This window comes from Gossypium hirsutum, chromosome D06 (assembly GCF_007990345.1).
Source record: "Gossypium hirsutum isolate 1008001.06 chromosome D06, Gossypium_hirsutum_v2.1, whole genome shotgun sequence".
Taxonomy (NCBI): domain Eukaryota; kingdom Viridiplantae; phylum Streptophyta; class Magnoliopsida; order Malvales; family Malvaceae; genus Gossypium; species Gossypium hirsutum.
In genome coordinates this window covers 62,867,138-63,010,814 of record NC_053442.1, presented here as the reverse complement: position 1 = coordinate 63,010,814, position 143,677 = coordinate 62,867,138, and the positions used below count along the sequence as shown (strand labels likewise).

General features: G+C 32.4%; 11 protein-coding genes and 3 long non-coding RNA genes across 52 annotated transcripts; 8 read left to right on the top strand and 6 right to left on the bottom strand.

The window, feature by feature from the left end:
• Positions 1-4,977: 4,977 nt before the first annotated feature.
• On the bottom strand, positions 4,978-6,480 carry LOC107963209 (uncharacterized). Its single transcript, XM_016899779.1, has 2 exons — positions 5,962-6,480; positions 4,978-5,811 (listed from the first exon to the last, which is right to left on the bottom strand). The coding sequence occupies exons 1-2, from the start codon at positions 6,478-6,480 to the stop codon at positions 4,978-4,980; spliced, it is 1,353 nt and encodes a 450-aa protein (XP_016755268.1).
• A 2,938-nt stretch (positions 6,481-9,418) lies between these two features.
• LOC107963208 (uncharacterized) lies at positions 9,419-10,239 on the top strand. Its single transcript, XR_005915146.1, has 2 exons — positions 9,419-9,617; positions 9,895-10,239. It is a non-coding gene; the product is annotated as an uncharacterized lncRNA (long non-coding RNA).
• Positions 10,240-10,607: 368 nt separating this feature from the next.
• LOC107962360 (uncharacterized) lies at positions 10,608-15,469 on the bottom strand. Of its 7 annotated transcripts, none has more exons than XR_005915141.1 (9): positions 14,214-15,469; positions 14,055-14,133; positions 13,871-13,975; positions 13,662-13,771; positions 12,808-13,563; positions 12,540-12,708; positions 12,347-12,451; positions 12,117-12,248; positions 10,608-10,772 (listed from the first exon to the last, which is right to left on the bottom strand). It is a non-coding gene; the product is annotated as an uncharacterized lncRNA (long non-coding RNA). The 7 variants fall into 7 exon arrangements; XR_005915144.1 differs by having other exon boundaries at positions 12,798-12,877; positions 13,382-13,771; positions 14,214-15,467; XR_005915143.1 differs by having other exon boundaries at positions 12,808-12,877; positions 13,382-13,771; positions 14,214-15,467.
• Positions 15,470-17,732: 2,263 nt separating this feature from the next.
• Positions 17,733-18,940, top strand: LOC121218627 (metal transporter Nramp5-like). The gene is made up of 6 exons (XM_041096135.1): positions 17,733-17,823; positions 17,902-17,942; positions 18,032-18,101; positions 18,196-18,285; positions 18,385-18,494; positions 18,593-18,940. The coding sequence occupies exons 4-6, from the start codon at positions 18,222-18,224 to the stop codon at positions 18,776-18,778; spliced, it is 360 nt and encodes a 119-aa protein (XP_040952069.1). The 5' UTR covers positions 17,733-17,823; positions 17,902-17,942; positions 18,032-18,101; positions 18,196-18,221; the 3' UTR covers positions 18,779-18,940.
• A 395-nt stretch (positions 18,941-19,335) lies between these two features.
• LOC121218441 (RING-H2 finger protein ATL51-like) lies at positions 19,336-19,761 on the bottom strand. Its single transcript, XM_041095630.1, has one exon. The coding sequence runs from the start codon at positions 19,759-19,761 to the stop codon at positions 19,336-19,338; it is 426 nt and encodes a 141-aa protein (XP_040951564.1).
• A 5,180-nt stretch (positions 19,762-24,941) lies between these two features.
• On the top strand, positions 24,942-35,126 carry LOC107962361 (metal transporter Nramp1-like). Of its 20 annotated transcripts, XR_005915125.1 has the most exons (12): positions 24,956-25,179; positions 25,749-26,680; positions 26,779-27,867; positions 28,865-28,935; positions 29,034-29,077; positions 29,839-30,709; positions 32,321-32,453; positions 32,695-32,764; positions 32,864-33,037; positions 33,867-33,934; positions 34,011-34,054; positions 34,980-35,126. XR_005915125.1 is itself a non-coding variant. In XM_041096134.1 (4 exons), exons 2-4 carry the CDS (start codon positions 26,386-26,388, stop codon positions 26,893-26,895), a joined length of 231 nt encoding a protein of 76 aa, XP_040952068.1. In that variant the 5' UTR covers positions 24,944-25,179; positions 25,749-26,385; the 3' UTR covers positions 26,896-27,023. The 20 variants fall into 20 exon arrangements, 1 of the variants encoding a protein (XP_040952068.1); XR_005915123.1 differs by having other exon boundaries at positions 24,951-25,179; positions 32,864-33,934; positions 34,011-34,409; XR_005915124.1 differs by having other exon boundaries at positions 24,952-25,179; positions 32,864-33,934.
• A 2,453-nt stretch (positions 35,127-37,579) lies between these two features.
• LOC121218626 (uncharacterized) lies at positions 37,580-39,120 on the top strand. Its single transcript, XR_005915114.1, has 3 exons — positions 37,580-37,664; positions 38,138-38,222; positions 38,894-39,120. It is a non-coding gene; the product is annotated as an uncharacterized lncRNA (long non-coding RNA).
• Positions 39,121-53,682: 14,562 nt separating this feature from the next.
• On the top strand, positions 53,683-62,858 carry LOC107962358 (uncharacterized). Of its 11 annotated transcripts, none has more exons than XR_005915113.1 (8): positions 53,684-53,891; positions 54,453-56,674; positions 57,330-57,390; positions 57,494-57,609; positions 58,289-58,379; positions 59,073-59,120; positions 60,988-61,194; positions 61,964-62,858. XR_005915113.1 is itself a non-coding variant. In XM_016898707.2 (8 exons), the coding sequence occupies exons 3-8, from the start codon at positions 54,480-54,482 to the stop codon at positions 61,084-61,086; spliced, it is 2,610 nt and encodes an 869-aa protein (XP_016754196.1). In that variant the 5' UTR covers positions 53,684-53,838; positions 54,328-54,383; positions 54,453-54,479; the 3' UTR covers positions 61,087-61,271. The 11 variants fall into 11 exon arrangements, 9 of the variants coding, with proteins under 9 accessions (XP_016754199.1, XP_040952063.1, XP_016754196.1 ...); XM_016898707.2 differs by lacking the exon at positions 61,964-62,858 and adding an exon at positions 54,328-54,383 and having other exon boundaries at positions 53,684-53,838; positions 60,988-61,271; XM_016898704.2 differs by lacking the exon at positions 61,964-62,858 and adding an exon at positions 54,328-54,383 and having other exon boundaries at positions 60,988-61,271.
• On the bottom strand, positions 61,802-65,787 carry LOC107962359 (protein NRT1/ PTR FAMILY 5.1). Its single transcript, XM_016898711.1, has 4 exons — positions 65,570-65,787; positions 65,095-65,312; positions 63,532-64,088; positions 61,802-62,819 (listed from the first exon to the last, which is right to left on the bottom strand). The coding sequence occupies exons 1-4, from the start codon at positions 65,670-65,672 to the stop codon at positions 61,946-61,948; spliced, it is 1,752 nt and encodes a 583-aa protein (XP_016754200.1). The 5' UTR covers positions 65,673-65,787; the 3' UTR covers positions 61,802-61,945.
• Positions 65,788-89,657: 23,870 nt separating this feature from the next.
• LOC107962357 (integrator complex subunit 9 homolog) lies at positions 89,658-96,319 on the top strand. 3 transcript variants are annotated; one of them, XM_016898702.2, is made up of 11 exons: positions 89,658-90,335; positions 90,755-91,111; positions 91,214-91,428; positions 91,761-92,084; positions 92,205-92,415; positions 93,399-93,491; positions 93,565-93,656; positions 94,689-94,806; positions 94,932-95,017; positions 95,531-95,582; positions 95,683-96,319. In XM_016898702.2, exons 1-11 carry the CDS (start codon positions 90,327-90,329, stop codon positions 96,190-96,192), a joined length of 2,067 nt encoding a protein of 688 aa, XP_016754191.2. In that variant the 5' UTR covers positions 89,658-90,326; the 3' UTR covers positions 96,193-96,319. The 3 variants fall into 3 exon arrangements, with proteins under 3 accessions (XP_016754191.2, XP_040952059.1, XP_040952058.1); XM_041096125.1 differs by having other exon boundaries at positions 89,659-90,335; positions 90,871-91,111; positions 91,233-91,428; XM_041096124.1 differs by having other exon boundaries at positions 89,665-90,335; positions 90,871-91,111.
• A 1,404-nt stretch (positions 96,320-97,723) lies between these two features.
• Positions 97,724-104,390, top strand: LOC107963207 (xylose isomerase). Of its 2 annotated transcripts, XR_005915111.1 has the most exons (19): positions 97,724-97,830; positions 97,922-98,026; positions 98,189-98,263; positions 98,334-98,463; positions 98,563-98,654; positions 98,759-98,809; positions 99,605-99,681; positions 99,829-99,883; positions 100,114-100,215; positions 100,607-100,658; positions 100,943-100,988; positions 101,079-101,134; positions 101,714-101,765; positions 102,035-102,114; positions 102,431-102,501; positions 102,694-102,797; positions 103,193-103,688; positions 103,773-103,850; positions 104,182-104,390. XR_005915111.1 is itself a non-coding variant. In XM_041096123.1 (16 exons), exons 1-16 carry the CDS (start codon positions 97,774-97,776, stop codon positions 102,700-102,702), a joined length of 1,110 nt encoding a protein of 369 aa, XP_040952057.1. In that variant the 5' UTR covers positions 97,724-97,773; the 3' UTR covers positions 102,703-103,056. The 2 variants fall into 2 exon arrangements, 1 of the variants encoding a protein (XP_040952057.1); XM_041096123.1 differs by lacking the exons at positions 103,193-103,688; positions 103,773-103,850; positions 104,182-104,390 and having other exon boundaries at positions 102,694-103,056.
• Positions 104,391-106,827: 2,437 nt separating this feature from the next.
• On the bottom strand, positions 106,828-109,285 carry LOC107962355 (probable mediator of RNA polymerase II transcription subunit 26c). Its single transcript, XM_016898701.2, has 9 exons — positions 108,638-109,285; positions 108,484-108,552; positions 108,311-108,393; positions 108,141-108,214; positions 108,004-108,050; positions 107,882-107,915; positions 107,668-107,786; positions 107,274-107,367; positions 106,828-107,170 (listed from the first exon to the last, which is right to left on the bottom strand). Exons 1-9 carry the CDS (start codon positions 109,013-109,015, stop codon positions 107,061-107,063), a joined length of 1,008 nt encoding a protein of 335 aa, XP_016754190.1. The 5' UTR covers positions 109,016-109,285; the 3' UTR covers positions 106,828-107,060.
• Positions 109,286-114,212: 4,927 nt separating this feature from the next.
• LOC107963507 (putative pectinesterase/pectinesterase inhibitor 24) lies at positions 114,213-116,276 on the bottom strand. The gene is made up of 2 exons (XM_016899995.2): positions 115,224-116,276; positions 114,213-114,965 (listed from the first exon to the last, which is right to left on the bottom strand). Exons 1-2 carry the CDS (start codon positions 116,257-116,259, stop codon positions 114,286-114,288), a joined length of 1,716 nt encoding a protein of 571 aa, XP_016755484.2. The 5' UTR covers positions 116,260-116,276; the 3' UTR covers positions 114,213-114,285.
• A 10,977-nt stretch (positions 116,277-127,253) lies between these two features.
• Positions 127,254-142,613, top strand: LOC107962354 (DNA-directed RNA polymerase V subunit 1). The gene is given in 20 exon segments (XM_016898700.2): positions 127,254-127,667; positions 127,983-128,024; positions 129,526-129,634; positions 130,045-130,171; positions 130,265-130,377; positions 131,296-131,349; positions 131,818-131,979; positions 132,575-132,733; positions 132,832-133,054; positions 133,057-134,717; positions 134,823-134,998; positions 135,149-135,215; positions 135,330-135,454; positions 136,450-136,607; positions 137,108-137,382; positions 137,625-137,798; positions 137,902-138,039; positions 138,705-140,482; positions 140,963-141,077; positions 142,138-142,613. Coding segments are annotated over 18 exon segments (5,889 nt in total). The 5' UTR covers positions 127,254-127,667; positions 127,983-128,024; positions 129,526-129,553; the 3' UTR covers positions 142,441-142,613.
• The last annotated feature ends 1,064 nt before the right edge of the window (positions 142,614-143,677 follow it).

Genomic DNA, 143,677 nt, shown 5'->3' with positions numbered 1-143,677 from the left:
ACCGTTTTTCTTTTTATTATTTTCTAAAGAAAATCCTCTTTTACAGATCTAAAGATCGGTCCCTTAAATCGATCTCCCCCCCTTTTTACAATGGTTTTAGATGGCTCTTATAGCCATTTACAACTCTATTTTTATTTATTTATTATGCTATCATTTCTTCTGCAGGTGCAAGTGAACGGGGGTGGTTGGTGTCAGAGAGCAGGTGGCGTCGGTGAAGGAGCGGCGGCGGCAGAATAGTTGGTGGCTAGGGTAGGTTAGGGTTTCTGTCACTAGTTTAGGTTATGGGCTAGGTTTATTTTGGGCTGAATTGGGTTTGAGTAGTTGGGTATGGGTAGATTTAATTGGTTTGGGTTTGGGCTTGTATTTGACTTTTTGGGTCGTTTGGGCCTGGGCAAAATATTGGTCTGTACAGCTGCCCCTCTTTGCTCGTTGTCGTGTAACGAGAACAGAGCAAAGACCTAGAAAGACCAATTTTGCCCAGCCTCATCGGGTCTCGACTTCTTGGTGCCCTTCTTCAGGTAGCTTCATTTCAGTCCACTTTGTCTTGTTGCGTCGATCCACTCTACTGCAACTTCAAGAAGAAATATGACTTGTGGCTTCAATCCACTCTGCTGCAACTTCAGGGGGATGAGATTCGTGGCAAGATTCGTTATTGTTGATCTGCTCCACTACTGCTTAGGGGGACAGAATCTGCAATCTTCAACCTACTCCACTACTATTTAGGGTGATAGGACTAATGGCTTAAATCTGCTTCTCCACTGTATTGGGAAGATATGATTCACCATCTTCGATCTGCTCCACTACTACTTAGGGTGACAGAATCTGCAATCTTCATCCTACTCCACTACTGCATAGGGTGATAGGACTAATGACTTAAATATGCTTCTCCACTGTATTGGGAAGATAAGATTCACCATCTTCGATCTGCTCCACTACTACTTAGGGTGACAGAATCTGCAATCTTCATCCTACTCCACTACTGCATAGGGTGATAGGACTAATGGCTTAAATCTGCTTCTCCACTGTATTGGGAGGATAAGATTCACCATCTTCGATCTGCTCCACTACTACTTAGGGTGACAGAATCTGCAATCTCCGACCTACTCCACTACTGCTTAGGGTGATAGGACTAATGGCTTAAATCTGCTTCTCCACTGTATTGGGAAGATAAGATTCACCATCTTCGATCTGCTCCACTACTACTTAGGGTGACAGAATCTGCAATCTTCGACCTACTCCACTACTGCTTAGGGTGATAGGACTAATGGCTTAAATCTGCTTCTCCACTATATTGGGAAGATAAGATTCACCATCTTCGATCTGCTCCACTATTACTTAGGGTGACAGAATCTGCAATCTTCAACCTACCCTACTACTGCTTAGGGTGATGGACTAATGGCTTAAATCTGCTTCTCCACTGTATTGGGAAGATAAGATTCACCATCTTCGATCTGCTCCACTACTACTTAGGGTGACAGAATCTGCAATCTTTGACCTCTTCTACTGCCAAATACAGAAAAACAAGATCTGCTATCTTCGATCTCCTCCGCTACCAAATACAGGAAGAAAAGATCTGTTATCTTTGATCTCCTCCACTGCCAAATACAAGAAGACAAGATCTGCTATCTTCGATCTCCTCCGCTGCCAAATACAGTAAGATAAGATCCGCTATCTTCAATCTCCTCCGCTGCCAAATACAGGAAGATAAGATCTGCTATCTTCAATCTCCTCCGCTGCCAAATACAGGAAGACAAATCTGCTATCTTCAATCTCCTCCGCTGCCAAATACAGGAAGACAAATCTGCTATCTTCATTGATCTGTTCTCTGGGGAACATGGCCTGTATGTTCTATTTTATGAACCTAATTGTGCCTAGTGATTAGGATGACATGATCAGAACGAATCAATTGCTCCTAACTAGATGTGTATGAATGACATTTAAATGAATGCAAAATGTTATGAAAATGATTCCTTAATGCTTAGGTTATCATTACGCAAAAGCTTATTAAGGCTTTATCACTGACGTGCTACACCGCCTTCTTGCTCGGCTAGCATATCCAAAGAAACACTTAATCTGATTGCCCCCCACTGTGAACGTCAAAGTTCAATCCACTGGGTCATAAAATTTGTACCATCAATCTCCCACTGTAACCCAAGGGTAGAAAGATATGGCTTTTTTCAATCTTCTCCTATCGCAATTCAAGGATACAGAATGTGAAGCTCTTTGGTCCTTTACCCCATTCCCCATGTGTCATACCAAATGCTCATGCAAAATTTTATTCTCCGAGAAAACCTTTTCTTATCACTCGGTGATCATTGTTTGTTTGTTCATTGAAGCTTTGTCACCAACACGGCATCTTGTCATTTTGTTCAATCAATGTTTGGACAACAAAATCTGAAAGGATAGTCTTTAACTTAGACTCTTCCTTCTTAGATATTTCACCTTTTAAACTTGGTGTTTTCTAAACAATAGTCCTGTTTCAGGTTCCTATATTATTTAGAAACTTCTAGAGTAATATGAAAAACTTTCATTGTGAAAGTATCATCATTCCAATGCAACATACTTGCAAAAAAGAATATAACGATGGATGAAATAGAATTGATTTGAGAGCAAGCTCGAAATGAATTATCAAGGATAGCAAGAATAAAAGAGGAATCGATTGGAACACGTATCTTGAAAAAGAATGAAGTATTCCAAGAATAACAACAAATTCAATATATAAATAGTATGAAGGTTAGGTGCCCCAGATATCGCAGCTTGAACTTCTCTGTATAAACTTTCTGAAGACTTTCCTGAGTTTGACATGTGTTTAAGAGATCTACAGGACTCTGTCGATGCCTCAAGATGTCGCCTTACCCTTTATAGTAAGATCACCACATGCCTCAATCTGATCACTTCATGCCCCATTCTGATCAATATTTGAGCCGCCCTTCGGGTTTTCAACTCAAATTCCCTTTGGCCTAAGGTGCCCTTTGCGAGTTTTCCCCTTAGCCTCTCCATTTTTTATTTTTCATTTTCCATTTTCATTTTTTCTTTTTTTCATCTTTTTTTTTGACTCAAAGTGCCCTTTGCAGGTTTTCACCTTGGTCCTTCCTTCTCCTTTAAACGAAGTGTTTCTTAACTGGATCCAAGTTTATAGGATTGGCAATCTCTCTCAGGATTAGTGCTCCTCTGAAAATGGTCTTCTTTACAACATAGAGACATTCCTGGTTTGGCATTCATTTCCCTTTAGAATCATTTCGGTAAGGGAGAATCTTTTTCAACATCCAGCCCTCTCGTGGAATTCTCTGAGATGAGCCTGTTTATTATGGGCTCGTATTATTTATTTATGGTACATCTGACCCTGATGAATAACTTTTAACCCTTTTCCTAGGGCCAACTGATCATATCGCAATTGGATTCCTTCAACAAGAAATGAGGGGATTTTAATAGGTAGAACTATCTCAATCCTGTAAACCAAAAAGAGAAGCGTTGCCCCAGTACCGATGTTCGACAAACAATGAGGGCAAATGGTAATTTCTCATGCCAGTCCCTGTCCACCTCTAAGTAATTCGGTGACAAAATGTGGTGTTTGTTTCTGAATTGATTTCAGACCTCAGTTATCATGCTATCATTTAAGTTCAATGCATTTTCCAATACCATCCTCTCTGAAATTCTGTATCAGTATAGGATGACCTTGATCTATGAAGTAGCATCTATCCATTTGATGAAGTAATTAATGATCTCAATAGCGAAGCAATGCCCATTAGAAGTCTTCGATAATGGTGATGTCTATGCCCCATTTTGCTCAAAATTTGAGTCGCCCTTTTTTGGGTTTTCAACTCAGATCCACCTTTGGTCAAAGCGCCATTTGCGGGTTTTCACCTTGACCTCTCATTTTTCTTTTTTTTCCTTTTTCTCCTATTTTTGACTTTGATTTTTTTTATTTTTTTGATTTTTTTTGATTTTTTTCTTTTTTTGGAGTCTGAACTCATGAGATCAGGCAAGTCCTGGTCATGTTTTTTACCAGAATCAATGTTATTCTGAAGTCTTCGACTTTCATCTTGTATGTGAGAAACCTTCTTTGGTAACAGATTTCTTTCATAGAGCCCTTTTGGAACGCAACTACGACAGAAAAATTTGGATCTTCCTCTTTAATCAAGATAAAATCCAACAACATCTTGAAGGGATGGAAACTCACTTTAAATGGGCAAAGCTATGATGACTCAACTAGAGAGGCATTGCCCCAACAAAGAATTGCATCGTTCGCACTGTAAATTTCTGATACTGTGCTGTTGTGCAGGTTTTATTATAATAATCGGGGTATACCCTGGTATGATCATACAAAGACATCTTTGAGCTCTAGAGGTAACTCAACAAGGTCTTGCTTCATTTCTGTGGTCAAGTAAATTCTAGTCTTCACCAAGCTCACAATTTCTAATGATTCATTGAGAGGTAGGATCTGTTTATCCTCTTGTTCTACCATCCTCAACAAGTTTGGAGATAAGCTACGATCTATGTCATCTTCAAAGTCGTGAGATCTTTCTAAACACATGTCTCACTCAAAAGGAGATTATAAGTTTGTAGCAGTATCATTCATGTCGTTGATATCTGGGGACCTATTGTAGGTACAATAGAGTATACAAAGAATGTATGAATTTAAGAATAATTAACTGCACAGTATGATTATGAATGAAAGAATGATCTGGATGAAAGAATAAAAGAATAATCATTCAAGAAATGAAAGAATATTGGTTCAAAAGATCGCAAAGATGCATTCCATTAAAATAATGAGCCTATTTCACAAAAGACTTCTTGTTGCCTCTAGGCCGAAAGCAACAAGTGTGTTTTGAATATTACTCTAAGTAGGCTCTAAATACTACAGGGATTTCCTCCACAGTCCTATTGCTTAGAAAACTCCCAGCAAATATCTATCAAGGTCCCTTCTTCAGATGTGAACATTCCCCAACTTCTTCATGCATTGTAGTCACCCCATTATCAATCATGATTAGGTAGCGGATCCCCTACTACGTTTGTTCCTAACGGGTCATCAAATTTTACGATCCCCATCTTAATAAATCTCTCAACTAACTTCTTGAACATAGTACACTTTTCAATCGAGTGCCCCGTAATTCCCGCATGATACTCGCATTGGGCATTCGTATCGTACCATTTAGGATAAGGAGGTTGCATGGGTTTTAGATAAGAGGGAGATACCATATGTGCATCATATAAGTTCTGGTACAGCTCTTTATATGTCATTGGGATTGGTGTAAATTGGGGTCTTTCTTCATTTGACCTTGGATTGGATTCCTGCCTTGAAGAACCTTGATGGTTAGTGGTTACTGCTCTTGCTTGTCCCACCGTGATTGGTTTAGAATAGCTCTTGTTAAACACGCTTGCATTGTTTATCTCATGCTCTTTCTTCATTGGGGCTGACCTCTTGGTGCTTTCTCCCGCTTCTATCTTGCCGCATCTTATGGCGTTCTCTATCATTTCTCCAGACATCACTATGTCTGAAAAGCTTTTAGTGGCACTGCCCAACATGTGATTGAGAGATGGAGCTTTCAAAGTATTGATAAAAAGCATAGTTATCTCTTTCACTAAAAGTGGTGGTTGAACTTGCGCAGCCACTTCCCTCCATCTCTGAGCATATTGTCGGAAGCTCTCATTAGGCTTTTTTTCCATGCTTTGCAATACAATTCGATCGGGTGCTATATCCATCACATGTCTATACTGCTTCATAAAGGCCTGCGCCAAATCTTTCCATGAATGAATGTTGGCCCGACTTAATTGGTTGTACCATCTAGCCACTGACCCGATCAAACTGTCCTAGAAGCAATGAATCAGCAATGGGTCATTGTTGATGTATCCCGCCATCCTCCTACAAAACATAGTAATATGGGCTTCGGGGCAACTGGTCCTATTGTACTTCTCAAAATCTGGCATTTTAAATTTGGGAGGGAGCACCAGATCAGGTACCAGACTCAAATATTTGGCGTCTATTCCTCGATGGTAATCGGTATTTTCCATGGCTTGAAACTTCTCCTCTAACCATTTGCATCGGTCTTCTAATTGTTTTGGCAGGTCTACTCTTGTCTTCTCTATTTCTGCTGCGTCATCGAGGTCCGGAACCACGGGATTAATAGGAGTATCCCCGGGATTAGAACCTGAACCTGTTGGGAAGTTCATCGATGCTGGGGTACCAACTTGGTATTGGGATCTAATGGTGACAGGTACCCTCTGTGGGTACACCCCTGGTTGCGTTTGGACATTAGTTGGGGCGAAACCTGGAGGGTAGACAGGGTCTTCGTGATTATCCCCAGAATTTACCGCGGGGCTCTTCCCCTTATCGTGCCCTCCAGCCGTTAACTGTTTTAATTGATTCAATAATTCTCTTTGGGATGCTTCCATATCTTGCTGCAGTTTGGCTAGTTTTTCTTGCATCTGAGCTTGCATCTGTTCTTGCAATTGCTCTAATTTCTCTAGTCTTTGATCCATTTCTTTGGTTCTCCGGCGAGTACCGTAATGATGTCTAATTGGCAGATTTTTGTTAATTTCCAAGGTAACTGAAATAATTTTACCTAATTAGGGTCACTTTGTGAAAATTTAATGCATATGATGCAATGCAATGAAAATGCATGAAATGAATGCAAAAACAGAAACGTTGATTCTTGGTTCAATTCTTATTAGAAAAACTTTACTAGAAAACAAATCTCTTTACATAAAGTGGATATATATACGGTTTTGCCTTTATATTCCAAGACAACGATCCTTTTCTTCATTCACGCGTTAAGATGAATCTCACGACCTCTTCAAAAGGACATCCCTTCTATCTCCCTTTTGGTTGATCCGGGTCGCGACTCGTTAATCACTCATCCTCGTGACGCTCATTGACTTCTCTATAAGAAATTTCAGCAGCTCTCAAATAATCTTTGTCACCTTGAATCCTCGTGCAACGGAGCAATAGTTGTGTTGTCCTCTATTAAGTTATCATCTTCCTCTTCTTGTGTTTTCTCAGAACATATTCGGGCAACCGTATTATTTTCCACTTCATCAAAAAACTCATTTCCTTATCACAAGCTCTCTATTTAACAACCGAACCTGAATCAACACCTCTTTTTATAATGAAAATGCAATGCAATCATAAAAAAGAAGAAAAAGAAAACAGGTTAGTACGAAGCAAAAGCAGGCAAAAACAAATAGAACACCTATTCGGGTGAATACTAGGGGTTCGAAGTGGTTCTACCTAGGGTGGGCTCCTAAGGTTCACTACATGAGGTTTGGCTCTAAAGTAAGGGTACCCGAACCAGCAGATTCCTCGATCCTCACCCATTATAGGCTCATACGGACCGAGTTCGGTTCAGGGGAATACATTTCTCTATGGCTGCACGGAGATGAAAATCTCACGAAGACATAGGTACGGATGTATCCCGAAAGCGATCCACTATCTTGCACGGAGGTGAAAACCTCACGAAGGAGTAGCTTCTCACTCTCACTTAAAAGGTGTGACCAGCGGTCAAGCAATGCAATGCAGAAATATATAAAAATTTAAAATACAAAATATGATGAAAACTATAACTCAAAACAAATGAAATGCAATGAGAGGATCGTATATTTAAATCAAATTTTCAACTTTCGACAAAAAGACAAGAAATAATCAACTCATGGCTTGACTCTCTTATTTAAATTCCCCAGTGGAGTCGCCAAGCTGTTGACACCATTTTTTTGATGATGAAAAACGGGGTCGACTTGGGTTTTGAAAAAAAGAAACGGGAGTCGCCACCAATCCTTTTTTTATGAGGTGTGATTGGATCACCTTGAAAAGTTGTTGTTTTTAATAAACGATTTGATTTTATTAAAACAACGGTTTTGGTCCACGAAATTCAGAAAAATGGGTTCGGGAGTCGGTTACGCACGAGGAAGGATTAGCACCCTCGATACGCCCAAAATTGGTACCTAGTTGATTATTTAATGTCTTAGTGTCGAAAAACTAAAAACTTTAAAGAAATTTAAAATACGATCCTTAAAAAAAACTCAAATAGCATAGATTAAAATTCAAGAGGATATTTGGAAATTTGGTTAAACGAGAAATCGAAACCCAGCACCTTAGGGCACGTTCCTCGAATTTTCAAACGCAAAACATTGCCTTATTTTGAAATTTTTGAAAGGATATTTAGCTATTTGGTTGAACGAGAAAAATCGACACCCAGCACCTTAGGGTATGTTTTCTCGAATTTCCAAACGCAAAATATTGCCTTATTTTAAAATATCTGAAAAGGATATAAAGCCATTTGGTTGAACGAGAAAAATCGACACCCAGCACCTTAGGGCATGTTTTCTCGAATGTCCAAACGCTAAACATTGCCTCATTTAAAAAAATTTCTTTTGAAGTATGGTGTTAATATGCATAATGGAATAACAAATATGATAATGTGCACAAAATAATATGAGTAAAAAACGAATAATAAATAAAAAAAGAACAAATCCATCATGTATATACAATAACAAATAAATAAATAAATAAATAAATAAAAATGGACATATAAATAAATAAATAAAAATAAAAATAACAATAAAGGAAAATAGATAAAAAATCATAAAATATGAAAATATGTATGTATATATAAGGAAAATATATATGTATGTATATACATAAAATTATAGAAGTATGAAAAATATATATATGATTTAAAGTTATTAAATATAAAAGTTTATGTAAGCATATATATATATATATATATACACGAATATGTATATAAAATTTATATAAAACATATAAGTATGTATGTATATTCGTGAAAATGTAATTAGATATATATATATATATAGATATAGATATATAAATTATAAAAAACAAAATATAAGTATGTAAGTATATATTAAATAAGTTATAAAAAAAATATATACGTGTACATATATGAATATTATGAAAATGTATGTATATATATAGATATAAATATAAAAAGAATTAATAATAAATGAAAAATGTATTAAAATGAAATCAAATTAAAAATAAAACGCGAAAGGGACTAAGTTGAAATAAAAAAAATTAAAGATCCAAATTTAAAAAGAAAAAATGAATCGGAGCCCAAATGTGACACGCGTAAAAATGGAGGGACCAAAATGGGAAATATTCCCGCCATCAAAAACACTACGTTTCAAAGTGGACTAGATTGTAAATAAAAATAAATTATAGGGCGAAATTAAAAAATGAAAAGAACTTGATCGCAAAATTATTTAAAAGCGGAAGGGCTGAAAGCACAATTAGCCCTTCCGCTAAAAAACACGCGGATCTTGGCCTGGAGCGGGTCGGGCGGATCGGGTCAGAGCCAAAACGACGTCGTTTTGGTGCCTGAGCTTGGGGCTCAAAACGGCGTCGTTTTGAACACCTATAAAAGCTAAAAATTTCTCAAAAAAATCACTCTTCCCCTTTCCTTAAAAAAAAATTTGAAAATGCTCTCAACCCCCCCTCTCCTTCTTCGGGCACCGGCCCAAAATTCGGCAATCGGCCATCGCGCCAGCCGCCGGTCACCGGCGACGTCTCCGCCGTCCGCGGTTGCCGGAAAATAAAAAAATTTCCTTTTTTTTCGACGCACTCCCTTGGCTTCCCGAACACTCCGGCACCACCGATGAAGGTAAAAAAAAATCTTTCCCTTTTTATATTTTATTTAGTATTTCGAAATAAAAATAAATAAACAAAGCAAAACAAAAATAAGAAAGCAACCTTTGAATCTTTCTCTTTTTTGAACCGTTTTTCTTTTTTTTCTTTTCTAAAGAAAATCCTCTTTTACAGATCTAAAGATCGGTCCCTTAAATCGATCTCCCCCCCTTTTTACAATGGTTTTAGATGGCTCTTATAGCCATTTACAACTCTATTTTTATTTATTTATTATGCTATCATTTCTTCTGCAGGTGCAAGTGGACGGGGGTGGTTGGTGTCAGAGAGCAGGTGGCGTCGGTGAAGGAGCGGCGGCGGCAGAATAGTTGGTGGCTAGGGTAGGTTAGGGTTTCTGTCACTAGTTTAGGTTATGGGCTAGGTTTATTTTGGGCTGAATTGGGTTTGGGTAGTTGGGTATGGGTAGATTTAATTGGTTTGGGTTTGGGCTTGTATTTGACTTTTTGGGTCATTTGGGCCTGGGCAAAATATTGGTCTGTACAAACCCAATTTGGTTTTATGCTCGTGTATATTGTGTGGCCTGAAAATGCTCTATTTTGTCCATTTGCTTGTCCATGAACAATTAAATCTTAGTTATTACAGATGGCGAGTTCAATGTGATTCAAACTAATTTCACCCATAAGTAGCTAACAACTTATTCAGGGGAAACGTTAATTTAGTTTGTCATATCCTTTGTTTGGCTTGTTTAGGTGTACAATTAATAAACGATCTCAACGTTTTGTACATCTTTCTTACTCTCTATTTCTTTATATGTCTTTGTAACATCAGGTAGACTATGCATGTACACCTGAGGAAGTTCACCAGCAATTCCAATCTTGTGATCAGAGTAACACTTTTGACAGACAAGTTTGGTCATCCTAAAGGATTTGCCTAGGTATCTGCTGCTTCGAATCTGTTTGGGCTCCACAAATGTAACAACGATGTCTCATCTGCATGTTAGATAGATGACTGCAATAATGTAAATCGCCGTTAAAGGAAGCACAACGATTCCAATCAATACATTCCCTAATTTTGGTACATCATTGTGAACCAACCAGTCTACAAACGATGTTATTAAATAATACACGTTGATGCCAATGATTCCAATGCCTAAAATCCATGAAATCGCAATTACCTGCAATGCGATAAAGATATAATTATCAACTAAGAACATAAATAGGCAAAAAATAAAAGAAAGTAATTGAGAGAAATAACCATAAGGTACCATAAAGACTTCTATATTATGAGTCAGATTGTATTTTGCCTCATCAAAAAGCTAGTCCCTTTTTGTTAAAAATTTAATCCATTTTTACTATTAAAAATTGGCATGGTTAACGAAATAACCTGACAATGACACATGGCTGGGTATGTGTAACTCATACTGACGTATAGGAACCAGTTTTTAACAGTAGAAATTGATGGAAATTTTTAAAAAAAAATGAAATTTTGCTCTATGATCTAATATATAGAGACTAATTCACTGATTTTTTAGTAGATAAGGAAAAATACAATCTGGCTCTTAATATAGAGACCTCTATTGTACTTTTATCGAAAAATAACTCATAATCTTGGTTGAGCTGCTACTAAATTTAAGGAGTGAGATTAGAGCAAATGGTAGCTCAAATGAAAGAATCATCTACAAAATCCATTATTAAATTTACAAGTAGTTTTAGCTTAATATATATATATTGATAAAATAATTCGTTGATGAACTCAAAAATTAAAAGTGCTCATGCGTTGGGCCTATGCAAGGCATTTGGACTATTTTTTTGAGTTCGGTCCGAAAAATGGATTTTTTTTGCCTAATTCCAACCTGATTTAAGAAAAGTAAACTCAGGCTCGATCAGCCAGTCCATATTTGATTTTTTAGATTAATTTTTATTTAAAATTAAAATATTTAAAAAAATATAATACACCAAATGCGCTAAAAAATGCTATAATAAAAATTTTCTAACACATTAAAAAGTATTTAAATTTAAAAATATTATCATAAATATAATGAATGTTTTATTATATTAAAAAACACAAATAAATATAATAAATTTTATATTTTGGGTTGAATTATTTAGTTGAGTAAGTTTCTTTTAGGTCATGGGTAATAGGTTTAATTGTTATCGGATTAATTATTTAATATAAATATATATAATTATTATTTATCATATATAATTAATATAATATTATTTTATAACATAATATTCGGATTGGGCCAAGCTCGGGCCAAAAAATCTTCTCCAAGGCCCTACCTATATAGAAAATGGGCCTTAAATTTTAACCAAGTCCATTTTTCAGGCCTCATATTTTGTCCAAACCCTCCTATTTTTCAGGCAGGCCTTCGGACCTAAGCAGGTAACGCAGCCCATGAGCAGGTTTACCATGAATTTAACAAGTTTGGATTCGAATCTGTTATTTATAATCCCTTTGTTATTCTGGGGTTAGCGATATGCTTTGTAAAAAAAATCAATCTTAGATATATTCTAACCGATGCAATGATGATTAGTTGATCGGCCCCTTAAGATCCACCAATGATGGACACAATGAGACTAGGTGTAATGGCAATGCACCTAGTCATTATATTCCTCACCCATTTCTTCATATGAAGATTCAAGAAACCCTGAAAAGAAACAAACATCATATGATAAAGTAAATTATTTATCATTAGATTAATGATTAATTAACACAACATTTAAAAAAGGGTTTAATTTGCAAAACCTGCATGATAAATTGTCCTGTATAAGTCCCTGTAATGGAAGAGCTTTGCCCTGATGCTAAAAGAGCAACGGCATAAAGGGCTTTGCTAGATTTCTCCAACACATTCTGCAATATTGGCCAAAACACAGTTTCTTACCTTCAATTTTGGTTTGCTAATGAAAAGTTTTAGTATGTTTAATTAGTAATTTCGGACCTGGAGAAGGAAAGAAGCTGAGTTGAGATTAAGATCAACGTTTCTGGTTAGCACTAGAAATATTATCAGTTGTGCAGACTGTGGCGAACACCGAGACAATCGCCACGTTGATTAACAACGCCACAAACAAGGCGATGCCACTCTCTATTAGAAAATATCTACAGGCATCCTGAACAAATCAATGAAAGCAACTATAACTTAGCATGCATTAACAAACTAGAACTATAGCATTACAGTTTTAATGATGATATTGTTTACTTTGGCTTACATTAACACCTCGAACAGAGTTTGGTAATTTTATACTCAGCACTAGAGCTGAGTGAAGGAAGATATTGTGCCTGTAATTCACACCATGTTTTTGTAGTTAGAATTAATTAAGAACTTTATTGAAATGTGATTCGATGAGATTTGATCCTGCTCTTATAAAGTCAGGTTTCAAAGATTTTATGAGAGTTTATTAGTGGCTCATGTGAAGTGCACATGAAAATCTTCTAAGGAACCTTTCTATGGACAAGATTTTCAAAAGAAATTATATAACAATATATGTAGGGGTGAACAAAACTCGATTCAATTTGGAAACAAAATTGAATTTCAAATTAATCGAATAGAGTTATTCGAGTCAACTCAAATAACTAATTCGAGTTTCAAGTTCAAGTTGGGTTGAATTTTACAATTCGAATAATTCGAATAACAAATTGGTATAAATACTCTTTTGGTCCCTATCAATTTTAAAAATGAACAAATTGATATCTCTCTCAACAAAAATTATAAAAAATTCAAAATATTTATAAAAATTTTAAAAGTAAGGTCGAGAGTGATTGATGTTATAATGTTCATCTTACGACATAACAAGGGCACCCAAGAGGGCAATGGCGTCGTCGGTGGCTTGTTGGCCATTAAGTTTAGGAACAAACATGCCATTAACCACACCTGATGCTGGTGGCTTTATGTAACTCATTTCCCTAAAGAAACATCCCACCATTACAAACACCAACACCACTATCAGCATTTCCAGCTTCCTCACCTTTTCATTATATACGTCATATTCAACAAAACAAGACCATTAGCAAATATTAACCTTCTCTAATTTAACATTTACATATACAGACACAAATTAATTACCCCATATCTCTGCAGGCCAAGGAGGAGAAGAGTACTTCAACCCGTCAATAAAACTCCAACCCATACTGGGATGTTAAACAGTATATTCAATCCAAAGGCTGTACCAATCACTGCCACATATATATAAATGCATCATATATCTTGTTTTCAGTACTTGGTTTTTGAACTATTTACTCATGATGCAAATGAAGACTTAAATAACAAGAAACCTTCAGGTATATCAGCAGCTATGACAGAAATCTCTGCTAGTATCCATAAGCAATATTTCACCATTCTTGGGTACTCAGCCTTACAGAATTTTGATAAGTGTTTGCCTGAAAAGTTAAATAAAGCTAAATTATAACTTCAGAAATGGAGATTTTGTTAATTATTAATATGTATATAATCAATTACCAGTGCTGACTCCAAGATTTGTAGCAAGAGATTGGATTATGAGAGCAGAGACTAATCCGATCAAAACCACCTACAGCAGCTAAAGATTGCAAAGGTTTCATGTTGTTGCATTTAAGAATATTATAAATATAAAGGCTTTATCTTGAACTTAAGTATTACCTTATATCCATGACTGGCTCCTGCTTGTAAATCAATTTTCACTGTGACATGACGTCAATCAGATTACGATCAAATAAGAAAGCATTAAAATCAAAGGAGAAAGAGTGGCAATGGCTTATAGTTTCGAGGATCAAGATAAGTGTTGGTGTTTTGAACAATATGCTAGCTAGTTTTGCTGTGAGTTGAGCAACAAGGCTTGAGACTTATAGAAGAAACAAACAAAATTCAAGAACAAAATTAAAAGCAAAAGTAAAGAAAAGATAGAGAGTATGTGATGAATAATTCTTTAAGGAATTTTCATTGAAATGAGCAATGGCATAAAGCCAATACAAATACCAAACATGAGCTGGTCACCACAAACAAATGAATACCTAAAACACTACCTAACTCCACTAATTACATTGTAACTTACAAAACCTTACTTGCACTCATGAACAAGCTGATTTTTCACCTAATCAGCACCTAAAACATCAAGTACAACTTGTTTTGTTTTCAACTAAGCTACAAAACATTAATTCAAAATCAACAAAATGAAACAGTAGCTTGATCTGCTGGAACTTCACTTACTCGGGCTGTTCCTAGTGCAATAGGGGCAGCGTGCTGGCCAACTTCAACAATAAGCTAATGAAACAAGGAAACCAGGGCCTATAAATGACAAAATTTCTCCATCTAGGTTTCTAAAAAAAATCCCATAGAAACATCAATCACAAACCAAATAAACAGCCTCTTTCTCTCTCTCTCTCTCTCTCTCTCTATATATATATATAAAGAAATGGAACCTGATCATGATTGGGGTCCCTGAGGAGGATTCTGGGGGGGCGGTGCCGTGCTCCACATTGAGAGCAGCTATGGGGTTGCTTCCTCCACCAATTGATCGAGGAATTACAACAACATCGCCTCCTTGCAGTTCCTGCAAACTTTCCATATCTCTCTTTTCTTTTTAAGTTCACTGATTACTGTATAGTTGCAGTGAGACACATGCTGAAGAAACTGAAACACTGCATTCACAATATGTACCAACCTATCCAATATTATAAGAGAATTTCGAAGGGATTTAAGGGCACGCAAGTATGCATGCATGTATGCAAAACAGCCAAAGCTTTTTCCCTGCACTGTTTGGCTACAAAAATTTTGCTTGATTTGCTCTTGTTCATCTATTTGTTGTGAAATCGAAATATCATAGAATATAAAAAATATAATGTGATAAATGATAAATTTAGCTTTTAAAGTTTACGACGTTTGCTAATTTGGTTCTTATTTTGTTTTTTAATTAAATTTGACCAAGAACATTTTAAAAAGAGCTTAATTACTTTTTTTAACGAAAATATTGACTAAGATGTTAAATTTTTAAACCTGGCAGCCCACATGTACTTCATGTAATTTTTTATATTTGTTTTTAAATTTTAAGTATTTTTTAATATTTTATAAATTTTAAAGTATTTGACAAATAGTTCCATGTCTGAATAAAATATATGTGGACAATCACGAAGACAGAGATGATTTTAGGGGGGATGGCATGGGCCTCGGCCCCCTAAAATAAAAAAAATACCATTTAGACCCTCTAAATTTTTTCAAAATTTTAAATTAGTAAAGGTAAAATTACACTTTGCCCCCCAAAATTATAATAATTCGATTTAATCCTAAAATAAATAATTACCATTTAGGCCCTCTAAATTACACTTTACACTTTGCCCCCTAAGATTAAAATTTCATTCGGGCCCTTCTAAAATATTGTTCTGGCTTCGCCCCTACATGCAGATTGCCACACCATATCATTAAAAAATTAATATTTTAGTCAATATTTTAGTAAAAGAATAATTTAACTACTTTTTAAATATTAATAACCAAATTTAACTCAAAGAATAAGGACTAAATTAATAAAAACATAAACAATATACCTAAAATAAAATCCAAAATGAAATTTCAAAATGTATGTGGAGCTAAGCTCAACTGTACTGGTGTCCCCCAAAAAAAAAGAAACATTTTTTTTCAAAATCTTAATTAGATAAATATTCAAATACAATTAAAAATGTAAATACATAATCTTAATTTGATGATACTAATTCTAGAAAAATTCAAAGAAATATATAAAAATGCATAAATATTTTTCAAAAAATATATTAATAAATTTAAAATATATAAGAATAAAAATAATATTGTTGACAAGAAATATTAATATATAAATTTTAAAAATATATAAAAATAAATGAATATTTTCAAATTTTTATATTAATATTAATATTAAATAAAATAAAAATCCCCGCCTCATTCCTCTCCCTCTCCCCCTTAGTTTTCTCAACAAATTAAGATTTCTACCCAGTTTCAACTGTGATAGTATCATCATCTAACAGGAAAGACAGCAAGCAGATTTTTAAATTCACATAAAAGACTTGATCATCTTAACAACAATAAAAAATTTTGGGCACATTCAACAAATACTTACCTATAATTTTTTTTCTTAATTCATAGTACTTTACATATAATTTTGATTTCTATGAAGTTGTCCTAAAATGATCTTCCAAACAACTTGCTCCGAGGTTGTAGTCTTTTAGGTATAAGATTTTGTTTTTCAGAGGTCAATCTGTTACAGGGGATAACAATGGTTTATTGAATAGGTCTACCACACATGAGTCGCAGATTTATTGAAACAATTAGCAACCAACTTTTACTCTTTGGTAGTCAAATATTGGATAAGTTGGTACATTGCACTATAAATGCAGTGTTTTAGTTTCTTCAACATGTGTCTCATTGCAACTATACAGTAATCAGTGAACTTAAAAAGAACAGAGAGATATGTAAAGTTTTCAGGAACAGCAAGGAAGAGATGTTGCAGTAATTCATCGATCAATTGGGGGAGGAAGCAACCCCATAGCTGCGCTCAATGTGGAGCCCGGAACCCCCCCAGAATCCTCCTTTAATAACAACAGTGACCCTAATTATGATCAAGTTCCATTTCTTTATATATATATAAAGAGAGAGAGAGAAGGAGAGAAAGAAAGAGGCTATTTATTTTGTTTGTGATTGATGTTTCTGTGGGATTTTTTTTTCAGAAACCTAGATGAAGAAATTTTTTGTCATTTATAGGCCCTGGTTTCCTTGTTTCATTAGATTATTGTTGAAGTTAGCCAGTATGCTGCCCCTGTTGCACCAGGAACAACCCGAGCAAGTGAAGTTCCAGCAGATCGAGCTACTGTTTCATTTTGTTCATTTTGAATTAATGTTTTGTAGCTTAGTTGAAAACAAAACGAGTTGTACTTGATGTTTTAGGTGCTGATTAGATGAAAAATCATCTTGCTCATGAGTGAAAGTAAGGTTTTGTAAGTTACAATGTAGTTAGCGGAGTTAGGTAGTGTTTTAGGTATTCATTTGTTTGTGGTGACTAGCTCATCTCTAGTATTTATATTGGTTTTATGCCATTGCTCATTTCAATAAAAATTCCTTGAAGAATTATTCATCTCATACTCTCCATCTTTTCTTTACTTTTGCTTTTAATTTTGTTCTTGTATTCTGTTTGTTTCTTCTGCAAGTCTCGAGCCTTGTTGCTCAACTGACAGCAAAACTTGCTTGCATATTGTTCAAAACACCAACACTTATCTTGATCCTGGAAACTGTAAGCCATTGCCACTCTTTCTCCTTTGATTTTAATGCTTTCTTATTTGATCATAATCTGATTGACGTCATGTCACAGTGGAAATTGATTTACAAGCAGGAGCTAACCATGGATATGAGGTAATACTTAAGTTCAAGATAAAGCCTTTATATTTATAATATTCTTAAATGCAAGAGCATGAAACCTTTGCAATCTTTAGCTGCTGTAGGTGGTTTTGATCGGATTAGTCTTTGCTCTCATAATCCAATCTCTTGCTACAAATCTTGGAGTCAGCACTGGTAATTGATTACATACATATTAATAATTAATAAAATCTCCATTTCTGATGTTATAATTTAGCTTTATTTAACTTTTCAAGCAAACACTTATCAGAGTTGTGTAGGGCTGAGTACCCAAGAATGGTGAAATATTGCTTATGGATACTAGCAGAGATTGCTATCATAGCTGTTGATATACCTAAAGGTTTCTTGTTATTTAAGTCTTCATTTACATCATGAGTAAATAGTTCAAAAACCAAGTACTGAAAACAAGATATGTGATGCATTTATATATATGTGGCAGTGATTGGTATAGCCTTTGGATTGAAGATACTATTTAACATCCCAGTATGGGTTGGAGTTTTATTGACGGATTTAAGCACTCTTCTCCTCCTTGGCCTGCAGAGATATGGAGTAATTAATTTGTGTCTATATATGTAAATGTTAAATTAGAGAAGGTTAATATTTGCTAATGGTCTTGTTTTGTTGAATATGACGTATATAATAAAAAGGTGAGGAAGCTAGAAATGCTGATAGCGGTGCTGGTGTTTATAATGGCGGGATGTTTCTTTAGAGAAATGAGTTACGTAAAGCCACCAGCATCAGGTGTGGTTAAAGGCATGTTTGTTCCTAAACTTAATGGCCAAGGAGCCACCGGCGATGCCATTGCCCTCTTGGGTGCCATTTTTATGCCGTAAGATGAACATTACAACATCAATCACTTTCTACTTTACTTTTAAAATTTTTATAGATATTTTAAATTTTTTTTTATAATTTTTGTTGAGAGATATATCAATTTGTTCGTTTTCAAAATTGATAGGGACCAAAAGAGTATTTATACCAATTTACTATTCGAATTATTCGAATTGTAAAATTCATCCCGACTTGAACGTGAAACTCGAATTAGTTATTTGAGTTGACTCGAATAACTTGATTCGATTAATTTAAAAGTCAATTTTGTTTCCAAATTAAATCAAGTTTTGCCCACCCCTACATATATTGTTATATAATTTCTTTTGAAAATATTGCCCATAGAAAGGTTCCTTAGAAGATTTTCATGTGCATTTCACATGAGCCACTAATTTTCATGTGCACTTCACGTGAGCCACTAATAAACTCTCATAAAATCTTCAAAACCTAACTTTATAAGGGCAGGATCAAATCTCATCGAATCACATTTTAGTAAAGCTCTTAATTAATTCTAAGTACAAAAAATAGTGTGAATTGCAGGCATAATATCTTCCTTCACCCAGCTCTAAACTGGAGCTCTACACAGTGGACAGTTAGAGTGAGTATAAAACCATATGTCAATGCAGTCAACGTGGAAGGCATGGTTGCAATTGGGCAAAACGCGGGCTTTCTCGTCGTTTTTTTTGAACTCGGACAAGCAAACGACGCAAGTAAGTGGAGTGAAATTGCTGGCCCTGGCTATGTCAGAGTAAATAAGGGTGGGGATTGTTTTAATGATAGAAAGATCCAAAATTTCAAGCAATATTTTTACCCGAACCCTCCCATTTTTCAGGCAAGCCGTCGGGCCAGGCCAAGTAGCCCAACCCATGATCACCTCTAATAGCAAGGAATCTTCCTTTTCCCCTTTTCCTTCTCTTCTCTCTATAAAAACCCTCTCCCACAATTCCATCCTTTCGTCTCCACCTCTCATACCTTCATTTTTTTCTTCCATGGATAACTACACTAGTTTTCAAACCAAACACATTAATTATGCTCTCAATGGCAAAGTAATGCTCTGCACTGGTGTCCTTCTCTTAGCCTTGTTCATCTTCTTTTGCTTCCATAACGACGCTCATTTCTTCTTCGAGAACTGCCATCACCGCTACCTCCACTAATGTTGTGCTCAGTACTTGCTCTCCATTTTCACCGCCATTACCTCTTCACCCTCTGCTACTGCTTCCGAAGGTTTAGACCTTTCTGTCATTAAAATAATCCTTCGAAAATAGCAGCAGCGGAGGGTGGAGGGGTAATGGCGGTAGAAATGGAGAGCAAGTGCTGAGCACGATGCCGGCGGAGGTAGTGGCGATGGCGGTTCCCGAAGAAAAAATGAGCGTTGTTATGGAAGCAGAGGAGGATGAACAAGACTAAGAAAATGACACCAGTGCAGAGTATTACTTTGCCATTGAGAGCACAATTAATATGTTTGGTTTGAAAATCAGTGTAGTTATCCATGGAAGAAAAGAAAATAAAGGTATGAGAGGTGGAGACGAAAGGATAGAATGGTGGGGGAGGGTTTTTATGGAGACAAGAGAAGAGAAATGGAAAAATGAAGGTTCCTTACTATTAGAGGTGATCATGGTTTAGGCTACCTGGCCCGGCCCGATGGCCCGCCCAAAAAATGAGAGGGTTCGGGTAAAAATATAGACCCGAAATATTGGACCTTTCTGTCATTAAAACAATCCCTACCCTTATTTACTCTGACATAGCCAAGGCCAGCGATTTCACTCCACTTACTTGTGCCGTTTACTTGTCCGAGTTCGAAAACGATGAGATAGCCCGCGTTTTGCCTAATTGTAACCAAGCCTTCCACGTTGACTGCATCAACATGTGGTTTTATACTCACTCTAACTGTCCACTGTGTAGAGCTCCACTCCAGAGCTGAGTGAAGGAAGATATTATACCTGTAATTCACACCATTTTTTTGTCGTTAGAATTAATTAAGAGCTTTACTGAAATGTGATTCGATGAGATTTGATCTTGCCCTTATAAAGTCAGGTTTTGAAGATTTTATGAGAGTTTATTAGTGGCTCATGTGAAGTGCACATGAAAATCATCTAAGGAACCTTTCTATAGGCAATATTTTCAAAAGAAATTATATAACAATATATGTTGGGGTACGCAAAACTCGATTTAATTTGGAAACAAAATTGAATTTTGAATTAATCGATTCAAGTTATTCGAGTCAACTCAAATAACTAATTCGAGTTTCAAGTTCAAGTCGAGTTAAATTTTACAATTCGAATAATTCGAATAACAAATTGGTATAAATACTCTTGTGGTCCCTATCAATTTTGAAAACGAACAAATTGATATTTCTCTCAACAAAAATTATAAAAAAATTTAAAATATCTATAAAAATTTTAAAAGTAAAGTAGAAAGTGATTGAAGTTGTAATGTTCATCTTACGGCATAAAAATGGCACCCAAGAGGGCAATGGCATCGCCGGTGGCTCCTTGGCCATTAAGTTTAGGAACAAACATGCCTTTAACCACACCTGATGCTGGTGGCTTTACGTAACTCATTTCCCTAAAGAAACATCCCGCCATTACAAACACCAGCACCGCTATCAGCATTTCCAATTTCCTCACCTTTTCATTATATACATCATATTAAACAAAACAAGACCATTAGAAAATAGTAACCTTCTCTAATTTAACATTTACATATACAAACACAAATTAATTACCCCATATCTTTGCAGGCCAAGGAGGAGAAGAGTGCTTAAACCCGTCAATAAAAATCCAACCCATACTGAGATGTTAAACAGTATATTCAATCCAAAGGCTGTCCCAATCACTGCCACATATATATAAATGCATCATATATCTTGTTTTCAGTACTTGGTTTTTGAACTATTTACCCATGATGTAAATGATGACTTAAATAGCAAGAAACCTTCAGGTATATCAGCAGCTATGACAGCAATCTCTGCTAGTATCCATAAGTAATTTTTCACCATTCTTGGGTACTCAGCCTTATAGAATTCTGATAAGTGTTTGCCTGAAAAGTTAAATAAAGCTAAATTATAACATCAAAAATGGAGATTTTGTTAATTATTAGTATAAAATATGTATATAATCAATTACCAGTGCTGACTCCAAGATTTGCAGCAAGAGATTGGATTATGATAGCAAAGAAAAATCCGATCAAAACCACCCACAGCAGCTGAAGATTGCAAAGGTTTCATGGTGTTGCATTTAAGAATATTATAAATATAAAGGCTTTATCTTGAACTTAAGTATTACCTCATATCCATGGCTGGCTCCTGCTTGTAAATTAGTTTCCACTGTGACATGACGTTAATCAGATTATGATCAAAGAAGAAAACATTAAAATCAAATGAGAAAGAGTGGCAATGGCTTACAGTTTCCAGGATCAAGATAAGTGTTGGTGTTTTGAACAATATGGTAGCAAGTTTTGCTGTGACTAGAGCAACAAGGCTCGAGACTTGCAGAAGAAACAAACAGAAGTCAAGAACAAAATTAAAAGCAAAAGTAAATAAAAGATGGAGAGTATGTGATGAATAATTCTTCAAAGAATTTTCATTGAAATGAGTAATGGCATAAAGCCAATACAAATACCAGACATGAGCTGGTCACAACAAACAAATGAATACCTAAAATACTACTTAACTCCACTAATTACATTGTAACTATCAAAACCTTACTTGCACTCATGAACAAGCTGATTTTTCAACTAATCAGCACTTAAAACATCAAGTACAACTTGTTCTATTTTCAACTAAGCTATAAAACATTAATTCAAAATCAACAAAATGAAACAGTAGCTCGATCTGTTGGAACTTCACTTGTTCAGGTTGTTCCTGGAGAAACAAGGGCAGCATGCTGGCCAACTTCAACAATAAGCTAATGAAACAAGGAAACCAAGGCCTATAAATGACAAAATTTCTCCATCCAGGTTTTTGAAAAAAAATCCCATAGAAACATCAATCACAAACCAAATAGACAACCTCTTTCTCTCTCTCTCTCTCTCTATAAATATATATACATATAAATAAATAGAACCTGATCATGATTGGGGTCATTGTTGTTATTAAAAGAGGATTCTGGGGGGTGTCGGGCTCCACATTGAGCGTAGCTATGGGGTTGCTTCCTCCACCAATTGATCGAGGAATTACTGCAATATCTCCTCCTTACTGTTCTTGCAAACTTTACATATCTCTATTTTCTTTTTAAGTTCACTGATTACTGTATAGTTTTAGTGAGACACATGTTGAAGAAATTGAAACACTGCATTTATAGTGCAATATGTACCAACTTATCCATTTGACTACCAAAGAGTAAAAGTTGGTTGCTAATTGTTTCAATAAATCTGCGACTCATGTGTGGTAGACCTATTCAATAAACCATTGTTATCCCCTGTAACAGATTGACCTCTAAAAAACAAAATCTTATACCTAAAAGACTACAACCTCGGAGCAAGTTGTTTGGAAGATCATTTTAGGACAATTTCATAGAAATCAAAATTTTATGTAAAGTGCTATGAATTAGGAAAAAAAATTATAGGTAAGTATTTGTTGAATGTGACCAAAATTTTTTATTGTTGTTAAGATGAATCAAGTCTTTTATGGGAATTTAAAAATTTGCTTGCTGTCTTTCCTGTTAGATGATGATACTATCACAGTTGAAACTGGGTAGAAATCTTAATTTGTTGAGAAAACTGAGGGGGAGAGGGAGAGGAATGAGGCGGGGATTTTTATTTTATTTAATGTTAATATTAATATAAAAATTTGAAAATATTCATTTATTTTTATATATTTTTAAAATTTATATATTAATATTTCTCGTCAACAATATTATTTTTATTCATATATATTTTAAATTTATTAATATATTTTTTGAAAAATATTTATGTATTTTTATGTGTTTCTTTGAATTTTTCTAGAATTAGTATCATCAAATTAAGATTATGTATAAAATATTGAGGGTTAGTTTTTTTTAAAATTATGATTAAATTGATATAATATGGAAAAGTTGAGGGTCAAACTTGTTATTATACCAATTTTTTTAACTGTCACATCAACTTGCTATTTGTGATTTTAACAAGAGTGATCAAAATAATCAAATTATATAACGTGAGTGTTTAAATTATATAAATTAATCAAAGTAAAAGTTTTGATGCATTGCACAGGTCAATTAGTTGTTTAACAAAGTTGTATAGTTTTTAATTTTATTTTATTTTGGACCTCTTGCAAAGAAAGATACTATTGGATAACACCGTGAATATTTATTCATATTGGATAAGGTTATGTATTTACTTTTTTAATTTTATTTGAATATTTATCTAATTAAGATTTTGAAAATAATGTGTTTTTTTTGGGACACCAGTACAGTTGAGCTTAGCTCCACATACATTTTGAAATTTCATTTTGGATTTTATTTTAGGTATATTGTTTATGTTTTTATTAATTTGGTCCGTATCCTTTGAGTTAAATTTGGTTATTAATATTTAAAAAAGTAGTTAAACTATTCTTTTGCTAAAATATTGACTAAAATATTAATTTTATAATGATATGGTGTGGCAATCTGCGTGTGGGGGCGAAGCCAGAACAATATTTTAGGGGGGCCCGAATGAAATTTTAATTTTTATAATTTTTAAAAGATTAAATCAAATTTTTATAATTTTAGGGGGGACAAAGTGTAATTTTACCTTTACTTAATTAAAATTTTGAAAAAAATTAGAGGGCCTAAATGGTAATTTTTCATTTTAGGGGGCCGAGGCCCATGCCAGCCCCCCTAAAATCGCCTCTGTCTGCATGATTGTCCACGTATATTTTATTTAGACATGGAACTATTTGTCAAAAAATTTAAAATTTATGAAAATATTAAAAAAAGACTCAAATTTTAAAAACAAATATAAAAAATTACATGAAGTACATGTGGGCTGTCATGTATAAAAATTTAACATCTTAGTCAACATTTTCGTTAAAAAAAGCAATTAAGCTCTTTTTAAAAGGTTGTTGGTCAAGTTTAATTAAAAAACAAAATAAGGACCAAATTAGCAAATGATGTAAACTTTAAAAGCTAAATTTATCATTTATCACATTATATTTTTATTATATTCTATGATATTTCGGTTTCACAACAAATAGATGAACAAGAGCAAATCAAGGAAAATTTTTGTAGCCAAACCGTGCAGGGAAAAAGCTTTGAGTGTTTTGCATGGATGCATGCATGCGTGCGTAACCCTTAAATCCCTCCAAAATTGTCTTATAATTTCAAGGAAATGCCCAATGCAAGAATTCAATGTAAGCTATTTAAGCTCAACTCAGCAAATTACCTATTTAAGCTCCCCTCTTTTTTTTTAACTTCAATTTAGTCCAAAAATATCGAGACAACCGAATTTCAATGTAAGCTATTTCTTGCCTTACACAAATTCTCAACATAATTTTTACATTCGAAAAAAATTTCTTTCATATACTTTTGAAATTTTGTGTTTCTTGTACATTTGCGCAAGTGGTAAAAAATAAAAGAAGTCAAAAGAAGTCCTAGCTTAATGGTAAATTTGAAATCTAGGGAATTTCGAGTTCTACCTAGTCTAAATCACACTTCGTGTGGGCTTTTGTCCAGATTTATTTTGATATAGCTAGTGGCGGATCTTAGCATTAAGTTTTGAGGTGTCTAACTAAAATTTTTAAAAATTTTGATAGGTCTAATTATGGGTTTAAGTAATTTTAAAGGCTCAACGAAAATCTACAAAAAAAATTCGAGGTGTTTAACTGAAATTTTTAAAAATTTTGAAAGGTTTAATGAGAAATTTTAAAAAATTTGAAATTAATTAAAATTTTCAAAAACTTTAAAGCGAGGAAGACTCCCTAGGCTTTAATGATTGTCCGTCTTTAGATATAACTTTGTAATAATTAATTCAGGTTATAGTTATTGGAGTCAATTTTGAAGCAAAATCTTTGTTTATGTTTAGCATGGAAAGGGGACAAGAATTAGAATGGGAAGAGGCACAAAAGCTTGCCATTAGCGTTGATCTCGTCGCTTCAGCCAAACAACACCTACGATTTCTTGCTGAAGTTGATAGGAATCAGACCCTCTTTGATGGCCCTGCCTTAGACCGGGCCATTTATAGGTCAATCAAGTAGTGAAAAGAAAGTAAATGCAGGTCAGATATTATGATAGTGTCTGCCCGAAACAAAAATTTATATCTCATGCTATTTTTGTAAAAAAAAATTTATTGTTTTTGAGTTATTTATATTAAAAAAAAGTCGGATTTGAAAACACCCATAAATAAATTGAAGTTTGACTATAAATTTGGATATTGGACCAATGATTGACAGAAATATGTGAGGGAACAGGATGCATTTTCATCTTTTCACCATTGATATATGTTATGAGAAAGGGAGACTAAGATAAGGAAAACTATATGTTATGGGGCTTAATATATATACTTTGAAATTTTTGGTTGCATTGGACCAGCCAAACCCATCACATGTTTGGTTTGTGATTGATGTTTCAATGAGATTTTTTTTTTTACAGAAAACCTGGATGGAGAAAATTTTTGTCATTTATAGGCCCTGGTTTCTTTGTTTCATTAGCTTATCTTGATCATGGAAACTGTAAGCCATTGCCACTCTTTCTCCTCTGATTTTATAGGCCGTGGTTTCCTAGTTTCATTAGGTTATCTCAACTCATCCTCTTTCCTTCTCCAAGTCCAAAAGTACTAATTAAAAATGCTAAAACTTTTTATTAGCAAACCAAAATTGAGGGTAAGAACCTGTGTTTTGGCCAATATAGCAGAATGTGTTGGGGAAATCTAGCAAAGCCCTTTATGCTGTTGCACTTTTAGCAACAGGGCAAAGCTTTGCCATTACAGGGACTTATGCAGGACAATCTATTATGCAGGTTTTGCAAATTAAACTCTTTTTGAAATGTTGTGTTAATTAATCATTAATCTAATGACAATTAATTAGCTTTATCATATGATGTTTGTTTCTTTCCAGGGTTTCTTGAATCTTAAAATGAAGAAATGGGTGAGGAATATAATGACTAGGTGTATTGCCATTACGCATAGTCTCATTGTGTCTGTCATTGGTGGATCTCAAGGGCCGGTCTACTAATCTTTATTGCATCGATAGAATATATCCAAGATCAATTTTTTTTACAAAGCATATCGCAACCCCAGAATAACAAAAGGAATATAAATTATTCTTTTATGAAAATATTGACTAAAATATTAATTTTTTAATGATATGGTGTGGCAATTTGCGTGCAGGGGCGAAGCCAAAACAATTTTTTAAGGGGACCCGAATGAAATTTTATAGTCCATATCTTTAAAATTTTTAAATAATTAAATCAACTTTTTATAATTTTAGGGGGGCAAAGTGTAATTTTACATTTACTAATTTAAAATTTTGAAAAAATTTAGAGGGCCTAAATGATAATTTTTTATTTTAGGGGGCTGGGGCCCATTCCAGCCCCCTAGAATCACCTCTGTCTGCATGATTGTCCACGTATATTTTATTCAGACATGGAACTATTTGTCACATAATTTAAAATTTATGAAAATATTTAAAAAAAAACTCAAAATTTAAAAACAAATATAAAAAATTAAATGAAGTACATGTGGGCTGCCATGTTTAAAAATTTAACATCTTTGTCAATATTTTCATTAAAAAAAGCAATTAAGATCTTTTTAAAAGGTTGTTGGTTAAATTTAATTAAAAAACAAAATAAGGGCCAAATTAGCAAACGATGTAAACTTTAAAAGCTAAATTTATCATTTATCACATTATATTTTTATTATATTCTATGATATTTCGGTTTTACAACAAATAGATGAACAAGAGCAAAACAAGGAAAATTTTTGTAACCAAACCGTGCAGGGAAAAAGCTTTGGTTGTTTTGCATAGATGCATGCATACGTGCGTGCCCTTAAATCCCTCCAAAATTGTCTTATAATTTCAAGGAAATGCCCAATGCATGAATTTAATGTAAGCTATTTAAGCTCAACTCAACAAATTACCTATTTAAGCTCCCTTTTTTTTTAACTTCAATTTAGTCCAAAAGTATCGAGACAACCGAATTTCAATGTAAGCTATTTCTTTCTTCACACAATTTCTTAACATAATTTTTAAATTCGAAAAAGATTTCTTTCGTATACTTTTGAAATTTTGTGTTTCTTGTACATTTACGTATGTGATAAAAAAAATAGAAGTCAAAAGAAGTCCTAGCTTAATGGTAAAATTGAAATCTAGGGAATTTCGAGTTCTACCTAGTTTAAATCACATTACGTGTAGGCTTTTGTCCAGATTTATTTAAGTCATCATTTACATCATGAGCAAATAGTTCAAAAAACCAAGTACTAAAAACAAGATATACGATGCATTTATATATGTGGCAGTGATTGGGATAGGCTTTGGATTAAATATACAGTTTAACATCCCAGTATAGGTTGGAGTTTTATTGATTGGTTTAAGCGCTCTGTAGTGGTTATGTATTCTGGGAATGTTTGAGAGGTCCCAAGTTCAAGACATGAATTGGACAAATTTTGGTACTTTTTTGAATAAGCACATCTTTGTTCAGTAGGCTTTTAAGTAAAAGTTGGTAAATAATTAACAGAATGAGCTTGCTGGTTTAAGTGGCAAGGGAGTTGTTTTAAAGAAGGTTTTATGTTCAAATCTTAGCGTGGGCATTATTTTTGCTTGTGCGTCTAGGAGAGTTTGAGATGGACTAAAAATCTGAGTAGTGGATTTAGTGGGGAGTTTGATGGAGAGAATTAAGGGATTTTGGAGGTTATTAGAAAATCTGATAGAGTTGTATTTTTTCTTTCTTCCCAAAATTGTTTATCTTTCTGACGTTTTTCTTTTCTTTTCCCCTCTTACCGAATTTTTCCTTTGGTTTCTCCCCCTATTTTCCTTTGCTAAAATCTGCCTCTCTTCTACCCTACCCCATTTCCTTTGTTTCCCTTGTTTATTCCTTCTCCGTTGTGCCTCGGTTGTTTTTCCTATGATCGGTAAGATTGTGTATTAATGGAATTCTATCGTTGTTTATGGCTAAGTGGGTAATAAGGGGTTTGTTTGGTGTCAGGGAGTATACAAGGGGCTGAAGGTTCGCCATCAAGGCGGTAAGTGTATGATATTCTCATCTCTCCATTGAAGGTAAGGGGTTTTAATGGTTAAAAGTTGGGAAATCTCATTAAGTTTTTGATTGAATGACGATTAAGTGACTAAGTTGAGTTAATATTGGTAAATTTTAGGTGCTGGAAATCTCGAGAGTGCTTTTACATCGGAAACATACCAGGTGTGTACCCAAAACATAGAAAACGAGATTTGGTGAAAAGCTAAAATCCCTTACTGTCGAGAAATAAGAGAAATAAGAGAAAATGTTGGGAAATATTGTAGAGAAAGGAAATAAGGGTGTTATAAAGTTGGAAATCAACATTTCGAGCTAAAATAGTTTTGGACAGCAGTAGTAGTCTAACTTCAAAAAATCATCAAAAATAGTGGAAATTGAGTTAGAGGTTGAATAAAATATGAAATTAAATTTCATTGAGTCTAGTTTTTCAGGAAGAAACAGTGTAAGAAATAGAATCGTAAATTATGAGATATAATAAATTCTGTGAGACAAGGTCAAAATGATTTCGGGTTTCCCTGTTCTGAATTTGGAAAATCATCAAAAATTGTAAAACAATAATTAGGGGATTAAATTTATATTTTTAAATCCTTAATGAGTCTATTTTCAAGAGAAATGAATGGAAACAGCATCCAAATTCGGTACTACGAGATAAATAATTTTTAGTAAGGAAAGGTCGAAGCTATCAAACAGTAGAATAGGGATAAATTTGAAGATTTTACTGTACTTATTGGATAAATTTTAAATTTTGAAAATTTTATGGTAGAAAGATATTTGAGTCTAGTTTCAAAAACATCAAGCGGATCTTAATTTGGAATTCTGTAGCTTAAGCTATAAATAATTTAGTGACAATGACTCAAGTAGACAGCTTTGAATGAACATATAGGTAAATAGTGAAAATATATAATGATTAAGAATGTGGAATGTAGAGGAGGAGAAGGAAAAACATATATGAATATTTAGCTGGCATGGGCTACATTAAAAATGGATCACACGGACAAGGCCAATTTGAGTCATGTGGGCTGCACGGGCAGGCCACTTGGGCTATGTGGGCCACACGGGCAGGCCACTTTGGCGTGTGAGCTCATTTTCACTGAATTGATTGCTAAGGTTGCATGGGTTGCCCAAGTCGACTGTGAACCTACTGTAGGGTCGGTAAGCATTACTTAGACCCCTAATTCTGTGAACTGACTGATTGATTGATATATATTGAGCACATTGATAGTATGCATATATATTGAACTAATTATATGTACTGATATCATGAGATAGCATGTCATGTATTATATGTTGCATTGCATGGGTTAGGTTCATTATATTTGGAGTAAGTGTACTGAAAGGATCTTAAGTCTAATATACTGGCAGCTCAGCTGCAAATTACTATTTTTGTGCCGCATACGGTACTACCTGGAGTTTAGGGATGGGTGGGTTGATTTAATCCCCACATGGAGTGTAGGGTTGGACGGAGGTGGTGTGTAGAGGCTGGATGGGTAGGACTTTTTTACTGAATACTACATATCTATTACTGGTACTGTGATGGGCTAAGACCCTTGTACATTACTGATACTGATATTGAATTGGGCTAAGGCCAAACTGCTACTGATAATGAAAAAGGCTTAGGCCCAGGCTGTGCATAATTGTATTCTAATTGTTGTTTTTTGTGGGGTTACACACGGAGTTTACGTAAACTCACCTCTCTCTGTTTAATGTGCACAGGTAATCCCAAAACCTAAATGGATTGGTGCAGCGGAGGACTCGGCGGTGACCACAGTTTTGGACTTTCATGGTTTTAATCTATAAGTATTGGTTTTATTTTATTTTTTCTGGTTAAGTTTTTTGTTGTAATTTGAACTTACAAACTTTTGAATTTGTTTTGGTTTTTATTTTCCTTACTTTATGGATTAGTAACTGCTAATTGTATGAAATCTTGATTTTTAAAAGAACAAATGGTTTCTCTAAAACGCACGATTACTTAAACTATTTTTTAAAAGCTTCCTCCACGAGTTACATTTTGAATCAAATGATTAAATAAGTAAAAGGTTTTTGGAACCAATAAGAGGTAAAGAATAGTAAACAAACGGAAACGATTTTATCGCGACAACACGATTTTTCAAACACCCTATCATATGACATCGTCAGATTTAGCCATAACGTCTAGGCTGAGTTTGGGGTGTTACATCACTTGTTCCAAGTGTGTTTAGCAATAGAAACTATAAATTAATATCCACAATTGGTAGAAACCATAACGATTTTTTAATAAAATTAGACAATAAAAAGTTTGGTTTAACCCAAAATTAGGGTAATAGAGTGGGGTTGGAGTGAATATGGTCAAATCCATCATCATTCTACTGTTGGTTGCTTTATTTTAAATTTTGTCTTCTTCTATTATGGATGTTGAATCTTGAATACCGCTACTGTCTTCATGAATGTTGGATACATTCACAATCGTCCCATTTCATTTTGTCCTATCACTTCACCTCATTTAGAGATGACAAATTTCAAAAAGCTTAATGAATTTCGAGTTGATTTACTTTGAATGGAGATTTTATCTTTTTTTAAAGTAGAGAAGAGACATGACAATACAATTTTTTAAAACACAGGTATGAAACATTTTTTATATTTGATTCCCCTACCTTACCTTGATAGCTAAAAAAACATGTAATAATACATTATACAACAAACTCTAAAATATTTAGATGAGATATTCATATATTTTTCTTACATTATACACTAAACCCTAATACAATGAACATTCCAAGCTAACACTCAGTCGAATCTTAAAAGGAATAACTAGAATGAGCAATATAAGGCAATTTTGTTGAGAAGTGATAGGGAGATACCTAATTATGTTTCGGTTAGTGTGATCAGAATCGGCCGGAATAAGTCGGTGTAACCAATATAGATAAAAATTTTCACCGATACAAAAAGAGTATTATTTATTCCGCTTTTAGCACTAAAATGATGCGTACCAATCGATACAACTGAAACTAGTGGGAACCAACCACCCTGGGTTAGACAATCATTTGAAAAGGAAAAAGTTATTTATAAACTGAAGGTTTCTTGTTATTTTAAGTCATCATTTACATCATGAGTAAAATAGTTCAAAAATACAAGTACTGAAAACAAGATATATGATGCATTTATATATGTGGTAGTGATTGGGATAGTCTTTGGATTGAGTATATTGTTTAACATCTCAGTATGGGTTGGAATTTTATTGACGAGTTTAAGCGCTCTTCTCCTCCTTGGCATACAGAGTATGGGGTAACTAATTTGTGTTTGTATATGTAAATGTTAAATTATAGAAGGTTAATATTTGCTAATGATTTTTTTTTGTTGAATATGATGTATATAATGAAAAGGTGAGAAAGCTGGAAATGCTGATAGCAGTGCTGGTGTTTGTAATGGCAGGATGTTTCTTTGGGGAAATGAGTTACATAAAGCCACCAGCATCAGGTGTGGTTAAAGGCATTTTTGTTCCTAAGCTTAATGCCCAAGGAGCCACCAGCGACGCCATTGCCCTCTTGGGTGCCCTTGTTATGACGTAAGATGAACTATAATATCAATCACTTTCTACTTTTTAATGCCCTATATTTTTTTTTGAAAATCTTGCCCATAGAAAGGTTCTTTAGAAGATTTTCATGTGCACTTCACATGAACCACCAATAAACTCTCATAAAATCTTCGAAAGTTGACTTTATAAGAGCAGGACCAAATCTCATCGAATCATATTTCAATAAAACTCTTAATTAATTCTAACTACAAAAAAATGGTGTGAATTACAGGCATAATATCTTCCTTCACTCAGCTCTGGTGCTCAGTAGAAAAGTAACAAACTCTGTTTGAGGTGTTAATGTAAGCCAAAGTAAACAATATCATCATTGAAAGTGTAATGCTATAGTTCTAGTTTGTTAATGCATGCTAAGTTATGATTGCTTTCATTGATTTGGTCAGAATGCCTGTAGATATTTTCTAATAGAAAGTGGCATTGCCTTGTTTGTGGCATTTTTAATCAACGTGGTGGTTGTCGCGGTGTCTGCTTCGGTCTACACAGCTGATAATGTTTCCAATGCTAACCAGCAACATTGCAACGATCTTAATCTCAACTCAGCTTCTTTCCTTCTCTAGGTTCGAAATTACTAATTAAATATACTAAAACTGTAACGCCCTAAAAATCTCTTATGTATTTATTTTCTTATGTTTGTGACATAAATGTGTATTTGCTTCAATGGTTAAGTGTTTTGGTGTGTGTGAGAGGTCCCAAGTTCAACCCAGGACTTGGGCAATTTTTTGTATTTTTCTGAATAAGGCCCTATCACTAGTCAATAGGCTTTTAATTAAATTTTGGTAAAATATGTTAGAATGGGCTTATTGGTCTGGTGGTCAAGTGGAGAGTAAATGAGTAGAAGGTTTGAAGTTCGAACCCTTGTTTGTGCAAATGGGATTTATTTTGCTGCTTGTGTCGTATGGGTGTTAAGGCATTTTGAGTTTATTGGGATCCTTAGCAAATTATTCTATTCATTTTTTCCTTATTTCTTTTATCCAAAAATAGAATTTTCGATTTTCTCTTCTTCCTTTTTGCTGTCGTTTTCTTTTTACATTATTTTTCTTACTGCCGAAATTCTTCTCTTACCCATTCTATTTTTTCTTCTCAACTTCTTTCCATTCGGTCTCGTCTCGTCCCTCGATTAACTGCGATCGTTCAGTAAGTACTCATCTTTTTTATGTTGTTTCTCTCCAAAAACTCTGTCAATTCTCCTTTGGGATTTCTTCTCTCTTTTGCCAAAACCTACCATTCTCTTCCTATTTTTCTTTTAATTCTGCTTTCATTTCGACTGCAATCGCACTTTTGTTCCTTATTTTGGCGTTTCATGGACAACTTCGGTAAGTGATTTTATGTGGTTAGTAGTTGAGAATGTTAAGTTTCTGACTAGGGGTTATTATGTTGTTTGGGCAGCATCTTTTTGCTTGGATAGAGACTCTTCTGGTACTACCTTGTAAGCAAACCGATTTGAAGCGTTGGGGGTAAGTTTCAATCGCTCAATAGTTGAGTAACCCGTTCAGGTTGGTTTTGATTCATCGTTCAATCGCTCAATTATAGGTTCGGGATTGCTTGGGGTTGCTTTTGCACCAGAAATGTTACAGGTTTGTAACTGTAACACTGTACACAGAAATCGATGAAATGTCAAAAAGCGAGGCTGTCGACGCCACACGGGCGTGTGATCGATGAGGCTGGCCATGTGTGATACACGAGCCAGACCGAATTGGGCCGTGTGGGCTACATGGACGTGTGGGCCCATACGGGTAAACCACATGGGCGTGTGGGATTTTGGGCCAAGCTATGTGAGCTACACGGCCAAGGCCAATTTGGGCCATGTGGGCCACACGGGCGTGTGGGTCCACACGAGCGAACATCATGGCCTTGTAAGCCCATTTTCACTGTTTTATTACTAAGATTGCACAGGTCGCCTGAGACGACTGTGGACCTACTGTAGGGTCGGTAAGCTTACCTAGACCCCTAATTGATTGAAATGAATGTATAACTGATATGATTAAGCATGATGATGTCCCAATGATTTGATATTGTATGCCCAGTTTACATGTATGATATTATGTATATCATGTCAAATTTGTATATTGCATTGCATTGGATTGGGGATTATAATTTTTGGAGGAACTGTACTGAAAGGCCTCGAGCCTAAATTACTGGCAGTTTAGCTGCAAACTATTGTCTAGTGCTGCATTCGGTACTTTTTAGAGTGTAGGGATGGGTAGGTTGATTATATCCCCACATGGAGTGTAAGGTTGGACGGAGTTGGTGTGTAGAAGCTGGTTGGGTAGGATTTTGTGACTGTATGTTTGTTATGGTATTGATTACTGATACTGTAAGGGGCCAAGCCCCTAATGCATGACTGCTTATGTACTGAAATGGGCTAAAGCCCAAACTAAAACTGAATCCGGTACTGAAAGGGCTTAAGCCCAGACCATGACTTCATTTTGTCTGCTTGTTCTATATGGGGAATTACACACTGAGTTTTCGTAAACACACCATTTTGATTTATTTATACAGGTAATCCATAGGCTTGGGCGGATCGGTGCGGCGGAAGACTGAGCGGTGGCCACACAACCTTATTTGACTATGTTTCCTACTTAGTTATGATTTTAAATTTTATTTGGGAATTTTATTGTAAATATGTCCTCTATGAATTTTTCTTAATTTTGGGATTTTCAATTTATAACTACTAGTTTTAGGAAAACTCAAGTTTTCAAAAGAACCAAACGTTTTAACAAAATACTCATGATTACGCAATCTGTTTTAAAAAGCTTCTGCATAGATTAAACATTTGAAAGCTTTCAAATGATTAATTAACATGATATTAGAATTAATAAATAATAATGAAAAAACTCTAAACAGAAAATGTATTTAGCAAAGTTACGGTTTCCCAACACAAGCTACAGTTTTCAAACACACTACCATGTGACATCGCCAGATTCGGCCATAATGTTCAGGCCAGGTTTAGGGTGTTACAAAAACTTTTCATTAGCAAACCAAAATTGGAGGTAAGAAACTGTGTTCTGGCCAATATTGCAGAATGTGTTGGGGAAATCTAGCAAAGCCCTTTATGCCGTTGCCCTTTTAGCATTATGACATGTTTTTGGACAAGTCTAAAATCTTAGCTCATAAAGGTTACAAATGAAGGTAATTTCAAAACCGGAAAAAAAAAGAAAAGAAAAAGAAGGGAATCCAACCCAAGATTCATATTTTAACTTCAAAGAACATAATAGTATTTTTTTAAAAGCTTGAATTGAGAGATCGAAACTACCTAATATGACAATATCATTGCATTCAAAACAAACAACTTGGGTATCTACTGCTTCATCTGTTTGGGGCTCTACATATGTAACAACAATGTTTTTTCTGCATGTTAGATAGATGACTGCAATAATGTAAATCGCCATTAAAGGAAGCACAATGATTCCAATGAATACATTCCCTAATTTTGGTACATCATTGTGAACCAACCAGTCTACAAACGATGTTATTAAATATTACACGTTGATGCCAATGATTCCAATGCCTAAAATCCATGAAATCACAATTACCTGCGATGCGATAAAGATATAATTATCAGCTAAGAACATAAATAAGCAAAAAATAAAAAATAAAAGAAAGTAATTGAGAGAAATAACATGGTAATCGAGCATCTATACTAAGAATCGTGTGTACAAATGTTCTTTTTGCCTTTTTTTTAAATAATTTATAAATTAATTGAAAATTAGTAAATTTATTAAATTATACTAATAATTAAGTTTTAAACAAACAATTGGGTTTGTGAATCATATCATTATCCAAAAGTGTAAATGTTTACACCATGATAATAGCCTGCATGGTTGACCATTGCTTTGTTTGTTGATAGAGAACAATCAGACAGGCTTCTACTCTCTTGGTTTTTTTCTACAACCATCAATTTTATCACCAGGGAAGCACAGCATGCGATTACATCAATTAAAATAATAATAATAAGTATAAACATTTATTCTATAAATTATAATAATAAAATTAATTATTCAAATTAGTTTAAACAGTTTTTTTTTTCAGTTTGACCAATTTTTTTTATCGATCCAATCCTTCTCCAATTTTAACTTTTATGATATCAGCTAAATTGATCATACCACCGATTCTTAATTCAATCGGATAATCGAATCTAATTATAACAACTACAAGGAAAGTATTTGAAAATAATACGTAAATATGTAAACAAATAAAATCACTATATTTATCAATAACCTGTTAACCCGATAATAAAAAATATTATGTCGTAAGTATGAGAACATGAGTTTGATCTCGTTATCCCCTCGCACTCATCAAAAATAAAACCACTATATTTTAACGCTTTCTGCTATGCTATTAATTTCAGTTGTTTTATGTATTGTTTTTAATTTAACCACTATCTTCATGAGAACTAAAAGCTAGCAAGACAAATAGTGAAATAAATGTAAGATAGGCTACATAATTTAACCCATATTAATCCACAACCAAACCAGAATATGAGGCCCCAATTTCTCTGTCCTTCGGATTACGTATTGTTTTTACATTTCACTTTTCTATTTATTGTTTCACGCGCTTTTCTTTTTTTTTTCTTTCAAATATACTAACTTCATGGATTAAACGATAAAATATATGAAGTTGGCACCTAAAGGGTTCCACTTCACTGTTTCCTTTAATTTTTTCCACCTAGCACCAGCAACAAGCCCGTGAGTAGGCTAAATTAACAGTATATGGTTTAGACCCTAGTTGGACAGTGATTTCGGAACCATAAATTTGAGTCAAAAAAATATTTTAATATTATTTTTCGTGCTTAAAGTATGTGAATTAGTATGTGTAAAATTTTCGTGATTTAATTTATCCGTTTGTGTGTTTAATTTGATAAGAAGGATTTAATCGTGTAAAGTGAAAAATTTGAGGTCTATTTGTTAAAGGCATTAAATTGATATAAAATGGAAATATGGAGCACTTGCAGATCAATTATACCATTAATAATAGTGGTGGACAATATTGGACAAGGTTAGGTGAATAAAAGGTGAATTTTTATGTTAAGTTATTAATGATAAAATAGTAAATAATGTTTTAATGTTTATTAAATTAAAATAAGCATGCATTAGTGGCCATTTTGGTGTTCATCTTGCCGAATGTTAAAGAAAGAAAAAACCATGGAAGCATTTTAGGTTTCGGCACATTCATAGCTCAATTAAGGTATGTTTTGAGCTCGGTTTTTGATGATTTTTACGTTTTTGAGATCGTTGCTTCGTATTCTAGCTAGCTCGTGTCCTAATTTTTGAATTTGTTGATGTATTCATGATTTTCCATTGATGATACCTTGTGGTTTTTGTTGTTTGGTGATGAAAAATAAATATATGTTGTTAGATTGTCAAGTTAAATTAAGTGATTTTTAGTAAAAATGCATAATTAGGATTAAATTGTGAATTTCAAAAATTTAAGGGTCAAAATGTGAAATAAATGAAAGAAATGGGCTGCTATGAACCTTAGTAAAATTCGGCTATACTAGAGTTTAGTGAAATTATGTGTATTTTGTGTTTTGAGAAATAATGACTAAATTGTGAAAAATGTGAAATATTAGGGGTAAAAGTGTAAATTACCCATTTATGTGTTTATGGATGAAATTGAATGACTAAATTAATAAACAAGTCAAATTTGTATTAATTTAGATCAAGAAAAGAGGAAATCGGAATTGGATAGGGAGAAATCTAAAGTTGTCGAATAGTTGTCCCGGTTCGTTCGTCTTCGTCCGAGGTAAGTTCATAAGTAAATAAATGTTGTTAAATTGAATGTATATATATTATAAATGCTGAATTGAATTTTAATGAATATATGTGTAAATGCCGAATTATTTTATGCATGGGAGAATTCTTTACGAGCTTGATACGATTGAATTATGACATCTGAAAGCCCCGTACGAACCATAAGTTTCTGATATGTGATTTTGTGTAAGACCACGTCTGGGATGTTGGCATCGATTTGAGATTTATGTGTAAGACCATGTCTGGGACATTGGCATCGTATATGATTACGTGTAAGACCCTGTCTAGGACAGTGGCATCGTTATTTGATTACATGTAAGACTACGTCTGGGACGTTGGCATTGTACGAGCTTTTTAAGCTATCCACATATCTTTTTTATTTCGAATGGTTCTACGGGCAAAGACATGGCAAGACCGAATATGAGTTCATTTTTAAACGATTAAGGTAAGTATTAAGTTTATACGAATTTTGATAGAAAAGGTAAGTGTTGATGATTATAGTGATCATGTGAAATTTATGAGAAATAGGATTATAATTATGTACGGAGTTAGTTAGGTTTGGTTGTTTTGAAATGATTTATGAATGTTCTTGTGTTAATTTATTTGCTTATGGCTTACTAAGCTTTCTAAGCTTACCTTGTATGTTTATTCGTTGTTTTATAGATTTTGAAAACTAGCTCGAGCTCAGGATCGTTGAGGAACATCATCGCACTATCGATATCTACTTCGGTACCTTGAAAGAAAACTTGTATTTATATCATATGGCATGTATAGTCTAGCTTGATATGCTTGGTTTTGAAATTTGTATATATATATAAAGTCATGCGAAAATGGCTTGACATAATGCTTATGTTTGAGCATTTTCAGTCATGATATAAGTTTGTTTTGGTAATTATGATCACGAATTCATGAATGGTATTTTGATTATATGGTTTGATTTAGTATGTCACGAATGACTTATATATTAACTAATGTTGGTATATGCTTGTGATGGATGGTCTTATAATTCGGTTTAGTAATGAGATAAGGAATGAATATATGTTCGGTTAATGATTTGTGTTATTTTGGTTAAGTAAAGATTATGTCATTGTTGGTAATTGTCTATTAGGCACGATTGGTGAAGTAAGAAATTAATATGACTTGATAGTTTTGATAAATTGGTTTGGTGTGGTTTCAACTGCTATGTGATGATTTTGCTATGAATTGTGAAATTAGTATTTGGTTTGGCTAATTATAGACTTATAGATTGAGGTATAATTGACTTATAAATAGGGTTAAAATTAGTAAATGATGCACATTCATGTTCAGCTAAAGATAGGTAAATCAAATTTTTTTATGTAATTAATTAATTGGTTATGTGTATATATTTTAGGCATGGTAATTAACATGCGAATTAGGTGATCTTTTAGTTATTATTTATGCTCAAAATGATTTAATTTGATATGGTCATATGCGCACATGACTTTGATGTTTAAAAATTCTATGCTTTACCATTTAGTGGAGTTGTTTATACCAAATGTACTTTGGTTTATAATTAGTGTGATATTAATTATTAAGTTTAATATACACATGTATTGAAGTGATATGTTTGACATTCAGTTTATGGAATGTATGTTTTGTGACATGCTCGATATATGTTTTGTAATAATATAAGTTTTAAATAATATTTTTTTAAAATGTGAATGATATGAATACAGGAGTATTAAGATTCGAAATTTGAATGGGATATATGTATTGATGGGGTTAATTTATTTAGCATGAATTGTAATGAATACCTGTTATGAGCTGTGTTTTGTTCGAAAATGCCTCGTAACCTTAATCAGACGACGGATATGGGTTAGGGGTGTTAAAGTATATGTCGTTTTTAAATTAAATTTGAGGAATTAGGTCAATTTTAAGTATATTTACCTAAATAGGTTGGTTTTAAAGAGAAAGGTTGGACGCATTTTCTCCTCTCTCTTCAATTGAGTTTTATTTTTAAGGTTTGTTTGGTTTTGGTTTTGGTTAGGGTAATTGGATTTTAGGGTTAAGGTTTTTGAAGGGTTTAGGGATGAAAATAATTAGAGACTGATTTACTTGGGTTTAGGGATGTGATAGCGCTCGAAGACTCATACATTTCATCTATCGCGTCGGGATGAAACCATTGCCTTAGAAGCCCATCACAATGCAACTAAGACCCCAAGTTTACAATGTATATACTCTCATAAGTTGAAGTATAAGTAGGGCTCCTAGTTGATAGATGTTAATGAGGGGTCATGGTTTAGAGTATAACTTGGGAGCCCACTTGACAATGGTTATGCAGTTGCGGGCTCAAGTTTTGCCTCAACAGAAGAGAATGCTTTATAAAATCGATATTGAAGTTTGAAATGATAATCGTAGGGAAAAAGTCAAAGGCTTTCCAGTATAACCAACTTATTTTTTTTCTCCACCTCCACCAAAAGCAAGATCGGTAACCTCTCTATTGTCCGAAACGATGATAGAGTTGGATACAAGAGAACTTTCAGGGCGAGCGACAGTGGCTGTGAAGAAAATTTGGAGGTCAATTCGGGGCGATAGCAGTAGCTGAATATTGAGTTAGTGCAAAAACGATTGTAGCTATTAGTACGTGATTTAATCACAGTATCAGCTGTCGAGCTGAAACAACCTTCAGCTTTTGTCCAACGCCACAGTCGCTCACCCTCTGAGAGTGCACTTGCCCCTAACATCGTCACTGGTTTCAGACAAGTGAGAGGTTAATGATACTACCTTTGGGGTTGACGAAGAAAAATAATAGGTAGGTTATACCGGGAAGCCCCTGAGTTTTTCCCAATAAGTATCATGTCTAACGTATCGGTTTTGCAAAGCATCCTCTTCTGTTGAGCCGAAACTTGAACCCACGACTGCATAATCACAGTTAAGTGGGGTCCCGATCATACTCCAAGTCGTGACCGCACATTAATATCAGTCAACTAAGACCTATAGTTAGACTATGTAACACCCCTTAACCCTAAACCTTCGCCGAAAACCTATAGTTAAACTATGTAACACCCCCTAACCCTAAACCTTCGTCGGAACAGGGTTATGAGGCATTACCAGACATATCAGATCAAATACGAAATTTAATGACTTATCCAATGTATAATCATAAACATTTCACTCAAAATTTTCAAAACAAATCCAATACTATCTCATTCAATCCAACACAAGTTTTCATATAAAATAGGCCATTTCATAAACTTAACATTTCATAAATAGGATCTATGTAATTTTCCAAATTCACATCATGGCAATATTACAACCATCTATCAAAATGACTAATACAAAAATCCTAGGTACATGCCATTACAAAAGAAAAGAACTTCACCACTTAAATGAGCTTGGGATCGGCTTTGGATGCTAGACTAGAACTTTTATCTTTAACTAACTGGCGCACAGAAACTAACCGTACGCTGAGTATATATATACTCAGTGGTATTACTATAATTCAAATTTGTAACATTTTACAATAATATATGCATATTCAAATTTTATTAATAATCTTTCAATAATCATTTCATGTATTAAATCAACTTGCTTCAATATCAATAATACCTATCTCAAAGTTTATATTCAATTGAATTTATACATTAATTCACTTTCTCAATCTCATTTCATTTTCACATCTCGTTTCAATAACTCATTTCCTTTCATAAATAAAATCATTCAATTTATCAATTCATTCAATATCAATTCTAATGCCAATTTGTTCACTTACCCTTATTAATGTGACTCGGACTTTGACGGATACATGGATCCAACCAAACACACCAATACGACACATTCTGCCTAATCATAATTGGCATTGCCGAAGCAAATGGTACTCGGTACCTAATCAAATTTATTAGAAGCAATAATACGACACTTTTAGTGCCTAATCGACTCGTGGTCGAGTATCCCTGAACTCTTCCAATCTTATGGCATGCCAACTATATCCGACTTAGCCCGACCAGTTAATAGGGTATTCAATTCATATTTCTCAATTCAATTTCAATCAAATTCATATCAATCACAAATTCCTATATTCCAATTCAATACCACAATAATTCAATTCAAACCACTTCAATTTCCAATCAATAATCATATTCAATTTCTTACCTTATTTTACTTACCATTTATATTAATCAAATGCAATAATTAATAATAATTAAATTAGAATTACAGTAATACAAACCGTAATTCTCGAGTCAATCCTCGTCCACTTTCTCTTTTTGGCCAATGTCTCCGGCACGGTATTAGCTACGAAAATTAAATTAAATTTACAATCATCAATAAAATATCAATTTACATCAATTACTTTAAAATTTCTATTCAACTTTTATCTCAATTTCAATTTAATCCCTAACTAATATTATTTTCATTTTTATCACAATTCATACTTTATTTTAACTCTCTAATTTTCACCAGAAAACCCTAATTTCAAAATTCTCTCAATTTAGTCCTTATTATACAAAAATTTTAACTTATTCTACAATTTAATCCTTTACCCAATTCTAACTTGAAATTCTATTAATTCAACCCATAGTTCATCAATTAATTCAACATAAACTATATAAAAATCCACCAACTTTCAAAATTTCAACATAAACCAAGAAATATTTTGTTCTAGGTTTCTAAAAACTCAAAAATTACAAGAAAATGACTTAAATTGACTTACCAATTGAGCTTGGAACCTCAAAACCCCAATTTTCCCTTTTCTTTCCTTCTTTTATTTCTTTTCTTTCTTTCTTTCTATGGTTCGTTTGCCTATTCTGTTTCTATTTATCTCTTTTCTATCTTTTATTTCTTTTATTTCCTTTATTTAATTAGTTTAATATAATAACAATAAAATAATATTATAATATTATTTACTTAAATAATAAGTAAATATGTAATAATTACTAATATATGTATTTCATTTTTTCACATGTCATCATATGCACCATACATTTATCAACTTTTTAGTTTATTTATAATATTATAATATATATTTAATATAAATTACAATATAATTAAATAATATATTTTTAAATATTTAAAACATAAAAATCTAAGATTTTTATCATGCATATGCCGCCTCATTTAATGCATTAGGTATAATTGCCTATTTGGTCTTTTTTATTTTCTTTTAATCTATAATTCAACTTTCACCCTTATTTCAATTTAGTCTTTTTTTCTAATTACTCCTATTTTCAGCTAATTTACCTAACCAAAACCTAATTAAGCTCACAACTAACTTCGTAAATATTTTTTAAAAATATTTACGAGTCTGATTTACCGGAACAGAGTCCCAGGAATGCACTTTTTTTATAATTTGGTCATTTTTAATCAATTAACCATCAAAACGTTAAAATTTCTTAACGAAACTTTAATACCACCTTAATGACACTCCGTAAATATTTATAAAAATATTTACGACTCAGTTTATAAAACAAGCTCCTGATATCTTATTTTTTAAAACCACTTGAACTTAATAAATCACTTTTATAACATAAATTATCAAATCAATAACCTTTTTAAAAATTACATTTGACTTGTAAATATTAAATAATAATACTTACGAACTTGCTCGTCGGATTTGGTGGCCTCAAACCACTATTTTCGACACTACTAAAAACTGAGCTGTTACAGACTACACCCCGTGACTGTATAAGCACCACGAACTCAGAGCCTGAGTTGAGATGGGCTTCTAATGCAATGGTTTCGCCTCGATAAGAAAATGAAATATGTGGTCTCGGAGCGCCACCATATCATCGTGAACTCAAACACACCTTAAAATTAACACACCGACAACCTCAAACAAAAATAATTCTGTAAGTTGAAAAAGGTAAAAAATTGAAAGCAAAATATAAACAATGGTGTAGAGAAGTTTTTAAGGGTAAGGGGAGGTGACCGAAAGAGTTTATGCACTAGAGGGAGAAACCCCTTTTATATAGGGAAGCAGATGGCAACGAGTGAAGGAGGAAAATTTAAAACGTATTTTTCAATGAATGAAAATATCTTAGGATTCTCGGGATATCTGAAAAAAGGATTGAGATTGTAACAACCACATTTTGATTTAGAGCTAGGTACAGTGATGCACCGGGTCAATAAATAGTGGAGAAATTTTGAAATTTACTAAATAAGGATTTTTAGTATTAAATTAAGAAGTATTTAGACTCGATAGGAGATTAGAAAATATTTCCGAGATAGAAAAGATTTAAATAGAACCTTAGACTAAATTGAAAGAGTATAAAAATTATTATGGTGTAAATAGGAATTTAGAAAGTTAGGAGATACATAGTGGTAGTAGAAAGTAAGGAAGGATTAAAAAGAAATTTAATCAAAGTGAAGTATGAGTCATCCTAAGAATTATAAAAGATGAGTTGGGATAAAATGGTAAATAGCCCAGTAGATATTTTAAGGTGTAATGATGATGGTTAAAAGTGTAAAGATGGATGACTTGAGGATTTATTAGCAAATTTTTCAACTATTTTTGTGTCATTATAACCCAGGGTATCGATACATTTGGTGCCAAAGTGGCTTTGGCTAGACATTGTATAATTCAACCATTCATATATAGTGTATTAACTTATTTAATCCAAAACTTATTAATATAAACATCCCGGGATTATTAACGGATGTTCGTTTGCGTTTGGTAATGATTTAAAAATTATTTTTACTTAAAACAGGGGAAAAATATCGATACTTAAACAAAAGGTATCGATAGTTTATGAAAAGTATCTATACCGCTACACAAAATCGATACCAAAATAGCATTCTGGAAATCGAAAAATTTAAGTTTTGATAAGGTAACGATACCTTAGGCGCTTATAACGATACCCACCTCAAAAACGATACCAAATTTGCTCTTTGTTTCTCAAAAAAATTGACTTTTGGGTCAAGATATCGATACTTTATCCTCAGGTATCGGTACCTTGGGCTATAATGACACAAAAAATAGTTGGAAAATTTGCTAATAAGTCCTCAAGCCATTCATCTTTACACTTTTACCCATCATCATTACACCTTAAAATATCTACTTGGCTATTTACCATTTTATCCCAACTCATCTTTTATAATTCCTAGGATGACTCATACTTCACTTTGATTAAATTTCTTTTTAATATTTCCTTCCTTTCTACTACCACTATGTATCTCCCAACTTTCTAAATTCCTATTTACACTACAATAATTTTTATCCTATTTACACCACAATAATTTGTATACTCTTTCAATTTAGTCTAAGCTTTTATTTAAATATTTTCTATCTCGAAAATATTTTCTAATCTTCTATCGGGTCTAAATACTTCTTAATTTAATACTAAAAATTCCTATTCAGTAAATTTCAAAATTTCTCTACTATTTTCTGACCCGGCCCATCACTGTACCTAGCTCCAAATCAAAACGTGGTCGTTACAATTCTCCCCCTCTTAATAAAAATTTTGAGGATGAAATTTTACCTGGTGTAAACAATTGTAGATACTGTTGTCTCATAGTCTCCTCTATTTCCCAAGTAGCCTATTCTGTATTATGATGTCTCCATAAGATTTTTACCAACGAAACTATTTTATTTCTTAATTCTTTAACCTCTCGAGCAAGTATCTTTATCGGTTCTTCTTCATAAGTCAAATCCAGTTGAATCTTTATCACTTTTAGTGTAATCACATGAGACGGATCAAATCGATATCTTTGAAGCATAGATACATGAAACACATTATGAATTCTGTCTAATTCTGGCGGTAATGCTAGTCAATAAGTGACTGGACCAACTCGTTCCAAGATCTCATACGGCCCAATGAACCTTGGACTCGATTTTTCCTTCTTCCCAAATTGAAGAACCATTTTCATAGTGAAACTTTCAAAAATATTTTTTCACCCACATTGTACTTAATATCTACTCTTTTAAGATCAGCATAAGATTTTTGTCTATCAGAGGCTACCTTCAACCTATCCCTGATCATCTTCATCTTCGCTTTTGTTTCCTTTTTTAAATCCAGACCCACTAACTTATTCTCATTCAACTCTATCCAACACACCAAAATTCTGCATTTTCTTCCGTACAGTGACTCATACAGTGCCATTTGAATACTAGATTGGTAACTGTTATTGCAAGTGAATTCAACCAAGGGTAAATACTTTTCCCAACTACCCTCAAACTCGATAATACAACTTCTCAACATATCTTCTAAAATCTGAATTACCCGTTCAGATTGCCCATCCGTTTGAAGGTGAAATACAATGTTGAAATTTAACATTGTGCCTAAAGCTTCATGTAGTTTCTCCTTAAACTTTGATGTAAACCTAGATCTCGATCAGAAATAATTGATATTGGCACCCCGTGCAACCTCACTATCTCATCTATATATAATATTGCATATTTTTCCATCGAATAATTAGTCCGTACTGGCAAGAAATGAGTAAATTTCATTAATTAATCAACTATCACACAAATAGAGTCTTTCTTCTTCGGCGAGAGTGGTAATCCGATTACAAAATCCATGGTGATTATTTCCCATTTCCATTCTGGTATTATTATAGGTTGTAGCAAGCCTGATGGAACTTGATGCTCTGCTTTCACTAGTTGACATGTTAAACATTTTGAAACATACTCAACTATGTCCCGTTTCATTCTTTTCCACCAATAAAATGGCTTTAAATCTTGATACATCTTATTGTTTCTCGGGTGTATAGCAAACGAACTATGATGAGCTTCAAAAATGATACTTTGCTTCAAATCCCCTTGATTAGATACATAACCTACCATGAAGTCTCAAAGTTCCTTCACTGTCTATCTCCATCCTCAAGTTGTTGTTTAATCATCAACATCTCTTCATCTCCCTTTTAAGCATTTTTCACTCTCTGTAACAAAGTTGGCTTTATTCTCAATTTAGCTATCAACCTACCAGGTGTTTCCATTTTCAAATGAACATTCACTGCTTTCAAAATTGCCAAAGATTTTTTACTTAAAGCTTCTGCTACTACATTTGCCTTACCGGGGTGATAATCAACTACGCAATCATAGTCTTTCAACAATTCAATCTACCTTCTTTATCTCAAATTCAATTCTTTCTGTGTTAACAAATACTTCAAACTCTTACAATTTGTATAAATAAAGCATATTTCCCCGTACAAATAGTGTCTCCAAATTTTTAACACAAATACCACTACAACTTGCTCTAAATCATACATCGGATAATTTTTTTATGCGGCTTCAACTGTCTGGATGCAGAATCAACTACTTTTCTTTCTTGAATTAATACACAACCCAAACCATTATACGATGCATCACTATAAATCTCATACTCTTTACCTGACTCAGGTTGAATTAATACGGAAGCTTCTGTCAATGTTGTTTTTAATCTTTCAAAACTCTGTTAACATTTTTCTAACCATTCAAGCTTAACAGCTTTTTGCAACAATCTAATCAACGACAAAGCAATCATAGAAAATCCCTTAACAAATCTTCTATAGTAACTGCCAATCCAAGAAAACTTCTGCATTCTTCGGTGGTTTCCACTCTAATATAGCTTCTATTTTCTTTGGATCTACCCGAATACCTTCTACATATACAATATGCCCTAGAAATGTGACTTCTCTTAGCCAAAATTCATACTTACTCAACCTGTCATATAATTGTTTCTCCTGTAATGTCTGCAAAACAATCCTCAAGTGCTTTTCATATTCTTCCTCACATTTAGAGTATACCAAAATGTCATTTATGAACACTACCACAAACTGGTCTAAGTAAGGCTAGAAAATTCTATTCATTAAATCCATAAAAGTAGCTACAGCATTGGTCAACCCAAATGACATAACTAAAAATTCATAATGTTCATATCTCATCCTGAAAGTTGGCACATCTATTTCTTTTACCCTAGCTCATGATATCCTAATATAAGGTCAATCTTTGAAAACACACCAGCACCCTTCAACTGATCAAACAAATCATCTATTCTTGGTAACGGATACTTGTTCTTCATTGTTACTTTGCTCAATTGCCGATAATCAATATAAAGCCGTAAAAAGCCATCCTTCTTCTTTACAAACAGTACTGGAGCACCCTACGGTGACATACTAGGGCGTATAAAGCCTTTATCAAGTAACTCCTGTAGTTGAGTTTTTAATTCCTTTAACTTGGTAGGAGCCATTTAATAAGGAGCAATCGATACTGGTGTTGTTCTTGGAACTATCTCAATAGCTAATTCTACATTTCTCTCAAGTGGTAAACCCGGTAATTTCTCTGGGAACATGCCGGGGTACTCCCTAACCATTGGTATTTCTTCAATCTTCGAACTAGATATATAAGAATAAAAAATGTAAGCAAGATAAGCAATGTGTCCCTTTTTCACCAACTTAAAAGCTTCCATCGTCGATACAACATTAAACAAGGCACTGTAATTCTCACCAGCCACTATCATTTCATTACCATCTGGAGTTCTCAAAGAAATTCTCTTCCTTTTACATTCAACTATAACTCCATATTCGGACAACCAATCCATGTCCAATATCACATCAAATTCACAAAATGGAAGAGCAATAAGATCTATTGGAAACTCATATTCTTAAATTTTTAAAGGACATCTCCTATAAATCTTATTCACTCTCTCGCATTGTCCAAAAGGATTTGTGACTATGACTTCTTGTTCAATAAACTCTACTGGTAATGCTTTCTCTCTTACTAATGCAATGCAAATGTAAGAATGTGTGAAACTCGAATCAATTAAAGCAATCACAAAAGTATCAAATAAAGAGAATTTACCAGTGATTACATCTGGAGCATCACCTTCTTCTTGAGTTCGAATAGCATATGTTCAAGGCATGCGACTTTCAAATCTACCAACTGTCTCTCTTGTTGGCCTTTGCTCTTTACCGACACGACTAACCATTCCAGACCGTCTACTTCCTTGTTGAGCTAGAATACTTTTTACTGATTGTTCTACAGTATTCCCAAGTATCTTCAAACAATATTTGATTAGATGATCTTTTGATCCGCATTTATAACAAGCTCTAGTAATCATTCAACATTCACCCCAATGAAATCTACCACATTGCTCACACTGTGTCATTGATTTTCTTCCTGAGCCTCTTGTCCTAGATGTGGTTTACTGTGTTGGCCTAGTCTGACTTCTGATTTTTTATCCTCCGACCGGTGCTAAGTATCTAGAACCTCTAAAATCTCTACTTTGTTTAAATGAAGATGGTGGCAAAGAACTCGTTGCTGACCTTTTTCCTATGCTCTTCTCTTTTGAATGACTTAATCCTTCCTTAACTCGTGCCCTATCAACCAAAATAGAAATTTCTTGTAGATGCAAGGGTAAAAGAGAAACATAAATTTCTTCATTCAATCCCCGTTCAAATCTTTTGCACATATCTGTTTCATCTACTATTAACTTTTTAGCATATTTACTCAGCCTGGTAAATTCACATTTATATTCAGCAACAAACGTGTTCTTTTGTTTCAGATCAAGGAATTCTCTTTTCTTCTTTTCCAGGTAAACTTGACTCACATACTCCTTTTTAAATTCTGACATAAAGAAATTCCAGTTAATAATATTAATAGGATAAATATTTCTAACAGTAGTCCACCATTGGTAAGCTTCACCCTTCAATAATGACACTGCACACTTCAACTTTTCATCCTCTAAACATTGTAACTCTTCAAATATCTGCTGACTATTCTCTAGCCATTTCTCTACTTCAGTTGGGTCATCTTTTTTCTTTCCTATACTCTTTTGCTTCATATTTTCTAATCTTCTCTAATGGATTTCAATGACTAGTTACAAATGGTTCTGGTTGTGGAACAGGAGGAAGAGGTGGTGGAACAGGAGGAACATTAGTTGTTCTTACTAGTTACAACAACTGGTTCATAGTATGTAAAAGAGCTGTTGTGACCGAAATTTCTTCTTCAGGCAGTACATGTTCAGTTTCAAATTGAGTCATCTCTTCCAATTCAGACTCCCTACCATCTCTTAAGTTTACTGATTCACTTCAAGCTTGGGCTCTTCTTTAATTTCTTTCTCTATCAAGGCTTGGGGCCCTACTCGTTACTTCATCTTTTGACTCTTCACGAGGTCTATTTGACATCTTTAAGTCTACAATATACATAAATTACACAATTGAATAACTAAATCTTATCTCATCACAATGATATATCATATATAGTATGTACGTCTAAACTTGTTTCCAACTCAAATATCAGAAAACCTAAACTCTGATACCAATAAATGTAACACTCTTATATCGGGTCCATATAGTTAGACTGGGTATAAGGGTGTTACAGATATTCTAAGAGCTCAATAAAAATTTTCAGGAGAGTTGAAAATCATAGAGTGAAAATGTTTTGCTTAGGGCGCGCTTTCAGTGAAGTGGCAAAAAGATGCACTAAAAGCATGCCCAGTTGGATGATACAATATAAGTTTATTTTCTATACAATTTGTTTATTTCCAAATTTTATTAACTTTGAATATTGGTCTAAAGTATCAAATTTACATGTATGGTTTACATGATAAGACAGAAAACAAAATCATTGGCTTTTTCGAGCCGAATGTGTGCTACAACCTGGTGGGTGTCGATTGCGAGATAATTTTTTTTCTTCGTATAAGTTGAGGTTTCGGCTCCTCCTCTTCTTCGTCTCTATCTTCACCTCGACTGTCGTGTTTGCCTTCATCTTCTTCCTTCATGGTTGAGTGCGATGTCATCCTAGATTGTCATCATATGTCCTCCGTTGTATGAATAGGGGGTTGTGAAGATAAGTCACCTTGGTAGAACAATGATGTGGGGTTTTTTTATAACACTATTGGAATATAAGTGTATGGTGATGCATACACCAATTGTGAATAATATGGTGGAATTGTCAGAGATGGCGGATACATCGATGTTGTCGTTGACATTGGCGTGTAATATGCTACAGACATAGGTGGTACAAAAAGCATACCCGCAAAAGGTGTTGAAATAGGGTACGGTGGTACATAGTGTGGTGATTGTGTAAAAATTATGGGGTTAGTGAAAGCATTATAATAAGTTGAGCCATACTGACCGTGAGGTGGTGCAGCCATCAGTGGCTCTTCTTAGGTTGGAGCTGATTATGAACCTGCTCCAGACCTTGGATCCTGATGTGGTCATCGTGGCTTCCTCGGATGACGTTGTCTACCCCTCACCTCCTCCGACAATAGATATGGCTTACCGTAGTGTCTAAATTATGTCATGTACTCTGGATTGGTCGTCAACTCCTAAGCGACAATTGATTCTCGAATAGGTAAGAAATCGTACCTATACTCCCGAATGTTTATATATTTCTCATGGAATTTAGGTCAATCTTCGTCTATTTTCCTTTGTAAGTTGACCTTGTGCCATGCTCTGATGTCTTAGGGTGGCAGTGGAATAGTTTTCCTAAACCTGAATTGTCATATCACTCAATCGGATTCGTGCATTTCCACCGTGGTGTACACTATCAATGGTGTAACACTCTTAACCTATCTCCGTCGCCGAATTGAGGTCACATGGTATTATGATAACAATTTAAACATTTAACATTACCTACAAATAAATATTCAAAAACTCATTTTTAAACATCAATTACATACTATATTATTGCCCATTCTAAGCCTAACCAATATGCCATTCAAAGGCACCTCAAACAAGAATTAAGCATTCAACTAGATAAGTTGTTATAACACATAATATGAATCACTTATTCACAACTAAATATTAGCCAAAATGATCAACGAAAAACTCTCATATCATATTGCATTATCAACATTATGGTAAGCACTTAGTTTTAAAGCTCACAACCAAAGTACCTATACACATATGTACCTGTATATATGAGTTCAAAGATTCAACTTCTAAAAACTTATTTACATTCATTCACAACCATATAACAAAATACTAACACCCAAAACATCATCAACCTAAGTACATGCCAAAACATAGAAGAAAGTATCACCAATATTGAGTTCGAGATTAGTCGTTGGATGCTGAGTTGTCGAACAAAATTAAGTACCTATTTTGCATACAAAGAACAATCAAATACTAAGTAAGCTTATTAACCCAAAGAACCAAAAATACAAATAATGGCTTTGATTTTATAATTCGTCACATATATATATTCATGAAATTTACCATACAATTCAAATAGACATTTCATACATCTTTAATGAAAACTTTCATATATCAACCTTCTTGTTGGATTAATTATACTTGATCATTATAGGTCAATCAGCGGATGGCACCTAGTGCCTAACGGATAAATTGTAACAAAGTTTGCGCCCTGCACTAGTTAGATAATCGACGATAGATGTGCCCAGCACTAGTCAAACGAATCAACAATATTTTGCACCCAACGCTAGTTTGTTGAACCAACGAAGATTAAGGTGTGCCCAGCACTAGTCGAATGAATCGACAAAAGTATGCGCCCAACACTAGCCGGATAACCGACAATATCAATTTCACTCTTGCAAGTCCATAATATCACATTTTTTTAAATTCAATATCGCATTTCATAATTCAATATCACCTTCACTTCAATTATCTACGAAATTATTCGTTGATTCATTCCATAACAACACATTTCATATATATATAATTTTATCAATATCCATTCAATAGAAATTTTCCAGTACACAATTAAGAACATAGTTAAATAATAATTAACAATTAACTAATTAAATTAAATAATTAATGCTCGAGTTCTAAGACCGTAAACTTACCGAAATTACGATCGTAGACAATTACTTGGTAACCTTCTCTTTTTCACGATTATCAATTGATCCTCTTGTTTCTCGATCTAGAAATTTATAAATTAGTTTAATTAACTAACTCATCCACCAAGAATATATATAAACACACGAATTCAACCCCTTTTAATCAAATTTTACACATTTGTATTCAACGCTTCTCTTGTACAATTCCATCTTACCTCAAACCTTAATTGCTTAATTTCCTTGAATTAATTACCAGCTAACCAAATCTATACAGTCCCTTAATCATCGAAAATTCAATTTTATCCCTATTATTTTAATTTTGTAACATTTAACTCCTTAAAGATAAGTTCTAGCAAAAATCATTACACAAAAATTAGTTCAATCACACCACAAAACTCATTAATACATTCAATCCCTAAACATGTCACCATTTTTCAATTTGACCCCTAATTTAGCTTGGTCTAGCTTCAAGGGTCCTAAAACTACAAAAAAAAAATAACAAAGACAAGAGCTAAAACACTTACATGCAAGGAGCCCACTGTACCGAACCTTGCTCTCCTCTCTAATGGTGTTATTTATTTTTACACTTGAAGAAGATGACTAAATTTTCTATATTTTAGTCAAAGTTTACTTAAACTCTTAAATACAAAATTACCCTTGTAAAATAAAATAAAAATATTAAATTTTAATTTAAACTGACCGAGTTAAATTTTATCCAAACTCAAACCGGTCGACCATACAAAGCGTAAACATAAGTGCATAAATTCATAATTAGAAGGCTGAAAATACTTGTTGGACATGGTACAAAAAAGCCACCCTTAAGCCCACTAGACGCTTGTCCCACCGGTTGAGCCAGCGAGGCAGGCACCGGGCACTAAAGAACACCAAAATCCCTTGCCCTCTGCCTCAACGCTTCGATTGCAATTCCAGGTTTAAGCCCTTGAATTCTCCAACTGCTCTGATTTATTGTTTCTTGCAAAAGGGTATGTATGCCAAATTCTCATGAAATATTTATTTTTCTGCAAATTGGGTATATTTTGTTTATATCGTTTGTTTAAGTAGCTTCTTAAATAATCTTGTTGGAATAGAACAAATATTTGATAACCACTAGGTTGATGCACTGAAACCCAAGTTTGTAATTGCAAGAAAAAGAGAGTTTTTCCTTTTCATTGGTGGAAGTTAGAGAGAAACCCTGATTTTGTGTTTGTTGAATTATATTAGGTGAGATTTAGATTGGGACTTCAAATTTCTAGTTCAATTGAAACAGTCCTATTTTATGTGTTTGACCGCAGGAAACAAAGATTTTTAAGAGAGAAACCCTGATTTTGTGTTTGTTGAATTATATTTGGTGAGATTTAGATTGGGACGTCAAATTTCTAGTTCAATTGAAACAGTCTTATTTTATGTGTTTGAATGCAGGAAACAAAGATTTCTAAGAGAGAAACCCTGATTTTGTGTTTGTTGAATTATATTAGGTGAGATTTAGATTGGGACTTCAAATTTCTAGTTCAATTGAAACAGTCCTATTATGTGTTTGAATGCAGGAAGCAAAGATTTCTTTACTTGATTGGATGTCTGGTAATGAAACTTGGTTGATGACTCCTAAATGCGATGGTACTTCACGAAGTGGTTGTAAAGAGGCTGAGGATTCATGCCTTCCCTTTCCCAAAACTGGTTCTCAACAGTCATCTGTGAGTATGATGTTTGAAAGTCCTATGCCGATTTTAGTTTACAGGAGGAAGAAACGGTGGGGCTGCAGCAGCAGTGCTAGTGCTGTTGTTGCCAACTTTTGTCCACAGGAGCTGGTTAATTCAAAGAGAAGTGTGGATTGTTTTTCTGTTGTTAGTTCTAATGCACTTTCAGAGGCAGTTATGGAGCAAAAGGGAGTTTCTCGAGTTGAACATGAAACTGCAACAAAGACTTCTTTATGTGATTGGATGTCTGGTAATGAAACTTGGCAGATGACTCCTAAATGTGATGGTACTTCACAAGCTGGATGTAAAGAGGCTGAGGATTCATGCCTTCCCTTACCCAGAACTGGTTCTCAGCAGCCATCTGTGAATGTAATGTTTGAAAGTCCTATGCCGATTTCAGTTTACAGTAGGGGGAAGAAACGGTGGGGCAGCAGCAGCAGCGCTAGCTCTATTGTTGCCAACTTTTGTGCACAGGAGCATGTTAATTCAAAGAGAAGTGCGGATTGTCTTTCTGTTGTTAGTTCTGATGCACTTTCAGAGGCAGTTAAGCGAAAGGGAGTTTCTCGAGTTGAACATCAAACTGCAACAAAGATTTCTTTATGTGATTGGATGTCTGGTAATGGAACTTGCAAGATGACTCCTAAATGTGATGGTACTTCACAAAGTGGATGTAAAGAGGCTGAGGATTCATGCCTTCCCTTACCCAAAATTGGTTCTCAGCAGTCATCTGTAAGTATGAGGTTTGAAAGTCCTATTCCGAATTTAATTTACAGGAGGAAGAAACGGTGGGGCAGAAGCAGCAGTGCTAAAGCTGTTGTTGCCAACTTTTGTGCACAGGAGCTGGTTAATTCAAAGAGAAGTGTGGATTGTCTTTCTGTTGTTAGTTCTGATGCGCTTTCAGAGGCAGTTATGGAGCGAAAGGGAGTTTCTCAAGTTGAACATGAAACTGCAATAAAGATTTCTTTATGTGATTGGATGTCTGATAATGAAACTTTCCGGATGACTCCTAAATGTGATGGTACTTCACAACCTGGATGTAAAGAGGCTGAGGATTCATGCCTTCCCTTACCCGAAACTGGTTCTCAGCGGTTATCTGCGAGTGTGATGTTTGAAAGTCCTATGCCGATTTTAGTTTACAGTAGGAGGAAAAAACGGTGGGGCAGCAGCAGCATTGCTAGCGCTGTTGTTGCCAACTTTTGTGCACAGGAGCCGGTTAATTCAAAGAGAAGCACAGATTGTCTTTCTGTTGTTAGTTCTGATGTGCTTTCAGAGGCAGTTATGGGACAAAAGGGAGTTCCTCGAGTTGAACATGAAATTGCAACTGTTAGAGCTCCTGTGATGCCTCTCGCTCGCAGTAGAGGGCCTCACATTTCGAAGTACGAAATTGCTAATGGATGTTCTGGTGTGTATGACCACATTTCTGATGATGTACATAAAACTGTTGTGCAGAAAACAATAGATGTTGACAGTATAAATGATAGTTGCTCATCATCAAAGTCAAATATGGAACTTGCATTAGCTTCTACAAAAGATGAGATGGATGAAAACGGTGAGTGCTCCTCCTCTAGTGTAATAGCTGCTGAAGTTGCGATGGAAGATCTATCTGAAAAAGATGCGTGCCACCATATACTTCAGAACCAGGGGAATGTTGATGAAGTTGGGCCTTCTAGCAATTTTGTTAATGAGGAAACTGGGACTACCAGTGGTGGTAGTTGTTCTAGGTTTTGCAAATCTTGTAGTCGTTCAGGAACTGTTCAAAAGATGCTAATTTGTGATAGTTGTGAAGAAGCATTTCATGTACGTTGCTGCACTCCCAGGATAAAGAAACTACCGGTTGATGAATGGTACTGTATTATGTGTATGAAACAGAAGCGAATAATGCTCAAAGAGACAACTGCAAGCAAGGCTTCAAGTATCACTGGTGTAATGGGCAGATCCAGAGACAAATCACCTAAAGGGGAATTCAGTCCAATAGAATTAATGTTGAGAGATACTGAACCTTATAGAACTAGCGTTCGAATTGGAAAGGGCTTTCAAGCAGAAATTCCTGACTGGTCTGGTCCAATTGATAAGTATGTTCCATAAATTATTATATATAAGTTTATTCTCTGTGGAATGCTTAAGTTTAGGCTCTCTATACCATGTCAAAGGCACTTCTGATTTCGCACCAGAATTGATTTCTCAGACAAAATCTTGGGTGAAACATCAATAATTATTGCTGGGTTTTTTCATGTTCCTAGTATTGTTTATGATCAGTATTTATACCATGGTCTTGCATATTGCCCCAAAACTAGTTTCTCTGATTCATTGCAAGGAACTTCCAGGTTGGATAACTTGGAAGTACTGAATCTAGGTTTCAGTGTGTGGGTTTTTATTTTTTATTTTTGGGGGGGGAGGGGTTGGATTAAATAATACATTCAACTATCTGTTTTGTATGATGCATGTTTTGATTCATCATTGGTTGGTTTTACAAAGTAAAATGTAGTTACAGGTTCCTCAAGTGATTGACTTGGTTAGTGACAAAACAATGTTTGGTTTATTGAATTTTGATTTTCTACGCTGTAAGCTATCTTTCTTATTTGTTTTCAAGTTTCTTTTTCCTCAAATATAAATTTCATTGAATTTACTTTGTTTGACATTAGAAATGGTAAAAGAAGGTTACATGCTATCATTGGCTTCTTGATTCAAATGTGTTGTTCATAAACAGTATATTGTTATATGATGCAGTGATGTTGATAATATTGGTGAACCACTAGAATTGGATCCTTCAGAATTTACTGATTTCCATGTAAGACCTCAGTTTTTTTTTTTTTTTTTTGTTGGTTTGCATTTATATTTTGCAGACATGTGACCTTTTGGTTTGGGGAGAATTGACACATTTTTCTAAATAGGGATCAAATTGCAATAAGTCATCTAAATTAAGCTTAATAGGGAACTGGCTTCAATGTAGAGAGTTTATAGAAGGTGTAGGAGGCACTAAAGGAACCATCTGTGGAAAGTGGCGCAGGTATATAGCTTGCTTGTGTTGATACTTTACTTTCTTTCTTGCTATTTCTGTTTGCAGAAGTTGGTATTTGCTAAAATTCTTTGCATTTTTTGTCTAGGGAATAGTAATCAATTTACTCCGGTTGACTTGTAGATGAATTATTGTTGAAACTTGAAGTGATATCAACTCAGTGTCTAAAATCTCAAATGCTGACCTTTGGTAATCATATCCTCAAGTAAATCTACACTATAATAAATATTGGTATAGGAGATCCTCTAGTAGTGGTTACTTAACCCAAATAGAATTCAAGCCCGGGTACATGTAAGATAGCACCCTCTTTATTGTTATCCTATGCTTAACAGTTAGTAGATAACGCTGTTTCTCATATTAAAAAATTGAAAATTGATGAGATGTAAGTACATTATACATACCACTTTTCTTATCTGTGAATTGGTCAATGGAAGTACTGCTAAGATAGTGTAGATAATTATAGAGGATAAAGATGTTTAAATTGTTCTGAAGAGCTTGAGGAATTCAGTTCAGAGTATGTACCAGGTATAGCTTAGATGAGTTGTGGAACTTTATTACCTGGTTGCTATAACTTAATATGCACATATGTTTAACTCACTTTCTCATTGTTGTTTTGGTTTTTGTGTTTCTCATGCAAGATGCTTAGTTCTTAAAGTTCTTGCTTTTGTAGGGCTCCTCTTTTTGAAGTCCAAACTGATAACTGGGAGTGCTTCTGCTGTGTCCAATGGGATCCATCACTTGCTGATTGTTCCGTACCTCAGGTGGTAACCCTTTTAACAACTTCATTCTATTTGATGTTATTGTTTTCGGATTTCAACCTTCAGGTTATGGTGCTTGATTTGGGCTTTTTAATTAACTAACTTGGATTTTGGAATTTTGTATTACTAGGGAATCTCTTCATGGATCAGTAATTATTTTAAAATTTTTAATTTTGTTCTTTCCAAACTGAATAACTATTCCAGGTCTCATGTAAATATGTTTCATTTGGAAGCTCAATATTAGAGGTGGATCATATTTAATGTGTCATCAAGTTGTGGTTAGTTAATGCAAGTCTGTGTTTCTTATAGATGTCAAGTGGAGATCCAAACTGAAGCCATGCTGTCCCAAGAAGTAGAAAGAATCTTGGTTGTAGTCCATTAATGTGTCCAAAACAGAATTGTGTCTTATAGTCTGTTAATCCTGGTCAAGGAATTTCAACTACAGGATGTACTATGTATTGTCTTTGCTGTTGTATGAAACAAATACCAGTTTTGTTTAATTTTGATTTTTTATTTCAAGTCATTATATAATATATCTGCAGTTTTAGTCTTGTAATAAAAAGGTTACAAATCCAAGAGAAAAGGAAGAAGTAATTTCTTTTGATATAATAAGTTCAAATTTAGTTGTTGTAATTGTTAATAGTATTGATCATATTTGTCCTCTAATTGAACTTGTTGATGTATTTATTCCATCAGGAGCTGGAAACAGAAGAAGTTTTGAAGCAACTGAAGTATCTAGAGATGGTATGTAACGACACACGCATTTAGTTATCTTCGCTGATTACTGGTTTCAATTTATTGCGTTTTATCTTTCTGTATCAAATAATGCATGGAGGGTGTGTTAAACAAGCCTTCAGCCATGTTTGCAACTTGGGCTTGGCTCTAGTGTTAAGAGTGGAGTCAGGTTGTGGTAGAGCCATAAAGATCCTCGGTTTGAGATGTAGTGTGCATAAAAATTTCTACATTTAACATTATATGTTTCTCAGAGAAGCGAACTTGTAACCAAGAGGAGTTATTTAATATAACACACAGCATTCATACATAAACTATTAGGTGCTTGAAATTGAGTTATTGGGTTCTCTTAGGGGGATATAGGACCTACTGTTTCAAAGGGGCAAAATATATTCAATTTTGACCTTTCCATTTATTACTAATTGGTTGTAGGTTGGATTCTTACAATGTTATTAGAGCTGAGGTTGTTTGTTGCTTAGTTTGTTATGCTTGTGCTTTTGTTTTTTTGTTACCGTGTTCTTGCTATCTATGTGGAAGGCTCATCTAGTTGAGTTTGTTATAGTTGGGCTTTTGACTTTGGCGCTTCTAGAGAAACTAGGCTTCTAATTATTGGATGGATGAAACAGAAAATCTATGTTACTCGGACTCAAGTTTGAGTATCAGTCACGGATTAGTGCTTGTTACGGGCATGTTCAATTATTCCCAACATTTCCATGTTTTTAGTCTTTAGAGGATAATATCCTCATTCTCATGTCTGATTATGCGTTGGACCTGGGTACTTAACATAATGAATAGTTGTATAAACATAAATAGGAATTTAGGGTCCAATATGAAGTAATTTCATTATACCAAAATTTCTTTGACATGTTAAAATAAATTTGGTTGTTAATTCACTTAACCTTGCAATTTGGACTTTGGAGTAGCCTTTGGCCATGAAGCAAAGCCCTCATATTCTTACATATAGGGGTGTAAATAAGATACTTGTGCTCGCAATTACTTGAGTTCGACTTGAAAAAATTTTGAAATTCAATATTGAGCCAAGCTCGATCTCAAGCAGCTCGAGCTATCAATCAAGTCAAACTCGAGCATCTTAGTATCCATTTGAACAGCTTGTGAGCTTAATTGAGCTTTTCATTTTAAAAATTTTAAAATATTTTATATTATTAAAAACTAACACAAGGTCTTAATTTTTCCCCCCCCCAGAAACCGTTTTGTTTTTCTCTCCCTTTCTTCCAATTTCCTGGTTTTCTGGCCTTTTCTCTTCATTCTTCCTTTCTCCTTCGCCTATTCTTGTTTGTCGTCCTTCAGTCACACATCTCTCTCAATTAAAACAGCAGAAAATCAAGTGAATCGAAGAACCAAGAACAACTCAATCTCTTTTATGTGTTTTTTTGTTGGTGGAAGCTTCCTAGACTGTGAGATGCTCTTCTTTGTTGTCTCTTGAGGCCTTTACTCAGGGTTTAAGACCCCTAATTTTGGGAAACAGAGATGTATGATCTGATATACTATATTAGTATATTTATGAATTGAGATTAGTCTCTCAGATTCAAATACCTGGTGTAGGGTTTTTGGTTCTTCTCTTGGCCTTAATGAAGCTTAGGGAATCCATAAATGAGCTTAATCAAACTTGACCTCGAATAAGTATTTATATCTTGAGCCGAGCTCGAACTTAAAAAAATTATGCTAGACTGAGCTCAAGCTGAGTATTGCTTTGAATTTAGAATCAAGATCAAGCTTGTTATTATTCGTGATCGGTTTGGCTCGATTACTCTCCTACTTGCATAGAACGTACTATGGATCTCATATTAGTTCTCCAAATCCTCTCTGGCATTTGTTTTAGTTTCTTTAGGGTGTTGTTAATATTTCACATTCTTTGCAGTTAAGACCACGACTATCAGCTGATCGGCGAAAATCAGATCGGACCAACAACTGCACTTCGCAAGACCGTAAATGTGATACGAGAAATGCAAAGAGCTAGGTCACGTGGCAGTGATAATTTTTCCGGAGCATCTGTACAGCTTACCTTGAAAAGATCTTGTATATCCGAAATTCCTGACAGTTCCAAAGATCTCAATTTTGCAACTAGGTATTTTCCTTAACGGTTAACTTGCATTCCATCGTATTATAATGGAGAAAAATGAAGTATGAAAGAGTATTTAGGCATTGGCTTTCATGTTCTCTCTTTTGGTGTTTTGCTTTGGCTTGCCTGCAAATTCCTGCGTTTGGTTTCCTAAATTTCTATCGTATGTCCATGGTTGTAAAAGTCAGACCAGACTGACCGGTTCAATAGGTTGAATTAGGAATCAGGAGGTCCAACTGTTTAATCGTATATGTTGAACTGGAAAATTATAGAACCGCCCAAAACTAGGAAGAAACCGGTTAAAAACTGGCCAAAGCTACTAGTTTACTTTTCTTTTTATAGGAAGAGGGGTTACAAATTATGGGATTCGGATTCTAAATTTGTTAGTGTCATTTGAAGAACCATAAGAAAAATCATGGGTGTAATTTTGCATGTAAATTGGGTTGGATTTTATAGTTTATTGCCATATAATGTACACATTTTACATATAGTTGAGAGGTTTTTTTCTGCTGAAAAATTGCATTGTTAGAGTTAGGTATAAACATGTATATGAATGATAATCTACCACTGAAATTATGGGTTGTATATTTTTGTTTAAGTCCTGGGTGCTAACTAGTGGAAATTACACTATTGTCATTAAAATAGAAATTAAAACATTAATTGCTACACATATCCAAGGGGGGTTACACCAACATCATAATTTTTTTTCTACCACTCACCTTTTTATTATCAGTACTAATTTCTTTTTTCTTGTTTTTCATACTTGTAATCCTAGTGGAGATATCTCCAAGGCTTTGCTCTCCATTTCAATACAACCCTCATTCACTTCTTTGGTTTCCCTTTTATACACATATTTACTTGATGCCCAAATAAATGCCCCTAAATTAAGGGTTGATATGACCAAAAGGAAACCATAATAATAATCCAAATGAGAGTCATTCAAGTTGTCTCCAATCCAGCTCTTATGCTCACCTCTATCTGTAAGTTTATCCACCATTGTTACCAAAAAGCTATTCAAGAAGTTCCCAATTCCAATCCCACTGGTGAAAAATGTTGTCCCTAGGCTTTGCATGTCTTCCGGTGACTGATCATAGAAGAATTCCAGCAAACCAATAGCGTTGAACACATCGGCTATTCCAAGTAGAACATACTGTGGCAGCAACCAGAATATGTTCATTGGAACAATTTGTTTGGGTCCAGTGATTTGATGCACTCTTATGACATGCATTCTTCGGACTTCTACGGCATATGCGATGGCGATCGCAATGACTTGGATGACGAAACCAATGCCAAGCCTTTGGAGGAGTGTGATTCCTCTAGGATTCCCTGTTTTACTGCGCATGAATGGCACGAAATAGCGATCGTACATGGGTACTGAGATCAGCATGGAGAGTGTCACGAAGCTACCTAATGAAGCTGCTGGGATTTGAAAGCTTGAACCTAAGCTTCTATCCATGGTGGTTCCTTGTTTAACAAACAATGTGTTTATTTGAGCCCAGATGGTGCTTGGAACTAAGGTGACTAGCCATATTAACATCATCCCAAGGACAAGCTTTGTTCCTTCCACTTGAGTTACAGTGCAGGGTGGTCTACCTGAGTTGCCATCTTTCACTGCAGCTTTGTCTAAGAATCTGTGAACACACGAATATGAATGACAGACCATTAAGTCATGATGAATTTCGTAAGCACTTAATGCCAATAATTAGTACTAATTAATCAGAGCATTAGCTGATAAGATGGGATCCTAATCATGTTCAAGATTCGAATCTGATGTTGACCTTCATATTTCAACTTATTGCAATGCAGTTTCATTGTTCCACCAAACATTTTTCACAAATCATTTGTCTTCATTTGTTGATTGACTCCATAGAGTGGGGGTCACCATTTCACTGTCACAGAAACCAACTTGGTCCCAACAATTATGACCAATATTTATCATTAAAGGTTGTCTAAAAGGAAGTACTCAAATTAAGCCTGCAAGGTGTCCCTAGGGTCGCTATTTTTATGATAGCATGCATTACGTTTGTAACTGTGTTAAACTCGGTGTAATTGGAAACACATCCGGGACCTCAATTTAAATTCCTGACCCCACCATTGCCTTAGGCACAGGAGATTTCCTAGTTATGCACATGCATTTGGAGGTCCCCTATTGCACCTGTTTCTAGCACAAAAAAGATTTAAAGCACTTTGCTGCATTGTACGATCTCAAATTGACTAAAACCCTTACTAAATTCAATGCCACAATGATTGCAAGAAATGGGACAGTACTATTATTCCCTTTTTTTTTTCAAACCTTTGTTTATATTATCTTAAAACAGTGGGGAAATTAGTGGGAAAAATCACCTGAAAATTGGAGTGTAATGGACCTGCCGTTTCCCACTGTTGATGTAATATTGTGGCTCATGTTCATGAAGCTGACAGGGGTTTTGAGGGAGCTGAAGTTTCCTGTTTTTGAATGCTGTAACGGGGACTTGAATCAGGTCCCTGGCAGGGCTCTTGGTCTTCCTTACTTTGTGTCTGTAAATTGGGGTTCCAAGATAAAACACAACGAGGGAGACCAAAAGACCAACTGTTGGAACCCCATAGCCAAGCCCCCAACCCAAGTTTTCTTGAATGTAGACTAGGCCAAGGGTAGCAAACAAGGCACCCAAGAAAGAGCTGAACATCCACCAGTTGAAGAATGAGACTTTGAGCTCCTTTTCATGGGGATTAAAATCATCAAACTGGTCAGCCCCAAAGGTTGATATGTTGGGCTTTGTTCCCCCTGCTCCTAGTGCTATGGTGTAGAGAGAGATATAGAAGAAAGCTACTTGTGATGTAGAGGCTTTGTTGCAGATTCCATTGGTGCAAGTTGGCTTCAATGATTTCAATGAAACTGCTGTTGTGAGCATTATCATTCCCTGTTCACATTAAACCATGGTATATTAGACATGCAAATTTTTACTCTCTATTTTCTTGAAATATTCATGTTCGATAAATATTTCGATATGAGAATGTCTAAATAAAAAATTTAGAAAGAATGAACATACTCTTGTCGACGCATACCTATATCCAACATTAAGACTCAGATCTGAATAACATTACATACATAAAAATTAAAGAAAGAAAAAGAATGAAAAGGATTCATTGTTTTGTGAGCATGTGCAAACCATATTAAGCAATTACAAAAAGTTTCCTCTTCTTATCATCAAAGACAAAACATTTTTTTGTCGCCAAGTAATATTTTAGTTCAAAAGAGGTTGCTGTATGAAAATAAAAAATAAATAAAGAAATTTGGATACCAAAAAAGTAGATTTAAAAATCAACTAAGACAATTGGATATTGTCGAATAAAATGTTTTTATCAATGAAAACAAATTAGTCAAGTCTTTGTCATTTGGTTGAAACTCATTTTCCATAAATTTAAACACTATAACAAAACAGTTCCCCAATTATAAGTGCAAAAACAAGACATGATGGCAACTTTTTTTTAGTGGGGTGTATAATGAAAATCAGATATGCTTTGTGGGGGAGAAGAAAGTACCGTCTTAATATCTCCATTCTGATTAGGCCAAATGACTTGCTATTATTCATTGAATCCACTAGAAGAAGAACCAACCAAAATTAATAAATCTAATTGGCTTTCTCCTAGTAGGTATCTAGAAATATGGTCCATCCAAAAGATATGGCCTCCTTTTATAGAATAGTGAATATAACCCCTCACCATATTCACAGTTCTTTGGTAGAAAATAGGTTTTAATTTGATATGAAAGATAAAAATGTTACTCAAACATGAATATATGTATTCAATATAGAAATATCTAATTTTTTTGAAGTTTTTTCATGTTTTTAGAGAGAGTCAATCAATATGTCTAACGAAAAGAAAAGCTTAAAGTTGGAGTTTGGGAGAAGTAATTGGTGAGTTTACCATGACATAGATAAGAGATGAAACAGTGAAAGTCCAGAATCGACCCAAGTAAGTATCAGCAATGTAAGCTCCAAGAATTGGTGTGATCCATACCGATCCTGACCAGCTATTCACATTTCTTACAGATGAAACTGTATCTTCATGGAGTTGGGTCGTCAAGTAATTCACTAAGTTGGAAGCTATTCCATAAAAGGCCATCCTTTCAAATGCTTCATACCCTGTTTAAGATTATAAACACACTAGAAATCAATTCAAAGCAATCAACTGAATGAAGCAAACACTCAAACATGTAGTCTTCATTATAGTGCAAAAGAATAACTCATGGAGCTGCAATTAAAACCCTTGCTTTGATGAAAGTTTTTAGACTCTAAATGGAAAACTAATCAAACCCAAAGGCCAAAAACAAACGAGTTTTGCAAGAAGTGAAAAAGCTGAGAGTTACATATATATTTATATATATGTATAAGTATCTTACCAACAAGGAAAGCACAAGCATTCCATTTCCCAGTTCTGGAAGCAAGAACGGGACGACCACGAAGATCGACAGTACCATCTTGAGTGAAACCTTTGGTTTCCATTTTTATGAGAGTTATGTTTTTATGGAAGAATCGATGAAAGGATTTATAGAAAGAATCACTTTTTTTTTAATATATATATTATTGATGATATGTATGCATGTGGCTCACTATTCTTATTTCTTGCTTCACCAAAGCCTCCGCCTTTATATAGCCGCATTAATGTGGATTTAATGTTATATAAATATATATATTATATATTATATATTATTTTTATTTCAGCAATGGTTAAGATACATTACACTTTAACAAGAAAATTCAGAATCGAACCTTGGAGACGAGGACAAGCCACAAATTCTAAATATGATTTGTAAAACGGATATGAAGAATATCAAAAATTAATATTTAAATACAAATACAATAATTTTATTAAACACAAAAATAGTGTAATAATATATTATTAATACGATTTATTTAAAGTAAATATTTCATATTTAATTTTTTTAAATGCTCATATTTAAAATTTTTCATACATATATTTTTTTGTCCTATTTATTTTTACACAATTTTATAAATAAATAAATAAATAAAACATGATGTGTATATGTCATGGACTTAGAGTTTTCCCACGTGATCCGTGCGGCCTTTTTGGGTCTCTTCCCTTATTTATCAGGCCCTTGGGATGGGCTTTTAATCTCTTCAGGCAACGGGCCAGTTTGGTTGGGCCAAATGACCTCCTTCAAATACGATGGATCGCACAAGTTCGTCATGGTTGCGTGTTCCCATGCGCAACCCATGACATATACACATTAGAATTGCTTTGTTTTTTTTTTCTAAGGAATTGCATGTTTATATATATATATATAAAAGTTATAAATACAATTACAAATATTTATAATTAAAATAAATCATTAACCGGTAGTTAAGGGTTTGATTTTTGCTTTGGTTATAGAGTAGCTTTAAAATTTGTGACCAGCATCTACTCCTTAATAAATTTATAAAATCCGAAAGATTAATTACTGAATTCGTTCCAATAAATATCTTAAGAAATAAAAAAATCATTAAAAATACAATGAAGCTTATAATTAAAATATATTAAAATCTATATTAAAATAAATTAAAATAATATCTATAAATAATAGTACTTAAATTAGAATACAATCTTAAAGGAAAATTTCATATGGTATATCATTATAAGACTATTTTTTTACTACTAATATCCTTATTTTGTGGGTAAAAATGTTTAAAAGAAAATATTTAATATATATATGAATTAAAGGTAGTGATAATGTTGAAGTTTTAAAAATTTTGAGATTTTGAGATTTTGAGTTTCAAAGTTTCATTCCGTTTATTTTCAAATTTATTTTAATTAATTTATTAGTATTAATTAGTTATTTATAATAATTGATTTATTAAAATTAATGTAACTTTAAATTATTTTATAGTGTAATTATAATATACATTTATAGATATAATTATTTAGTATATATATATATTTAATTAATGTATAAAAATAAATATAATATTTAAGAGTAAAATCATAATTTTAGAAATCAATGAAAGGAGTCAGTTTTTCCCATTACTATCAATCAATCAATCAGCTTTCTCATTACTATCAATATTTTGTCTTCATTATATCAAATAAATAAGGGTTAACAGTAGTATATAATTTTATATAAAGTAATAAAAGTTATTTGGCCCTTAATTTTAATAGTAAATTGTTAAAATTAATTATCATTAACTTTTTTTCAGTTAAATCCATCTCGTGTCACAATCACGACGTGACATGTAGTAAAAAAATTATAAAATAAAAGTTATAAAAATTATTAAATTTTAATAAAAATATTATAAAATGCATCAAAAAGACGCTTTAGTCATTAACTTTAACCGTTGACCATTAAAGTTAATGACCTCATTTTTTTTCAGTTAAAGTCATCACATGTCACAATAAAGCGTGACATATGACGAAAAATTATAAAAATTAAAAATCAATAAAAGTTATAAAAAATTATAAAATGCTTCTTTTGTCACAATAATTTTTATACTTTTTTTACAAATTTTATATTTCTTTACATTTTTTTATAATTTTCTTACTACTTTATAAAATTTTATAATTTTTAATATATTTTTAATATTTTTATAATTTTTATTAAGTGCATAAAAAGCGCAGAGCTTAATTGCTTTTTTTGAAAAAAATTTAAGGGCCTTTTTGATGTATTTTGAAAATTGAAATACCCAATTAAATGCCAAAAAAAATAGAGACTTAATTACTATTTTTAAAAAAATTTATAGCTTTTTACATCCTTAAACCTTTCATATATTATTAATGAATTAAATCACATCATTAAAAATGAAGTTAATTTTAAATTTTTTGATAAATATGTTATTATTTGAATTTCAGATAATGTATAGAATAATATGTTAGGAAAGGAATTAAAAAATATTCCACAATACCTTTGGCTTATGTTTACACCCCTTTTTATATATATATATATATATATATACTTACAACTTCTATTTCTTACATAGAGAAAGCTATACAAACCCTTCCTCTAATATTATTACTATAATACCCTTAACCTGTATCCGTTGCCAAACCAAGGTTACGGAGTATTACCAGAGTTTACAGATCAAATAAACAGGCATATGATTCAATTAAAACATATAAATACTCAATTTAATTACATGAACTTACCTCGACAAGTGTACGTAAACACTTAGGTGACTAATCCAATATTTTCTCTTTACCTCGATCTAACTCTGTACGAGGTCTGACAGGATCTATACGAATAAATTTAACTCATTTCAATATATTTCTCATTCAATTTAAAACCAACATGGAATTTTGGCAAAATTACTATTTTCTCCTACACTTTTAATTCCTTTGTAATTTAGTCCCTAGGCTCGAAAAATGAAATTCATACAATTTAATCCTTACTCAAGCCTAGCCAATTTTATACATATTAATAGCAGCCCATATATTTCACAAAATTTATAAATTTTACCATAAATTTATCATCTTTTTCAATGTAATCCCTAATTGATAATTCCATCAAAATTCTCTTCACAAAACTTGTTTATCTAACAACAATCATTCATTTTCTATTTTCAAAATTCAAAATTCAAGCATATTCATCAATGGAAAAACCCTAATACTTTAACAGTTTTGCAAATTAATCCCCAAACTAGCTAGATTGAGCTACTACGATCTCAGAAACATAGAAATCATCAAAAACGGGAAAAAAAATACATACCTAATTAAGCAAAATAAGCTTGTCCAAATTCAAGCTTCCATGGCTAGGTTTCTTTTCTTTTTCTTTTTCTGGTAGACGATGATGAGAATAGATTATTTTATTTTATTTTATTTATTATAACTTTAATCATTAATTTCCAAAATTACCCTTAATAATTTATTCAATTTCCAGTGATGACTACTCATGCTTAACCACTAAGCACGTTAATGGCCTATTTAATATATAAGGACCTCCAATTTAAAATTCTATAGCTATGTAATACCTTTAGCTATTAGAACACAACCTTTACACTTTATGCAATTTAGTCCTTTTTATCAAATTAGGCATGTAAACGGTAAAATTTCTTAACAAATTTTTATACAATATTTCCATCATACTGTAGACCATAAAATAATATTAAAATAAATTTTTTGACTTCAAATTTGTGGTCCCGAAATCACTGTTTCAATTTCACTGAAAATGGCTTTTACAATTACTCATTAATATGATCATGTAAATTACGTTTCTTCTAATATTAATGTATATAAGTTTAATATTAAACACAAAATGTGATAGAAATACTTATAATTTTAATGATTGGATTGTGATTTTTAAATAAAAAAAAACTTTTAAGTATAGGGTCTTAATCTCAAATTTTGTAAAAGTATAGGGACTAATAGCATATTTTAACCATAAAAATACATTCCAACGAACTAAATCAAATGAGAAATACTAAAAAATTCTTGACCAAATAGCCATCGAATGTAATTAAAAGTTTGTGTTCAAGAAGTTATCTAATAATTGAATTTTGGTGTAATTATTTGTAATTATACATATGTGACATGTTCGGCTAACTATTGTAATAAGTGGGTTTCACTGAATCAAGTGAAGTTGGAGTATCTCAAATACACTATCCAATTTTAGGGAGAGAGAATTAGAAGAATTGTATGGGGTAATTAGTCGTGATAATTATTTGTTATACCCTCACATCGACAATGAAATGTGGCAAGACATGAAGCCGCTTACAAACGACCCTCCATTGGAATAGTCCGCATACAACCCTTTGTGTAGGACAATCTGCAAATGACCTCTCGTGCATCTTGTCTGAGCTAGTTTGGAGATGGCCCACTATGCACCCTATGCGGAGACTACAAAGGCATAACAACCTCGTACAACCTCAAGGATGAGAATGTTGAAGTAGGACCACACATATAAGCTATATGGTGACAACTAACCTGTAACGGGCTTACCATCTGGCCGACACATATAAACTTACAGGACACTGCATTGTCGGCTATGTGGCACTACAAGACCCCATATAAGCCCCAATGCACAAGGGACTTAGGATCGACCCTTTCTCCCTGAAAATCATAAACAACAACCCCAACTCTCTCCTTTCTTTAGCTCTTTAGCACGAGTTCTCTACTTGTCGCAGGTGAACCGACACTCCCCTCCACCACCTTCTCCTCCTTGTTGATTACTTGTATCAACATTTTCAATCCACTAACCAAATGCATTTATTTTATTTTTTTGGTGATGTAATTACTTTAAAATTCTATTATTTTATGGGAAAAGAAAGAATAATGGTGACTGACTTCGATGGGTCACAATTATGAAATGAACACTTTCCACGTCGGAAGGAACAACTGGTCCATAATTCTCCACCCCACCTATCCATATCCAACCCAACACATATAAAGTACCACCAACAATATTTATATATACACACGTCATCAAAAGAATTATTATTTCTCTAAATTTATTTAAATTAAATTTCATGTAAGTATAATAATTTAAATACAAATTCAATAAATATAACCAAAGAGATCAGAGGTCGCACAGTGAAATTAACTGTTTTTGCTCAACCGTCTCTATCGCTCAAAGGTTAAAGCTTGGCGCCACGTCACACCAATAATGGTTTCCCCCTATCATAAAAAAAACATAATTAAATAATTTTATAAATATGTAATTCTAAAAACTTATAATATAAAATTATATAAAGATAATAGAATGTTTGGTAAAAAGAGTTTTAGGTTTTCTTTTTAAACTGATTTGGGTGTAAGTGGATGATTGAGTAATCAAGCTCTTTAATTATAATGTTTGATGAAAAGAGGTTTGCAAGAACTTGTTGAGCTAAAATCTCCACAACAGAAGATACATGGATGGGCAACATTTTTCGCAGCTAATTGGGGATGAGATATGTGGAGTGACATATCTGACCATACTTACTTAAAAATGTTTCATGTTTTTTCTCTGTCATTTTACACATTAACTTTCAGTTAAATTTTACCAAATACTTTTAAATAAACAATTAATAAACCAATCAATTATGAGGTTATTTAAGAGCCTCACAAATCAAGCTGTGATAAGAATCCATTCAAAACCAAAGTGGTTAATTAAAGAAATTGAGTTGACCAGAAAAAGTAAAAAAATATTTTTTTATATAAATAATCATTAGTTGAGAATATTAAAATAATTTATAAAATATAGAATTTATTGCCGACAAATAATTTCAGCCACGAAATACATGGGTTATTTTTTTTCAATTTAGTTCAGACTGTCGGATCAGGACAAAGATTTTGCACCTACTTAGGATTGGACTATGAAATTAATATTTTAATATATCATTAAAATAAAAAAAATAATTCCAAGAAAAGAATGTTGCAATGACTCAATTTTAATATCGTCAACTATGAAACGTGAAATTTTAGCCTTAAAATTATTATTTATAAGGGTAATAGGTTAAATATATATATTTAAAATAATTTCTCGGAGATTTATGAATAGTAAAATAATTTTATTAAAAAATTATCATTTTAATTTTAGATGTTGATCAGTTGAGTTAGACCGCGTTAAGTTCATATATAAATTTCAAATTTTATTTAAATCTGACCGTATTTAAAAATGGTTAATTCAATCCCGTATATGTTGACTAATACTTTCCTCTCTTTCTTTTTAAAATTTTTAATAAGCATATGTTAATTTTTATTTAATATTTAGTATTTTTATATAATTTTCATTTTTATAAATAAAAAAATTACATGAAATTCAAAAATAAATTAAAAATAGCTCAAGCATTGAATATAAAATTTTAAACTCAACCCATATTTAAAGGAATCTAATATTTTTATTAAATATTATTCAACTATAACCTTTCAATATTTGAAAGGTAAATATTATATTTATATATATAAGCATTATTTCATGTTTTTTTTTCACTCCATTCCATTAATTAGTGATTTTTATATTGGAAATGAAAGCCACTCAAAATGATTAAATAAGGAATTAGATGAATCTCAAAACATGTTTACAACTTTTTTGAAAAAGAAGAAAAAAGTATTTTAGATATTTCAACTTGCTTTAAACTCAATTGATGCATGTATTCAAGTACAACTTAATCATGAGAAAATTTTAAAACAAACAAAAAGTCCATTGATTCTTAATTCGATTGGCATGTGTATTGTTGTCGATGTAGGAAGATATGAGTTCGAGTGCACTAAAGTGCATTATCTTCCTATTTATGAGTTTCGGAATGGCTATGAGTAGTTCTAAATATTATGTTAAAAAGAACAAATATGATCAGAATTTATAATAATACTAATAATCATAATAACAATGATTAAGTTGAGTTACAAGAAAAACATGATGTAGTACTTCAAGTCATCTCCACTAAGTTTATATATTGTAACTTAGATTTTTCTTTAGACAATATTTTGCATGATAATTTGTTCTAAATTGGGTTTTTATTATTATTTTGAAATTTATACTTATTAGAAAATAGTAAGTGCTACATTGAATGATGAATGTTGAATCCATGCAACGCAAGAAGTGGTAAAATCATCAAAAACAAAGGTAGATTAGCGGTGGGTTTGGATGGGCGTGTGGTGCAGTATATTTAGTTTACTGTTTGTCTCACGCTATAATATCTAATCTCATCATCACTGCTGTTTTTACACTAAATGCAGATGAACACACACGAGTTGAAGTGGTTAATTTTGATGGAACTTTTACTCATGTTGCTCAATTTAGTATCCGTAAGATTGATGTTAAGAGAACTTTCCTCAATGATTTCTTGAACGAGGAAATTTATGTAAAACAATCCAAAGGGTTCATATACCCTTGTCATCCAAAATATGTCTAGAAATGAACAAAAGTTCTACTTGGTTTGAAATATGAAAGGTTATTTGAGTTCCTCTACAAGAAAGGCTATTCAAAGAGGAGTATAGACGAAACTCTCTTTATTAAAAAAATCAAAGAAGGTATTACAATAGCAAAAACTTATGTTGATGACATAACCTACTGCTAAGGATGAGTTTGCACAAGTCATGAAATTAGAATTCGAAAAAAACAAGTTAAAGTTAAGATATTCATTTCACTTGAATGAGAACTCCTGTGAGCATGAATGACAAGCTACCCAAAGATAATCAATGTGTTGCAATGGACCCAAAGACATATCAATGTATCGTAGGGAGTCTATTGTATCTCACTATAGGCAGGCTAGGCTAACTTATGTTATAGTGTAAGGGTATGTGTTAGGTACCAAGATAGCACTATGGAGTCTCACTTACATGTTGCCCAATGTATCATCAAATATATGAGTTGAATAATCGATCTTTGCAATCTAGTTTTTGAAAGTATCTAATCTAAACCTAACAAGATAAAACGATGTTGTCTGGCCAATGACATTGATGATTATTGAAGGAGTACATATTATGCTTTTCTAGTATAGTAAGAAAGTATTGATGCTATGTAATGCCTACTTGTTTGATGAATATAACAAGCACAAATAATAAATGAAATAGTGTAGTTTCTTTTATTATGCCATATTTATTTAACAATAAATATATTTTATATACAATTTAATTATAGAAAAATATTAATATTGTTGGGAATTAATCCGTGTATGCAACGAATAAGTAAATAAAGTAGAAAATCGAAAAGATCAAACACACAAATTTTACGTGGAAAAACTCCTCAAATGAGAATAAAAAGTCATAGGCAAAAGGAGATTTCACTAAGTAGAAAAAAGAGTATAAAAGATGGAGAGAATCAAAATAAAAAAACCCAAAACCTCGAAAGAAAAACCCTTCAAACTCAAAGAATATAAATCTCTCAATCTTAATATTTTCTATTCTTGTGTAACTTAGGGTAGCTGAGGCCTATTTATAAGCTGAAATTCATAGCATTTATGACGAGAATATCCCTAAATCAATCAGAGTTTACGTAGAAAACTAAAACAGAGTTTAACTTAGAGAAAAAATCGAAAAACTTGAGGAACACATTATCTCATCGTGATGTTGAGTTTTGTTCCCACAACAGGTTGCGGGACAGGGATGATAATTGTTGACAGGGATATCCCCACATCCGCCCGCCCAATGACATTCCTACCTAAATTCACTCAGACAAATAAATAAGTCCACCACCAGAAGAAAAAGGGGTGAATTCAGCCAAGTTGGTGCTTTTTTAATGATGATTAGCTAGCTTGCTTTTTCGGCACCTCTTTTTCTACCTATGCAGATAGATTTGCCCTATGTACCAAAATCAAAAAACAAAATGGCCCTAACATAAGGAATAGACTTTTGATTGAAAACCATTTTGAAAAAAAGCAAAATAAGATAAGACAATAATAGTTAAAATATCATATATATTGATATTTTCGGATTTAATTGGTGCTTAAATTCCCTTCAAGCACTTCGATACTTTTTTGCAGCTTTGTTAAAATGTAATGATGACATAATATTAACTAAAAATAATATGATGACATGTGGCAAATATTAATAAAAAATTATAAAATTTTTAAAAATATATAAATTTATAAAAAAATTGTAAAAAATATTCCATGTCCAAAATGAATCTGGACAAATGGATGTCCTGATTCAAATAAACTTGGATGACTATTTGTCTAAATTCATTTTAGATGCGTTTTTTTATTATTTTAATTTTTTTTATAAATATCAATTTTATATTATTATTTAAGATTTTTTTTTATTTTTAAAATTATTTTAGAACCTTTTAGAAAAATTCAGATATTTTTAGAAAACTTTTTAGACTTTTTTTTTGCACATTTCGAAATGATTTTCATCTTAGAAAAAGCTTTTTTCATTTTCAATAAAACCATCAACTTTGCTTCATTTTTGTTCGGATCTCTTTCTATACACTATATAGATCATTCATTTGTAATTTAATTCTATTCATTTTTTTGGGTTTTAAATTTGCTTAATTTTTAATAAATATTTATATTTTTTAATAAATTTATATATTTAAAGATTTTATATATTTCATAATTTCAAAATATTAATAATATAAAAATCCTGATATTTTATAAAAAATATATAAAAACTAAAGAAAGCATGTTTGGAATGAATTTAGACACAATGACATTTAGGTTCATTTGTATCTAAATATCTATTTATCTAAATCTATTTTCAACGTGAAATAATATTTATAATTTTGATATAATTTTATTTTTATTAAAATTTATCATGTGTCATAATATAAGGTTGTCACATGTCATCATATTATTAACTATTAGTATTACGTCATCACATTTTAAAAGTGTTACAAAAAAAAAGTATCAAAATGTGTAACATAACCTAATTTTATTACCAATTGAGTTCAAACAATTTAAATACCAGCAAAGTATATGTGACCAAGTTTACGGGATAAAGTATACATCGGTCGGTCCAATAAAAATAATAAAAGTATATAAATTTATGTAATACAAGTTAAAAATATTATGGAATAAAAGTGTGAAACAAAATTACATCAAATACCCAAAGTATCTTCTTTCCTTTTCTTTAAAAAGCCTATTGAAATTATTCCAAATATTTTCTTTTTGATATTAATTAAAACTTATACTAATGCAATAAAATATTATTATATGAGAATTTATTAGACCACATGAGGTTTCTAGCTTTCATAAATGAATTATATTAAAAGAATTAAAAAAACGTGACAGATTTTTTTTATATCAATATATTTGCAAAACTCGTGTTTTTTTTAACAATTTTGTTAAAGATTCTGATCCTATCTGTTTTTTTTACACAATGCTTAGAATTATCCATAGCCCCTTCCTAACCCATCAATAGGAGGATAATGTGCTTCAACACACTGAAACTCATGTCCTCCTGCATTGGTAACAATGTCCATGCCAATAGAGTTAAGACTCAATCAACATTTGCAAAACTCGTGTTTGTTACTAAAATAATACCCAAAAATTTTAATAATTGATAACAATTTCAAATTTTAATTTATTAAAAAAAATCAAAGAGATTTTTAAAAAAAATACATAAAAGTAATTTATTCATTCAACAATTTGGTCATTATAAAGTTGCATTGAAGTAGACAAATCATTAAGATTAAAACTGTTTAGAAAACCTCCCTCTGGGACCAAACCATTAATATAGACTTTGGATTAGTGGGAAAATTGACCCTATGCCATCAAAACAAAAAGTAACTATTACATTAATTTATAAAAGTGATAACCATTTATTAAAGAAAAATCATTTTCGCCAATTGAGTCTTAGTTTGATTGGTATGAACATCGTTGTCAATACAGTAGGGTGTGGGTTCGAATGCGTTGAAGAGCATTATCCTCTTATTTATGGGTTGGGTAGGGACTATAGATAGTTTTAGACATTGTGTTAAAAAAGTATATATATTCAATACTTTAAAAAAGAGATAAATATCAAAATTAAGTTTATGTATAGATTCGATATTTACCCCCATTAAAAAGACCTTCAAGAATAAGGTTATTCACTCAAACTCGTTACCATAGGCAAAGTTAGGAGTTTTATGTTAAAAGGATTGAAATAAAATTTTAAAACTTTGAAAGGCCAAAATTTGAAAAAAAATGTGTTTGATGGAGTTAAATTAAATTATTAACTTTTGGAATGGGCCAAAAATGAAATTTTTTATTGAATTAAGAGCTATAAAATTTTAATTTGAATTATTAATCCCTAACATCACTTGGATCAAGTTTAGGGTTAATTAATTTTTATTGATTTGAGTTTGATTAATCTTTTTTCTTAATAAATATTATGTTTTTATCTGATTTATTTTATAATTAAGATTGAACTTTGCTTTAAAAAAATCAAACATGGTATCCAAAGGTCGCAGACCAACCATAGAACCCTGTTCAATAAGTGGAATGCATTAGTTGTCTGCTCTCAGGTTGGGTAGTAAGGGTCGGAGAACGACAATCACTCATTCTTAAAATCAACATTCTTAAGACCATAGAATCGAAAAGGGGAAAGCTCTCCGTCGTTCCTGGTTCTTCTATAGCAGGATCCTCCAGAACCACAAGAATCCTTAGTTAGAATGGGATTCCAACTCAACACCTTTAGAGAGCACACAACAATGAAAATTATAATTTGCGTTTGGGGGGAGTTATTGTCTATCGTGGGCCTCTATGGTAGAATCAATCGGGGGCTTGAGTGGTGATGGTTTACCTTGTGGCGGATGTCAACAATTCGAGTCCATTTATCTCCTACTCCTAAACTTAGTCGAAACAAAGCTATATGAATTTCTATTCTATTCCAAATTGGTAATTGAATGTAAATAGCAATCACAATACGATTTTGCCATCTATGTATCCAACAATTTCATTTTTTTTTTCATTTTCAATATCAACATTACTATTTACTCTAATTAATAAACTCAATATATATGGTTAAATTATGCTATTAGTCAATGTATGGCAAAACTTGCTGATTCAGTCGTACTTTAATTTGATCAATTTTAGTCCATGTATTATTTGAATTGGTCAATACTTTTCAATATTTGAAATTTTAGTCCTGATCCAAAGAGCAGTATGTAAATCCATTCGATTAAATTGAATTACTAGTCATGTGCTATGTATACAGTTGTAGATTTAATCTATTTTCTTTAATTGGATCCTTCCAAGTCTCTATACTTTTTGAATTTTAAAATTTAAGTCTTGATGCAAATGAAAGTCGTTAATCTATTACTGAATTTTTACTAGTAATATATGAAAATAACAAGCTGACATGACATTGCACATATAATAATAGGGTAAACTACCAAAATAGTCACTTTTGTTTCCCCCAGGTTACATTTTAGTCACTTATGTTTGAAATGTTACGTTTTAGTCACTTACGTTAACGTGCTGTAATATTTTAGTCGTTAAATCATCATTTCAAACAAAAAATTTAGGTTAAATTATACTATTGTTCCTCATATTTTTTTCGTTTTGAGCAATTTATTTTTCTTTTATGTTATTTTAACTTTCCCTTTTTTTCTTTTTTCTTTTTCATTCTCTTCTACTTCTCCCTCTATTTTCCTCTTTTCTCTATCTCTTTTAACGTAAATGTTACAAAACGATAACGTAAGTGACTAAAATGTAACCTGAGAGAAACAAAAGTGATTATTTTGATATTTTACCCATAATAATATGTTTGCAGCATCAGATTCTGTAAATAGCAAAACTTATCTAAACGAATTTAACAATTATCATTTGGTGAAGACTAAAATTTTAAAATTTAAAAAATACAAAGACTAAAAATAACAAAATTAAAATACAGAGACTAAATCCACAACTTTCACAAAATACATAAACTAATAGCAGAATTTAACTTATATATATAAAGCTAATAAACCTTAACTAATCAAAATCGAAACCTTAAATTCTTAAATAATGAATACCCAGATTCAAATCTCACTAAATATATATTCACAATTCGTAACTTCAGTCTGACTATGTGGGTATGTTATTGATTTAGTTTGTTCAATATACATATGATGGTAAAACTAAAAAAGGGTCAACAGCCATTAAATAAATCGGGGAGTAATATAAGTGAGTATGGCACCACCGACAATTTTTGGTTGGTAGGTTCGAGATAGATTGTCGACCACAACAATATGTGGTAGACTCAGAGTTGTTTGGTAGACTGTAAGTTCAATGCTAAAAGTTAATATTTATGGGCATCACAATTTTAGGACACTTCCCACACTAATGTTGGGGATTTGTCGGTTTTGGGGGTCAAAAAGTAACGGACCTACTTCATTCTTCATCATCTTGTTCCTAAGGGAGTTGACTACAATACAGTCAGTCATCCTTTATACCTACTAGTTTATATATATATATATGCCATATTTCATCATGGGTGCTTGTGATCTCATGGGTCAATGCTTTTAATTAAGAAAGATTACTTAGTGAGCCTAATCTATTTAGATTATACACTTGATATGGGCAAGATGTTTGTCATTTTCTCGACGTAATAGTCTAGATACTAAAACCTACCTAGGATAAATGACGACAAAACATTAATAGACTGGTTAACTTGCATAGGGAGTGTACAACCAATATGAGGACAAAACATGGAACATCGAAAATCATTAGAGAACACCCTTAAAGATTTTTGGGTTCCAGAAAAGAGATCAAGATACTCTTCCCTCTAGCGCTCTCAACTCTCGCTTCTCGTCTCCTCTCCAACCCTTTTCTGACATCCATATTCCGATCATTTCAACCCTTCTACAGATCTCCGCCCATTGGGTGAATCGTCACCAACCACCACAACCTTCTCCTTGTATCAACCATCCATATTCATACTTATATATATATATAGAATTATGCAAACTTTAAAAGTTGTCCTATAATATTTTTGGTGGGCAACATTGTTTTGTTCTGAACATGACGTTCTTAATTTTTAGTTTTTTTTTTCTCAAAACCCTATTCACATAAATTGGGTGCTATCATTGTTTGCTTGTAAGCAAAGAATAAATCTTAGGTTAAATAAATTTTAGTGTTATTTTTTTGAGATTTTGGACTTTATATTATTTATAGGCATACAAAAATTAAAATATAACATAAAAATAATACAAATACGATATGAATATATTAAAATTAAAAAATTAATATAACATGAATTATTAAATGTATCAATTTATAGTTAGGTTAATACTTAAAATGATACGTGCTAGCCTCTTAAGCTTCCGGTGGTCATGCCACTTGCACATCGAAGATCATGTGCCACCTATGACCATTGACTTACAATATGGCAACAAATAGCTATGGTGATGGCAAATTTTGAATCATATTATGGATTTCAAATCTATTTGTTTTTTTTTTTTGAAAAGTGGATGTGGGGCGGGTTAGGGTGAATTTTTTTTTAATAGTGGGTATGAAACGGTTATGTAATTGCTTATCATATTCCGTCTCACCCCACTTTATAAAATTATCATTTTAGCCCTACATATGTATAACTATTATAAAGATAAAATTGTAATAAATGTATCAATATATAGTTAACTTAGTACTTAAAATGATATGTGCTAGTCTCTTAAGCTTCCGGTGGTCATGCCACTTGCACATCGAAGATCATGTGCCACCTATGACCATTGACTTACAGCAAATTCTCCAACACTACCCTGTCATCTTTCTCAAACTTAGGGCTTGTTCTGCAGTGTTTAAAAAAAGCACTTATGGCTCCAAAAATACTTTTGAAAGAAAAGTTTTGCTAAATAAGTTGCTTTTGGCTAAAATTTTTAGCTTTTTAGAAGTGCTTTTCAAAAGTACTACTGAAAAGTAAAAGCTAAAAATTTTAGCTTTTCCTCTCTCAAAAGCACTTTTAGTGCTTAATTACTTTTTCACCCCTCCAATAACATAATATTTTCCCTTTTTCCTTTTTGGTGCTTAATTACAAATGTGTTAAAATCATTAATTAAAAATAAAAAATATTTTTTAAAATATTAATTACAAATATTTAATGGTTATATTTAAATATTTAAAATATAGTTTATATATTCTAATTAAATTTTATAAATAATTAATATTTATTGCTTAAAAATATTTAAAATTTATATTTCATATATTAAAATATTAACAAGTTATAATAATTTTTTTTATATTCTTACTAAAATATAATAATATTAACTAATTTAAATATTATTTAAATGCATATTTGTTACTTGATAATAACATGTCTAAAATGGACATTTTATTTTTCAAAAGCACTTTTTAACAGCAATGCTAAACACTCAAATTTTAAACTAAACTTTTCAAAAGCACTTCTCAAAAGTATTGCCAAACTAGCCCTTACAACCATATGGCAACAAATAGCTATGGTGATGGCAAAATTTGAATCATATGACGATTTCAAATTGATTTGTTTTTCTTTTTCTGAAAAGTGGATGGGGGGCGGGTTAGGGTGAATTTTTCTTTTTGAAATAGTGGGTATGGAGCGGTTATGGTAATTGCTTATCATGTTCCGTCTTGCCCACTTTATAAAATTATCATTTTAGCCATATATATGTATAACTATTATAATGATAAATTTGTAATAAAATGTTATAGGAAAACTCGTATGTTTTATGTTTAACTTTTTTTTAAAAGTATTATATGCAAGATTGAAAATATTATAAATAATTAGAAAAATTAAACGGGGTAGGGTGGATTTTTTTGGGGATAGTGGGTATAGAGCGAATATAGTAATTGCTTATCTTTCTCCGTCCCGCCCCTCTTTCTGAAATTACCATTTTACCTTAAAGTAAATGTATAACTATTATAAAGATAAATTTGTAATAAAATGTTATAGGAAAACTCATATGTTTTATATTTAACTTTTTTTTAAGAATTAAACATTTGACTTTAAAAAGATTGAAAATATTATAAATAATTAAAAAATTAAATTGGAGTGGAGTGGGGCGGGGCGGGGCGGGGTGAAGGATGGATGCACCCAATATCCACTGGAATGGTACTAGTTTTCAAGATTAAACATCTATAATAAAACGAGACGGATGGTGGAGCAGAACATATCAACTATAGAACAATGGTAGATTTAGCAAAATATACTCCCACCCGTTTCATTGTCATCTCTAATTAGATAGCTCAATGAAAACCGAATCCCAACACATTTCTGCTATTTCTTTTTCCCACTACATAAAACACTTGTATCTTGTAAATTGGCTCATAACTAGGAATGATTATAGCCAATGCAAAAGAATCTAAAGATAAGCATTCAACGGTGTATTGGGAATTGGTTCATTAACCATTCAATGTTGAAACAAGAAATTCATATAGGAAACATACATGTGAATAGGGATTCAATGATTCAAAGATACCTTTTCTTCTTCCCAAAAACAAAAAGGGATTCCAATGTACAGCAATAATATGTGGCCAAAATAAGAGCTCTTCAATAATGCTTACAGAGTACTTAGCTAGAAAAAACAAGGACCACCAACTTGGTGGGTTAAATGGTTGTAGAAGCCTATATACAGCTAAGGACATGACTATACATGGATGAATCGACTTACTATCAGGCTAGCATTTACATATCTTTTTGGAATCTTTTAAGATATATAAAGCACATGTTCTGGTCCATGAGAGGTTAATTGATTGCAGTAAGTTACAGCCTGCCCCGAAAAAACCCTACCGTATTTAAAATTTTCAGTTTTTTTTTTCTTCATGTCCGTTTTATGGTTCATGTTCAGAATTCGTGGCTGCTTCTTTCAACAATGTCGTCTCCAAAATTTAAACTTGTATCTTCCCTTGAAAATACAATGTATCTTACTATATTACATATATATTCGTGTTGTATATAATATATTGTATCAAATTTTATGTCTATAATGTTGATCCATAGCTTGCTGTGTGTTTTGTAGTGTGATTTAACGTGTTAGCACATGACAAACCACATGTTGTAGGTAGTCTAGGCATCAAGTTTTGGAGTTTGGCAGTTTTTTACTTTGGACTTGTCATTATCGTTTTAATTATCATAGAAAAAACTTCGATTGAGCGTTCAAAATCAAGATGAAGACTTATAGAAGTAAGTTTATACGATCATATTGAAGAGTTGTAGCCAATCACGGCTTTGTATCATGTTTAGTCAGATATTTGTTCAATTGCAATTGTAAGAAGCTACTACTAGTTGTAAAAATAGAAATGGATGCACTAGTTTGTTTACCGAGGTTAGAAACTTTCTTATTCTACGAGGTCTTACCTAGAAAGTACAAGTTGTGATTTAAGTTTAACTCACTTACCAAGTTGCAAACCTCACTCCTATACTTCAAACTAAATCACTCTCCCTATGAGTCTTCCCCTCTGAAAACTTAAATGTAAACCTATAGACGATTTAGTTTACTTTAATGATGTTTGCACTACAAATTAATTCTTCAATGAACAAGTGCTCCATTTCTTCGTCTATTAAACCTAAACAAGTCGTTGTATGTATAAGAATCAATGTGAATATTTAATTCCACAAAAGTAGCCTCTGAATAAGTATTCAATAAAGAATATAGGGTAAACTACTAAAATAGTTACTTTTATTTCCCTCGGGTTACATTTTAGTCACTTATATTTGAACTGTTACATTTTAGTCACTTATGTTATCGTGTTGTAATATTTTAATCACTGAGTCGTTAATTGCCGTTAAGGGTGTAACGGTGAGCTGACATGGTACGTTAAATCATCATTACAAAAAAAGGTCAAATTATACAATTGGTCCCCATATTTTTTTCGTTTTGAGCAATTTATTTTTTTATTTTATGTTCTTTTAGCTTCTTTTTTTTCATTCTCTTATACTTCTCCCTTTATTTTCCTCATTTCTCCATCTTTTTTAACGTAAAAGAAAAAAAATTGCTCAAAACGAAAAAATATATATGGACCAATTGTATAATTTACCTAAAATTTTCATTTGAAATAATGATTTAACGTGCCACGTCAGCTTACCATTACACCACTAATGGAAATTAACACTCAGTTACTAAAATGTGACCTGAGGTAAACAAAAGTGACTATTTTGATAGTTTACCCAAGAATATAACTTCAGAGTTCTTGTCATTAAACTCCTTAAAAATCAAACCTCTATTATACGAAATTCGATCACATTGAAAATCCCGATCATATCCTTACTTAACTTGACTCTTGCTTGAATTATCTTCGATAATGGATTGCTAAAAATCCGCATATATAACTTTTAATTTTTGAATTCCTTAATCTTAAAAACTTTCATCCAACATTTCAAAATAAACACGAAAAAATTACTTATCAAATTATTAAAAGGAATATCGTATATCACATTACACCCGAATTCAAGTAACATATATCTACTCTAACCCTGGTTAGAAATAGCAGCAATAAATAATTGAATGTAGTATTGGTCTATATCTTAAACTAGCCACAAAAAACTAGATGAAAATATGTTAGAATTATATAAATATATATGTGTATATATATAATATTATTGTTTAGCTACCCTACCCCAGGTAATACCTCGAATGAATCGAAGATTCAGTTGTTAAGGACTTCGATTGCAATGTTCTGTCGTCAACATCATTGACCTAAAAAAAACTACTATTAATTAATCACAATAACACATTAACTATGCACTATATTAAAATTAAAAAATTAGATTAAAACGAAATTTAAATACATCATATTCACAATACTAATACACTATAATTGTTTATCGTGTAGTTAGCATCGATTGTGAGTTAGTACTTGACTTGTGAAATTAACTCAATTAAGAACATAAATACTCTCGAATCATATGACTTATTTTAATTACGGAAGGATATTTTCATAATTTTCTAACTGAATTGGTAGCCGATTAACCCATGACACCAACTCAATCAAAAGTTTTATTATTAGTATAGATATTTATTAACTGTCATTATCAATATGATAATGATTGAATGGAATCTTTCACACATATCTATCAATAGTCGAAATTTTATTTATACTTTTAAAATTTTTATTGAATTAGTTTCATGAGTTAAATCCATTATTAATCCAGTCATGAAAGCATTAAAATACATGTAATTTTACAAAGTAACAAATATTAACATAAGAGTATCTTTTTTTTCTTTTTAGATGAGAAAGTACTAAAATATCCTTACTTTTGCAAAATAACAAATATTAACTCAAGGGTATTTTTGTCTTTTCCTATTATTTAGTAAACTAATATTGTGATAAAATTTGAGCTTATGGCACGTGAATTTTAAACTTTTAACTTAACTCTGTTAATCAAAATCGCACTTAATTTTAATATAATTTTTTTATAAATATGTTATTTTACATAGACTTTTTTTTTCTTTTTACTCACGGCATGGTTGTCTCATGTCATTTTGGATGGATGGTGTGTTTACTTAAAGTTAGTGTAAAAACAGCGATGGCGGTGAAATTAGATACTATAACATGAGATAAAAAAAAAACTAAACGTATCACACTGAAAATAAACGCCCATCCAAAAGACCTCATAAAATTATAATGCAATCATCCGAAAACACCATAGTTACCTTTCCAACAAGAATGGGATCTTCTTTGTTATTAAAAAAAGGAGACAAAATTTTGTTGCATAGCATTGAGGGCATACCCCCCAAAAAGAAGAATAATGTCATTGAAAACCTTATCCTACGTTGGTGGCTACACCGTCCTATAATATTTTGGCCAATGACTTTTTGTTGTTTAATTGTGAATCTTGCTTCCTCCATTAGAATGATGTTGATCTTCTTTTTTGGCATGCTCATAATTTTAAGGACTAAGGTTACGACCATTACCACACGCAATTTAGAACATGCGGTCGATTGAGTCTTAATTCGATTGGCATGGTTATTATTAATATAAGAGGACGTAAGTTCGAGTGTACTGAAGCGCATTATCCTTTTATTTATAGGTTGGGAGGGGCTATGGGTAGTGCTAAAAGTATTATGTCAAAAAGAGTAAATATGATCAGAACCTATAATTAGATTGTTCAAAAAGAAAAGAAAGGAATGTGAACCATGCGAGATGATTCTCGAGCTCATTGTTTTTTCATCATTGATAACGATCGATTCGAATTTCACTTTATTTAGAAGATAATGTTATTGTAAAATCGGATTGTATTTGACAAACTAAACGAAAAATTAAACAGATTCACAATTAATACTAAATTTATTTTATTAACAAAATCATGAAAATTTCAAACTTAAAAATATTATCAATTAACTTTCATCAAATTTACTCTAAAACCTGAATTAAACACTAATGTCTTGTTTGGTTACTAGTGCAATAACATAAGGAAAACACTTATTCATTGCATATGTATTACAATAGTTAGACACTAAAAAAAGGATAGTTAGTACAAATTTTTCCTTCTCTTTGCTAAAAATAAGTTATGGCTAGTGTCGTATCTAAGGGGGCTGGCAAGGGCCCCGACCCCCTTAAAATGTAAAACCGTCCATTTAGGCCCTTTAGAAATTTTAAAATTTTAAAATAGTAAAAGTAAAATTACACTTTGGCCCCCCTAAAAATGATAAAAGTTGATTTAATCCTTCAAAAACTATAAAGATATAGGCTATTAAAAATTGCAATTTAATTTTGGCCCCCTTAAAAAAAAATTCTGGCTCCGCCCCTAGTTATGGTAGTGGCTAAATATGACCGATTGAATTAGTTTATTGCTAACACATATACTAAAACAAGTGTAAAAAATAATACCCCTACCAAACGTAGTATAAAAAGTTAACACCGTTGCATCTGGATATCAAAATATATATTTTTTCAAATATAGGTACTAAATCGAATAAAAAAAATAACACATGTACCAAATTAAGAAGTGTCAAATTCAAGTACGATTTTTTTTTTCTGATTTCTCAATACAAATGGTAGACCAAAACAATGATCCCAAACGAAAAAGACCCACCATTTTAAGATTGTGATAAGGTGGAGGTCTCAAATTGAAATGGATGTCCAATAAGAATGGAGAAATTCTTGGAAAGCAGACTATTAGCAACTCCTATACATACACATTTCAATATGTATAGTCCAAAGAAGAAATCATAACGAGCTTGGCGATTGGCTATCACCAAAACTAAAGTGATACTGTTGTATTGAAAATTATAAAGGCTGCCATTGACATGGCTGCTCATGAAACTTGCATGAAAAGGACAGATCAATTTTCATATGTATACAATATGGGCCTTCGAGATTGGTTTGTTCTTGGTGGACAACATATTTGTCTAGAAAATGAAAATGGTGGAGAGAATATACAGTCTAAAACCCAAGGTAAAGTGCTCAACTATGTTTTGTCGTCGAATGACTTAGACTTGGTGACTGAGAATCACCACAAAATGAAAAATTTTGGTGGCTAGGGTGACCTATTAATGACGTAGGTTTTCATTCCGTAGTCCCCTATAGGGGTTGGATTAAATAAAACCAAATTTTAATAGAGCTATAGTTTAAAACAATTGTCGTTTACTAATTAATGAAGTTATATTTTGGAAACATTTTATGATTCTGCGGACCAAATATTTTATTTGGTATTAAAATTTAGACTTGTTCAAGGGTCGGGCTACCCGTGTAGGCTCTTAAAGTCTCACCCCAAAATTTGGGAGAGCTTGGACAAAAATATTAGGCACAAAAAGTGGGTTCGAAAAAAAAATTAGACCTATTTAAAATACGGGTCATGCACGGGTTTAAATATTCAAGGCCTGAGCCTGACCCAACCCAATCCGTTTTTAAGTTTATAATACTTTATATTATGTTATTTTTATATATTATGTAATTTAGAACACATTAAAAAAATAAACCTATACTAAATATATAATATTATTCTAATATAAACATTAAATTAATGTTAAGATAACTATATAAAAACTTTCGATAAATAAAAAATATTAAAATATTAAATATTAAAATAATATAATATAAATATTTTTTTTTAAAAAATAATATGGGCGAGTTTGAGCCAATATTTCGGACCGGATCGGGTTTGGGCAAGCATAAAGTATGTTAATATCATGCTTAGGACCAACTTGAACCCGGCCCGATCCAGACCATGAGCACCTCTATATTGAACTATAAATGAAAAAGAAATCATGTTATTTAACTTTATTTCAATTTGACCTTATTTGATTATTTTTAACAGTATATGGATTAAATAAATAGTTGGGGGATTGATTTGATCTAGTTCCAATAATAGAGAGACTTTTCGAGGATTTTCACCTAAAAACAAGTCTATAATCTTTGTACTTTCCTTAAATTTAGGGTTTAGTCTCGTTATTTTAAAAACTTAAAATTTAAGTCTTCTACTTTTTTTATTTAAAATTTTCAGTTTAATCGGTGCTGTGTTAATATTTTCTATCGAATTTTATTAACTTGTCATATTTATTAATATGGAATTAGATACTAATAAACATGTTAAGTCGGTAAATTTTGATGAAAAAATTTAATGATGTCAAAAAGGAAGATTTTAAATCGAAAAAGTAGAAGGATTTGGTTTTCATATTATTTGAGAATTGAAAATTTAAATTGAGCATAAGACATTATTACCATTTACTTACTCGAGTTTTGTTAGACTAGAAGTTTTATCTCACGTATATGCATACGGAAATTATGTACTTAAAATGCAGGTGTAAACTTAAATAATAATATCAATAAATAATGAAATATATGGTATGAAACTAATAATAACATACAAAATTAAATTAATATAAATTATGAGTAAAAAATAATTTAAATTTTTAGTATAGATACGTTGAAATATAATATATTATATTCGATTATATAAATATATTATCTATAAAATTCTACATACATAATATAAAGATACTTATTATATAAATAATTAAATATTCTATTTAGTAGTATTTTTCTTTACTTAATGTAAATATAATAATTTAAATATAAATATAAATTTTATATTTTATTTATTATATAAATTCATTTAAGAAAAAATGTTAGTTTAATAAAAACATGATTTTATTAATTATAAATATAATAAATCTTTTTATAAGTGACTTTATTTAACCAAATATTTCCGTAAATTAAAATTTTATAAATAATAAAAATATTTAAAATGAAAAATTCAATAATATAATAAACAATAAATGTTATTTATTTAGCTCAAAAGTGTTTGTTTTTTTAAACTCGTACTTTTATATATACTAACTTCTAATATCACATGCGTTTAATATTTAATTACTTTTTAAAAAGTATTGTAATTTTAATTGCAGCAATTAGCGCAAAATAATATTTCTTATTTGACTTGTTGAATATAATTAAAATATATTAACTTATCAATTCAAAAATTTTAATAGAAATTTTCAAAAAATAATTAAAAATTTTTTAATATATTCAACATTCAATATAGTATTACTTTATGTAATTAATGCAAAATAAAATTATTTAAAATAATAACTAATTAATATAATTAACTCTATGATTAATTATGTGATAATTAATATGCTCAGAATTCTATTCAAATAATAACTCTTTTTTACATTAAGAAAATTAGTACATTTTTTTATTAATAATTGTAATTATCATAATTTTTATTAAATTATAATTATTCTTAAATAAGTTTATCTCATTATTAATCACTTTGATCCATTTTCATTAAATCAACTATTCCTTCATTATTCTAGTATACTTAGCATTTTTCTATTATATTGTATTTTTTTTTGTTCAAAATTAAATTTTATTGATTTAGAAATCATTATAATAAAAGGAAACGAGCTAAGGGTTTCAGTACATTGGAACTAAAAAGTAAAACCTAAAAAAATATATATGAAAGAAATTATATGAACGCTTGATTGAAAGTCAAGTCATATTGAGAAAAACATTTAACTTTAAAAATGTAACGTTGATGCAAATGCAAATGTTATGATATAAGCCGCTCTTCTGAGCTTCAACAACCAGCATGAATCTTTTTTGTAAATTCATGTAGAGAAAAAGAGAATGATGAACGGAGAAATGTGAAGAGTGATGGTGCTATTAAGGGTTAAAAGGCTCAAAGGTTTTTAAAGGAATTAAAATGGACATTTTGCTACCGAAATACTAGCACTAGCGATAATAGACAATTCTTATAACTTGAACCTATGATGTGAGTACGAGTAATGCCACTTTGACCTTAAATCTGATTGGGCTTCTTAGATTGGATCTTCAATTGGGTCCAAGAACACTAGTCCAATTACCTTGAAAACTTTGCATTTTCGCCAAACAACCTTTGCATTTTGCTCGAATGTGAAATTCAGGTATAAATACATACATACATATATAGATGGATATGTATATGTATGTATATTCGTATGTAACTATTAATTTTCTAAGACTTTTGAATGGCAATACTTGTGTGGGGGAATATAGCCATATAGGCAGTTTGCCTCTTGTAATTCTACTACTCGTTTGAACCATGAAAAGAGCTTAGTCAAATAATGCCCACCAAGTGTTCGACAAAATTTCATCTGCTTTTTATAGTTATGCACTTAGCTTATGATGTCTATTTCCAAAAGAAACGTCCTTGAGTTGAATTAAGCTCGAAAGTTGAGGACTTTGGTTGATTTCAATTCACAATTTTGGCTCCAAGGCAGCTACTGAGCCTATAAAAATACAAAATGGAGACTGCAGCGTGGGGAGCCTAGGCTGGAGGCTATTGACAGAGGCGCACAACCCGTTCTCTCTTTCAATTTCCTTTACAAGTTTGGCTTTTTTTCAATGTGATTTCTGTTTTGCAGCTGAATTTAACTTGGCTGATCCTATCCATTTCCTCAAATGAAGTTTGTAAGTTTACTGCTTTGCTTCGTTCTTGTTTAGTAGGGATTGGTTGCAACTTGGAAGGATAATTATTTAAATGGATTATTGTGCTATACATTGATGGGAGTTTAGAAAGTATTTTGCAAATGGGTTTTCTATGATTTAAAAGTGTACTTTTTATTAAGACTTACACTTGTTTGCTTTTTAGAAGCAACAAAGCAAGTAGAAAGTAACAATGAAAGGGTACTTAAAGTTAACATTTTTAGTTAAATGAAAGTGCAACATCTATGTAGGTTCATTGTTTAGTTTTTAAACTTCATTATTGGTGTATGAGAAAATTGTACTTTATGTATCCAGTGTACATATTCATGTGTCTGTTTGTGGAGATGTCTTATTGTGCTTTCAGTTATGTTCTAAGGGAATTCATTTAGTTTGTGCATTTGCAGACATGCCTTAGTAAAGGAGGTGGTTTCCATTTCCCACCTTGTCATATGCTCAGTGTGTCCGGGTTTAGGATCTTACTTGATTGCCCCTTGGACCTTTCATCTCTTGCCATTTTCAGTCCTGTTCCAATTGCTTTGGAGGCCCATGAATCTTTGGAGACAGACTCGGTTGTTAGGAAAAAGCAGAAGATTGAGAAAACTCTCGATGCAAATGATTTAGTATGTGCAGAGCCTTGGTATAAAACTGTAAAAAGTTTGCATCTATGGGATGCTTCCTTTATTGATGTTATTTTGATCTCGAGTCCTACGGGACTGCTTGGGTTGCCTTTTCTTACTCGAACTAAAGACTTTTCTGCAAAGGTAAATAGAGTTTGGGGAATGCTTCCTTTTCAAATATTAAGTGGTGATGTTTGTTAGCTAAGCTGACAGTTGTATCTGTGCTTTGCTTTTTAACCTGGTTAGATATATGTGACTGAAGCAGCAGCAAGAATAGGACAGCTTATGATGGAGGATCTTGTATCAATGCACATGGAATTAAGGCAATTTTATGGACCTGAGGATTCTTCTTTCCTTCAATGGATGAGGTGGGAAGGGCTTGAAGTTCTTCCGTCTGAACTGAAGAAAATTGCATCAGGCACAGATTGTGAGGAGCTGGGAGCTTGGATGCCTTTGTACAGGTAATTATCACTCCTTATAAATCATATGTATCTATTTATCTGTAGATTAATTTGGTGCACACTTTGGTCAAAAGGCTTGTAGAAGTATCATGTTAGTCTTCAGGCGTCATTTCTGATTGGTCAAGGTAGAATGGAGATTCTTTTCAGGACAAATCCAATAGGCGAATTTGTAACCTAAATACTGCTTTTAGAATGCTAACAGTGCCTTTAACTTTTTTATGATCACTATCAGTTTTGTATCTATAAAATCTATTTGTTTCCAGATTTATCCCTTTACAGCTTATTGCATTTAGAAGTTGATATATAAGATATTAATGGAGGGTGCTTTTCAGTGCAGTTGATGTGAAGGATTGCATGAGGAAGGTTCAAACACTAAAATATGCAGAAGAAGCTTGCTACAATGGAACTTTGGTCATAAAAGCCTTCAGTTCTGGCTTGGAAATAGGGACCTGCAATTGGACAATAAATGGTCCAAAAAGAAATATAGCTTATATTTCAAGCTCTATCTTTGTTTCTACACACGCGATGGATTTTAATTTCCTTGGTCTTCAAGGGAATGATTTGATAATATTTTCAGATTTCTCAACTCTGGATACTACTGAAAATATGGAGAATGATAATACTTACTGTGATCCAGTTACTTCATCAAATGCTAGGTAATTCTACTGATGGTAATAATATATTAAGTTAGTTTTACTTGGATGCTTTTCATTTAGCAAATACTATATATATTTCTTTAGATCTATAGAAGTGAAATCTATGCATCATGTTTGTAGTGATGATTTGTACAATTTGGAAGAGATAGCTGCATCCTTGCTTAAGGATGATGAAAGTATGGAGGAAATGGAGAAACTTGCTTTTATATGTACCTGTGCCTTCGATTCTGTTAGAGCAGGTGGATCGGTTCTTGTCCCCATTGATCGACTTGGAATTGTTCTATGCCTTTTGGAGCAAATGTCACTTTTGTTGGAGTCTTCATCTCTAAAGGTATTGCATTTTTCATTTCCTTTCTTTTGGATTAGCGTATGTAGCTACTTATTCACACGAACACATTGATGTGTACTTGGTTGAGTGAAAAAGTAAAATGATCGAAGAAGATGATGGAAAAGAGAAGAGAAAACAAATTTTTAACGTGCTTGATAAGAAAGAGAAGTAAGAGGAAAGAACATAAGAAAGATTATCATTTTCCTTGCCAGTGTATGAAAACAAATTATTCCAAATTGGAATAATAAGAGGAGAGAAAAAAAGAGAGGTGCAAGTTAAGTGTTCAAAATTTTGCTTTTTTTTAAAAAAAAAGGAAAATCATTTTCTTCCTCTCTTTTTTCAAGTCTACTAAGCAATGAATGAAAATAAATTTACTTGTTCTTTTAATTTTTCCATCTTTCCTACAAAGCTTACCAATTGAAAGACAAAATATATTTTCTATCTTTCTACTCCAATTTTCCATCTTTCCGTCTTTCTAATTTTCTTTTCATCTTACCAAGCAAAACATTAGAAGCAGAAGCATACCGTCAAAAAAGGAACACAGGAGCTGACAGATATGAGAGACAGAGAGAGGAATTGATGTTTCTCAGCTGAGTCTTTTTTTTTGTGAAAATTCTTGTTTCATAATAACTAATTTCTACTAACTAAAACTTAAGGTGTATTCTCCAGCTATATGGTTGATATGTTTAACTTGGAACTGTGGCCTTCACCTTTGGACCTTTTTGATAATCACAAGTTGAGGTCGGCCATGCTCTTATAGCTTAAGTTTCCTGATTCAGCAGGCTTTGTCCACACTTTTAAGACCGAAGGCTTGTGTATGGATAGTCATTTTAGCAACTATAACCTATTTCTAGGCCATTGACCTTATAGCTTAAGCTTTCTGGTTGAGCAGTTGTCTAATAGAAGAACAAATAATAATGTTTTAACTTGTATACTTGCTTCAAGTGAGGCCGCAAACAGTCATATGCTATACATTTCTTGTGCAGGTTCCGATATACATTATATCTTCTGTAGCAGAAGAATTATTAGCATTTACCAATATAATACCAGAGTGGCTTTGCAAGCAGCGGCAAGAGAAGGTACATCTTAATCAGTGACTTATCGTCTCAATATAAATAAAGGACCTTTTCTCATTCCTTTTTTTGTTGACAGCTTTTTTCTGGTGAGCCATTGTTTGCACATGTCAAACTCATAAAAGAGAGGAAAATTCACGTGTTCCCTGCAGTTCATTCAGTTGAATTATTGTAAGATATGCCCATTTGTCTGTGTCTCTATTTCCTGCTGATTGTTTACTCTTGTAAACAGAAAATGTTAACTGTGGCTGATAGGAGCAGAACTTTAACCAAAATGAGAGAAAAATAAAGAGCAAAATAAGAATGCATTAACTGCAGAAGTGTAAGAATCTTTACAGAATTACAACCAATAACTTTGTCCAATTCGAGAAGACAAATCTCCTTGTTGAAATTCAAATACCAAATCACACCTGAAACCGAAACGGTTCCTAGGATAATGGATGAGATGGTAGAACAGTATTACATGCTCATTCCATGGGTCTTTGAAAGTCTCTTGTTTGATCTATGTTGACATTTTTACCTTTCACTACCTGATTTTTTTATTGAGCACTTTTCTCTTTGTTACTATATTAGCCCTTCTTCTTATTCTTGTTCCAGATGTTTAACTAATTTTTTAAACAGAAATTAAACTTTTCAGGGGAGAGACAGAAAAAATAATCCAACTTCTTAAAATTCATAAAATATTGATTTTAAGTAGAGAGAACTAAATTCAGCACTTGGCCTATTTTGCATGCTAAAATGCGTAAAAAGTTCATGTGGCAGAAGAAACCTACAAATTGCTGCATGTTGGTGTGGCGATTAACTCAGCATGAACTTTGTCAGACTTCGTTTACCATGTTTCATAAGTGATGTGGTGTAACAATTTTGCCTGAACTGCTATAATATCAGCTTAAAATTTCTTGTTACCCATAATGAAAGTTTAAACAGAAGGGTCATGTTTTTTTGACATCACATTCATGGGTTTTGAGAAATATCTTTTACCAAATGGCTAATGCTTCATTTCCTGCCGACTTCAGGTTCTAACACATCAATTAGATGCCATTCTGAAAGAAAGATGTATTAGGGAAGCAAAATGTAACTTAGTGATAAAGCATTGAAATGGCTTTAGAACTTACTAATCAGTTTGGTATGGTTAAGTGCTTGAATGGTTATCATGTATCACATATTTGTAATCACCATGAGATGCTTATATTATGTATGCAGAACCAATTGGCAGGAACCTTGTGTTGTGTTCTGTCCTCACTGGAGCCTGAGACTCGGTCCTGTCGTTCATTTGCTTCGATATTGGTGCTCAGATCCAAACTCTTTACTTATCCTTGAGGTTCTACTTTGCTTCTATGTTTTATCAGTGCATCTTTGTTATTCGTTTATGGCAGGATACTAAACTTAATATGAACTTAATACAATGCCTTTGAGCAATGAAATGAAGTTATGTAAATTTTGCAGAGTGGTGATGATGCTAACTTAGCTCTCTTGCCTTTCAAGCCAATGGCAATGAAGGTTCTTCAGTGTTCCTTTCTGTCTGGAATAAGGTAAGATCTCTTGTTCTCTAAGGATGCACATACAAGTATTTCACATAAAGAACTTTAAGCCCGAGGAAAGCCTTTTAAAACATCCGTCTCGCATGCTCCTTTTAGATTGACATGAGAACTCAAATTACATGTTCAACAGAAGCTTTGACTTGACAAAGGGGCAATTTAGTGGTCAATATTCTCATATTTTAGGCTATGCATGGCCATCTAAAGCTATCTTGAAGAAAATGACTGAAGTGTGAAGCTTGGTCTATATATGTGCGTGTGTATATATACAGACATATATTGCAGGATAAAATTAGATCAATGCTGTTTTTTCATTTTCTATGTCAAGCAAATGATGTTTTTCTCCAAACAGCAATTAGGATAATAATTTTAGCAAATTCGTCTAGCTTGCCTGATGTCTGATGACAAGAAATTTATGGATTTTTACTACTTCAAATTGTTCGTTCTTTGTATGGAAAAAAGGGTTCATCTCGGTTTTATCTACAATTGCACTTTTTTTTCTTGCAGTTTGCAGAAAGTTCAACCCTTACTAAAGGCTTTGCAGCCAAAATTACTTCTGGTGATCATTTCTACTTCTGTTGATATTTGTTTTTTTTTTCTATCCACTTGTGTAAGATTCTTATTTATCTAACTGCACTTTGTGCTTCTGTTTAAGACAGTTTCCGAAGGATTTGAGGTGCAAGATCCAAATTTCTGAAGCAAACACGATTATTCACTACTCTGAAAATGAAACATTATGCATGCCAAGCTCCAAGGAGAGCACAGAAATTGATATAGCAACAGATTTGGCTTCCCAGTTCCACTGGAAAACATTGAAGCAGGAAACAGTCACGAGGCTGGATGGAGAGCTTTTCATGGATCAAGGCAAACATCGGTTACTTTCTGGGTTTCGGCAGGCAGACTCCAAGCAACACAGACCATTGTTACACTGGGGTTCACCAGATTTAAAAAGGCTTCTAACTGAGCTGTCCAAGATGGGCATTACTGGAACCTTAAAGAAGAACATGGACAGTGCTGAATCTAAAAATGCTGCCGGCATTATAGACATTGATGATCCCGAGAAAGCCTTGATCGATGTTCGAGAGACTGGTACTGTTATCATTACTGCTGATGAGAATTTAGCCTCTCATATTTTCAAAGCTATAGATATCGTTTTGGATGGCATTTGAATGAAATGCAAGTATCATTCTTTGATATCATTTATCCATCCATTTATACATGGAAAGCTTGGAAGTTATAAATTTTCACATATGACATGAAAAAAATACAAATAATTATAAAAAAATTTAAATTTAATCAACTTATGTTATTTCTATGCGATAACTTATATTTGGTTCATGTATTTCTATTATTCAAAATTTTTTTGGTTATATTCACATACTATATAAGTTAACTTAAAATATAAAAAAATAAAGTTAGCCAGTTTAATAATCATTATATTTTTTAGTATTTTTTATTTTTAATAAAATTATTAATTTTTATAATCTCAAAAAAAAATTTACTAATTTTTATTATTTTCAATTACAAGTATATGATGCAAGATGCATTTAAATATTTCTATCTAGTTTTTAAATTTTCAATTTTAGTGCTTTATTTATTAATTTTCTTATAATATTTATTCATACGGATAACATGGAAGTGATTAAAGCCATTGAAAATAGACAATCAGCGATTGCGAATTCAATCATAGTTAGAAGAATCAAAAAGATATTAAAATATGAAATATTGTGGTTTTTTTTTTATTTCTAATAGTTTGATGTAAGCACTTTGAGCTTAAACTAATTAAAATATATTGGAATGTTGAAATACAGATATCATATTAAATGTTGTATGCAAATACTACCCAATGATCAAATGTTGAAAATTATTTTAACATTCCAGTGTATTTTAACAAAAAATAATAATTAAAAACATAATATAAAATATAACATAACATGAAAATACATTAAAATCCATATAATTTATATACAAAATACAAGTGTCATATTTGAAAAATAATTTACTATCCATCTTTTCTTTTTTACTTTTAAAAATAATTATCCACCATTTTATTCAAAAATAATTTTTCTACGTGGAAGAAAATCAAAATTTTTTTTATAAAAATATTTTTAGTAATTTTTTTTAAATAAAAATTTTAGGATTTAATATCTTAAATGTAATCATTATTGAAACAGAGAGTACGAAATATCAGGTACAAAAAGACTTTTTCCTGAAAAAAGTATCATTTTCAATGCAACTTCACTTACAAAATCATGCATGGCTAAGCTTCACTTCTTTTTCTCGAAGTCCCATATTTTCTTTCAAAATCCGTACGTCTCCTTCTCACTTTTTTTTAAATGCTTGTACATGTGTGCATGATCTTCTTTATATATTCAAAAGGTTTTTCTTTTTCCTTAGAGATTAACATGTGATATAAGATGATGGGTATTTGTCAAAATTCATTTTTTTAATGTTTTTGTTGGTTTTATGTGATATTTGATGATTGGTATTCATAAAAGAAAAGATATTTTAATCTGCCAAAATGAATCAATGTAAGCTTATCTGGCTGTTAAAGCTTAAATTTGTGTTTTTTTTACTATAGTTTGATGTTTTAACGTTTGATGCTACCCCTATTCTCTTATGTGCTTAACTTTTTTTTTGGATAACCATCAGTTGATTTTTATTGTATTTTAAGTTCAGTAATCTGTTTGTTTTGTTCAGATTTTGCAGGGTTTAGTTTGATACTTTGAGTGATATCAGTAAAGAAGAGTATGGCAAGGAAGATTTCATATATATTTCTTTGTATGAATGTGATCCCCCTTTTAGCGGTAAAAACCCCTTAAAACTGTCAATTTTTGTCCTTTATAATGATGTTTATATGTTTCATTTATGTAATTATTATGTTGTTGTTTAATTAAGGCTGCTGCATCACAAGCTTGCTCTGCTCAATCTGATGCAAAATGTTCTCAAACCGGTGAATGGAATGGGGAATTTTTCCCTGGAATTCCCAAAATCAAGTATGAGGTAAATACTTCAATGGTGAATGTATTTTCATACTTTGCTACTACTAGAGCATTATGTTCTTCCTCTTCTTAGCGAATTTCATTAGAAATCCGAATTCTAATTGTGATTGCCTTAGTGTTCTTTATACAAACATTTGATATTCAACACTAATTTTGGTTGCAGGGTCCTTATACCAAGAATAAATTTGCATATAAATGGTATAATGCAGAAGAGGTGATTCTTGGGAAGAAAATGAAGGTCAGTTTCTATTTCTATGAGATTTTTTGGGACACTAATGGCCGCTGACAAGTGATTGGTATCGTTTTAGGACTGGTTGAGATTCAGTGTGGCATTTTGGCATACATTCCGTGGAACTGGTGTTGATCCTTTCGGTGCACCTACGAAATTTTGGCCATGGGAAGATGGTACCAATTCCATTGCTATGGCAAAAAGAAGAAGTAAGATTTGAATGTTAATTACCAACCTACCTTTGATCATCGATTGATACTAAAATGCAACATGTAACTCTTTTTGATCCTTCTCCAAACAATTTGCAGTGAGAGCCAACTTTGAATTCATAAACAAGCTTGGTGTTGACAGGTGGTGTTTCCATGACCGGGACATTGCTCCCGAGGGCAAAACACTTCAGGTTGGATCATTTTATATATTCAAATGCTTGGATATAAACTGGTTTTAGAAAGCTTTTGATTGATGTCTATCAATCAATTTTATTTTTATCATGTTTGGTTGTAGGAAACTAATTCAAACTTGGATGAAGTGGTGAAACTTGCTAAAACACTTCAGGTATCTGGCTGAATAAGTACGTAATATTGGATTGGATCTCTTTACGCTTATTTAGTTTTGTTTAAACAGAAATTCTTTCACTAAGGGAACTCGTTACGCTATCATGTTGATAGCCTCTAATGGTGTCCTAGCCCATCTAAGAGCTTGCCAAGTTTCTTGTGGATCAATGTCACTACCCTTCTCCGCATCGTTTACTAAGTGTCAATTTCATTGTTTCCTAGCAAAGAACCACCCATCAAAGCTATTGTAATAGGGTTAACTGAGCCGATTCGAACAGGCACAAGTCAACTAAGGTATTCCTATAGCAATAGAGGGTTATAGATTTTCGGTTTACGAGGTAGTATGGGATTTGTAGTAGGTGAGAAACTCACACATTTAATAGCACAGAGATAGGTTTTGTGCATGTTGTTATAGAAGCCAAACTATGTGGATTTGTTCTTTTTTCTTTTTAAGTTTTTCTCCATGTTTATGTCCGAATATGTCGAACTTTGGTATTAGACATGAATGCTTTAAGAAAATGAAGAGTCAGAGCAACCATATAGTGGGGGGTCTATGATATTCATTTTATCTATCAGTGCTCTTGTAACAACATACATATATATATGATTATGGCATGAAAAATTCCGTGCTACAAATTTCACATTGCTCAAAATAATTTAGCATTTCGTGCTATCTTTCTGGTATCAACAATTATTCTTGCATGTTGAGCTTCAAGATTTATCTGTTTAAGTTTTTTCTTGTATGAAAAACGTCAAGGTATTTGTTTCCTAAGCATCTCTTTTATATGCTATGCAGGGAAACAATATCCGTCCACTGTGGGGTACGGCTCAACTATTTATGCATCCTCGTTACATGCATGGTGCTGCTACAAGGTAATCATCTACATTGTTCTGACCCTTAATCAGATGTTTTGCATATATCTATTGTATATCACGTATGTATGTATGCATGCATGCATATAGAAGAAGGTGATTAGTTTGTCCATCGATGAACTTAATACCTGTCTCTTTGTTTTGCAGCTCTGAATTGGGTGTATATGTATATGCTGCAGCTCAAGTCAAGAAAGCCATGGAGGTAGGTGTTTAATCATTTATAACAACAAAAGGGAACTGTGTAATTTTGTCCTTCATTCTTTTATGATTTTTTTCCTTTAATTTTTTTAATTTGCTTTTAAAAGAAAATCTCTCCATGGTTGAACTAACCGTTTGAACCAAGAAATGAAGGTCCACCTCTGATCCAGTTTTTTAATTCCTTGATTCAGAGATTATATTGGTGTCCTATTTCTGTTAATTTTTTTTCTATAGGTGACACACTATCTAGGGGGAGAAAACTATGTGTTTTGGGGTGGTCGTGAAGGTTATCAAACACTATTGAACACAGACATGGAATTTGAACTTGATCATATGGTATCTATGTTTCTTCTACATTTCTTACTATGTTTTTCAATTATGTTTTTCATATTTTTCATTTTTCTGATTTATATTCAACATGTTTCTGGACATGAGTATGGGGATATGTCCCCCTGAAAACCCTTCGGATACAATAAAAAAAATTGAGAAAAAAAGTTGAAAATTACCCATATCCAACACTTACACTCGAGTCTTGTGTCCAACACGGTATATTCTTTTTTACTAAAATTTTTAGTGTATTTGGAAAACAATATCTTAATACTCATGCTCAAATATGTGTCAGATTCAGGTCTCGAATAAAAATGCTTTAGAAATAAAATCTCGGAGCAACATAATCCAACGCGGTTCTTTAGTTATCATCAAATTAAACTGTTTGATATTTTGATAGGCAAAATTTCTTGAAGCTGCGGCTGCCTACAAGAGGAAGATTGGATTCACCGGTAATTATCCATTATAATAATCTTAAACATTGCATGGAAACTTCCCTCCCTTCCTGAAAATAGGCTGGGATTAGCTATGTTGTTAGGATTTATGTATGACTGTTGGTATATTGGTATGTAATTGATACAGATATTTTTATATTTATGTTTGAATATGTGTTGGACAAGGATATCAAATACGGATTTCAAAAAAAATGAGGAATCAGAGAAATATAAAATAAGAGATTCTTTTTTTATTTTTTTACTGTTTTGTTGAAAGTCTGATGGAACATAATTTGATCCAGGAACTCTACTGATTGAACCTAAGCCTCAAGAACCTACAAAACATCAGTATGTTTGAACAATCCTATATGTTTTATGTAATTTATACTAATCAAATCCTTTTTGTTGTTTTATGAACTATGCTTAATTTTTTCCCAGATATGATTGGGATGCTGCAACAACAACTAATTTCTTGCGAAAATATGGGTTGATCGGTAAGCTCTAATGAGTTCTCGCCTCATCTCTCATAACTATCGTATAGAGATGTTCACGGACTGAGTTTGATTTATGTATGGTATCAACATTACTCTTATTTGTCAAAATTAGACTTAGTCCAAATAAAGTTTAAAATTTTTCAATACTGTCATCCATATTTAAAGATGGATAATGTAACATATTTTTAATGTTTATGTAATATTTAATTTTGATGTGAAAAACAGGTTCAAGACTTAAATGTTGGAGCTAGATCAACAAGGACCTAACTTTTTTTCCTATTTTGTTTTCTAAACTTAATGTTTTATCTAAATCCACTCAAATATTGAGTAAGTGTTCGAATTTAGACAAATAATCTGACTCTGGTCTACTTTCATAATTTCCTAATCATGGTTTCAACTTTCTGCACTCATTGTGTTTTATGATATTTTGTGGTGCAGAACTATTTTCTTTGTATTTGGTTCCAAATAGACATTATAATGAAGTTAACTGTTTTAAATTAATGTTCCTGAATTGAGTGTGAGTATCATATATAAATTTTTGTATGTATATATATACCTATTCACCATTCACTTTTGCAGGGGATTTCAAACTTAACATTGAGTGCAACCATGCCACACTCTCTGGTCACAGGTTTGTGATGTTCCATGTGTCAATTTTCTTGATTTTCAATATACTTATTATTTCAAAGAAAAGGTGTTCCTAGATCAGGTCAAAACTCGAAATATTTTGAAATTCTTTATCCAAGCTCGGTTCGGGCCTGAGGTGACCCTTAATATTTTATTAGTAAAACAGTAATTTGGACTGGATTGGTCCCGAATTACAGGTCACCTTATCAAAAGCTTGACCTGCACAAGTATCGTAGGGTAAGCTTAACCAAATGCATGCATGTAAATTCGCAGTTGCCATCATGATGTTGAGACTGCAAGAATCAATGGATTGCTAGGAAATATTGATGCAAACTCTGGCGATGCTCAGACAGGTACTATTTAATAACAAAAAACCATTCTTCTCTTACCTATGTTATTCCGACTCAACGTAAAAATCGTATTTAAGTATGAGTCTGTTGCCTGTATGAGTCTGTTACCTGTATACTTACTTTTCATGTTCTGGAGAATCTTCTATTATATCTTTATATAGATATCCAGATATCTGTTGAACATAAATGTCAAACATGAGTTCTTCAACAAAAATGAAGAGTCAGAGTAACAAAGATCCTTAAAAAATTTCTAGTTTTTGTTATAAACTTGGTATTAAAATCCTCCTAGAGCTGAAATCCGGATTTGTTTGCTATACAGGTTGGGATACAGATCAGTTCTTGACAGATACTCGAGAGGCAACTATGATCATGCTAAGTGTGATTAAAAATGTATGTGATTGATTCTTTTTATTACCTTCTGTTAGTTCATTGAGATTTTCTTCCTTACGCTTTAAGACTTTTCAGTATCCGGTAGTTGCCATTGGATTCCAAATATTTCAAAGTTGAGCTAAGTTGTTCTCAAACAAGGAGAAAACTCTCCCGGTGTTTATTTTCTCCATTCACAATACTCCTTTGTTTCAGGGACACTGAGCTTCTTATCGTTTGACCCAACAGACCTTTGGTGTTCGATGAGAATTTATTTATCATATTTGGTTCACTTTTGTTTATGACAGGGATGCAAAATTGTGAGTGTCAACTTTCCCTTATTATTTTCTTGCAGTTGTATTGTATCCTATATTATTCCAACTGTTCATTTTGTTCAAGAATCCGTATTTGATTCCTCTGTTCGATACATATCTGGATATGGTATAGGGATATAACTTTGTAAGGATCCTTCAAATCAGTGGAAAACCATAAAAGAATTTAAACTTATCCTTATCAGACACATCTTGTACCCTATGTTACTTGAACTCGTTGTGAGTATTGGATATGAGTATGTGTCTGACACAGTATTAGTAAAATTTTTCTTATTTGAGAGACATGGATAGTTTAAGAAAAACAAAGAATTTGAGCAATATGGTCCGTATCCGACTCTCACATACAAGTTCAACTCTCATTTTCTTCATCCATGGTTTTGTAGACGGAGAGAGAGCACAGATGTTGAGGACTTGTTCATTGCTCATATTGTTGGTGTTGACACCATTTTTTTTGATGAAAAACGGTGGCGACTTCCGTTTTTTTCGAAATCATTTATTAAAAACAACCACTTTTGGAGGTGATCCGATCACACCTCATCAAAAAGGATCGGTGGCGACTCCCGTTTTCGTTTTCATTTTTCAAAACCCAAGTTGATCCCGTTTTTCATCCAAAAAAAATGGTATCAACAGTTGGAATGGACACCTTAGCCCGTGGACTCCGATATGCTGCCAAGTTGATTCAGGTAATACCAATACGAACATAAAACAAATACATATATGTAAAATACTTTAAACATGATTATGACACGATAAATTACATGAATACGATATAGATACATGATATTAATGAACTTGATGATTATATAGGATGGTTCTTTGGCTAAGCTTAGTCATAAACGATATTCAAGCTTCTATAATGAACTCGGTGCCCTCATTGAGGTGATTTTTTTTTTTTTTAATTTCATTTTTGGACTAAAGCAAGGCATTTCCGATAACTGATTGAAGTAATATATTATCCTACAGGCTGGTAAAGCTGATTTTGAAATGCTTGAGAAGAAAGCAATGGAATGGGGCGAACCTACGGTTGCTTCAGCCAAGCAGGTACTTGAATATATAACTTCGTTGCAACTCGGTTTTAAGTGCCAGACATGAGTATATGCACGTGTATATAAAAGGTATCTCAAAGAATGTAGGGTCAGAGCAATATAGGTTTATATGCTTATTTAACTTCATGATAGACTGTTATCTCTCGAATATTACGGTGAAGTATAAGGTTTAAGATTCAAGACTCGTGACTCATTTGTATGTCGGATGTTTTCTCTCAAACTTTCTTCATTTACTAGCCATTGACATAAGCAAATTCGTAATATTGTATGAATCAAATCGAACCAGATCAAATTTGAAAATGATTATATTGTTTATGTTGTTGCAGGAACTTGCGGAAATGATCTTCAACTCTGTGCTATAAGAGGGACCTTGGCTAGCAATGTCTTTTGCAATTTAGCATTAGGAGTAATTGATGATGTTCAATAAGTACAGTTTATGTAATTTTCATTTTTTTTTTTAGAAATCTTTTGTACCTAAATTTCACTCTCTCTTTTTTAATTTGGTATTTAATTTTTTTATGTCCAATTTGGTAGACTCCATTTCCTAATTCGATATTTAATTTTTTTTGTCCGATTTGATGTTAGTTTATTGAGATAATAAAAATAATCAATGTATGGTGAATGACATGGTGTTTCTTTTTTGTATTTTAAATGTTTATCTCGGCTCCTAAGTGATAAAAAGTAAAGAAGAACTTATTTTCTTTCTTTTTTTTTGATTACCTTACTCGCATATGTATAAGATCGAACCTATTCGATCTCTAAAACGGATTACTAATCTTAACTTTTTGAGGAATCCTTCATCAGTGGTTGTGAATGACTGATTTTTCTCAACCTTTTCGACCTTGTTTTTGTCGCAATAGAACCATCTTATTTGATTCGTTCTCAATAACCATGAGATGATCATCTTAGCGTAACCATTTTGTCGCAACTTTTAGTTTTATTTATTTATTTCATTTTATTAATTTAAAATAATATTTTTTATTTTAAATTTTTAAAATTTTTATTTTTTATTAATATTAATTCGTTCACAACTCAATTCATATTTTTGAGCATAACATGCATTTAATAAACTTAAAATTCAAATCTTAAACTTTTTTCAATCAATAAAAATTTGAAGAAAAAAAATCATAAAAATCATTTTAAATATTCATTAAATCTGTACGAAAATCCACAGTATTCAGCAAAAAAAATACATATGTTACAAATAGTCATTTCACTATTTACATATGTGGTAAAAGCAATTCCTAGAGAAAGAATAGAAACAAGCAAAAAAAAATTATACGTTTTTCCATTATCCTAACCTAATTGTCAGGAAGATTTTATTATTTTTTACAAATTTGATGTTAATAAATTCACGGATTTAGAAATTTATTCCGGACACTTAAACTTTATCAAACTGTTTCTTTTTAAGAACTAAAAGGATTTGTGCAAAAACAATAGATGCCAAGAAGAACAAAAGACCTTGGACGCATAGTGGATCTGATCAAATCCACCCACATTCAGATTAATTGTCAATGGTCGATCGAATTTGATAGATTCACTCTCTAAAACAAGAAGTTCTGGTCTTAGGGGATAATACCACTTCCCTCTCTTCGGGATTGAACATCAATAGCAACAATTCAATAAACGGTTCATTGGGATGGACGTAATTAAATAATACCCCCTACAAACGTATAAAAAGTTTTTCCTCGTACAGCTCGAGAAACAAATTGATTAATTAAAAGTTATCTCTATATATGGAATTATAATGTATGAAATTAGAAAGTCTAAAAATTTCATAAATCAACAAATTAATTAAACATTTAACTTTTCTTATCGAAAAAAAAGCATTTAAATATTAAATATATTTTATTAATTTCTTTATTGAAATAATCAATCAGCTCAACCAATTGTACAAGTCCAATCAAATAATTTAGGGAATTACAAAAATCTTATGCTATTTGGATTTTTTATTGGCTAAAATTCATACATTTAAGCTTTTAATCCCAACTTCAATCTTTATTTCATTATGAAATTATTTGAAATCATTAACTTATATATATATATATATATATGTATATACATATACATATACATGTACATATAAACAATTGATTTTCCATTTTTAAAGACTACCAACTTATATTTGCTCCATCAATAAGCAATTTTGTTTTGTAGTTAGCTTGACATCCAAGTAACACGTCGTTATCGGAAAAACGTACTCATCAAACGATTTTTGAACGTGTATAAGCATATGATCCTCGAAATATGTAAAAAAAAATGCCAATATGTTTATATATATGACATGTATCTGCATCCAACATTCACACCCGACATGGGGATAGCTTTAACTAAAGACAGCTTCTGGCTCTTTATGCGGAAAAATGGTATGATCACATTTCACCTTAATATCTCTTTCTTCACAGGACTTTCTATGCATTTGCATTATGTTCATGTTTCCTTTTATTTGCAGCCATTTAGATAGAAAGAGCTGTTGAAACTTCGAAAAAGACTCGAGAAATAACCGAGGCCAAAACAAGTACAGGATTTATTTGGTTACCCGGATTCCTAGTTGAAACATGTTGATTCGATATGAGAATAATCCTCTTCAGTTCGGGTGTTGTCGGAGGCAGCTTCCAGAAACTGCAGCAAATCTTCAATACATTTATAGTCACTTCTACATATGGGAGTCTAGCAAACCGATATCCTACCCGTGCACTGTCCGACACCCTGTCCAGGGGCTTTAATCTGCAACCCTTGCTTTCTTGTTACAATTGGGGCTGCTGCAAAACCATTGAGAATGACACCTTCAGAAAATCAGGGCAGCACAAGCAAATGCAAGCACTGGTTGCTGTTCGGAAACGAACAGCAACAGCAGTTGTCATCGAGTTCTTCGTACTAATCACCATCATTCAGGAAACTTACTCAATAAAACCAAATTTATATACAAATTAACAAAACCGAACATTTCAGAAGAGGGGGGAAGGTAAAAATGTTGTGAACGAAGAATCGTTGAACATCCTCGAATTGAATGGTTATGTATGTCCATGGCTCTCAAGAATTTCAAATGATTGATAACAATTCAGTACATCTCCATGAAAGAACGTGGAAAAATAACCTATAAAAGATACAGAAAAGTACTCCTATCGTTTACAATTCTCGTAATGAAAATTAGGAACAAAAAACCTAAGATTGGCTGCTTTTAAGCCGAACTCATTCACTGAAATCACCAGTGTCTCCCTTGAGAACCGCCTCCCTTGTTCCTCCCAAAGAAGGCATTCTTGGGTTTCGGTAGCTCATGAATGTCCATAACCTGTACCGTTCTTTGCTTTTTGGCTTCAAAAAGCACAGAAAAACCGCAGATAATTGTATTTAGTATAATAAACCCACAGTGAGGGATTCAAGATTAAATAAAAAGTGGAAGAGAAGAAAAAGCAACCATTTTCAGCTTCTTTGTAGCTTTCTTGAAGCCTTTTTCTTGCCGAAGCTAGCCTTTCGGCGTCAAAATTGGTTTCCTTTTGTTCTCTTTGTCTCTGCGAAATCCCAAGAAAGGCAATGCAATAAATAGATGTGACAAAAGCTTATACCGAAATCAACTCAACCAAACTGAATTATTTGAGGCAAAGTTAAAATAAATCTAGGAAGCAAAACAACTACGAATTCTCGTTCCATGAGAATCATAAGGCTTGACAGTAAAGGAATTTGTCAAAATGCCGATTTTGCAGCAATCAATCTTTTTCAAAGCATGTGCTATAATATTTGGGATCAGACCTCGATATTGATCGATCAAACAATGATGGCATCATAGGCTCTAATTTGGTATGTACTTATACCTGTACATTTTGTGGAGGAGTCAAGTGAGTAGGTCTTGAGGGAGGATCTTTTCGAGGAGGGATCAGCTTCGGTTTCCTTTCAGGTTCCGAATTATTCTTTTCGGAACCAGAACCGCCATCTATCATTTGTCATCCAAAAGAAGCTGATTAACTTAATGCACATAAAGAAAGAAACAAATATCGAATCCAACTTCGAATCAGATTCAGTACTCACTGTGTGGATTCGGAGAGTATGCAAAATCAGGAACCTATAACAGAGCATAATCTTAGAATTACAAAAGAAAAACAAATCTTCGAGAAATTCCACATGAAAAAAAAAAGCATAATTCTTTTCACCTGCTGACGACCGTTTTGAGGCTGCTTTTGCTGCGGAGAATCTCCATCTGTTTTAAATTCAATGACATCAAATTTGGAAATATTTTCTCAGGAAACAAACAAGCTTCATGTTACAATTCATAGATAATAGTTTTTACCCATAAGTGCAGCAGGCTCATGTTCTCCAGGTTGATTCACCCTTACCCATTCATCTACAATATCTTTCCATTTTCTAGAGAAACAAACAAACCAAAATCAATATAAAAAACTTTCTTTCAACAAACATTTATGAACACATAGAATTTCCAACAAAAGCTGAATACAAAACCTGACAAGATGTTTCACTAATCTCCTAACATCATTTGATGAATGCTTCCTCAATTTGTTCACATGTCTTCCAATATCAGTCTCCTAAAATATAGAATCATATATCATGAAAAAATGATAAAAAAATTAAAAATTAAACCCCAAAAAGAATAAATTGGACCACATAATTATTACCTTGAGAGCTTGGAATGTTATATCCATATCTGCCAAACTTTGAAGCAAATCAACTAAAGTATCTTCTGACTGCAAAAAAAAAAAATACAAACTCATATTAAAATCCACAAAAAGAAACCAACAATACAATATGAATATATATATATTGAAAGACCTGATCAGGTAGTTCAAGACGCTCTTTAATCTCAAGAACCCTTTTTTGCTCATCATCAAATAAGCCGCCATAAGGGTCAAAATCATCGTTTTCATTATCAGATTGAGGTGAAAAAGGTGACCCTGTAACACCTTCTTCTCCTCCTTCATGGGGATTGGATTCATTATTAAGTTGATATCCATTTGAACCCTCACCAAAATCACAGCTTTTACACTTGGTAACCATGGAAGTAGCATAAAGCCTTTCAACAATCCCATCCCTCCTTTGCTTCAACTCTTGACCATAATCCAAAGAAGCTACAAGGATTGCTGTATCAATGAAAGTCCAAACATCAACACCAGCTGTTTCAAGTACCGATCTGAAATCATCCAAATCCATTACTAAAAACAAAAACAAAAAAAAAACAAAGGGATGATTTTTATTGCAAAATTTTCCAGGTGTCAAATCAATATTGGAACTTCAACATAATCAGATCTGATTGAAAACAGAATGACCCAAAGCTTGAATCTTGCAAAATTTTCTAACCCCCAAAAAGAAAACCAACTCTTTGAAGTCAAAGCAGAATTGAGTTTGGGGGTTTCTTTTTGTTGGTTTTTGAAGAAAGTTGATGGTTTTTTATTTTGTTAATGGAAGAGGATTTTATTGTGGAATATACCTAATTGAAATTTAATTTCTTTTATTTATATTATTTTTCAAAAAAAAAGTACTTAATCCTTCTTTTTCAAACTTAATCTTTTTTAATTCATTATCTAGAAAAAAAAATTAAAAAATTAAAAATTTTTATTTTCTTTCACCTAAAATATAAAAAAAGTAAAAATTCCTAAATTAAGCTTATGAAAAAAATCAATTTTCATTTTTCAAGTCATTTATTAATTTTGTTATTACAATAATAAAATAAAATAATAATATGTAATTAAATAATTTATAATGGGACATGTAATTGAACTTTGAAACCTAACCCAACATGTAATTGAACTCCCAAACCTAAAACCAAATTGTGGATTATAATTTATTATTTTTAGACACTTAATTGAAATTAAGTGGTTTCTAAAAATATATTTATATAAATGAATAATGTTTTTCATTTTTCATATAAATTTTTGATCTTTTTAACTTTTGAAATTGTATTACTTGTTAGATCAGTCCAAAATGGTTAATGTTAGTTAACTTTGTTGACATGTATCTATTTAGTAATTCATTCGTATGTCATGTAAGCAATTAAATAATTTTTAAAAAAATAAAAAATATTTTTTTAATTTTTAATTTTTTAAAATTTTTAAATTTAAATTAATTACTGACATGACATGTCGATCCATTTGTATGCTTGCAAAGTTAACAAACATTTTTATTTTTTGGTGATTTTACAAACAAAGCAAGATTAAGGACTAAAAGAACTGAAAAATTAAACAGATTGTTAAATTGATTTTTTTTAAATTAGAGGATATAATAAGCCATTACATTTTTTTTATATTTATAAGTATTCCACAATTTTTTTATACAATTATAAATATATCTTATTAATTCACTGATGATACATAAAATTCATATAGTAATGACAAATCAAATATTATTTTTAGTCCTCCTAAAAGTAAAATAGTTTAATTTAGTTTCTTTATAAATAATAAAATTACACTTTAGACTCCAAATATTAAATTTATTATTTAATGTGTTAAAAATAATAAAATTATAAATTAATATATAATAAAAATTACATTTTAATTTCTATCCACCCACTAAAAAAAGTTAAATTGCTATATGTAGTATTATTACAAGCTTGAGTGGAAGACTAAACTAATCTCGAGTAAATTTTTTTTTGTAAATTATAAAAGGAAAGTAAAATTTTAATAATAACATAACTGACGTAACTCGAATTTAAATTACATTTAAAACGATAAATATTTTAATATCAAGTCAAGACACGGATGGATTCTAAGTAAAATATTATTAATCCATGAATTGGGAAAATGAAATCATTACAAAATTTGGGGATAATATGGATTAAGTGCAACAAATGGTGCGTCAACACGCCAATCTCTTGCAAGGCAACATCAAGCCGCGTGCTTGTACCTATTTCTCTTACGCACCTTGTGAATGCCAGCAAGTACAACATATGGGACAGCCTGCTTTTGAGCTGCAACCACCACCTGTTATCAATTAGTGGTCTTCCTATATTTTAAATTTATTGAAGTTTAATCCTTAAAATGTCTAATCATAGCCATTAACAAGTAAAAACAACATTACATTAAAAAAAAGTTGGAATTTAAAATCAACCAAATTTATGGTGTAATGCAAACCACTTCCATTGGTGTTAATTTGTTTTTGGCGATCCATTAATATGACGTATCAGGAGTAAATAGGTGTCATGTATGGCGACACGTTATTTTTTAAGGGTGACACGTCCTTAAGTGCTCTTGATAGGATGTTGGCAAAAGTTAAATTTAGTTTGGATAGTCAATTTTAGTTTAAATTGTTTCAGTTGCTAATTATTGAGTGTAAATTTTAGTTCAGTTTAATCTAAATCATTTAAATTTTTAATTATTTGTGATTGTTGTACCTGTAACACATGTATATGCATTTGTTCATATGTACAAAGTATGACATATTGTCATCAGCTCATCATTACTTTAGTATATAAAGTCACAATTTTCACATGCTTTTTTCTTTTCTTTGGTGCATGTTACACCCAATTATTGAGGTTGTTTTTAATTAGTGTTTTGGGTTAGACTATTCAAACTACATCAATTTTGCATTTGAAGAGATAAGTTTGAAGATAGCTAAGCATTGTCTTTAATTATTGTTTTACAAAGGTTTCTCTCCTGTAAGGAAATATATGTTAATATCTTATTTTAATTCAAATTAAATAAAGATACAAACGTACCATAATTTAGACGATAATTTTGAAGTAGTTCATGTCTTGACCGATTTGGGATTGGAAGATTCAGAAATTACTATGTTTAGAAGGACTCAACGTATCATGAAGTTTGAAGGGCAGTGGAGAATCAATCACATACCGGGAGAGCAGAACTTGGTGGCGGATCGACTTGCTAAACTTAGCTTAAATTGGAAATCAACCTTACATGTCTTTGACGAGGCACCTAAGGAAATCTTAGAATTTTTACAAAAAGATAAAGTCAATGGTACTTTTATGCATTTGATGTAATTCATCTTTTCTTTTCACCAAAAAAAAAGACTTATTAATATTTATGTTATTTTGTGCATGTTTAAAATATAGTGATTTATATATTTTTTTAGACATTGACAATTTATTTCATATAAATTTTGATATGTCCATGTATTTATGTCGTGTTCATATTATTTTTCGTTTTATGTTGTGTCAAAATTCACTCCACATTTACATGGGCTGTGTATTTTAATATTAACTTCAAATTTATTTACTCAAATTTATTTTATAATATGTATAGACTCATTCACAATAATTATGTCCGATCGGTTCATCCAGTTTAACTAAATAAATTATTAAAAATTCATATAAATTAAAAGATATTTAAAAAATATAAAAAATATCGATTCAATCAATTTAACTCCTTTCTTCAAATAATACTCCAATTGATTTTTGGTCCAACCAAATTATCCAGTGAAATTAAGCAACATTGATTAAACCATAATATCGAGTTCTTTTGTAATACATATAGATAGAGATGGGTAAAAGATTGCATTTTATTTTTTTATTGAAAAAAGGGATTATTTGGCTCTTGTACATTAGATGAGTGACCAAAATAGCTCTTTCGTTAAAATTGTACCATTAAATGTTTGTTTTGGTGTTTATATATGAGGTATAATAACAAATTTAGCCCAAAACCTTTACACATTTATTCAATTTGACCTCTACTCTTTTATTGGAAATTAGAAATTTTTTAAACTAATAAGGCTAAAAGATGAAAAGGGCCTTAGTAACAAATTAAAAAATAATTAAACCCTTTTAAAATTAAAAACTTATTTAAAAATCATAAAAATTATAAACAAAATTTATAAAAATTTTATTAAATAATAATAATACTAACCCTATAAAAGAGTAAGGTCAATTTTTTTTAATATCTTATAACCATCAGATTTTAATAAGTCAGTAATGTTATTCATTAATAAAAATTTTATAATTTTAAAATAACTTTGTTTATGATTTTTATGATTTTTTAATAATATTTAAATTTTAAATTGATTTAATTGATTTTTTTTAAAATCTGTTACTAAGGCCTTTTTTATTTCAAAAATTTCTAATTTACTTCTAATAAAAAATAATGGTCAAATCGAATAAATGTGTAAGGTTGACGGCTAAATTTGTTATTATACCTTATATATAAACACCAAAACTTGATGGAGAGGTTGTTTTGATCACTCATCTAACATGCGGGACTTAATTTACCTATTTTTTAATAGAAGAGCTAAATTGTAATTCAAAGTATAGTATAAGGAGTTTTGTGATATTTCTACCGATAGAGGTCACGAGTTAGGCTAGGTCGATACCCAATTCTAATAATTTTTTAAGTTTACATTTTACTCATTTAAATGACTTATTTTATTGTTTTAAACTCTAAAATAAGTTGGGTCAAACTAGTTTTAAAGACTAAAAAATCTAAGCTTAAGCCCAACTAATAAACACGAATCTTCTTCTTTTTTTATACAATATTGGGTTGACGTTAGAGGTGTCCATGGCCGGGCGGCCTGGCCCGGCCCGAGAGTTCGCCCGAAATATGAGAGGGTTCGGGTAAAAATATAAACCCAAAATATGAGCTTGGGCAAAAAAACGAGGCCCGATTAGAAACGGGCCGGGCCTCGGGCACCACTTTTTTGGCTCGACCCGGCCCGAATATAATAAATATTTTTATTTTTTATTTTTAAAATACTTTTTTTATTTTTAATTTTAAAATACTTTTTTTATTTTTTAAAATTTAAAATATTTTTAAAATACTTTTTAATTTTTTTTATTTTTAAAATACATTTTTGGTGTTTATTAAAAAAATGGGCCGAGCCGGGCCGGACTCGGGATTATAAATTTTTTCCTAGGCCGGGCCTGGACAAAATTTCAGGCCCATATTTCGGGCCGAGCCAAAAAATTTTCTGGGCGTGAGCACCTCTAGTTGAGGTTAAAGGTGCACGGTGTTTAAACTCTGCCAGACAAGTGTTTCATAAAAAATTTAACCACCACTCCATATAAATTAAGAAAACTAATAAACACTTCTAGATAATCTATACTAGATATAAAGTGGCTAACTGAATTAATGTCATGAATCAACTCAACATCAATTCAACTGTGAAATTATTAAAATACTTTTGCTTTAAAGGATAGTTAATATTATTATATGCTATTTTTAACTTTATACTTTTATATTTTTTAGTAAACCTGATGATGGGTCACGTCGGGCTAAGTTCAAGTTGGGCCAATATAAGGTCCAAACCTGTCTCGAAAAATGGACAAACTTTTACCCAAGTCTAATCATAAAAAATACTAAACCCGAGCTTAGCTCAACCTACTCATATTAATTTATTATTATTCTTGTCCAAATCTTATATTTTTTACTAAACTCTATTTTCTTCTTTGGAAGAAAACAAATGAAACATATAGCAACTAAAATACATGTATATATATATTAGTAAAAAAATGAAGAAAAAACAAACATCAACTTCACAAATCACAAACCAGATTTGTAGCTAACACCAGCATCTGAAATCCACTTTCCACCATTGATGAACTCTTTGACAGTAAATTTCTTGGCTTCTTTATCACTAATATTCCTCAACCCTTTCCATTTAACCCTATCTTTCATCGAAGAACCAGGGCCAACGTTCTTATATTCCGAGTAAAATATGGTGCTCGGAGCAGTATTCCCCGTCCACGGCAGCCACCCGGTGGGATGTACGAGACTCCCGATTTGTGAATGCATGAAAACGGTGGTGGAGTAATTCTTCCATGGCCGACCGAGGTAAGTTTTCAACGAAGAACTCAAGTTCCCGTATGGTGAAATGGTGCAATTTTGGATTGAAATGCCAGTGTTTTGGTTCGGGTCGACTTTTCCTTGGGCGGTGATGGTGTTTTGTTGGTTGGCCATCGGTTGCCGGGGGAGGATGTTGCAGTTTTGGAAGACGACGGCGGAGTTACCGAACATGAAATCGACTGTTCCAATGATGTCGCATTCGCTGTAGAACTGGCGGTTCGAGTGTGCGTAAAGGGTGTCTTGGAAACCGTCGAATCGGCATCGGTGGAAGACTGATTGGTCGGCAGTTGACATTAAGGCGACTGCTTGATGTTTTTCCGGTCCGGCGGTGTTGACGAAGGCCATGTCTCTAGCAACAAAGCCTTTTCCAAATACAGCTGTAATGGGAATCACCAAGTTAATTAGAACCTCGTCGACAACCGAGTTTCCAATAAATATATAGTGGATAAAACTTTGACACTATCTATTATTCGAATTCGCTTGATATTATTGTCAATTTAATATTATTGTTAATGTAAAAAATTCTGAATTTTAATGTGTTTAGGTACATATATAATTCGAGGTTATAATGAGATTGTTAAAAAAAATAAAATAAATTTAGATATTATCATGTAAAAAGGGGATATAAAACTTACCAAATGTTGCAGTTGAAAATGTTGGAGTGCCATCAACAACATTAAGTTTTCCGGTAACAATGGTGGAATTCATCCCATCACCAATCATCGTAACATTCCATTTATTCTTCTCAACCTTAACATTTTCTTTATAAACTCCCTTCTTCACATATATTACTGTTCTTTTTTTCTTGCTTTTCTTTGGCACAGCTTTAATGGCTTCCATTATAGTTTTGAACTTACCCGAACCATCTTTCGCCACTATTATATCAGCTTTCTTCTTCAACTCATTCGAACTTTCAAGCAATACCCTTTCACGATGAGACCGCCATTGATGCTCCTCTCGAGCTTCCAAGTTCATTAAACGTCGTCGCCTTAAGTTAAACGCTGTTTTAACCTTCGAAATCCATGTGATGATGGCGAGACTGTTGCTTGTAACTTCGGAAGAAAATTTCAGATGGTTATCAATATCGTCGCGGTTGATGACGCCGTTAAACTCTTCAAACCCATCAATGCAGGTTTGGTGGTAAGTCACGGCGGAGCTCAACCATGTTCTGAGATCGTCGACGGAATCCGTCGAGGAAGATAACGAGCTGTTGAGATGATCAATGGCTAAACCAAGAAGCTGACGACAATTCTCCATTGCTAAATTCGTCATATTGTCACCATTATTGGCGATAATAAAATACTGTGATGCTTTCAATATCTCGGAAACAGCGGCTTCCATTGATAATCTGAAGACATCTTCGGGTTCGAGCTCGGTGGAGTTAGCCATAGGAGAAAGGCTCTTATAACATGAATCTTTATGCAACGTGACATCACAAACGGCTTTGATGGAGGTGGAGAGGGGCTGTGTTGGGGTGTTTCCGCCATTGTTGGAGTCTCGTTTTGAGCTCCGAGTACTTCCCAAAACGGCGGCGACAACGATGACAGCGAGAACTAAGAAAGATAGGGAAATAATGGCGATTCTTTTCCTGGTTTTTCGACGAGCTTGGAGTTGGAGCATCATTGCTTGGTCGGATTCGTTGACTTTGCCATAAGATGTCAAGGTTGACATGGTTGAAAATTTGTGTGTTTCTGGTTTTTGGATTGTGATTTAGAACATAGATAGATTGATTATATATAAATATATGAAGTAATTTAGGGAATGTCAAAAGGGGGCTTGAATGTGGCCAATTATGATATGATAACGTGTTGCCCACTTCCATTACACGTTTTCAAGTTGTTATGCCACTCATGTTGGTGAACCAAACTTCAGTATTGTAAGGCCTGTGAATAGATTGTTTTCGCCTATGTCAAATAACTCCAATGGGAAGAAAAGAAAAGCTCAACCCTAAACACTCTAAAAATATTTTTTCAAATCTACTCTCATTTCGAGTTAAGAAATAGATAAATAGACACATCCCATTACACTGGCCGGGGACGCTTATAGTGACTGAGAGAGTCGAAGATCAAGAAGTGAATTATTTATCAGCCAAGCATTCTTACGGCTAGATCCAATCCCCTGGTCCTATAGAAAGAAAAAAAAAATTCACTTCCTTCCTTTTAGGAAGAGAGGATTGTTTTCGCCTATGTCGAGATGAAATTGTTGATGTGGTATTAAACTATCGAGAAGAAATAATATCCCTGTCCATACAATCTTTTTCCATCCAGTCAAAATTTTATTTTAAGTTTTAAATACTAAAAAAATAATTAAATAAAAAACTACAATAAAGGCTCAATTTATTATATATCATCTCAAAAATGATTTAGAACATAGCGTGGAGTTAATGAAAAATGATGACATGATATATTATGTCAACAAATATTTAAAATTTAGATTATTTACTGTAGCGATTTCATCATGATTATTTGTATTTTTTTGAACTAATTTAATAAATAAAATTACCACATGCTCATTTAATAAATCTTTGTATGATTGTTTTTATTTGTTTTTGCATGAAAACAAACAAAAAGTCAATATTAACTCTTTGGTTAGCTAAAGTTTGACTAAAGATTAAGCGTATTATACGGATAGATTATAATTTGAAAAAAAAACTTATATTAGTATGTAATCTAAAGTGTTTGTAGTCCATAGAATTAAGTTGAGCAAATGATTCGTTTCATGAACTATTAGGTCGTCTATAAGTCCAATTGGGAAGATCACTAAAGACATAGATGTGATTGTTGTTGGAAAATTTTGGTTAAGAAAAATGTTTTCAATTACAATGGAAGTTTAAAAATTTTGAAACCTGAGATGGATCTGTATTGTTCGCAACTTTCAACTGAACGACCTTCTTAGCTATCCTCGTACCCTGAATTGCTTTGAGTGTGGGTTCGAATAAGAACCAAACACAAAATCACATATTCATCAAACTCATATCATATCAACATCGTTACTCAATTCATAATATTAGTCATTTAGCCTAATGAACTTTAATAAATAAATTCGGATACGCAAGTACTACACATTAGGAAGAATTGTAGCATTATACAGAGGCACCGAAGTGCAAACCGGTACAAGCGCGCAACTAAACCTATTGGTGTAATATCCCAAAAATTACTACAGTAAGAAAGTAAGATAATATCCCTGATATGGTAAAATAAGAAAATAAATTGATAAAAAGGGTAATTTTGAGTTATGTCAACATTGGGAAGTATATTATGACATATTAATTCAAGAAATGATTAAATCGCAAAAGTGAGAAAAGTTTTGTTGCCCAAGAGTAAATACTCAAAATTTAAAGGATTAAAGTGTAAATATGAAAAAGTTAAAGGACCAATAGTATAAATATTTTAAGGGTGGAATAATCTAGAAAGTAAAGAAAATGGATGAATTGGGACCAAATTGAATAGGTGAAGAATTATGAGGGACTAAATCATAATTTTACCAAATTAAGTGATGACTCAAAGATGGAATTTTAAAAGATCTAAGGGGCAAAATGGTCAATTATAAGAAAGAGAAATCTAGAAAATAATGATGATGTTGGAGATATTTTAGATTAAATAAACAAATAAATATTAGTTTATTAATATTTTAATTTGATTTTTAAATGACATTTTATTATTTTATTATTATTTTATTTAGTATATATATAGAAAGAAAAGATGAAGAATCATCATCTTCTCCCATGCATTCCAACGTATGAAGAGAAAAGAAAGAAAGAAACTTTCTTTTCTTTACAATTTCGTCCTTTCACAAAAATTCACCATTTTCACTTAAAAATCAAAAGAATTTCCATAGCCATCAAGAGAGAAAGATAACAAGGAGACTATGGGGAGCTAGAATATCAAGTTAGATTCAAGAAATAGTAGCTGGAGAAGAGAGAAAATCAAGTTAAAGATTAAAATCAATAGCACAAGGTAAGAACATCAAGATTTTTATATACTTTTGAGTTTGATATTATTGAAAAAGTAGGAAATTAATGTTAAGGTAGAGTTTCATTATATAAGGTTTTATATTCTTGTTATGTTAGTAAAGGGAAATAAGAGAAGGTGATGGAAAATATTGAAGAGAAAGGAAAGGAAGGTGTTGTAAATTTAGTTATCAACATTTTACACTAAAACAGTTTTGAGACAGCAGCAATAGTCTGACTTTGAAAATTTACCAAAAATCGTAGAAATTGAATTAGAGAATGAACAAAATATAGAATTAAATATTATTGAGTCTAGTTTCTCATAGAATAAACGGTGTAAGCAATGGAATTATAAATCATGAGTTATAATAAATTTTGTGAGATAAGGTCAGAATGATTTCGGGTTTCCCTGTTCTGATTTTGGAAAATCATAAAAAATTTGAGAAAAATTATTAGGGCCTTAAATTTATATGTATAAAATATTGAATGAGTCTATTTTCAATAGAAATAAATGGCAACATCATCCGAATCCTGTACAAGGAGAAAATTAATTTTTAGTGAAGAAGGGTTGAAACTGTCAGACAGCAGAATAGGAATGATTTTAAAGAATAAACTGTACTTATTGGCTGAACCATAAATTCTGAAAATTTTATGTTAAGAAGATATGTGGGTCTAGTTTCATTGGAATTTAGCTGATCTTAATTCGGAGTTCCATAGCTCAAGATATAAATAATTTAGTAACTATGAGTCGAGTGGACAGCTTTGAATGAATATATAAATAAATGGTGGAAATATATATAATGTTACATATAACCATATTATACATTAAGGATGTGGAATGGAGAGGAGGAGGAGGAAAATAGATGATTATTCAACTAGCATGAGTATTCATTAAAAATGGCCAATTTGCAAGTTTTAGGTTCAGAGACTAAATTGAATAAAAGTAATATTTTAAGGGAAAAATTGGTAAAAATGTCAAAAAGTGACAAAATTGCATGAAATGGATTGTTTTATTATTTAAATTAATAAATTGAATGAAATATTAATTTAGATCAAGATTGGGTGGAAATTTGAGGAAAATAGAAAATTACCAAAATATCCCTAAATTTTGGTGTTTCTGCAATTTAGTCTGGTAAGTTCGTGTATCTTGAATTATATTCTTACATGCTTGAAATGTATGTTATTGATGTGAATATTATTTGAATGTTAATTGTACGAAAATTGATGAAACATTGATATATTTGATAAAAAAATGAATAATGCATTGAATGAATGTATGAATGTTTATCACACTATCCGTTAATTCTATCGGTAATTTTGGATGTTTTGATTCTGGTTATAATGGCATGTATAAATTAATTTGGTCAATGTTAGCTCATTAATGTTTTGATTTTGACTGGTTATAAATATGAATGCTTGATGAAATGAAATGTCTGTAAATTAATTTGTAAACTTCGGTAATGCTCTATAACCCTATTCTGGAGATGGATACGGGTTAGGGGTGTTACAATTGGCATGCCAACTGTATCCTATTCTTTACTATGTTCACACGGGCATTACTTTAAACATATATCAACATTTCTTTTCAATTCAATTCAATCTCACATTTTGTACCATTTTGTAAACCATTCAAGATATAATAAACATACATCCATTCACATTACAAGTATGTAACAATTAAAAATACTCATGTATCATATTAACTTACTAGACAAAATCAGCAATTAACGAAACTTCAAGGATTAATCTGCTAAGATGCCTTTTCCGTGATTATCAACAGTTTGGTCCAAATCCCGATTTATAATAATAATTCATTTCAATTATCAATTTCAAATACTTTATAATATTCTATTTTATGCATATGACAGTTCAGTTTCAAATTTCTAAATGATCCCCAGACTTTTGTATTTTATTAAATTTAGCCCCTAAAATCAAATTTACTATAACTTTCAAATTGAGCTTCGATTTCAAAATCAATCCGAATTACATCCTTCTATATCCCTATATTAACAATAATTACATTAAATTCATGCTAATTTTAAAATATTCTCACTTTAGTCCCTACGCTCAAAACTAACAAATTTTACTTTACAAATTAGTCCTTTATCACATCTAAACTTACAAACTAATCATTTAACCAAAAAAATTCAAGAAATCATCAATAGCAACTTTTAAAACTTTAACAGTTTTACAAATTAGTACTCGGGTAACTAAATCAAGCTTCTAGAACTTCAAAAACATAAATTTTACAAGATATGAATCAAAATTGCTTACCAAATAAAGATTTAGAGCTTGGACGAAACTAATGGTTTTCTCCTCTCCTTCAATCAGTTTTAGATGAAAAAAAGATGAAGATGATCCTTATTTTTTATTATTTTTGGCTTATATACTTATGATTAGGTTTAGTTAATTATTAATTATTCTAATTAAGCTTAATTAACTTATCCATAAGCCAAATTAACTTAAGTTAGTGGGTTCCATAATCCACCACCACCGAATATACATTTTCTATCAGCCCAATTGCACAATTGGTCCATTAATTACCCAAAACTTCGTAGCAATTAACTTTTACAACTTTTACAATTTAATCCTTATACTTTAATTAACTATCAACACAATAAAATTACTAAAACAAAATTTAATATAATACTAAAATAGACTCTTAAAAATTAATAATAATATTTACGGACTCACCTATAAAAAAAAAGTTCCGAAATCACTGTTTTTGACATTACTGAAAAATGGTTGCTACAATACAAAGTTGTAAAAGATAGCAACTTCAATGCAAATATGACAACCAATTGAACCAAGGTACTTAAAAATGAATTGTGATGGTTTTAGGAATAGGGAAAATTGGTTTGGGGTAATACCCATAATTTTTAAATCGGTATTTTAAATGCCCAGTACTTCATTAGCTTCTTCTTTTTTTTAAGCCCAATTTTATGTGTATTTTATAGTTTTTTATCATAAAATAATAGAGTGAAAAACAAGAGAGAATCACTTCTGGTATTTTTATTAGATGGTGGTTTAGGCAATTTGGGAAAAGCTAACCCTAGGGAAGAAAAAGTGCAAATCTATCTTGAGTTTTAGCGATTAAGGGTGGGTTTGGATCGGCGATTGGGTGCGGTGTAGTGCGTTTAGCTTACTTTTTGTCTCACGCTACAGTATCACTACAATATCTAATCTCACCGCTACCGATGTTTTTACACTAACAGCAGGTAAATGCACCGCCCATCCAAACTCACCCTAAGGTAAGATTTCTAGGAATCTTTGTGTTTTAAACTATCTTTCATAAAATCTATATATTTTATTTGGGTTGATTTCGATGAAATTGCTAGTGCTAAATCAAAGTTCACTTCAAGGTCTTTTAAATAGTATGTGTGGCATACATTTCGATTTAATAATTTAAGAGAATAATTTTTGAAGTTTTTGGTGTGTAGGTTCTTAACAGTCTCGAATAGTCAATTTTGACACACCGGAAATTCATCTTTAAATATTCATTTGTTTTAAAATGTAGATGTATTTTTCATAGTATGAAGTTTGTGCTTTCATTTAGTATTGCTATATCGAACATATGAGTTTTGTGTTAAAAGATATGAGGCCTTAAAGTAGGTTAGTCGAAATTGTTAACCTGGAAAATCTGGGCAGATTGTGATGATTTCTTATATTTTCATTTTCAAAACTTAAGTTTTTAATAATCAATTTTGATCTTTAAATTCATAATTTTACACTGTCTAAATGCTAAGTAAATTTTAAGTTGGAACAACTTTAAATAAGCCAAACGATCATAAAATTTAGTATTTCATAATTTTGAAATTTCAATTTCAATTAAATCAAACCACTTCAAATAAGCCTAAATACATAGTATGGACTTAATAACCTTTCAGTAAATTTTAATTAAATTTTGTGGGCAATTTACCAATAAAAGTTTTTTTTTTCAAAAATTACCAAAATGGGCCCATTTTTTAATTATTTACCGAAATGGTCCTTTTTCCGGGAAATCGCGTCCACGTCAGCGCGATGTCAGGGTACGCGTCAGGAAACGTGGACGCGATTTCGGCCCGTGCGTGAACAGTACCCAACAGTCAAAAAAATAAAATTCCGGGCCTATTTTGATAAATTTTAAAAATATAGGGCTTTTTTGGTATTTTGAAAAAATAAATTTTGAATCTTTTTGTACTTGTATTTATTTTTTTAATCAATTAACTATTCAATATTACATCAATAGCAACAAGTACAAAAAAGATTCAAAATTGTTACTAACAAAATTTGAACCAAGGTACTAAGGGAAAATAGTAAGCATCTTAACCAACTAAACTAAACTAATTAATTGACATATTACAGAAATACTGTTATTATCTTAATTATATTACTTACGTTCTAACGATTTATCGGACCTATTCCATACACGTATCAAATCAGAAAAAATAATACAACAATTCTGTAAAAAAAATCCGGTGTTTACTTCAAATAAATAAGGAAAATAATGATTTGAATGTTTCAAAATTCAATTTTAAACCGAAAAAATCAAAATTTAGGGGCAAAAAAGGATCTTTTTCGATGAAAACTGCGGCAAACCGCATTCAGCTGTTTGTCAGCGCATAGATCTAGAAAAGTTATTCGAAATAAAAAAAATCGTCTCAATCAGACAGTCGAGCGAAAAGTTATGACCTTTTAAAGTTTTCCAAGCTAAAAAAACATAAACTGTTCATCTACGTCAGCAAATCGCGTCCTCGTAGGCGCAATTTGTGTCAACGTAAGCAAAGCGCGCTGACGTGGACCCGATGTTTTGACACGTCCCCTGACATCGCGCTGACGTGGACGCGATTTCGGAGAAAATGGCCCATTCCGGTAAATAATAAAATACTGGGCCCATTTCGATAAATTTTAAAAAAATAGAGCTTTTTTTGGTAATTTGCCCAAATTTTGCTATGTATATATTGAGCAATAATTTTTTTTTTCACAATTTTAATTCCAAACTTTAATTATGAATAAAATAGTTTTTTTTGCTAAAAAGGGAATTTTTATTTATAAAAAATCCATTTTTTGAAAAATTTAGGATGCTAAAAGTTTGACTACATTTATTTATTAATTGAATTAAAATATATATTTAAACTTTATTAATTACTGATTATTCTATTTTTCATTTTTGTGTTCAACAAATTTTAATTAAAAATAATAAAAATATAATTAATTATATATTATATTTTTCAATTAATATATTTAAATTTATATTTAGAAAACCATCACGAGTAGTACTGACTGCTTCAGGCACTAGTGAAGAATAAAGTAGAAAGTGCAAAAAAATAAAGAACACCGAAAATGTTTACGCAGATTGATTATCACTCTCCTCTAAGGACATCAACTAAGCGACTCACTTAATTACTTACAAAATGCATTCTGAAAAGCAAGTTCTAAATAACAAAAGTGTTAAAATTCTCCATACTACTTTACATACACAAGCCTTTCAATATACAAGAGTTTGATGCTTGATAAGATAAAGATCAATTACAATTAAAGTTTTCATCAAAATAGTAAGATAATCATCAAGGAAAATATCTTCGATATGATCAGGATAAGACTTCAAATCTTTGAAATATCTTACCAAATTACTCAATCCAATCTCCTAAAAATAGAAAGTCAATTTACTTTATTCAATCCAAACTAATTTTTAAAATATATTTTACACACGTCCACGTAATCACCAAAGATCACAACCCAAAGATTTGTTAAAAAAACATGTCAACTCCATGTAAGGCAAATTATGACATTGAGCAATAACATGGTGAGCACTAGCCCTGACACTACACTAGGCACACTTCTCACAACTGCCTCAACAATAAAACCTCTATCAAGGTTAATCCAATTCACTAAGCTAACTTCAATCTACTATGATTCGCCCAAATCTCATCAAAACAATTACTTTCTATATAGGGATACAAATATCATAAAATTTAGCCCATATATTATATGTAATGTAAGTAGATCACATAAGAATTCTTAAAAAACTACCTTATTTAATTAAATATATTTTCTAAAAACAAACCAAAAATTGTTGACACAAAATCCTTAAAAAATATATAAGAGAATACCTAAGATTAAACTTGTTCATGGGTCGGGCCATTCGGCTCAAAGGTCTGCCTGAAAAGTAGGAGGGTTTGGGTAAAAATATAGGCCTGAAAAATGGGCTTAGGCAAAAAAAAAAACGGGCTGGGCCTTGGGTAAAGTTTTTTTTGCCTGAACCCGGCCAGACCCGAATATGCAAAAAAATATGCTACTTTTTTATTGTTTTCTTGCTACTTTTTTACTATTTTCTTGCTATTTCCTTTTTTTCACAAATTTGCTACCATTTCACTATTATCTTGCTACTATTTTGTTGTTATTGTTTAAATATTATATAACTCTTGTTTTATTGTTAATTTTGTTACTATTTTAGATGCATTTGTTTGTTAAGTTGCACCTATCTTAGTGTTATTTAAGTATACATATGTTTTTAAATTTATTTTTAATTTGTTGGGAAACATTTATTTTAATGTTCCCCGTGTTTTTGATGTACTATATATTTTTTTTAAAAATATATATAAAAATATTAATATGGGTGAGCTGAACTCAAGTTTTAGTATTTTTATCTTGATCATTTTTAGACAAAATTTTAAGTTCATTTTTCGGGTTAGACTAAGCCCGAATCTAACAAATGAGCCTAAAATTTTAGTTGGATCCGACCCATTAACTCTTCTACTCAATATATTCTGGTTAAATATTAAATATGCCATTAAGTAAGGAAGTTCTAAGGTTGGGCAGTCATCATGATCATGACACTTCTCATAAATTCCCTCAACACTTTTTTAATGATATTTATTTAAATACATATTAAAAGTTTTAAACTTAAAATTTAATTCAATTTTATATATTAATATTATAATGAATTTAATTTTATTTCCTGAGTTATTTTTAATTAATTAATTTTTTCATTAAAACATTTTATGTAATGGTAATTAATTTTGAATAAAAATAATTTAATACATTTATTTTAAATTTAATATATAATTGAATTAAATATAAATTTAAAATACTTACTTTTAGTTGAAGTGAAATATAATTTAATAATAATTTAGTTTTGTAGTATTTTTTTGTTCATACAATCTTGGTGATCGATTCGCTTAATTTTTAGACTTATTTTTAGTTTTTTTATATTAATTTTTGGTTTTAAATTTTTAGACTTATTTTCACAAAATGAACTTTGCTTTAAGTTTTTTAATATCATTTAAAAAAAATCAAACTAATAAATTTTCAAAATTTTTTAAATTATTTCACTATTTTAAATATAAAATATTTATTTTTACATAATGAAGATTAAAATTAATTATATGTTAAATAAAAAATATAATTTAAATTAATTTTACAAAATCTTTGCTTCATAAATCATTCAAACACCTTCGATTTTTTTGATTTTATTTCTCAACCCTGAGTGATAAAGAAGAGCAGTAGCCATTACTCCAATCAAAGTGTTGCCAAATTTATAATATTTTAATATAGGTTAAAATAATTATTTTTTCATTATTATTATTTAATTAAAATTGAACATCCTCATTTTACTCTTTAATTTGAAAGCCAATAGAGCAAGACAAGCAAGGTCTTACTGTCATTTCCTTCAAACCTTACTGTAGGTACATAGTAGATCCTATAATTTGTTTCTCTCTTTCATAGCATACAAATTATGACTTACACTTCAAATATCTTGTATTTAATTTTATTTAAAATTTCATATTTATGTGAATTTTTATAAATTAATAATAACTCCATAACTAAAAATAAAATAAAATCATGATTGATGGTATTATACCAGTAAATGCATAATTTTTATAATAACTATTTTTATAATTACAATTAAAAATAAACTATAATCATTAAATTAAATTATTAGATTTAATTAAGGATTTTTAAAATACTTAAAATAAAAATTTAAATATATACTTAAAATGTATTTATAAAACATATTTATTAAAAAAATAAAAATTTAATTACAAATATTTAAAAATATTTAAAACATATTCATAAGCTCAAATAAAATATATACCCAATCTCAAGGGTGAGATTTGTTTGATTCGAATTGTTCATTATAATTCGGTTCAATTCTTAATTTTTTCATGTTAATATTTACTTTTTGAATTTATTTTAATAAAATAAATTTTATTTTATAGTTTTTAAATATTATTTAGCAAAATCTTAAAGATATTTTTTAAATAAATAAAAATAATCTTTATATAATATTTTAAATAGAAAATATTTATTTTTACATCATAAAAAATTAATTACAAATAAATAAAAATAAAAATAATATTTTATAAACCGATCAAATACTTCAATTTTAGGACTAGTTTAGAAATGCTTCTAATGAGTATTTTTTTGAAGAAAAAAATACTTTTTGAGATAAAAATATTATTAAATAAAACACTTTTAAGAAAATTTTTAATACTTTTTATTTCAAAAATATTTATTAGAAATATTGTTAAACTAAGGATGAGTTTAGATGGGCGGTGCGTTTATCTGCGATTAGTGTAAAAATAACAGTGGTAGTAATATTAGATACTATAACAATACTGTAACGTAAGACAAAAAATAAGCTAAACGCACCGCACCCAATCTCTCATCTAAACCTACCCTAAGTCATAATCGAGCCATTAAGATCTAGATTTTTCTTACTCAACCCTACCAACCAACCCAAACAATAAAGTAAAAACCATGTATACACCAACATGCTCAAAAATTCCCTCACAAAAAGAACACCAGTTTCTATAAGTCCCTTTCTCTTTCTCTCTCACTCATTTGACTGTCCAAATCTTCTGTTATTTCACTTCTCCTCCTCTCTTTCCTTCAGTCAGGGAGAGGAAGAGAGAAAAATTGTACAAAATCATGGAAGAGAAATTTCTAGTTTTATTTGAAAAAAAAAACATTTTTTTGGGCTACATTTTCTCTTCCCTCCCCACTAATTTTATTTTTTTGGTTTGATCAGTCATTTCTGGCTCTTACATCGAGAACCCATTTGGTTTCCTTCTTTTTAAATTTTTTTAGGGTTTTAGTGTTTCAAAATTTTAGTCAGAAAATTCAGAAGAAACCAAAGATATTTCAGGTAATTTATTTTTTAAGTCTTATGGGCCTAAATTTATGATTTTTCCTTCTTTAACGTTTGGGTACTTAGAAACTGAAGCAAAGGCGAAGAAAATGGAGAAAAAGATGACAAACTTTTTTTTTGGGTATTCTTTTCCCTAAGTAAACACAATTTTTGAGTTAGAGTTTTTATTTGGTTTTTTGGTTTGTTACTGGAAATGTTAGACGGTGTTTCTTTTTTTCATTTTATCAGGAACCAAAAAAGTTTTAATTTTTAGGCTTTTTTTTTTTAACTCTTTGCCTAAAACCCATTTCTTGGGTTTCGTTGTTTTTTCAGGGTTATTTCATTTAGGTAGACTAAAAAGAAGAAATTTTCGAGGTAATATGCTTTTTACCCTTTTACTTCTACTTCTTGTTTTAACCCCTTTCTTGCATGTGATCTTTGCTGAGACAGTTGATTAAAAAAAAAAAAAGAAGAGTGCAAGGAATTTGGCCATTTGTGTTTTGTTAGTCAACTTCAGTTTGGTTTTCAATTTTGGTTATAAGTTATGCATGTCTATGGTCTTGCATTTTCTTTGTCCATCGTGCCGAAGTAGAGAGTTCCTTGTGTAGTTGACCTTTCTCAAGGTGAGTCTTTTCATATTCCAGATGTAAGAGGAAAAAAATCACCCTTAATCTCTTTGCTGTTTACCCGGCATGATGACTTTGTGAAGTTAGGTGGCTAAAATTTCTTGTTTTTGGCTGTTGATTCTCATCATTATGGTTCAGGCTACTATTTCATTAACAGAAAAAGCATAATATATATTTTTAACATAAATGTAGCTACTATCTTATGATCGTCCATGCCTATGTTACTTGGACTTAAGTGTGAGTGTTGGTATGCGTCCAACACGGATGGGTATGTTCAATTTTTTTTTCTTTTTAAAAGTTTGGGGGGGGGGGTTTCATATATCAACAGACTCTTGTCTGTAAATGAGTTATACATAGGTGTTGGAGAGGGATAATTTAAGAAAAATGAAGAGAGGGAATAATGCAGGTCTATGCTTCATGGGTTTGAAATGGTTAGTTTTTGAGTCCCCTTCAAATTAGGATAGTCTCTATTACTAAATGAATTGTGGTTTTATTGATTTTGTTAGTTGGTGAATGGAAATGACAAAACATCTTTCTTATAAATTAATGTGTAGTTACTGTATTACTTGCTTTTTTTTTTTTGTGGAATTAAGCTTAATTGACTGAACTTGCTATTTTGAACAACCACTTTCTTTCGTGATATGTACTGTGTGCTGGAATTTTCTTACGTCTTCTTCTTCTCTTGTAGACTTCTCTGTCATTCGTGTAATTAAATGTTATTCATGGAGAACTTGCAACTCGTTTTTAGCACATTAGCTCTGCTCTGATTTGTTCAGTTGCTATAGTAGTCTGGGAGTGATTATGCTCAGGCTATGTTGCTTTGGTTTTTAATTTTCCTTGAAGTACCATGTATGAAACATATTAAGACATGGATATGGAGGTATGACCCTCTAAAGAGTTGAGCATATACATCTCAAACACATACGAATTTCCTACATGCATCCCTAGTCTGACTAACATAGGTATTAGGTTATAGCTATTTAACCTTAAACTAAGGTGGATTTGTAAAACAATTCATTTTGTCCTTATCATTAGTATCTAGGATGACCATATGATACTGGATGGGTTTTGGTGTCCAACTTATTTGAAGAGCGTTCAAATGTAGTTATAGGGAGAAAGTTGCCACTGGTTTTAAACTTTTAATATCATTAGCGATAGCTTTTCCTTTTTCCCCTGCATCTTGTGGTCTTTTTTTTTGTTGTAATATTATTCCCCTTATCATTTTACTTATTGGATGTTTATTTGCACAGTTTTGTCTTATAGTTTAAAGCGAGAGACATGGAGGAAAATTCTTCGTCAGTTATTTTAGATGGTGAGATAGTTGGTATAAAGTTCTGTCTGGCAACCCCTAAAGAAATTGTGAGTTGAAATCTGTCTTTTCTCATTTATTTGCACATTAGTTTGTTTCTCTATAGCAATTATCTTCCCCCCTTGGTCTTTTGTCATTTGGATGACTGCAAAATGATTTTTGGATGTTCCACTTATTTTAATGCTGTCTTCACCTCCTATTCGATTCCTGCAAAGGAGTTATCTATGGTATCTATATTTGTTTCTTGGAACTAGTTTTAGCATCTACAACTGGGAAGTCGAATCATTTAACAACAATGTTTTCTGTGAACACTAATTTTGATTGATTAGGGTTTATCATTGAGAATTACTTACCCTCAAATTAATTGTGTTGGTGATGGACTAAATTCTCTTATTTTTTATGCAATAGTTCATTCTTTGATGCTAATTGACTTTGTTCATCTTCCAAAATTTATTCACAGCTTACAGCATCAGTCAGTGGCTTTCCTATTAACCATGTTAGTCAACTCTCGAATTCCTACCTTGGTTTGCCCCTTGAATTTGGTAAATGTAGCGCATGTGGTACATCAGAACCTGGACAATGTGAAGGTGCTTACGTCTAGTCTTGCCAATTGATAAAAGTTGAAAGCTAGAAAAACAAGAGAAAAATGCCAAACTTCTCATTTTTGTTGCTGCTTTCAGGTCATTTTGGATATATTGAATTACCAATACCAATATACCATCCTAGCCATATCAGTGAATTAAAGCGACTGTTGAGTTTGCTTTGCTTGAAGTGCCTAAAATTGAAGAACAAGGTATGTTAACTATTGCATTATCTATTATAAATGATCTTGTTTTGAAGTCACTTGTACAGAAAGCGGCTCTGATCTCTTTGGCTCTTTTTCATTAGTTGAGGGAGATCAATGAAATGTCTTGTCAAAGGATGCTTAGCTTTTTAGGTTGAAATGTATATCTGTCTTCCATGCTTCATTAGGGACAGAATAAATCTTGGGATACTGAGGTATAAACCTTGCAGGATATTACCTCTTATATCTAAAAATGTTTAGCAAATTATAAGCCTGGAAGCTCATCAAAAAGAGATATCACAATAAATAATGGTTTGACTCATAAGAATATCATAAATATTGTTATCTTTTTGACTGCAGGAAAAAGTTTAAAGTCTTAAATATAACTATTCCTCTCTTCAAAGTAAAATAAAGTAATCCGACGAATGGCTCACTTGTTGAGAGCTAAAACAGGATTAAAATCTTGCCAGTGGTTAAAGTGATGAAAGGTTTCTATTTCCTCACTGCTCCTAGATAGATTCACCAACCCTTATTTCTTTCCATTTCAAGTTACTTTTCTTCCTCTATTTTACCAAATTTCTCTGTCTAGAACTAAGATCAGCAATTAACTTATTGTACTTTGTTTAGCTTATATCATCCTGTTATTTGCACAAATCTTGAGTTGGCATTTAAATGCATAAACAATATATTTGTAAGAAAATGTTTAATCATGTGAAAGTTTCTAGAAATGCCTTGATTTTTCCTCTGGAGAATTTGAAATTCAGCGCTCAATGCCCTGCAGTTTTAAATGATAATATCCCTTAATTTTTATGTAACATCATTTGTGAAAGGTTGGATTCTTAATTCTTTACTTCTCACTAAATAGCATGCTGCTAAATCTGTTGATGTATTTACATGCTTGGTAGTTATTAGTGTTTCACATTTCAGTTTCAGATGAAAAGTGGCAGTGTCGCTGAAAGATTGCTATCGTCCTGTTGTGAGGTGAGTTTGATGTGCCTATCATTTTTTGCTTGTTTGATTTGCAGTACGAGTGTTTACTAATTGCAGTTTATCATTTCTGATGATGTTTACTATTTTGCATGTGATTGCCCACACAAACAGTTTTCTGTCCCCAATTGAACTGTATGGTCATGATGGAGGGGATGGGGTTGTTTTCAGAGCCTACTCCTTCGGATGAAGGAGAGGCAAAATAGTGGGAATATGATGATTGATTTTAATTTAAGGGCAACTTTTGGAGATATTTACATGGACTAACAATTGATATCGTGTAAATTGTGCATGATGGGGTTTCTAGTATAATACCTCATTCTTTATCCTGGGTTAAATGAGAATTATTTCTCGAAATTAGCTGAAATTGGACTTATTTGTATATGTATTTGTTCTCTTTAATTTTTTTTGGAGGTGTGTTATTCTTTGTTTTCTTATCCTTTTCTCTCTTGATTTTCATAGAATACTCCACAAGTTTCAATCAAAGAGGTTAAAACAACAGATGGTGCTTGTTATTTGGAGTTGAAGCAGCCATCTAGACAATCAAAAACTAACTGGAATTTTTTAGAGAGATATGGTTTTCGCTATGGCGACCATCATACTCGAACTCTTCTGCCTTGTGAGGTTGGTCTTCAACTTCTCTCTTCTTTTGGTGTTTGACCTTGGCTTTCATATGTTCATGTTTGTTGAGATTTGATGCTGAGTCATTGTGTGCTATTCTCTTTTTCCCAATTTTTTCATGATTTGATGTTTTATTTTGAGCTTTACATATCTAGCTTATTATTTTATTTTTATTATGCTGTGACACAGTACATGATTACGCACCTAGACATGTATTTACTTGTATTAGTATCATAAAGTTCAGTATAGTAGTAGTCTTTTAAAGCAGTCAGTAGTGCGTTTGAGTTTGGCTGATTTTTTGTTCATATTTCTTGGTTTCAAGCATCATCTTGTTATTTTTAAAGTTATTAATCAGTCTCTGAAATAATACCAAATGCGTCAATTTTAAAAAAAATTTAGTTCCTGATACAAGCTGATGTGAGAGTTGATTTGTTGGATGAGTCTAAATTTTACCAAATCTAGAACAATTATCATCAGGAAAGCATTAGGTTTCCTGAACTGTTAGTTGGTCTTGATAAGAATATCTATTTGATATTGTGTCTTTGGTGAAATAACAATGGTTCAGGGTTAAGTTTTATTTATTTGAAAACGCTAACAGGTGGTGGAAATACTGAAGAGAATTCCTGCACAGACAAGACGGAAACTTTCTGGGAAAGGGTTCTTCCCACAAGAGGGATATATTTTGCAGTATTTGCCTGTTCCCCCAAATTGTTTATCTGTTCCGGACGTTTCGGACGGCGTTAGCGTCATGTCCTCGGTAAGTGTATTATGAACAAATTAGGTTGCTTATCTTGATTTTCATGTTGGATCATATTAGTGCTATCTCTTTCGTGGTTGACCTTTTTTTTTTGTCAGGATCTTTCTACATCAATGCTGAGAAAGGTTCTGAAGCAAGTTGAAATCATCAAAAGTTCAAGGTCTGGTACCCCAAATTTTGAATCGCATGAAGTAGAAGCTAACGATTTGCAATCAGCAGTTGAGCAATATCTTCAAGTTAGGGGTACTGTTAAAGCATCCCGCAGCATAGATGCACGATATGGGGTTAACAAAGATGCTAGTGATTCGTCAACGAAAGCATGGCTAGAGAAATGAGAACGCTGTTTATTAGAAAGGGTTCAGGGTTTTCTTCACGCAGTGTGATTACTGGTGATCCATACAAAAAGGTGAATGAGATTGGTATTCCATCTGAAATTGCTCAGAGAATTACTTTCGAGGAGAGGGTTAACATGCACAACATGAGATATTTGCAAAATCTGGTAGATAACAAGTTGTGTTTGACCTACAGAGATGGTGGTTCTACATATTCATTGAGGGAGGGGTCAAAGGGGCATACGTTTTTGAGACCTGGTCAGGTGGTACATCGGCGAATTATGGATGGAGATATTGTTTTCATAAATAGGCCACCGACTACACATAAGCATTCATTGCAGGCACTTTCAGTATATGTACATGATGATCATACAGTGAAGATAAATCCCCTAATTTGTGGGCCATTAAGTGCTGATTTTGATGGAGATTGCATTCACTTGTTCTATCCGCAGTCTTTATCAGCAAAAGCAGAGGTTTATGAGCTCTTTTCAGTGGAGAAGCAGTTGCTTAGCTCCCATAGTGGCAACCTAAATTTGCAGTTGGCCACTGATTCATTGTTGTCACTCAGAGTTATGCTTAAGACATTTTTGTTTAAAAAGGCAGATGCTCAACAATTGTCTATGTTTCTCTCTTCAGCTTTGCCAGAACCTGCTTTTTTAAAGTGTAATCATGTTGCTCCATGTTGGACAGCCTTCCAAATTCTGCAGACCGCTTTTCCTGCATGCCTAGATTGCTCCAGTGATAGATACTTAATTGGAAAAAGTGATATATTGAAAGTTGATTTCAATAAGGACCTTATGCAGTCTGTCATCAATGAAGTTGTGGCATCTATTTTCTATGAGAAGGGTCCAAAAGAGGTTCTTAACTTCTTTGATTCTTTACAACCTTTATTGATGGAGAATATCTTTGCAGAGGGCTTCACTGTTTGTCTAGAAGATTTTTCTGTCTCTAGGGAAGTTATAGAAAATATTCAGAAGGATATTCAGGTTATTTCTCCCTTGCTTTATCAGTTAAGGTCAACTTATAATGAATTAGTTGAGTTGCAAATGGAGAATCACATTCGAGTAGCCAAAGAGCCAATAGCTGATTACATACTAAAAACATCCTCTTTGGGTAATTTAATTGACTCTAGGAGTGATTCTGCTGTCAATAAGGTTGTTCAGCAGATTGGATTCTTGGGAATGCAACTTTCTGATAAAGGAAAATTCTACTCGAAGACTTTGGTTGAAGATGTGGCTCACCAATTTCAAAGCATATATCCTTCAGATGCAATTGATTATCCTTCTGCTGAGTTTGGACTGATTAAAAGTTGCTTTTTCCGTGGGCTTGATCCGTATGAGGGCATTGTTCATTCAATATCTACAAGAGAAGTAATGGTTCGCTCCACTAGAGGATTGTCTGAACCGGGGACCTTGTTTAAGAATTTGATGGCCATCCTTCGTGATGTTGTTATTTGTTATGATGGCACAGTTAGAAATGTCAGTAGCAATTCAATAATACAATTTCAATATGGGCTAAGTGCTAGAACTAGACCTCAATTCCCCGCTGGTGAACCTGTGGGTGTCTTAGCTGCTACTGCAATGTCAAATCCGGCATATAAAGCAGTGCTTGATTCATCTCCTAGTAGCAATTCTTCTTGGGAACTGATGAAGGTAATCCACTATGGATTGTGTAGAATGAAATGATTAGGTAGTAATGCTTAAGCATGTCTGTTTTGTATATCACTTACCATTACTTTGTGATTTTCTTATTTTCAGGAAATATTGCTTTGCAAAGTAAGTTTCAAAAATGACCCAATTGACCGCCGTGTAATTCTGTATTTGAAAGATTGTGATTGTGGGAGAAAGTATTGCCAAGAAAATGCAGCATATCTTGTTAAGAATCATTTGAGAAGAGTCAAACTCAAAGATATTGCAGTAGATTTCGTCATTGAGTATGTTCAATCTCATAATCACTCCGCTTTCTGGGGTTCCATTCCCCCCCCCCCAATATTTTGTTTGTTGAAAAGGGGATATGTATATGATTACTGATGAGCTTGAGTAATGCAGTAGTATAAGGCCTAACTGTAGCACATTGCTTACAGATACCAGCAGCAGCAAATTGTATCAGAAATAGAGGCAGGCCTTGTTGGGCATATCCTTCTCAATAAGGTTACTGTACTTAGCCTAACATTATTGTTTCTTTTGGGATATATTTAAGACTTTAAATTGCATCCATGTTGCTTCTTTTAATATATCTCATTTTAGAGGTGTTGAAAAACACAGGATCTATTGAAGGAGTTGAGTGTTAGTGTGCAAGAGATTCATATGAAGTGCCAAGAAACTATTAACTCCTTTCGTAAGAAGAAAAAAACTGCTGAAACTTTTAAGAGGACAGATTTGTTTGTCAGGTTAGTTTTCTTCAATGGAATTTGTTATGGCGGACTAAATGTGTTTTCTTTATTCTACTGTCTGTTAATAGTTACTGCCAGAAGTTTGCTAAAATTTATTGTAGTTCCACTGATTTGAAAAACAAATATATATTGGTGCGACTCTTAGCATTATGTTCTTTAACTGATGTCTAGGCAGTATATAACTTATCAGTAATAACATTGGTATGTGAAATAGATACCAAATTCTTCTGCTTTACTGTACGCATTTCAAAATATGACTAAGTGCCAACTATCAACAATCCAAATTCTTCTGATTACTTATCTCTTGCCAAAATCGGACTAAGCACCAACTATTGGCAATCAGTTATTAGTTAAAGTGTTCTTAGAAAATATTCCAATTTTACCACTTGTGCTTTTTCTCTGTGTTCTGGGGTCCTAAAATTGCTTATGCTTTTAATTACGGGTTAATTTAAAAACCTCTTAACAATTGGGCCTTAGCTCAATCAGTAATGGTGTGAGACATGGATAGAAGTCCTAGGTTTGAGCTGTAGTGCTCTTCCTTTTAACAAAAACATAAAAAGAAGCATCATACTTCATCTTTCAGCTGGCCAATCTAGAAGAAGTAGAGTTTGATATTCTCCCTTTATTGACCAACTGTGCTAGAACCCTAACAGTGTGTGATCTGTTTCTGTTATAACATTTATCTGGTTGCAATGGGACAAAGTACTGGTAAAACTCTTGCATGATAAGAATCACTGCTGATGTTGACCTTTTCTCTGGAAGGAACCTGATAGTCACTAGGTTGCCACCAAAAAAGAACTTGGGAGGCTGTTAGACGTTCGGTTTAGCTTGCATTGTCTGCTTTTATCTATTTCATTTTATCTGATTTCTACTTATTGTGACTTTCTCTTTGGTTGCATGTCTTATCATTGAGAATCTCTATTATTTCTTGATCCACTGCACTGTTCTGTCGCTATGTACATAAATTCTCCTCTCTTTGAACTTTTTGGCAGTGAAAGTTGTTCCATCCAGCAATCCTGTGTGGACAAATGGCTTGACATGCCATGCTTGATGTTCTTTTTTGGAAATACAAATGATGATAATCTAGATAGTGCTATACAAATCCTGGCTGACATCATCTACCCTGTTCTTCTACAAACAGTGATCAAGGGTATTGCCCTATACTTTGTGATTTTTGGTTTCTCTTTTGATGAAATGTTCAGCAATATGTACGAATCTTACATATTGCTGAATAGATAAGGGTGATAGTGTGATTAGCTTTCTTTTTAAAAATTTTTAATATGTAATTATTATGTTAACAAGTTAAGGTCGCCAAGCTGTAGATATAGTCTCTTCCAATCTCTGTTCATACTTTTTGAATATTTTAATTTCTTTGAGTTAAGCATATAGTAGCAGTGTATAAGGTCCAGAAAAGGCTAGGCAACAAAACTCATATAGATATCCACACAATTATTGTTAGTTGTATCATTAATTTTCAACTTTGTACAACTCTCAAGTTGTTTTCTTTTCCAAACCTTATGATACTTGGCCTTGAATACTTTCTCTGTCTCAATTATATTTAGCTTGTAATCTGAGAAACTGGTTATGATGGTTGCTTTCCGACAATGTTTGCATTTTGATATTTACTGTTTTGGTATCTTTAATGGACAGGTGACCCTCGTATCTGTTCAGCAAAAATTATCTGGGTTAACCCTGATGCAACAACTTGGATAAGAAATCCAAGTAAGACTCAGAAGGGTGAATTGGCTTTGGAAGTTGTTTTGGAGAAATCTGCTGTGAAGCAGAACTGTGATGCCTGGAGGACTGTCATCGATTGTTGTCTTCCAGTGCTAAATATAATTGACACCCATAGGTCTATACCTTATGCCATAAAGCAAGTTGAGCAACTGCTCGGAATTTCTTGTGCTTTTGAACAAGCAGTGCAGGTATATTTCAACCAGACATCAAGTGTAGAGTAGGGTTTGATGGTTGTTTAGACGTGCATACTTTTCATTTTTGGCTTGCATTTTTTGCACACGTGGCATCTACTATAACATAACTTACTTTTTCTTACTGTTAATGGATGAATATAGCAGCTCATATATACTTTTATCCTAACAAATAATCTTAAAGCTTTATTGTTTCATTCTCTGTCACTGAAAATGCTTACTTTTTGTGACATTTACAGCGTCTCTCCACTTCTGTGTCAATGGTGACAAGAGGTGTTCTAAAGGAACACCTCATGCTCTTAGCTAACAGTATGACATGTTGTGGAAATTTAATCGGCTTCAACTCTGGTGGTTATAAAACACTATCTCGCTCATTGAATATTCAAGTGCCATTTACCGAAGCAACACTGTTTGTAAGTATTTTGTTATTCTTTCTAAGTTGAGAAATTACAAGAAGTCCCTTCTTGGATAAACCATTGTTCCTTTGAATCAATTAGCTCTTTTATGGTTGCACAGACACCAAGAAAGTGTTTTGAAAGGGCTGCTGAGAAATGCTATGATGATTCCTTGTCGAGCATAGTTGCATCCTGTTCTTGGGGTAAATGTGTGGCTGTTGGAACAGGATCACGGTTTGACCTCCTGTGGAATCAGGAGGTATGTCATATTTGGAGTTACGCTTTTTAATGATATTCCTAACTCTTATCCTCGATTGTTGCTTGAACTTGGTATTTTTGGTGGAATTTGGTGTCAACACGACTTGTCACGAACATGGGTATGGGACCTGTGATGGTTTCAGCTGGAGATATCTGAATCCACCAAATTAGACCAAGTTGCTACCCTAACCAGAATTAGTTTCTTCAGTTCCATACCCTTTCAGGTTTTAATTGCTATAGATCTTCATGCCACACAATAAGCTGACAATTTAGACTCAGTTACAGTAACGAGATATGAAGCTTGATGATCTGATGCCATCTTTGTTTTCTTGGTTCCTCTCTCTTCCTCCATCTTGGGTTATTACTGCCAACGCCCTTGCCCTTTTCATCTGTCCCATTTAGGTTCATTTACTAAGATCTTAATATTTTTACTTGACCAAAAAAACGGGTCTTAATATTTTATTTTGGTTAAAGAACCCATAGAGCTTTTTCCTCATTTTGAACCCTCTATAACTGTATTGGCATGTGTTCTATTTCATGTAGTTGGCATGTCAGACAATGCATACCTGCAGTTGACACCTGCAATTGAGTTCGAGCAACAAACTTCTTATTGGCTTTCATTGATTTCTAGTGTAGCATTTTCTCATTATCTTTTTTCTTTCCCAGTCTGGATCTGATCAAATGAGTGGAATGGATGTCTACAACTTTCTGCACATGGTTAGTGGTGCTGGTGGAAGCAATTCTAATACTGCTTGCCTGGGAGAAGAAGTTGATGATTTAATGGATGAGTGGTGCTTGTCTCCAGACCATAGCACTGGTTTAGATAAGCTGGTGTTTGAGGACGCAGCTGAATTTGAGAATAATTTAGACGGTCAGTCAGCTAGTGCAAATTGGGAAAAAGATGTGTCTTTGGAGAAGGTGTCAGATGTTGGTTGGGATGCATCTGGATGGAATAAAAATGCTGAGGATGTTGACAAATTTGCTGCAGCTACGACCAGTTCGGAGAAGCAAAATGAGTGGTCTGGTTGGGGTGCAAGCAAATCTAACTCACAAGATGTTGGTTGGGATGCTTTGTCTGGATGGAATAAAAATGCAGAGGATGGTGACAAATTTGCAGCTGCTGCAACCAGTTCGAAGAAGCAAAATGAGTGTTCTGATTGGGGGGCGAGCAAATCTAAATCACAAGATGTTGTCTCTCCAAAAGTGGATGTTGGTTGGGATGCCTTGTCTGCATGGCATAAAAATGCAGAGGATGGTGACAATTTTGCAGCAGCTGCATCCGGTTCAAAGAAGCAAAGCGAGTGGTCTGATTGGGGGATGAGCAAATCTAAATCACAAGATGTCTCTCCAAAAACGGATGGAACTTGTATGAAAGAGCAAACTGAATTGTCTGGTTGGGGGATGAAAAAGTTTGATACACGAGATGTCCTTCCTGTGGAAGAGAGAGCCTCCAAGCCCAATGGTTGGGATTCTGGTGCTAGTTGGGGAATAATGAGCAAAGAATCTGAAGAACTTGATGCTAGTGCTGCAGCGCCATGGTCTGGTTGGGGGACAAAAGATTCCTCCCCTAAAAAATCTTTGGACAAAACTTCCAAATCTAGTAGCTGGGATACTGTTTCTTCTTGGGGAACGAAGACTGCTGCAGTTCATGAATCTGGCTTCATTGGAAATGATAACCAGCCAGGCCAAGGGAGAATTGAAAATGAATGGGATAATAAAGCAAGTCAAGTAAAGCCGGTGCAGTCAGCATCTGGTTGGAATAACAAAGTGACAGAGGAAATGGTAGTTCAATCGACATCTAGTTGGGATGAAAAAGCTTCTTGGGAAAAGCCAGTTCAGTCAATGTCTGATTGGGTTTCCTCATCTGCTGCAGGCTCAGATGAGTCACCTACAAAAGGCTGGAGTAAGAATAGTGCTTGGGACCAACAAAAGTCACAGACAATGAATAATGCTTGGGACCAACAAAAGTCACCTGCAACAAATAGTTCTTGGGATCGGCAAAAATCATCTACGGCAAATAATTCTTGGGATCAACAAAAGCCACCAGCAAATAGTTCTTGGGACCAAGAAAAGTCACCTACAATGAATAATTCATGGGACCAGCAAAAGTCACCCGAATGTTCACAGGGTTGGGGCACCCTTAATGACTTAAACCAACCTGCAAGTTCTAGTGGCTGGGATATGCCACAGGGTGAGGATAACACTCAAAGTGAAAAACAGCATCAGTGGGGACAGAGTAAGGGCTCACGTCGTTGGGCTTCAGATGCTAATAAGAAGAATCGTCCTGTGAAGCCAGCTCGAATGATGAATGATGATTCCAGTATGGCTGCAATGTACACTGTTACAAGACAAAGACTAGACATGTTTACTTCTGAGGAGAAAGATATTCTCTCGGATGTTGAGCCACTCATGCAGTCAATCAGAAAAATAATGCACCAGACTGGGTAAATTTTTAGACTTTTGCTCTTGAAATTTTATGACAATGTTTTTAGTTACATCAGAAAGTAGAAAGTAATTTCTTTATGTTGTTAATTGACATGGATCTGCATGAGTTAGGAAATTCTGGGAAATTAGATGCCCTTACATTTGATGATCTATTTGTATGGCATTATATGTTTTTAATCACCTTTCAAGTGGGAAACAATTTGCATTTTGCATGAACAATCTTTGCTATCATAGTTCATGTCAAAATTTTCATGATTCTTTTAAGCATTAGGGTTCGCTCCAGTTTTATTAGATCCATATGTAACAAAGCAGACACTTCCAAGGACCTAGCCTACATTTATTCTCGGAGTCTAATTATTGTACTGCTTAATCTTTTTTTTTACTTTCCCATTCCCCAACCCTGCAATCAATAGTTTCTGCTTTAAACTGCATGTTTTCATCTTATGCGAGTTTTCTCAATAGAAAATTCATATTTGAAGGTACAACGATGGGGATCCACTGTCTGCCGATGATCAGACGTTTGTACTTGATAATGTTTTAGCTCATCATCCAGACAAAGCTGTAAAAATGGGTGCTGGTATTGATTATGTCATGGTATGGCTTCTCTATCCAATTTTTTTCCCACTTTGCCTTTGTTTGAATGATGTTCCTATCATTTGTGATACATGGAAGAATTTTAGGCCATGGCTTGGCATCTGTGATTTGTGAGCTTTTAATAAGTGGACAAAGACATCCATGTAAACAGATTCTCTTAATGGTTGGAGTTCTCCATTAGTTACATGAGTCGCTCACTATTCATCTCTCATATTGGCTCGTACTTTGCATGTGTTTACATGTTACTGCCAAGTTCCAATTTCACCAATGATAAGATGTTTGCCTTGTTCTGAGGTGTCGGCTCTGACATTTCATCTCTTTGTAGTTTAAGTTCTTTGTCTAGTGATAGCATCAAATTCTCAGGCCTTTTAAAGTACTCTGGAAGTATTAGAAGAAGGTGCCTTCAGCTTAGGGTGATGTTTTCTTGTTCTTTATTCAGTTAAAGAACCAAATTCCCTTGATACAGCTTGTGTTGTTTTGGACTGTGCATTATGTATGCATGTTAACTCTTACTGATATTCAGTACACTTCTGTGACATCTAGATCCTATGCTGTCTGGTCACGTAAATTTGTCCCATGCTTCCTGGCCCTTGCCTTAGATTGGTTTTGTTAAGCATTGAACCTAAAACCGATTGGTAATAGGTGGAGAGGCACAATTTGAATGTAATAGCACAAGAAATCCGAGACTTAATAGATGTCAGAAAACACACTTAACATGCTTAAAATTTCTTGTATGTTAGATATTTTATAAGACTTGGGGAAAACATGATTGCATATAGTCATCAGCATAGGATGAAGTGATCTTTTTATTTTTTTGGTCAGTTTAACAGTTCCAATTTCAGTCTATATAAGACCGGTTCTGAATTTGAATTTGATTTTGGAATGAGTTACCTATGATTTTGGAATGAGTTACCTATGAATGATGGTGTGCAATTTTATAGTGATATTAATATTTTTTTGGGTACATAGTATTTATGGATTTTAATTATATATTCTTTCAGAGAAGAAAAGAAAGGATTAATCAATTATTTGTTGTGCATCACCATTTGATGCAAAACAGGTAAACAAGCACAGCCTTTTCCTGGATACCAGGTGCCTCTATGTTGTCACAACCGATGGTCATAAGCAAGATTTCTCTTATCTCAAGTGTCTGGAGAACATGATCAAGGGGAAATATCCTGATTTGGCTGAAGCTTTTGTTTCAAAATATTTCCGAAAATCTCGAGGGAACCGTGAGCGAGGTGTTGCTCCAGAGAATTCTCAAGGGAACCGCGATCAAAGTGTTACTCAAGATGATAACTCTCAAGGGAACCGTGACCGAAGTGTTGCTCAGGACGATAATGAGGGGGAGGTTAAGCAGTAGGCATCTGTCTCTCCAAGTGTTAATATCATTCAGAGAGGTCTAGTTAGGTATTTTGTTCATTCCTGATATGAATCTTTTGATATGTACATGTAAAGCAGATGTTAGTGTGTTTATCCCCCTCAAAAATTATACTTTCATAGATCCCAATATGAACTGCCCTCTTTTAGACGCCACACATTAGCAGTTACATGTATTCTGGTTAAAGTGGTTTTTACTTATGTTGCTTCATAGTCTCTTCTTTTTTACCAAAGGAGGCAAATGCCTTAAACACTAGTGAAATCAAATTACAGTCCCGAGCATAGGTAAAATGGGGCCTAACAAACATATGCAGGTCTCATCTTAGTTGAGTTGAACCCATCCTTCATTTGGAGCCTGCCATTCAATTTGCTGCACTTATCTACCAGGGTTTTTTTGGGTATAACTCACACCATAAGAGCAAGTCATTGCTATCACGTGTAAACACCAGAAGCAGACAATCCTTGCTGTTCAAAACCACGACGTGAGTTTTGTAGGATAAATATATCATTGCCAACATGTGTGCGCTAGCAATCTCTGCGATTTAAACTCCTGATGTGAGTTGTAGGGTGAGTATCAAGTAGGCAATCTCTGTGATTTAAACCCATTGTAGGGTGAACGCTTGTAAAATCAAAGTTCCTGTTCAAAGGACCAAATCCGCCAGGTTTGCTCCTCTTAAAATATCTCGCAGCTCAGCAATGCAATGGTCACCATTATTGAAAATAACTCCATTCCTTTGTTTCCTGAGGTTCTAACAAATTATGCCAGAGATTTCTTTGCTGAATATTACCAATTTCACAGATATGGCCATTCACAATGTTATCAACTTCCTATTTAGAGCGGTCAAGAGCAAAGAAATGATTAAATATAGTCGGATGGTTGGGGTTTCTTTTTGGATAAACTATACTCCTGTTCGTTCGATGACTTTCATAAATTTTCATGTCGAAAATTTAAAAAAATAAAAATAAATTGGACACTACTGTTAACAACAATTTTCATTTTAGTTACTTAACTTTAATAAGTTTTCATTTTAGTCACCTAACTTTAATAAGTTTTTATTTTGGTTGTACCTCATTATTTTAATATTATTGTATACTCGTTTTAATCACCAAACTTTAATAAGTTTTGATTTTGATCATTCGTTTCATTTTTAAAAAAATTAATTATATTTTTTAGAATTAATTTTATTTTTTAGTAAAAGGGAAAAACTTGAGGTTTTATA

Coding starts and splice junctions, on each gene's coding strand:
- LOC107963209 (XM_016899779.1), bottom strand. CDS start 6,480: ATGGATCAAAGACTAGAGAAATTAGAGCAATTGCAAGAACAGATGCAA. Junction 5,812..5,961: donor ACGCCAAATATTTGAGTCTG/GTACCTGATCTG, acceptor CATTGCTTCTAG/GACAGTTTGATCGGGTCAGT.
- LOC121218627 (XM_041096135.1), top strand. CDS start 18,222: ATGGTGAAATATTGCTTATGGATACTAGCAGAGATTGCTATCATAGCT. Junction 18,286..18,384: donor AGCTGTTGATATACCTAAAG/GTTTCTTGTTAT, acceptor TATATGTGGCAG/TGATTGGTATAGCCTTTGGA. Junction 18,495..18,592: donor TTGGCCTGCAGAGATATGGA/GTAATTAATTTG, acceptor TATAATAAAAAG/GTGAGGAAGCTAGAAATGCT.
- LOC121218441 (XM_041095630.1), bottom strand. CDS start 19,761: ATGGAAGAAAAAAATGAAGGTATGAGAGGTGGAGACGAAAGGATGGAA.
- LOC107962361 (XM_041096134.1), top strand. Junction 26,681..26,778: donor CAGGACAATCTATTATGCAG/GTTTTGCAAATT, acceptor GTTTCTTTCCAG/GGTTTCTTGAATCTTAAAAT.
- LOC107962358 (XM_041096126.1), top strand. CDS start 54,447: ATGCAGGAAGCAAAGATTTCTTTACTTGATTGGATGTCTGGTAATGAA. Junction 57,391..57,493: donor CAGAATTTACTGATTTCCAT/GTAAGACCTCAG, acceptor TTTTCTAAATAG/GGATCAAATTGCAATAAGTC. Junction 57,610..58,288: donor ATCTGTGGAAAGTGGCGCAG/GTATATAGCTTG, acceptor TTGCTTTTGTAG/GGCTCCTCTTTTTGAAGTCC.
- LOC107962359 (XM_016898711.1), bottom strand. CDS start 65,672: ATGGAAACCAAAGGTTTCACTCAAGATGGTACTGTCGATCTTCGTGGT. Junction 65,313..65,569: donor TGCTTGTGCTTTCCTTGTTG/GTAAGATACTTA, acceptor AATCTTAAACAG/GGTATGAAGCATTTGAAAGG. Junction 62,820..63,531: donor CATTACACTCCAATTTTCAG/GTGATTTTTCCC, acceptor GTGTGTTCACAG/ATTCTTAGACAAAGCTGCAG.
- LOC107962357 (XM_016898702.2), top strand. Junction 91,112..91,213: donor CTAAAGACTTTTCTGCAAAG/GTAAATAGAGTT, acceptor TAACCTGGTTAG/ATATATGTGACTGAAGCAGC. Junction 93,657..94,688: donor GTTCATTCAGTTGAATTATT/GTAAGATATGCC, acceptor TTATGTATGCAG/AACCAATTGGCAGGAACCTT.
- LOC107963207 (XM_041096123.1), top strand. CDS start 97,774: ATGGCAAGGAAGATTTCATATATATTTCTTTGTATGAATGTGATCCCC. Junction 99,884..100,113: donor AAGTCAAGAAAGCCATGGAG/GTAGGTGTTTAA, acceptor TTTTTTCTATAG/GTGACACACTATCTAGGGGG. Junction 101,135..101,713: donor GCGAAAATATGGGTTGATCG/GTAAGCTCTAAT, acceptor TCACTTTTGCAG/GGGATTTCAAACTTAACATT.
- LOC107962355 (XM_016898701.2), bottom strand. CDS start 109,015: ATGGATTTGGATGATTTCAGATCGGTACTTGAAACAGCTGGTGTTGAT. Junction 108,215..108,310: donor TTAGTGAAACATCTTGTCAG/GTTTTGTATTCA, acceptor TTGTTTCTCTAG/AAAATGGAAAGATATTGTAG. Junction 108,051..108,140: donor TGAGCCTGCTGCACTTATGG/GTAAAAACTATT, acceptor AATTTAAAACAG/ATGGAGATTCTCCGCAGCAA.
- LOC107963507 (XM_016899995.2), bottom strand. CDS start 116,259: ATGTCAACCTTGACATCTTATGGCAAAGTCAACGAATCCGACCAAGCA. Junction 114,966..115,223: donor ATTTTCAACTGCAACATTTG/GTAAGTTTTATA, acceptor TTCCCATTACAG/CTGTATTTGGAAAAGGCTTT.